The sequence below is a fragment of the Heterocephalus glaber genome, unplaced genomic scaffold (assembly GCF_053883595.1).
Source record: "Heterocephalus glaber isolate CG9 unplaced genomic scaffold, H.glaber_assembly_v1.0 deba00001004, whole genome shotgun sequence".
Lineage (NCBI taxonomy): Eukaryota > Metazoa > Chordata > Mammalia > Rodentia > Bathyergidae > Heterocephalus > Heterocephalus glaber.
In genome coordinates this window covers 6244831-6366726 of record NW_028258179.1, presented here as the reverse complement: position 1 = coordinate 6366726, position 121896 = coordinate 6244831, and the positions used below count along the sequence as shown (strand labels likewise).

Here is a 121896-nt window from a genome sequence, read left to right as displayed (position 1 = left end):
GGAATTCCCTACTAAGTCCCAGGGGGATGGAGCACAGGATGGGGAGGTGTGGTCAGGACAGAGAGAAAGAGAGAGGGGAGAAGGGAATGGCAGAGAGGCTGGAGAGAAAGGACTGTCCTTGCCAAGGATTGCATATGTGTGGTGTGGAGAACACTGAGAAGATAAAGAACCACAAAGAGAGCAGGAGCCTTGCTTCCCCGAACAAAAGTAGGACCCAAAGTATTTCCCTATCATCTGCAGCCAAGACAGAATCCAGATCAGGAGTTTGCAGAATGAAATATGAGCCCTTGGAAAACCTTTCTGAGCGTTATGGGCCAGCAGAATGGGCTTCAGAGCCATGTCTGTCCACAGCTCCTGTGGTAGAACTTCCACTTAAAATCTGCCTGTCCTGCAAAGCTGGAGTTCTTCAGCCTCTGTGTGGTCACTTCAAACACTAGGAAATTTGTTCCCTTCAGTAGCAGCCCATTCATGGAATTTGGGTACTTAGGAAATAAACTTCCTGTCCATCAGACGAAGCAAAAACCTTTCACACTAAAGTCCTGTATCATTTCTAGTTCTGGAGACCCCTTTGGAGACCCCATTGATAAACACAGCATAGACACAGGAAGACAATTACCTCTTCTTTCACAGACTCTCTGCACTGTTGCATCCCACTCCCCACTGGGCCTTCTTGTCTCTTGCAGGGCTTGCTCAAGTTGCATGGTTATAGTTCAGAGGAATTCTACATACACCCATTGCATGCCTATTGTGCGCAGCTAGGCATGGCTCTCCATGTTTGTGGGGCATACAGTGTGGCTTGGTCACATCTGTGTCCTCTGTGGGTCTTTAGATTCATCACATGAAATATCATGGATTTAGAGCTAGAAGTGAATGTGTCAGTTAGCAATTGCTGTGTAACAAACCACCCCTGGACTTCAAGACTGAAAACAAGCAGTGATTACTGTTCACTAGTGCATGGATTAGCTGTGTGTGGTTCTGCTGACTTGGATCATAACCAGCCAACCACCACAGGAGTTACTCATGTGCCTATGGTCAACCAGCTGAGGGCTAGCTGCTGGCAAACTGTTAGCTGAAGTGACAAGGTGACCGAGGCTCCAGGCAGCAGGATTCCAGGACGGGGTATTGATACCTGAGGGCTTCCTAGGGCCTCAACTCAGAACCAGGATCCATTGCTTGCTTCTGCTATTATTGGCCAAGGCAAGTCATGGGCCAACCAGGACTCAAAGGGTGAGGAAATTGATGCCTCCTCTTGAAGGGAAGAGCAGCAAAATCCCATGAGGAAGAACATGGTCATCTGATGGGTGGAGAAAGGGGCTATTTTTATACATTGTAGGCAGAGTGAGAATATAGTATAAGCCATGGCAAAAAGTTCAATGTCCTTGACCATATCACTTAGAGAAACCACTGGGACAATAAGATTAACGAGAAAGTGGGCTCTTACTGGTTTCCCAAAGTGAAAATGCTTTTACTTTTCTCTGATTATGACAGCAATGTTGGACTCACATGCAACCCATTCACAAAGCTGACCTCTTTTAGGTGGCATCATTCTATTGAGCTTCCATGTCTGCTTTTCTGGGAAAAAAGTAAACACTGTATTTGTAGGATCCTGTGAGTTTAAATGCAAGAGCTAAATAAACCTTTTCCGTCTTCGAGTTACTTGCCTCAGGCATTCCAGTGTAGTGATGTGAAGCTGGCTAGCTATGATTATATATAAAGATGTGGGGAACCTTTAGAACTGGTTAATGGGAAAAGGTGGGATGGGTTTGGAGGAGCTGGGAGGGGAAACTGAAAGTACTGTCTACAGAGCACTATAGATGACTCTAATGGGGGCTCAGATGGCCAGAACACTCGTAGAAATGAGGACAGGAAGGCTACATGGATGTTTCAGGTGGAAATGAGGATCTCACTGGTGACCTGGAGAAAAGACTGCTTTTGCTACACCATGGCCAAGAATTTGGCTCCATTGTGCCCATTCCCGGAGACTCTGGGCATGGCTGACCTTACTGGAGAAAAATCTCAAAATAGCAAATCCTTCAGACTATGGAATGGATGTCACTGTCTGCTTTTAGCCACATTTACAGTGGGAATCAGGAACAAAAGGGAGCAGAACACAAAGATACAACATTCGAAACGTGGTCAAGAAGAAAGTAAAAAAATGCAAGGGTGTGGCCAAGGAGGGTGTGGTTGCTATGGAGATGAATGTCAATAGAAAGAAGACAAATGCTTTAAATTGGAAATCAGGACCCCCCGTGCCCCAGACACACAAGTCAAGATATGATCCCTTGTTTGCTCTTACATAGGCTCCTACCATGAGGAGCCACCTGTTGCCACTTTACCAGAACTGAGCAAGTGCAGGCACCATGCCTTTGAGCCTCTAAGCCTGTGAGCTAAATAAACTTTTTCTCTTTACAAGTTACTTGCCTAAAGCATTTTGCTGTAGTAATGCAATTTGTGTATGTGTGTGTTTGTGTGTATGTGTGTGTTACTGAGGATTGAACCCAAGGTCTTCACACTGAGCTACCTCTCCAGCCCTTTTTTATCTCTTATTTTGGGACAGTCTCATTAAAACACTAAGTTTCCAGGCTGGACTCAAACTTGCAATCCTCAAGCCTCAGCCTTTCTGAGAGCTGAAATTACAGATGCGCAACGCCCCCCACACACACATACATGAAGTCTACAGTATTTTATAAGTATATGTACTTTCAAAAATAGTAGCTGTGTTCACAAGATTTCCCTAAGCATAGCAAATACCTGTTAGAAATCAAAGGTTTCAGCCATGATCACTTGGCCCTCTTATTTTTGGCTGGTGTCAAGGCAGCACACTGCAGGAGTAGGGGGCAGTAGAGGCTGCTAACCACTTGTTGTCTGGGAAGCAGAGAGAGACAGGAAGGAGCCAGAGTCCCAGTGTCCCCTCAGGGCCAAGCCTGGTGGCATAACTTCTTCCCAGTAGGCCCCATCACCTAAGGGCTCCACTGCCTCCCACTGGTCCCCTGGGCTGGGGACCAAGCCTTCAGCACATGGGCTTTTGAGTGACACCCAAGATCGAAATCATACTAGCGACAGTGGTTGTTTCGGGGCGATGTAACTACTGGTGAGTTTTCGTGTGTGTGTGTGTGTGTGTGTGTGTGTGTGTGTGCATGTGTGCGCAAGTGTGCATGCGCATGCGTTCAATGTATGTGCACATATGTGCGAACCTCTAGACTTCTCGCATTTCCTGTAATCATCACATATTACTTTCATAATTAGAATATGCAGTGTAATAATATGTAAATAAATGCAATACCCATGATGAGGAAAACACCTCCAAAATATAATTTATTTGCATGTATTAATAAAATTGTACTTATGGGAAACATTAAAAAAAATACTCCCCCAGCCTGATACTTCGGTTCTTATCAAATTCCAATCCAGTTGACACAATCAGTTATTACCATCACCCATCAATTTTCCCCCCAAAGTTGGAAATGATGTTGTTTTCAAGGATTCCAAGCCATTTGTTGATACCCTAAAGGTACAAAAGGTTTCCTTCTCTAAACACACAGAGTGACACCTATGAAGCATGACAGTAAGAGGGACCAACCATCACTGCTGAGGCACTAACAACAGGAGGCTACAGAAATCGTGACCTTAAACCACCCTGGGCCCACCTCTGAATCCTGTACTCCCAAACAGGTAACTTTTCTGAGTAAGAAAAATATTGCCCTCTGTAAGTCATTTGACAAACAACAAGGACAGCACAGACTCAAGATCCTGGGGAGGTAGAATACATATTCAAATACCTTTGACTATAGAGGTAACCAGTGATTCAATTATTTTTATTAAAAAATATTTCAAGGTTGTCTAAGATTTCCTAAGGGATTTCTTTAATGAGAGTAAAGAGAATTTCACATTGACTCTGTTTTCAAGTGTGCATTTGATTAGAGAATGGATTAGATTTTCTCCTTTCTCCCAACCCACTTCTCAATGTGTCTTGGATTTTGGGGTTTTCTTCACTCGCCCCTTTTTCCCAAAGCATTTCCGGAAGCCATAGGCACAACACTTGAGGGTGATGAAGGACACAGACAGCGTAATGGCCAGGAGGAAGCCGATCACGTCCAAGGAGTGGTACTGGTACCAGGTGAGGTCATGAGCTGCAGGGCGCAGGTGTGGCGCCCCCTTGTGCCTCATCACGAATTCCACCCAGAACACAGCCAGGTCCAGTGGCTCTATGGGTCGGTCCTTGTGCAGGGTGGAGAGGCGCAGGATGTTCTCCTTGTAGCTAAGCACCAAGACAGTTATGTGAATGCCTGGGACCCCACACAATGCACAATCCACCCCTTATGCCTCCTTCCAGCTAGGGTGGTGATCAACTTTTCTAACTTGGTAGGGTAATGTGTTTCTATAATACTAAGAAAACACACACACTGAAATGTTCTTTATGAAGGAGGAGCAGCGGAGGGAGAGGAGAAGGAAGGGAGGAAGGGGATGGGGAAAATACAGGTAGTATTCTTCTTTAGTTTTTCTCTTACCTTTTGTCATAGATGACCTTTTTTAGAGCATTTGCTAAATCATCAGAAGTCATTTCAAGGACATTCAAGGTCACACCAGCTCCCCGTGTCTCCATGCGCTTTGCATTGTCCATCTGATCCCCAAACAAGGGCATCATGACCATGGGGACACCATTGCATATTCCTTCATAGATACCGTGGGAGCCAGAATGTGTGATAAACGCCCGGGTCTTTGGGTGACCTGAGAAGCACAACAGGGAGAGATGCGGCAGTCAAGTGGCCCAATCTTCTAGCCAAACACGGGAATGCTCAGCATTATCTCCACAAGGCCCTTGGGCAGAAGCGTGCAGAGAGAGCCATAGCCCTCAGATAAAAGGTAAGGTGAGTCCTGCTGGCCATGGCATTGTCAAGCTAAAGTATCCTTTAGATTAGCTCTGCCTAAGCCATTTCTTTATTTAACCTGGTTTGACCTACACATCAAATTCTCCCAACATACCAAGCAGATCATTCTGGGGTAACCACTTCACAAGGATCGTATTCTTTGCAAGATTTGATGGTGGAGTTCCAGTGTAGCGCCACAGGACCTTGCAGGGACAAAAAGAACACAATTTAACAAAAAACGTGGTATGATGTTTTAAAATCTAAGCCTCTGGAATGAGTCCTCCCAATGAACAGAGTGGACGTAACTCTGCCAGAGCAGGTGGTTTAGCATTAAGAAGGACTTTGGGGCTGGCGGTATCCTGCATCTTGTCCCAGAGGCTTAGCGATCAGGGTGTGCTTGCTATGTCAATACAAAAAGCCATCAAGCTGTGCATTTAGAATTTTTTCACTTTTCTACACTGCCAGGGAAAGTTTAATTAATAAATCAACTCAATGCAGAGATATATAAGCAGAAACATGCACAGCACATTCAGTGTCCTATCGAACAGCTTTTTTGGAGACATTAAATACAGGAAGAAACAATATTGTATTTATTTATTTTTAACTATATTCTCCCTAACATTTTAGGATCTCTCAGAGAAAATGAGACTTCAGAGTGAAGTCGACCTTGGCTGATGAGTAGCTGAGAGTTAAAGTAAAAAAAATAATAAAGGGAAGAACTTTGGATTAGTAGTTGGGAAGTGGCACGGGACATCAAATGCAAAGTTCCAACTAAGGCAATTAATTTGGATGCAGAAAGTCTGGGGTTGTAATTCCTAAGAAGACAGATATGAACGAGTCATACAGAGTTCTCTCACCGTTTGAGGAACTTTGCCCAAACCCTCAGCAATGGCCATAGCTTTCTTTTCCGGAATGTCTGAAATCATGGATCCCAAAGAGAAAACCACAATTCCATGTTCTCCAGAAGCATTAACATAACCTTCAAATTCCTAGAGCCAAAAAAGAAATTTTCAGTTAATCATTTCTCATATTCTTTGGTGACTAGATACTCTAAGCTCTGAATTTGATATCTTCCTCCGAAGAACATGATTCAGTATGTATGAAATAAAGGAAACAATTTTTTTTTGGTACTGGGATCAAACTCGGGTCCTTGCGTTTGCGAGGCAGGTGGTGGAGCCACTGAGCTAAATCCCTGGGCCAAGGAAACAATTATTAATGTGTGAGTTTCTATGGTAGGATGTAATGCACCACTAGCCATCAATTCTTTCTATAAAGTTTAAGTCAGCCTGTTAGCAGTAAGCTTGAGAGCAATATACTAAATTTACATGCATTAAATGCAATACACACATCCCCCCCTTCGCCCTTTGCAAAGGAGGAAGACTTCTTGTTCACCTGTGGAGTTTTCTTGAAATAGAAAATCCAGGTAACATGTTAATTTTCCAAAATAAAAGCAGAGACACACATGTACATGTATACACATCCATATATGCCCATGCACATGGGTGCACATGCATGTGCAGTCACACTCCCTGGAAGTTCCACTCTGTGCATCAGTTCTGTCCTACCAGTCTACAGACTGGTTGTGATGGTTGATGGATTGCATCAGTTTGATTAAGGGAATCTCAACTAAACTGGCTCAGCAATTCCACACCCAAGACTGTGGAGAACACACCCTAGGGTGTCTTGTCACCTGGGTGGTACAATGGGAAATAAAGAGGGGTGGATCTGTTTCTGTTTCTTCCAAGGAGCTCCAATCTTCCCCTTCACCTTGGACATCATCTCCTGCTTCCAGGGCAGACCGCTCAGCTTCCTCTGTAGACCCTTTGGCCTCCATCGAAGGCCCATCGGCCTCCTGATACACAGGACTCACTCAGGACACTGCAGTGAGCTCCAGACCTCTGACTGAATACTTCAGTCTCCAGAGTTCAGACAGACCCCCTGCACTATTCCACATCTGACTCTGTGGGCAGCCATTGTGAGCCAATCTTGTAAATTCTTATATATTGGTAGGTCTTGTGTTATATGTTTCCCTAGTAAACCCTGACTGAATGATATGCTGGTAATGACCTAATTAACCCTCAAAAAGCTCACACATGATTTTGTATGCTTCAAAAGAATGTGCAGGCAGAGCAGAGTTTTGCCCACAGCTGAGGGTCCCTGGCACATGATACCTTCAGTGTTAAAATCCTGGGCAAACTAGGACCTTGAGCACCTTACCTGTGAGACAGGACAAATCCAACAAGGCTCAGCATACACAATTACTTGAACAATGACTTCTGCTGAGCTCTAACCTCAAGGTGCTGGAATTGCCAAGATCAACCCTGAACCCTTCCCCAAAGCATACTCACTCTCCTTCCAACCAGGCCACAGGCTCTAGGCCCATAGCAGCTGTGTCTTGGCCTAGTCCAGTGGTGGTGAACCTATAGAACTTGTGCCCCAGTGGGCTGTTTGTATCATTGAAAGATTAAAAGGGGAATGGATTAAGAAGATGTGAGGGTTTTTTTTTAATAAAAGGAGTACTACTCAGCCATATAGAATGAGAAAATAGAGTCATTTAGAGCTAAATGGATGCATATTGAGGACATACTCTTAAGTTAAATAAATAAGACACACATGTGTAAATACCAAATAGTTTCTCTGCTGTGAGAACCTAAAAGTGTAAATAAGGATCAAAATGTATAATAGATAATGTGAAACAGGAAGAAAAGGTCTAAAGGGGAAGGGGAAGTGGAAGGGCTAGGAGAAAGGAAAAAAGGGACAGGAAAAAATAGGAGAAAAGGAAGAAATGGAAACAAAGTCTTTGTAAATAGGGAGCAGTGGAGGGGTTGAAGGGAGAGCAGGGGAAGGGGAACAAAATAAGAACCAAGATACATCATGTAAAAGTACAGGTTCCCAATGATGAATGTCATCATATTGCATACATAAAATGTACCAATAAAATGAATGAATTAAAGAAAGAAAAAGCTGTAAAAGGTGAGCCACCACTGGCTAGTCCATGCTCATCTGCAAGGTCAGAGAGGCCAGGCTTGTCCCTTCCACCACCGCCACACTACACTTGAAGTCTGTGGCAAGGACATCCTGCTGGTGGCTGTTCTGAAGTCCTCCCTCCCTCCCCAGGGCCACACCACTCCCCTCCCTCTGCCCCCTTCCCTGCCAGCTGGAGCCAAGCTTACTGCCAAGTGAGGGCAGAGGCTGCCCTGCACTGCCCCACACCTTCCCTCCTCCAGGCCGCATCCCTCAAGAAGGGAGAGTCAGCTTACACTCCTTCGCACCTCCCATGCCCACTCAGCTACTAGGATGTGATTAACGCATATCAAACCACAGGTCCATCAGCACCCAAAGTCAAACAGCAGGACTGAACTAAAGTTTAAATAGCAGGTAAGTTTATCTACGTGAAGGCAGAGCAAGCTGCAGAGATTGTGTTATCTCTGCCACCTGTTTTTTTTTTAATTAAATTCTTTTATTGGTACATTGTAGGAATACAACACAATTACATTTCTCATTGGGAATTGTACCTTTACATGATGCATCTTGGTTCTTATTTTTTCCCCATTCCTAGCCCTCCCTTCACGCCCTCCACCCTTCCCTGTTTACAAAGACTTTATTTCCATTTTTTCCATTTCTCATCATTTTTCCTTTCCCTTCTTTCCTTTCCCCTGCCCCTCCCATTACCCCTACCCCTTTGGACCTTTTCTTCCTATTTTGCATTATCGATTATTCATTCTAATCATTGGTACATTTTAGGTATACAATATAATGACATTCATCAGTGGAAATTTGCACCTTTACATAGTCTCTCTTGGTTCTTATTTTTCACCCTTGCCCAGCCCTCCCTTCAACCCCTCCAGTCCTCCCTATTTACAAAGATTTTGTTCCTATTTTTCCATTTTCTCATATTAGTCACATTCCCTTCTATCCCTTCCTCTAGCCCTCCCACTTCCTTCCCCTTTGCCCCTTTCCTTCCTATTTTACATGACCTATTATACATTTAGTCCTTATTTACACTTTCAGTTTCTCACACTAGAGAAACTATTTGGTATTTACACATGTGTGTCCTATTTATTTCGCTTAAGAGTATCGCCTCAATGTGCATCCACTTAGCTATAAATGTCTCTAATTTCTCATTTTTGATGGCTGAGTAGTACTCCACTTTATAAAAAAACCACATTTTCTTGATCCAGTCTCCAGTTGATGGGCATTTGGGCTGTTTCCAAGTTTTAGCTATTACAAACTGTGCTGCTATGAACATGGGTGCACATATATCACTGTGGTATGATTCTTTTAATTCTTTGGGGAAGATCTCCAACAGTGGAATAGCGGGGTCAAATGGGGCTTCCAGTCCTAGTTCTTTGAGGTATCTCCATACTGATTTCCACAGTGCTTGCACCAGTCTACACTCCCACCAGCAGTGGAGCAGGGTTCCTCTTTCCTCACAGCCCCACCAGCATTTCTTATTGGTTGATTTCATGATAGCAGCCATTCTTTCTGGAGTGAGGTGGAATCTCAGTGTTGTTTTCATTTGCATCTCTTGAATGACCAGTGATGTTGAACATTTTTTCATGTATTTATTTGCTATTTCTACTTCTTTGTCTGAGAAATGTCTGTTCATTTCAGATGCCCATTTTCAGATTGGATCTTTAAATTTGGGAGGTCTGATTTTTTAAATTCTTTATAGATTCAAGATAGTAGACCTTTGTCTGAGGAAGAGCAGGTGAAGATTTTTTCCCACATTGTGGGTTGTCTCTTCACACTGCTGGTGGTTTCTCTTGCTGTGCAGAAGCCTTTTAATAAAAAGAGATCCCACTTGTTGATTGTTTGTGCTAATTCATGGGCAACTGAGGTTTTGTTCATAAATTCTTTTCCTACTCCGATGTCTTCAAGAGTTCTACCTAACCTCTGTTCCAACTGGTTCAGAGTTTCTATTTTAATATTTAGATCTTTAATCCATTTTGATTTTAGCTTAGTGCATGGTGAGAGATACAGGTCTAGTTTTAATCTTTGGCAAGTTGAAGCCCAATTTTTCCAGCACCATTCATTAAAGAGGCTATCTTTCCTCCAGTGAGGATGTTTGGCTCCTTTATCGAAGATGAGATGGCTGAGTGTGTCTGGCATTGTTTCTGCATCTTCTAATCTGTTCCACTGGTCCTCAGGTCTGTTTTATTTGCCAGTACCATGCTGTTTTTATCACAGTAGCTTTGTAGTATAGTTGCAGATTGGGGATTGTGATACCCCCTGCCATGTCTCTGTTACCTAGAATTGCTTTTGTTATTCTGGGTCTCTTCTTGTTCCAAATGAATTTTTGGATTGTTTTCTCAAGGTCTATGAAGTATGCTGCTGGGATCTCCATTGGAATTGCATTAAATCTATATAGCAGTTTTGGAAGTATGGCCATTTTCACTATATTAATCCTTCCTACCCAGGAGCAGGGGATGTCTGTCCATTTTCTGATATCATCTTCAATCTCTCTTTTCAGAGTGCCATAGTTTCCAGAGAAGAGTTCTTTGATTTCTTTCATTAGGTTGATTCCTAGGTATTTCAGTTTTTTGGTTGCTATTGTGAAAGGAATTGTTTGCCCTATTTCTGTCTCAGTGAGTCTGTTGTTCATGTAGAGGAAAGCTATTGATTTTTGTGTGTTGACCTTGTAACCAGCTACTTGACTGAATTTGGTTATGAAGTCTAGAAGACTTTTGATGGAGTTCTTGGGGTCTTCTCTATAGAGTATCATGTCATCTGCAAATAATGACAATTTGACTTCTTCATTTCCTATCTTTATTCCTTTTATTTGTTTCTTTTGTCTAATTGCCATGTCTGCCACCTGTTATGGGCCCCAATAGAGGTGTGCTCCATCCCTTACTTGATAAACTTCCCAACTCTTTGGGTGACTTCACGGGCCATGGGAGAGCCAGAGTGAGTCACCATGTTAACTGTGTATAACCTTTGGTTTCCCCACCGCCTGTTCCTTTCCCAAAAGAAAAAAACAAATGAGATGCCTCTTCATCCTTTAAGACCTGAGAAAAGACTTCCCCACTCTGCTGAGGCCTCCCTGTCTAACACAGACCTTTAGATCAGAGCCTAAGTTAGACTGAGAGTTTCATTTTCGCAGTTGTAGGCTTTTTGTTGATTTTTCCTTCTCAAGCACCTTTTGTTTCTAGAACCCAGTCCATGTTAGAAACTGCCGCTGTGCTATTTTGTGTCCTGAGTCAACCACACATCCCTCCAGCTTCCCTGTCCACAAAGGTGCCCTTGTCTTTCTTCTCTCACTCTCTGCTGCCCTGTCTTCCATGGAGCAATTGTTCTCTGACAAAACATAAGTCGCTACCTGCAATCTCTGAATCGCTGCTGTACACAAACACAGTCTCTTACCATGACAAAGAAGCGACAAATGACACAGGAATCGCATGGGGTTCAATCCTTTCTCACAGTGCTATTCTTGTCACTTCTAGATCCACCAAACACATGTCAAAGCCAGGTCATGCTTTCTCTGGGGACTCCCTGAATGGAATGAAGATTTTTATCTTTATTCTCATGTGTGTGTCTGTGTCTGTGTCTGTGTCTGTGTCTGTGTCTGTGTGTGTGTGTGTGTGTGTGTCTGTGTCTGTGTCTGTGTGTGTCTGTGTGTGTGTGTGTGTGCGCTCACACGTGTGGTGTCAGGGATCAAACCCAGGGGTGCTCTGCCACTAGGCTGCATCCTTCACCCTTTTTATTTTGTTTTGAGACTGAAAGGTCTTGCTAAGTTGCCCAGGCTGGCCTTGAACTGGTCGTCATCCTGCCTCAGACTCCCAAGTGCTTGAGACAGAGGTACCTGGCAAATGTTTTTTGTAGCACTGTGGACTAAATCAGGGGTTCATGAATGTACCCTCCCACTAAGATACATTCTCAACCCTTTCTGTTTTTAAAAATTTTGATGCAGAGTCTATTCCTTTTTTCCTTATCTTTATTCTTGAAGTTCAGGACTTTTACCAAGAGGGTTGGATATGGGACAATTGGCACTAGAGGACTGGAAGTACAGAGAAGCACTTTTTAACTAACAAAGGGGCAAAGAGAAAATAAACAGTAACTTCCCAAACTGCAAAAGGCACACAAAGGGAAAATGGCAAAGTAAACAAAACATAACATAAATTGGAAGCATTACCATCAAATCTACCCATTGGTAAATTCCATCTTGCAAAATGAACCAATTATAGCAATATATCTGACCAGATTAAACATATCAACTCCATGTTGTTAAAAAAAAATGCAAAGCTCAAAGACAAAGTGTACTAAGGAGGTACCAGGGAAATGTAAACAAAATAATATGAGGTAGAGAGATCAATGCTTGAAAAGTGGAATTTCTGATTGAAACACTGAACAAGGCAAAGAAGGCTACTATCAGGTACAATTTACACAGATATGTTCACATCTCAGCCTGCTGACACCAGCAAGCCAGCACCAATATGTACTCTGTGCAAGTCACGGACAAATTTGTGGGGAGGGGGGATATGATTACATCATTGAACACCGCAAAATCAGTTGATAAAAGTGAGCGGCCTCTCTCACAAAGATCCTAAAGTAAAGAAGTAAATAATTTCAATAGAGACTATTTGTCCCAAACAGTGGCAAACATAATGCAAAATGATAAAATAAACATCAATTTCCATTCAAATCAGCACCCAGACAAGAATCTTTGCTAGTGCTGGAGTCGTTCAACTGTTCTCAGAAAGTCTAGTGAATTCAATACCCTTGATATTTGGCATGGAACTTAGAACAAAAGAATCTAAAGTTCCTTTATGAGAAAATGACTACATGTTAGGTTTTTTTTAATGTATGAAAAGCAGCCAGGCGTGGTGGCACACACCTGCAATCCCAGCACTTTCAAGATCTGAGGCAGCAGGCTTGCGAGTTTGAGCTCACCCTGGGAAACTTAGCAAGGTAGAGAGACACTGTCTCAAAAACACACTTTAATGAAAAGCAATTTTGGGGAAGATAGCTACGTAGTGAGCATTTGGCTAGCACTGGAAAAAGTAGCACAATCATAGTGGTAAAACAGACCTAATAAGAATACGTTACAAACAGAACAAATATGAAGAAACATGCAAAACATTTGATCTTTGCTGAGAATGTTTTTGTCACAACAACAGAAAGTCCTGGAATACAAATTCCAATGTTCTTCATAGAAAACTAGATTAGACAGCCAGCAGAATAAACTGTAGGACCTAAATACCATGAAATACGGTTGGTCAGTTAAAAACCAGAAATACTATTCAGAACCAGAGCAATAGCCACCGCATATTAACAAGTGAGTAAAGGGCTTACATTGCTGCCCTATTTTGTAAAACAAGCAATAAAAATTATATACACACCTGTATGCAATTATAGGAATATGAAGAACTATTTTCAGCCCAGAATTTTCTCCACCAATGCAGGATTACTGAATGAAAACAAATAAAATAAAAACCTCAAACCTAGGAGACTTGGAAATAGAAATTAACAAAAGAAGTCTTTAAAACTATCTCAGTATGTTCACTTTGCACATACCTTCAGAAAGCTCCTTCATCTAAAGAACTCCCAAGAGTACAGGCATGCAAAAAATCCACTCTGATACACACCTGGGAGAGCAGGTTTTTGGCAAGGCAGTTGATCCCACCAATAAAAGCCATATTGGGCATGGTGGGCCTGGGATACTCATTCACAAAGTCAGTTCTGAGCAGCCAGATAGATGCAGAAGCCAGAAGATCCTGGATAGTCACGTCTCTCTGAAGGACTTCTGAAGCAAGGAGCGAATAGGGGGAATAAACCATATTGCACATGACTTTCTCTGTCAAGGCAATGAGCACATTCTTCACCCGCTGTGGGAAGCTCATGCGATCTGGGTTCAAGGACATAGACCTAGGCACATAAGACAGTGGGTTGGGACATTGGGTGGCTTCAAAGTGCAGGCCACATGGCAATGCATTCAGGAAGAAAACAGCAGGCAGAGCCAGGTACTGAGCCACAATGGCACCACAAGGGAAGAAAGGGTCGGTCAACACAACATCGAAGCTGCTTTCCACCAGGGAGGCCATCAGCTCCTTGTTGTGCATGAGGTGGGAACAGCCAGAGAAGATCATAGCAGAGTCCCTTTTGACTTTCTTGTATATTTTAATCATACGCTGCAGGAAAGGATAGTTCCCAAAAGTATCATGGCCAAGTTCAACAAAACTGGCCTCCACATCCTCACTCTGGAATGGCACAGGGTACGTCTTCAATGTGTAAGATGAACCTTCTTTTATGTACAACAGGGCCTCAGGGGCCATGACCACAATTTCATGTCCATTCTGCTGCAGCTGCGGGATGACTCCGAGCATGCTCAGCCAGTGACTGCCGTCTGCTGGGACCACCAACAGCTTCCCAGCATGGGACACTGAGGGCCCGAGCACACACAGCAGGAGGCCCAGGACAAGCAGAAGTGGGCGCAGGGATGCCATGGCCATGGTGCCCTTGGCTTTGCTCCCCTTCTCCTACTCTCATATAGCCAGAAGTTAGTACACACTAAGTTAATGTTTGATCGTGTCATATGATTGAAGCCACCCGTCCGCAAGGACAGCAGGAAATTTTGGAAATGATTGACTGGTTTTCTTGATAGGCCACAACAGATGAGTTGGGTGGAATTCCATCCTCAAACCACATTCTTGAGTAAGAACAGAAAGCAAAATATCTCTAGCCCTTTGGATCCATTAGATATTTTCAGAGATCAAGAAAATATTATGAGAGAGGAAAAATGACCACAAGGTGACAAAGTAGACTTCTTTTCCAGAAATAAGACAATATTTCTTAGCCTTTTGGAAACAAAAGAGTCTGCCAGTGCAGCTCCCCTTTGGACTGTGGAGGTCAAAGCATTCTCCTGCATCACTCACTCAGGGCACTGCCTTACCACTGGCACTGAGTTTTAGTTCATTTATCTCACAAATATGTATTGAGCCCACCAAAGGATGCAGATCAACAAATACAAGAATGAGAATTTGTATTTACTGAGATTGTACGATGTGCAAAGCACTGTCAAGCTAAGCATTCTACAACACACTTCATGTAATCCCTTAGAACTGTCCTGTGAGACAGATACCACAGTATTTTCCTCATTTTACAAAGATACTGAGACCAAGAGGGGCAAACAGATATTCCAGAGTCCTGTATTTCCTCAGTGGCAGAGCTAAGACCTGGGCCCTAGTTATCTGTGCCCAGAGCTCTTAGTTCTTAACAACTCTTGCAGTCTCTATATTGGAATTCCAATTCAAATTGGAATTTGTATTCCAGTATGGAGAGTGGTACCCAAGTCCTTCATTGAAACTTACAATGAATTATAAGTCAGAAAGAAAGCTGTGATCCCCAAGTCATTGTCCAATTAACATAAATGCAGAAAAGGCAGACAAAAAGGCCACAGTGAAGGAGAAGGTACACACACAGCAACAGCTGCTGTCCTAGGAGATCAGGCAGGGTCAGCCCCTGCTGAAGAAGAGGCCAACCAGGGTGAAGACAGAGCTGAGCATGACATGCCTTTCTTTGGTGACCCACTGCTGTTCTATTCCATCCCAGAATGAAAGCATGGACCCCAACATCACTGGCCATTCATCCCTGTAGTTAGGCTGCAAGGGTCATGGAGAAAGGGCTAACTTTGAAGCTTTGGTGTCCCATGGAGGCACTTCTTATTCTGGTACTCAGTTTCCCTTTTCCCGAAGCCAGCATCCTTCATCAACAGCCCTCTAGATTTGGATGTGCTTCCTTAGGGGTGCACACACATGCCCCGAAGCTTCTGCCCAGCCTCAACACTCTTACTCAGGCCTAGCAGAAAGATGTAGCAGTGCTTTTGTTCTTTATTGAGCCCTCCTCTGCAATTGTGAAATCTTCAATTCGAGTTAAACTTTAAAAGCAATAATTTTTGATAGGTTTTCCAAAGTCCCAAAGTTATGAGAGTTCATCTGCAGATCACATGATAGATATCACAAACTCTGTTGCCACTATAATGATCTTGTGACTTTTCTTTCATCACACCAAGCCTCAGAGCTATTTATCTATTGGATCTATCTATTTATTGTGTGGTGTTGGGGATCAACACAGGGCCTCACACACGCTAGGCAGGTGCTCTGCCACTGAGCTAAACCCCAGCCCCTGGAAGTGTTTTGAGGCTGCTGTATACCTACTTGGTTTGGGGCCACCACTCTGCCCCTACTCAGGAAAATACTGTTTTCTAATCTGAATCTCCAGCAATCCACATCCTTCCTCAAACTACTATGCAAACCACTGCTACATAACCCAACAAAGCTTCCACCTTGTGGTCTTGGGAGACCTGACACTTAAATTCCATTGCTAATTCTCTCTTTCACCAAATCTTTAAGGACCTGTGAGCCCTACTCCATTAGAGACACAGTGTTACGAGCAGGCTCAGAAAATCAGGTAAGAAATGGCCTCTGCTATAAGGTCCAGCAGGCAGAAATAAACCAGGCAGTTATAGGGCAGGGTGGGATGTGCTCTGGCAGAGGAGGAAGAAGAGAACAGGGGAGCAACCCAGCCTTGCTTGGGAGGCTACTGAGGAGTGGGTGTCTGTGAAAGAAAGGTTCCTGGAACCCACAGGGAGGTTCTTTGCTAAGTGACAACTAGAAGTTAATAGTCCCACCACTTGGGACACGCTCAACTCCTCTGATCAGCTCAGAAAAGGGCTCCCTACCAAAGCAGCAACATCCACACTCCATTTTCCTAGACCTTGAGTGGAACATTCCAGAGGGAAACAAGGCTGTCTTCCTCAAATTTCTGCAGCATTTTCTTCTGTTCTGCCTTCCACCATTGAGTGCTTTGCTACCCGGCTACACAGAAATGCAGGTCTTCCTCACAGGTGGGCTTCCACTCTGGAACTACCGTCTCACTTGCACAGACAGCGAGCACTTCTATACGGACCAACTTCCTTTCTTCTGCTCCAGGTGGCACAGCCAAGCAAGTGCAGAATCTGGATGATTCTACCGCTGCCTCTTGGGCCAGTCTGCCATGATTCTGTTCCAAGGCCCCAGGCCTGTTCCCTCAGCCCCTCCAGCTGGCCTTCTAATTCAACCTGTCAGCTGCCCCTGCCCTGCCCCACCCCACCGGCACTTCTGGCACCTTGGTCAATAGCTTCCCAGGGCCCATAAGAAAACTTGCTCTTCAGCCTTGCCCTCAGGACTTCCTGGAATGGACCCCAGTCCCCTGTCCCAGCTTATTCCTCCTCTCTAGCCCTTCTGCCTGATCTCATCCTCTTCCCTTTTCCCTCCATTCACTTGCCTTCCCCCGAAATTTCCCTTTATACTTTCCTGAACTGCTTCTGTTCCCGATAAGCTTCCTACTACTATTTACTGCATCCTTGCCAAGTGCCAAGTCCAGGGGTTCGATCAAGCTCAACCTCTCTGTGTGATATGAAACTGGCAGTCTGTTCCAGTGAGTTTAATGCACTCAGTTAGACCTACTGTCTTCATGATGAAATATTAGAAAGTTCACTAATTAATTATTCCTCTTTTAGAACAAAGGGGCTCTTATTAGGGTGTTGCCTCACAGTCGATCAAAGCAAGGAATACAGGTCCAAGAGAGAATAAGGACAAAGTGGAGGGAACTCAGATATCAAGAAATACCCAAAAGAAAATCACAGTCATGACATAGCAGTTTTAGTGGAAATAGACACAACATCCCCAGTTTACTCAGAGTGCTTTGAATATGGCTTACAAGTTTTAATGATGTTGATTTTCTAGGCCAGAGATTTTCACATGAGCTAGGGAACACTGGGGATCCCAAAGAATTCTTTCAGGGTAATTTTACAAAGTCAAAAGGATTTCCCTAACAATGATCCTGCCTGACTGTTCCCTTCTCATTCTGTCAAAGGGACAGGGGAGGCCAGGTTGTGATACCACAATAGATTCAACACAGAAGCCCGCACGGGACTCCAACTCTCTTCTGATAAGCCATAAAATAAAGAAATGTGAAAGATATTGACACCCTGAATATTTGTTTTTTAAAATTCTGCTTAATTTTCTCCTATGATACAGATGATACAATAACCCATATAAACAAAAGCAAATGGGTTCTGAGGCCAAAACTTTTGAGAAGTGAAGTCCTCTGACACATGACTGGCCTGGAGCCCAGGGTCAGTCAACACCCATTCCTAACACCCTAGCCTTCCCCCAGGCTGAGGGGAAGCTGACTTTAAGAAAAACATTTCCTAAGGTAGCAAGAGTCATGGTCTCCCCGTTGCTGCCTCCAACTTTCTCCCTTCCTACCCTATTCAGAGACACAGGCAGGGCAGGAGTGTGGGATGGGCAGAGCCAATAGGATGGGCGGAGCAGAGTGGGTGTGGCCACGTCACGCCACAGAGCTTCTGCAAGCCTGTAGAGCAGTGGATTCTGGGATGGGGACCTCCACTTCAACCAATGACAAGCTGCCACGTCACAAGGGCGACCCCATCGGGCACCTACAACTGACCTTGCACTCGTCCTGCCCCCTTGGGCTGGAGGCCAAAGCCCTCGCCTCGCCGGCCGCCCAACATGGTGGACTACTATGAGGTGCCGGGTGTGCCTCGGCAGGCCTCGTCGGAGGCCATCAAGAAGGCATACCGCAAGCTGGCGCTCAAGTGGCACCCAGACAAAACTCCTGAGAACAAGGAGGAAGCAGAAAGGAGATTTAAGCAAGTGTCCCAGGGCTATGAGGTGCTGTCCAACGCCCAGAAACGCGGCATCTATGACCACTATGGTGAGGCAGGAGTGGATGGCGGTGCCAGCGCTGGCGAGGCCTCCTCTGTTGACACTTTCGAGTTTGTCCTCACCTTCCACCACGCGGTGGAGGTCTTCAAGGAGTTCTTCGGGGACTAGGACCCTTTCTCATTTGACTTCTTTGGAGACCCACTTGAGGATATTTTTGGAGGCCAGAGGAGTTCCCAAGGAAGCAAAAGGTCTGAATCCCTTTTCTCTACCTTCAGTGAATTTCCAGCTTTCAAGAGTAGTTTTTCTTCTTTTGATTCCGAATTTGCTTCCTTTGGTTCCCTGGGAAATGGAAGCCTTTCTTCTTTTTCTATGTCTTGTGGTAGCGGTGGAACAGGCAGCTTCAAGTCCATGTCAACTTCCACCGAAATAGTTAATGGCAAAAAAGCCACTACCAAGAGAATCATTGAGAAGGGCCAAGGAAGGGTAGACGTGGAAGAAGATGGAAAGTTGAAGTCCCTTCTGATAAATGGCAAAGAGCAGTTGCTGCACCTCGACACCAAATATGTAAATGATGGTGGGGTATTGAGTTAACCATTGTTTAAATAAAATGTTATAACTAGGCTCTTTAAAAGCAGATGAGCCTAGCAAAGTGGATAGAATTCACTTCCTAGGTTACAACAAATTTCCACAATTAGTGCATATTTATTCTCTCCAAATTCTGGAGGCCAGTAGTCTGAAATCCATCTCACTGGCCTGAAAGCAGGGTTATCTGCAGGATGCTCACTCTGAAGGCTGAAGGCAAGATATTTATGTCAATGCCTCAAGGTTACATGGACTGTTTGCAGCCCCAACTTGGTTCTACAACTATGGTGGATGCTGGAAATGAAAAAAAAACAAGCCTCTCCTTAAAGTTGTATGTATCTCCCCCATTAGCGTATGGGGGATATACATCAAAGTAGCTTGACAAAAGCCATCTGTCATCTGAAATATTGATTGGATGACACACTATGCAGACATCTGAGGAAATCATGTTGCCTCAATTTAGGGCCCACATGATGGCCTTTTTGGAGGTTATTTCTTTGGGATAACCCATCACAAAGTGTTCCATTCCTTACTGCCTTTTCTGAAGATTGCATGACAAGAAAAGGCAACTGAAATTGGTTAACAAATACAAGTTCTTAATTTTTTTGCAGAGGTAAAAGGCCTGAACACATTGTCAACAAGGTAGGACTATGTGAGAATGCTTTTGAATACCTTTCAGGACCCTTAAAATCCAGTCTGTATGGAGTGACATGCAAACAGCCTGAAAGGAACATGACATTCACTGTTGTAACATAGGAATACATGGTCTCTTAAAACCACATCACAGCAACAGTCACCGAGGTACCTGGGCATATGCTTCCTATATATTAACTGAACAAGAAAAGTTAGAATGAGACAGACTACCAGGGCTCCTGAAAAATGAGTTCACTCCAGCCACAGAACTCTCACCAGTGAAGACACTCACTGGGTAATTTGCTGGGATTGAGTCTGTTTCAGAAGAAATTGAGGATGTCAGCAGTTTTGAGGTGATAGGATTAGGTGCAGTGTCATAGCAGTTATATGTGCTGGAAATCTCTCAGGATCGGACAAAATGGGTGTGTTTTTAGCAACATGATTGGCTAAATATGCTCAGCAAAGAGTTCAGTGATAGGCAAAGAGCTTGGCATACCAAGATCCATCAGAGGTCTTTAATACCTCTGGACAATTTAATAGTTGAGAATCAATACAACGATCAGTTTTTAAGTATGCAGGATCACTGCTGCTGTGAATGAGGTTTTCCTTTCACACATATATAAAGCATTTAATATGAAGGATTCTTAAAGTAGAAACTTTGTAAAATAGCTTTAAAAAGCACCAAACAACAAAACGCTCAAGCTCTATAGGCCTCTATGTGGATGCTCAGTTTCTATGGAAGGTTTGAGTAGACTTTAATGGGAGAGAAACAAGGACATTTCCACTGATGAAAAGATGGGCATCTTGAGGAAATCACGGACACATTCTCCAGAGGCACCAGGCAGGAGAAGCCATATCCATGTGGGACCCCAAACACAACACCTGTTGCCATCTCACAAGGTCATTAAAAACTCAAACCCGGACACCGCCCCTTGCTGGAGGCCCACACAGAGCTGTTTTGGGTTCCACTTAAGCCACACACCGACAAACATTTGAAAGACACCGTATTCATTTCAAACAGCCATTATAAGATCAGTCTATCTCCCTTGTGATGCCATTCTTCTATTCTCAAGTCCTGGGAAATCATTCACCTGGCTCTGCTTACCTTTCCATGAAATTCTAATTCCGCTTTTCTTATGGCCTTCTCATCCCAGATTGCAATCCTTTCTTTTCCCAATCTCCTTAAACTCTTTCACAGAGAGACTGCACACTCAGGAAACAAGTCAAGAGCCTCAGGACTGGATTCACTGGCCTATGCTCTATCTGTATCTCTCAAAAGTAAGCTGTGGAAAGGTATACTTTTCTAAGGGGAAATTCTTCTATTTTATTGGGCCTGTTTTCTCCTATATAGTGGATGAGAATATAAATGTAAAGCCAGGGGGAAAGTTTCATTTTGAGGACCTGTATTTTACAAATTTCAGAGGAAGCCTTTACTGTGCCACCTCATGAAAGTAGAATCATTTCTGGACAATGAGGGAAAGCAGTAACAAGGAAAACAGATAAATTCTTCGAAATGGGCATTGAAAGCAAAGGAGGACAATGCAGAGTGCAGAGGACAAAATCAGTGACAACAAGCACGCTTCCAGAATTGCTGCTCTGCAATAGAGGGGAGAGAGAGATGAGAAAGTGGAGTAGGACGGCAGCCTTGGAGCCTGGAAAGCAGGATTCCTACGTGACAAGGGTTCTTAGAGTAGAAGCCAGAACAAAAATGTCAGTGGTTTCATAGAGGGAAACCTGCAGGCCTTGAATAAGATCTGGGTTGAATTCAGGCTTATAGCCTGGGGCAGGTGAAATGGCCCCACATAGGTGTCCACATCCCGGTCCCTGGAACAGGTGAGTGAGCTACATTACAGGGCACAGAGACTCCCCCGATGAAGATGAGGTGGCGCATGATGGCCCTGGGGTCTTCCAACACAAAGTCTCCTCTGAAGAGCTTCATGGCAGCATGACTGAAAACATCAACCACAGACACTGCTCTCTGGAACAGCTCAGAGGGAATCTTTGGGTAGGGAGTAAAAGTCATGTGGCAAAGGTCATTCAAGGAAAGGAACAGAGCATGTTCTTCACTCTCTGCAGCAAGCTCATGTGGTCAGAGTATGTTGTGAGCAACTGAGGAATATAGGAAGGAGGATTCAGACAGTGTGTCCTCAAAGTCCAGGCTACATGGGAAGCCCACAGGAAAAAGACACCAGGAATACATAGATACATAGCCAGTGTTGCCCCAAAAGGAAAAAGAGGGTCCAATGAAACCACATTGAAGGAACTGGAATTCAGTTGGCTGATCAGCGAATGGTCATGCAGCATCTCCACACAAGACCTGTCATAGATCACTGAAACATTTCTCAACATTGCCATACTTTTAAAAAATGTCTTCAGATAATGCTGTGTTTCAAACATCAATTTAATATGGCTCAACATGAGGTCATTATATTCATCCTCAGTGTAGCAAAAGATATAGGTTTTCAGGGTGAAGAAGTCCTCTCCTTTCAAGTGCACTGTGACTTCAGGGGACAGGACCACAGCCTGGTGTCCTGCATCATGGAGCTTTCTCACAACATCCTTCATGCTGAGCCAGTGGCTGCCCTCCATGGGGACCACCGGCACCTTACCACACTCAGCCCGTGATGTCACACATGCCAAGAGCAGCAGCCTCACTAGGCCTTGCAGAGGCGCCTGCGGTGGTGTGGCCATGTCCCCAGAAGCTGACAGCACTGGCCTGGCATGGAGACTGTGCCTCCTTCTTTGGCTTCTCCATGTTCACTCTTTTATCATGAGCAAAATGGCATATCATTGGCAGGCAAGATGCCCTCCCTAAGTTACTCGTTGCAGATTTAACCCACCCCTGGCTTTTATTACTGCCCTACTCCTGTGAGTCCAAACAGGGAGAGTCTGATCTTATCACTTCCCTCCTGGCACAACTCCTCTGACCTGTTGTTCTCTCTGGGGGACACCTGAGTTCACCTCTTCTTTTGCATGCAATTCTCAACGGAAGGCACAAGTTTCATTTCATCACCTCCTCTGTTACCCACATGCTGGAAGTCTGTCACTGATCTCCGAGGAATGATCCATGCTTTGGTTCCCAGTAGACTCTCTCTCCTGCAGGTGGTCCTATAAGCTAAACTTAAGCTCTTTCCTCCCTTTCCTTTGCAACCTGGAATACATCAGCAAGCCCAAAGAGTTGCCAGGCCAACTTGCACCATCAAGGAGGTGGTTTCTGGTACTCTGATGTAGTTCACTTTGCACAGCAGTAAATCCCTGTGATGTTACTCTATGTACCTGTAGTGAGCACTCTGTGGGAAGCAGCTGTGAGGCTGGGAAGAGCTGCATGGACCCTGAACAGGAGCCTTGATGATCTCCTTCTCCTGAAGGGTCTGCAAAGAACTCCTCATCTAACCCATGGGAGGAGAGTTCCTTGGACTACATATGAAACTAGTGAAGAGTGCTTGCCTAGCTTGGATGAAGTCCTAGTTTATAATCCCCACCATGGGGCATAATTTTAAAAAGGACTTCCTAAGTATTATAATATACAGAGATTCCAAAGCAGTGGTTGTAAATAGCAGTGATTACTAATGTTTGCAGGGCACAAACTCAGAACTTCTCAGACCTTTGATATCAGTGACTGTGGGAAGGCACTGGCTTAGTCATGAATGAAAATGGGGAACAATTCCAGAACCTTTGGAGAGGAGAACAGACATTGAGAAAAGTTGTCCCAGCACCAGTCATCTGGTGCTACAGCATAGGACGAGGGTAGAGGTGAAGAGATATGTGAGGGGGAAATCCAGATGACACAACCAGAAGAGACCTCAACATTTTGTGGAAGTGCAGACTAAAGTGCAGATAGTGGACTGGAATTTGCCCTGGATGCTGCCACTGTGGAGATACTTTCCACTTTACAACAGGGAATTGTGTTGCAGTATCTAGGAGACACCTTGGGAGGGATGAATTCCTATTGCTTTAGGAGGCAACGGTCTCCCTTTCCTATCTCTGTGAACCAGCAGCAAGAGTCATGCTCTGATCTGGCAGGTGTTGGCTTTGGGAGCCATTTGCTAAGGAGGAAAGTTTCTGGAACATTACTGCTGAGAGTCGCGGTGGCCAGAAGTCGGCCTGTGATGACAAGGGAAAGAAGATCCTTTCCATTTAGGAATGTCATCCTGGGAAACCAGCCACAGGCACTCTTGGAGGAGAGAAGTTGCATGTCATGCATAGGAGATAAGTTTGAGAACACCAGAGCTGGAGGTGTGAGAGTGGGTGGAGGCTCTGGTGTAGCCCTGTGGCTTCAGTGTGGATGGTGTGACCCATAGTGGTCCCTGTGCCCCCAGAAGTCGTCACCATCACCAAAGGCAGCCACAGGCATCAGTTCTCCCCTCTGAGTGCCCCTAAATATAATTTTCTTTTATCTCTCTGTGTATTTTCTTCCCTTTTTAAATTTAATCTTTAATATTTTCTTCTGTTCTCTCTTCTTTCCCAACTGTACATGGAAAGTTTGCCCAACGGCAAAGCCAAAAAAAACTAACCAAAAACCAGCCACACTGCTATAGGCCTGTGTGTGGATATTCATCTTCAACAGAAGGACCCAGTGGACTTTCTGACTTGGAAAAATGAGGGCTTTTCCTCTGGTGCAGAGCTGAGCACCCAAGTCCACTGCATTGGCTCCCACAGGGACTCCATGGCTCATTCCCACAGAGACACCAGCAGGACACCAACATCCATGGGAGACCCAGACTCTGTGGGGCCATCTCAGTCGGATCCCAAATTCAAATCTGCACACCCAGCTGCATTGGCTGCTGCTTACCTCACACCCTGGGAAATGTTGGGAAGACACCATGCTGGTGTCAATAATCATTACACAATCTTCTTCCCTCATCGTGCCCTTCTTCTCTCTCTGAACCATAAGAGAGACACTTTCCCCATCTTGGAGAATCAACCTGCTTAGCTTTCTATGACTTTCTCACTGCAGTTTCTCATGGTCTTTTCTCAGATGGCTTTCATGTCCTCTTTTCCCGATCTCCTTTGCACCCATCAAAGAGAGAGTCGGTCACCAGGAGTCTTGAGGAACCACACTGCATGAAGTCCCTCATGATCTCATGACTGAGCACAAGCTCAAACTGAGCTCTGGGAAGGGGATGCTGTCTAAATGGGAATTCCTTGTCTTTGGTTTTATTTATTTTTTCCTCATATAGGGTGAGAATTTAGGTAGATCAGGTGGAATGTTCCATTTGAAACATCTAGACCAGTGATAGTGAACCTTCTAGAGCTTTCACTCATACAAAGATCTCTCTGTGGCACACGTGCCATAGGTTCACCACTGCTGATCTGTGCTTTACAAAGTCCAGGGGAATCCTCTACCTTGGAACTTTCTGCAGAGAAGCTATTTGTGAGAAAGATGGAGTAGACCATAGGGACATAAAGCAAAAGAGATGGCTTTTTTTAAAAAATGAAGAACGGAAGCAAAAAAAAAGACTAGGATAATGCTAAAAGTAAAATCCTTGATATTAATATGCTCCTCCAGACAAGCTCTTCCCAGGATGCAAGGGAAATGGAGATGAGAAAGCTGAAGAGTGAGATGACAACTATTGCTGCTGTCCAGAAGCTCCTAGACAACAGGAATTCATTGATGACAGATGCTCGTAAAGAAGAAATCAGAAGAAAACTTTCTGTGGCTCCACTGAGGAAAGCCTGCAGGTCTTGCTTAAGTTCTGGGTTTAACTCACTTTTTGCTTAATCCGGGGGAAGGCAGAGTAATGGCTGGACTGACACAATGTCCACATCCTCCTCACTGAAACCTGTTAATATGTTGCACTACATGGACAAAGGACTTTGCAGACATATGCTTGGCCTTGAGATGGAAAGATTGTCCTGGTTCATCGGAGTGAGCCCAGTGTCACCACAAGACTGTCATGAGTGAAGAGGGCAATATGAATGGTAGAGGTTTCAGCACACCACACTGCATGTACATAGACATGAAAGAGAGTCATCAGATTCCAAAATGAATGGGAATGGGAAACTAAAGGAAAAAGGAAAAAGGAATGTAAAAAGAAACAAGATTTGATTAGTATGGAGGGATAAAACTCACATAGGCAGATAGGTAGGTAGGTAGATGAATAGATAGATGGATGGATGGATGGATGGATGGATAGATAGATAGATAGATAGATTCAGATAGATAGATATCTTGTTAATTGGCAGAGTTCTGGTATGAAAAAGAAAACTGCCAGCTTGCAGATAATTAGAAATTCCTTGAACTTTAAAAGCAAGTTCTCAGAAAATTACTTGAAGTTAAAAGTAAGGAAAAAGGTGATTTGAAAACTAAATAAGGAAAGCAAGCATGGGATTAGATGAGATGAATTGAAAGGAATGTTAATTAAAATAAAAGCAAACTATAGGAACAGAACAGCCACATGCATTGACCTGGCTGTTACGATTTGCAAAACAGAAGCTATTATGAATGCTAATATAATTTGAACAAATACCAGTTAAGTAAGGGCACATATTTCAATTAGATAAGACATCATTATGACAATTGTTCATATTCATAAGGATCTTTTTTTCAAAACAACTGGAAATGTACCAGTTCGGGGTATCCATAAAACATTTACAAACACTGATCACACAGCAGCCACTATTACATATGACTAAGGAGCACCTAAATGTGGCTAGTCCACACTGGCACATGCTGTACAAAGTGATCATGTCAGCAACTGCAATTCCTTTATCTTTCCACTGAAAATCTGCAGGCAATGCTCCTCCCTGGAGAATCAAGGTTCTCTATTTCTGCTGAAGCTGATGGAAATGAAGGAAGACCGTGGCCTACACAGTGCCAGTCCTGGTGGAGTCACATCGTGGCTCCTCAGTCCTATTACAGCCCCACGGCCTGGCCTCTCCACATTCTAAGAGGCCACTGCAGACCTCATATTTACTTATGTGAGATTGACTACTGTACACACATTAATAGTTTACCTCATCAAAGACTGCTAGGAGAAGGAGAAGTAGAAATCTTTGGAAAGTAAGCACTTGACAATAGTTTAAAAATATTTTCTGCTGGAAGACTGATTGGACAAAGGCACCAATACAGACCTGTGAGAGCGGCTTCCTGCTGACACAGTTGATGCCCCCGATGAAGACCATGTTGGGCATGATGGGCCTGGGGTAGTCCAACACAAAGTCCCCTCTGAACAGCCACAAGGAAGCATGGCTGAGAACATCCACCAGAGACACTTCTCTCTGGAACAGCTCAGAGGCGATCCTTGGGTAAGGCCCAAAAACGGTGCTGCAAAACAAGTTCAAGGCCAGAGGATAGAGCATGTTCTTGACTCTCTGCAGGAAACTCATATGGTCAGAGTATGTTGTGAGCAACTGAGGAATATAGGAAGAAGGGTTGGGGCACTGTGAGCCAGCAAAGTCAAGGCTACATGGCAAGCCCCGCAGGAAAAAGACAGCAGGAATATGCAGATACTTAGCCAGTATTGCCCCACAAGGAAAAACAGGGTCCGTTAAAACCACATCAAAGGAGCTGGAATTTAGTTGTCTGATCAGCGAATGGTCATGCAACATCTCCACACAAGACCTCTCATAGGTCTCTGAAACATTTGTGAAGATTTCCATCATTTTTAAAAATGTCTTCAGAAAATTCTGTGTTTCAAATGTCAATTTAATGAGGCTCAACATAAGGTGATTGTATTCTTCCTCGCTGTAGGGGAAAGTGTAGGTTTTCAGGGTGAAGAAGTCCTCTCCTTTCACGTGCACTGTGACTTCTGGGGCCAGGACCTCAGCCTGGTGTCCTGCAGCATGGAGCTTCCTCACAACGTCCTTCATGCTGAGCCAGTGGCTGCCCTCCATGGGGACCACCAGCACCTTCCCACACTCAGCCCACGACATCACACACACCAAGAGAAGCAGCCTCACCAGCCCTCCCAGAGGCGCCTGCAGTGCTGTGGCCATGTCCCCAGAAGCCGACAGCACTGGCCTGCCACACAGACTGTGCCTCCTGCTTTGGCTTCTCCATGTTCACTCTTTTATCGTGAGCAAAAGGGCATATCATTGGCAGGCAGGAACCCCACCCTAAGTTAATCATTGCGGATTTAACTCACCCCTGGCTTTTACTACTGCCCTACTCCTGTGAGTCAAAACAGCAAGAGTCTGATCTTATCACTTCCCTCCTGGCACAACTCCTCTGACCTGTTGTTCTCTGTGGGAGACACCTGAGTTTGCCACTTCTTTTGCATGCAATTCTCAACGGAAGGCACAAGTTTCATTTCATCACCTCCTCCATTACCCACATGCTGGAAGCCTGTCATTGAGCTCTATGAAATGATCCATGCTTTGGTTCCCAATGGAATTTTGGTCCCATCCCTCTCCTGAAGGTGCTCGTATCAGCTAGCCATGACCTCTTTCCTCCCTTTCATTTGCAACCTGGAATACATCAGAAAGCCCAAAGAGTTGCAAAGCTAACTTGCTACAAACAAGGTGGTGGTTGCTGGTACTCTGATGTAGTTCATTTTGCACAGCAGCAAATCCCTGTGATGTCACTCTATGTACCTGTAGTGAGCACTCTATGGGGAGCAGCTGTGAGGTTGGGGAGAGCTGCACGGACCCTGAACATGAGCCTTGATGATCTCGTGCTCCTCAAGGGTCTGCAAAGACATCCTCATCTAACCCATGGCATGAGAGTTCCTTGGACTACATATGAAACTTAGTGGAGAGTGCTTGCCTAGGTTGGAGGAAGTCCTAGATTATATCGCCTACCCTGGGGCATAATCTTAAAAAGCTCTTCCTAAGAATCATAATATATGGAGATTCCAAAATGGTCATTGTAAATAGCCATGATTACTAACTTTCACAGGGCACTCACTCAGAACTCCTGGAGAACTACTCAGAACCCTTTGAAGTCAGTGACTGTGGGAAGGCACTGTCTTACTCCTGAATGAAAATGGGGAGAAAAAAACCCAGATGCTTTGGAGAGCAGAACAGAGATTCAGAAAAGTTGTCCCAGCACCAGTCATCTGGTGCTACAGCATAGGATGAAGGTAGAGGTGAAGAGATATGTGAGGGGGAAATCCAGATGACACAACCAGAGGAGAACTCAACATTTTGTGGAAGTGCAGACTAAAGCGCAGATAGTGGAATGGAATTTGCACTGGATGCTGCCACTATGGAGGTACTTTCCACTTTACAACAGGGAATTGTATTGCAGTATCCAGGAGCCACCTCGGGAGGGCTGAATTCCTATTGCTTTAGGAGGCAAAGGTCTCTCTTTCCTATCTCTGTGAACCAGCAGCAAGAGTCATGCTCTGATCTGGCAGGTGTTGGCTTTGGGAGCCATTTGCTAAGGAGGAAAGTTTCTGGAACATTACTGCTGAGAGTCGCGGTGGCCAGAAGTCGGCCTGTGATGACAAGGGAAAGAAGGTCACTTTTCATTTAGGAATGTCATCCTGGGAAACCAGCCACAGGCACTCTTGGAGGAGAGAAGTTGCATGTCATGCATAGGAGATAAGTTTGAGAACACCAGAGCTGGAGGTGTGAGAATGGGTGGAGGCTCTGGTGTAGCCCTGTGGCTTCAGTGTGGACGGTGTGACCCATAGTGATCCCCACCTCCCAGTGAGGCAACACTATCACAAAAGGCAGTGCCTGGCATCAGTTCTGTGCTATAAGTGCCTTTCCATATAATTTTCTTCATTTTGTTTTATCTCTCCCTTTCTTTTCTTCTCCTTTTTGTATTTAGTCTTTAGTTAGTCTGAGTAATCTTGCATCCTGTGCCCTGTGAGGTGGTCACAAAGAGGCACAATTGTTCCCCTGGTCTATTCCAGATTCTAACCTCTGCCTGTCTGTTCTCAGCAGACATTGTGGATTTTAGGTATGCCACTATGAGCACCTCAGTCATTACTTCACCAGAGACTGGTACAGATGAAGAGGTACACATCTTTGGAAACATGAGTAGGAAAGTAAGCAATTGAATGTATCTTTTAAATACTTTCTGCTGGAAGATTGATTGGACAAAGGCACCCATACAGACCTGAGAGAGCAGCTTCCTGCTGACAAAGTTGGTGCCCCTGATGAAGACCACATTGGGCATGATGGGCCTGGGGTAGTCCAACACAAAGTCCCCTCTGAACAGCCACATTGGCAGCATGGCTGAAAACATCCACCAGAGGCACTTCTCTCTGCAAAAACTCAGAGGAGATCCTTGCAGGGAACAAAAAACATGTTGCAAAAGTTCAAGGCCAGAGGATAGAGCATGTTCTTGACTCTGTAGGAAAGTCATGTGGTCAGAGTATGATGTGAGCAACTGGGGAATATAGGAAGGAGGGTTGGGGCACTGTGTGCCATCAAAGTTGAAGCTACAAGGTATAGACCCCAGGAAGAAGACAGCAGGAATACACAGATACTTAGGCAGTACTGCCCCACAGGGATTAAGAGGGTCTGTTCAAACCACATCAAAGGAGCTGGAATTCAGTTGGCTGACCAGGGGATTGTTATGCAGCATCAGCACACAAGACCTCTCATAGATAGCTGAAACTTTCTTCCCAGTTGTCATAGATTTAAAAGACATCTTTAGATAATTCTCAGTTTCAAAGATCAATTTAGTGTTGTCCAAAAAGAGCTGATTATATTCTTCCTCAGTATAGGGACAGGTACAGGTTTTCAGGGTGAAGAAGTCCTCTCCTTTCACGTGCACTGTGACTTCTGGGGCCAGGACCTCAGCCTGGTGTCCTGCAGCATGGAGCTTCCTCACAATGTCCTCCATGCTGAGCCAGTGGCTGCCCTCCGTGGGGACCACCAGCACCTTCCCACACTCAGCCCTCAGTGTGACACATGCCAAGAGCAGCAGCCTCACCAGCCCTCCCAGAGGCACCTGCAGTGCTGTGGCCATGTCCCCAGAAGCCAACAGCACTGGACTGCCACACAGACTGTGCCTCCTGCTTTGGATTCTGCATGTTCACTCTTTTATCGTGAGCAAAATGACATATTGTTGGCAGGCAGGAAGCCCTCCTTAAATTAATCACTGCCGATTAAATCCATCCCTGGCTCTTATTACTGCCCTGCTCTTTTGACATCAGCCAGGAATAGACTGATCCTAGAAAACCTCCTCTGACCTGCTGATCCATCTGGGGGAACTGTTGAGTTCAACTTCTCATTTTCCATCCAATTCCCAAACAAAGATCTAGACACTCATATTATTTCATCCCCTCCTTTTCTGTTGCCACAAGCTTGCTAGTAGGTTGTTGTTTAACTCTGAAGAGTGACATACGGTTCTTTCCCTAGGGTAACCTCATGGGTGGATATGACCCTATGGTAACTTTAAACTCTTTCCTCCCATTCATGAGTAATATGGAATACATCAGAAAACACAGCTTGCCTCAGACAAAAAGAGGTGGTCATGGTGCCACCAAATTCAAGATTTGGGAATTTGGTGTTACTGAAGGGTCTGCTGAGAATTCTGTATCCACTATGTAGCATGAGGGTTGCAGCTGTGTAAATCACATCTGGGCAAAACCAGGCTGAGCAATGACATGCAGGTCACCACTTTCCCATGGGCATCCCTCCTCACGTTGAGGCCCAAGCTGCCAGAATATAGCCTCAGATATATGGCCCTGTGTGCCTTTCTTTTCTCCTGAAAGCTGAAGGCTCCAATCATCCTTGGGCTGTTTGAGGACTAGGGTGGACATTCATTTGGGGCTTTCTAATATGCTGAGGTTTGTGGTCAGGCTACTCTACCAAATCACTGACAGACACATGTCTTGATAAAGACAGAATCTTCAGAACAATATGTGTCATATAGCTTATGGGAACTGATAATCCTGATATGTCAAATTCATTGGATTTAGAAACACCTAGTAGATCAGCAGAGCGTACTCTTAAGTGTGTCTTGTTAGGTCATGAAGGTGTGGCCTTGGGTATATATACAGTCCTTTGCCATTGTTTTCTGACACTGTTTCCTGCTCTACACTACTCCCTACCTGCCATGAACTAAGCAGCTTTGCTCTGCCACACCTTTCTGCCGTGATTCTCCTGCCTTGGAACCAATGAACTGGAGCCTGAATACTACCAAACTGAGTGAATCTAACCCTCTCCTGTAAACTGTGGGTGTTGGGTATTGTAAGACAGTATTGCTATCAGAGAAGTGGGATTATTGCTGTGATTATACAGACCTTGTGGTTTAGAAGCCTTGGAACAGGTTTGCTGCAGGAATTTGGCAAAGTTTGGAGATGCCAGCTTCCCAAGCCTTAGAATGCAATAAGCAGTGTGTGATGCATGGTTGTGGTCAGAGCTCAGAAGACCAGAATGCTAAGAGGGATGTGAACAGTAAAGGTGAGGCTCAGGTTTCAGTAGGGAACAAGGAGTTCACTGGAAACTGGACTAGAGGCCATCGTGTTATGTTGTGGCAAGGAACTTGTCTAAATTTGCCCATGTTCTGAAACTTTGCAGAAACTGAGATTAGGAGCCATAGAACAATTAATCTGCCAGAGGAAATTTCAAGACAGCCCAACATTCAGGCTGTGGCATGGTGCTTCTGGCTTCATTTAGACAGATTTATAATGAGAATGGGGGACAAAAGGCAGAGCAGACAAATTTGAAAAACTTGAATTCTGCATAGAAGGGACCACGTGTAAAGGTGAGGCCAGAGGAGCTGAGCTGCTACAGAAATTAACACTATTAATAAGAAACCAAGAACTTTGTGCACAGACCAGAAGAGAGATGCCTTGAGGACATTTCAGAAATCAGCAAGACCTCACTTATCACAAGCTCAGGGATGCAAAAGTGTAAATCTTTCATTGAGATGCGAGCCCCTGAGAGCCTTGCTTATGAAAGGAATTGGTTCCTCAGCATTCACTAGCTCAGCAGTCCAGGCACTTGGAAGCTGCTGCAGGTCTATGTACTCTCCCAGATTCTGGCTACAGCTTGCTTTGGCAGCTGACCTTGACACTGTCCACCTGGTGCTGGTTTCACCAACATGCAGAGTGCAAGAATTGTGAGGTCAGAGAGGCTTCCACATAGATTTCAAAGGAAAGCCTGAATGGTCAGGCAAGAAGCCCCTGAGAGGGCAGTGTGTGAAGCAGAAAATGTAGCCAAAGGTGCAGGGGAGACAGGAGGAAGTGGGAGACCCCAGGAACATGGGGTGTCCACTGAGGAAAGCTGCAGGCTGTGAGTCAGCCAAGAGAGGGTTTATGGGCTGCAACCAGCAAGGCCATGAGGGCAGAGCTACCCATGTCCTCTGGAACACACACTCCACCACCAGGTGCCCTGGATGCCAGATTGGGAGGTACAGGACTACCTGCCTGCCTGGTTTCAGTTCTGCTTTGATCTGACTCTTTTATGTCACTTGGGATTATGTAACTTATTTGTTCTTTTAAACAGAAGTTTCCAGCTAAGAGACTGCCTCGAGAGTCAGAAGAGACATGGACTTGAACCTTTGAAAACTGCTGAAACTTTTGAGACATCAGAGGAGTGATTATAGCATTTCCAGTTGTACATAGGTGACTGTATTGTGTTGGGCACCATTATGAACTTGCTATTGTCTTTATTTTGAGATTGAGTATCATTTAAGGAGATGTATTTGGGTGTGAAGTTGACAGGGGAGGGATTGGGAACATTAATCTGGATATGAGAATTCCATTCGATTAAGAAATCCCTAGCAGATGCATAGAGCAAGTTCCCCAGGCAGGCCATGGGGGCATGACCTTGGGCACCCTATGCTGTTCCCCACTCTGCCTCCTGATCTCCTTAATTAAGCAACTTTGGTCCACCAGGCCATCCCACCATGATATTCCTGCCTTGGAGCCAGCTGACTATAGACGAAATTCTCCCAAACCTTGAGCTGAATTAAACATCTCCTTTTTTAGGTTATGAGTGTTAGGGGTTGTGTCCCAGCAAAGGAAACGCAGAAAAACACAGATCCCTATCACTAAATTTCAAACCAGGGAAAGGCAATGTGACGGTCTGGTAAAGACTGGACCCAGTGAACAAGCACTGCTCAGAGGCTCAGGAGGCTGGCCCTGCTCCCGGAAGTTACCCCCATAGGGGCTTCTTAGTTACTTTTCTCACTGCTGAGACAAAATCCCCCACACCCAAAGTTAAGGGAGGAAAGGTTTATTTAGCTCACAGTTTGCAAAGGTTTCAGCTCATAATCAGTTGGCTCCAAGGCAGGGCAGCACATGCCAGATAAGGATTGCAAAGGAGAAACAGTTCATAGTGAGCAGAAGGCAGCAGAGCAACAAGCAGACAAGGGGTCTAAGCAGTTTCTTTCTGCCCCTTCTATACTCTGTCTAGGCTACTGGTATTAGGGCAGTGCCAAACCAATCAGTGGACAGGTTTAGTAATCACACACCCTTGATCCCTCGTCACACACTCTAGATCCAGCCACCTCTGGAAAAGCCTCACCTCTGACCACGTGAGGCTTTGGGGGAGGACATCTAGACACAGCCATATTAGGTACTCAGCAGATTTTGGGCACCACCTTATCCGCTTCACCCAAGGACTCCATGAGAAGCACCCTGGGCCATGCAGCATGCTTTCATACAGGGTCTGTGTCCACCACCAGTGGCCAGGGTGAGGCTTCTCTTCAGGAAGAAGCTAACCCATTAGAGATCCACACTTGGAACAAACTCCATTCCTGCATAGCTGGGGGCTGCAAAATGCTTCCTGTGTACCACACCCTGCCTCTGTACAGCCTGGTGTTTAACCTGTCCTGTGGGCCAGGAGTCCACACACCTCATTCTCTGACTTCTCCCCAAGCTGCGCCTCCGCTCTGTTTCCCAGACCTTCTTTCCCTCCCAGCCCTTGTTTCCCCAAGCCTCAGTTCCCATCCTTCTACCCTCAGGTCAGACCCTATCATTTCAATTCTGCACAGCCCCATGCAAAGTGACCCAAGTCAGCAGGCAGAGGTAACTCCTCTCCCAGAAAAGGTTCATGGAAGTACACTAGTGGTCTGAGCAGGTGGCGGAGAAGTCCGACTTTAAGCTTGGTTCCAGCTGCAACTGCTGCCCCTTGTCAACCTGGGACACTGCCTTGACAGGTTCCAGTCAACCAGCAGGGCGCTGCTCACTGCTCTGGGGTTGTGATTACACAGGCTCAGGAAAGGGAAACTCAGCTGCCAGGCAAACATTCCAGCTGGCCCTCTCCTCCCAAGCCCAATTCTCACCAAGCATCCTTGGGGTGAATATGGGGGATGGCGGCCACAGGCCTGTGAAAGTGTTCTTATCCCAGGAAAAGGGGCTTTCCCACTCTAAATTGATTCCGTGACCTTTTATTTAGGCATTAAACTTTTCAAAGAAAGCATAGGAGCAAATCTCTACCCCTGCTCAGATTTCTTTTTTCTTTTTTGCCATTAAGTTTATTGGTACATTTTAGGTATAAAATACAGTTACGTTCATCATTGGGATCTTCTACCATTACATGAGTATCTTGGTTCTTTTTTTTTTTTTCCGTTCCCCTGCCCTCCCCTCACCCCCTCCACCATTTCCTATTTGCAAAGACTTTGTTTCCATTTATTTCCTCTTCTCATATTTTTTCTTTTCCCATATTTCCTTTCCCCCACCCCTCCCACTTCCCCTGCTCCTATAGACCTTTTCTTCCTATTACACAATATCAATTATACATTTTTTCAATTACAATATTAAGATCTAGGAGGCATTACCAAAGATTTAACAGAATTTAAAAGGATATAGAAAGCATATTACAAAAATCTTTTTTGAAATAAATTTGACAACTTCTAAGAAGTACCTTGGAAGACAAAATAATGAAACTAACTCTGGAGGAAATATCAAATTTGAATAGCCCCTATTAAAGAAAGTATATTCCTAACTTGAAAACCTACCTATATGACAACATCAAGCTCATGAACATTTGAACTGATAAATTATATCAAACAATTAAAGCAGAAAAAAGAAGGAACACTTCTCCCCTCATTTTAGGAAATCAACATTGTGCTAATCCTAAAACTGGATAAAGATATTAGAAGAAAAAAGTATGAACATAGATAGAAATTTGTTTAACAAAACAAAATATTGGAAGTCAGATCTGGCAGGATGTAGAAAGTGGTTTTGTTATAGGGATGGCAGTGTTGGTTCAGCATTGGAAGATCCACCCCCAAAAGTCATCATTTTAACAGAGGAAAGGAAAAAGCCATATAATCCTGTCACTAGTTGGAGAAAAAGTATTGGACTAAATTCTACAGCTGTTTGTGGTAAAAGCTATCAGGAGACTAGAAGTAGAACAGAACCTTCTCAACAGCTTAAAGACATGTACTCCATACTTTCAGTGAGAACGCCTTATATGAAGGGAGAAGATACAATGCTTTCTCCTTCAGGTAGGGAACAAGGGCAGATATGCTTACTCTTTTTCTGTCCATTAAACTTTGAAACCTAGTCCCCACCAAGATAGTCTGGCAATAAAATGACACAACTAGGATAGGATTGGCACGGCAGAAACAAAATCTTTGTATGTAGATGAAATGATCATCTACAGAGGAAATACTAAGAAATCTCTAGGAGCCCCTAGAACTTGTACTTGAATTTAGCAGGATTAGAAAACACAAGGTATATATAAAAATTCATGTCTGTGTATACTTGCTATAAATGAAGAACTGGATATTGAAATTTAAAAGTTATGTAGGAGTACAAAGGACCTAGAAAAGTTAAAAACAAAAACAAAAACAGTGTTGGAAAGCTACAGTAATTACTCTAAAGCTACAGTAATCAAGGCAGTGTTGGTGTAAGGAAAGACATATAGATCATTGGAATAAAACAGAGAATCTAGATATAGAACCAAACATATATGGCCCACTGAGTTTTAAAAGATTATTTAACATTAACATTTTATAGAATATAAACTCGACTCAAGAGCCGAGGAAGAGATAATGTTTTCAGCAAATGGCACTAGAACACCTGGTATCCATATATAAAAAAGTAAGCTCAACTCTTTATTTCCATACATGAAAATAACTTGAAGGGATCTATGAACCTAAATAAGAAAGCCTAAATGTATAAAATTTGAAGAAGAAATTATAAGAGAAAATGTTTATGAATTTAGGGTAGGCAAAAACTACCTAGGATACAAAAAACATGATGTATAAAAGAAAAAAATTGATAAATGAGATGCCATCAAAATTTAGAACTTTAAATGACATCATTAAAATGAAAAGTAGTCTTTCAACAGACTATATTTGCAATGCATATAACCTATGACCAGAATATATAAAGAATTCTTACAGCCCATTAATAGACAACCCAATTAAAAAGTAACATAAGAAGATGATAAAAAGCCAGTATAGCACAAGAAAAGGTGTGCAACTCTAGAATCAGAAAAATAGTAATCAGTACAATAACAAGATTGAATTATACCCTCATTAGGGAGATGAAGTTAAAAGTATTAAAAGCCTTGTCATGACTTTTTCTTTTTGTTGGATTCTCCCCCTTTGCATTTAATTTGTCATGCCCAATGGATTCATTCTGCTGGGTTTCCTGGGGTTGTAATCCTCATCGTCTTTTCCTAGGGTATTTTTAAAAATTTTTTGGAGTGCCAGTTTGGTATTCACAAAGTTCCTAAGGTGCTCTTTGTCATGAAAGCATCTTATTTCTCCATCCATTTTGAAAGATAGTTTTGCAGGGTACATCAATCTGGGTTGGAGGCTGTTTTCCTTTAGGGCTTGAAATATATCACTCCAAGCTCTTCTTGCCTTGAGAGTTTGCATTGAGAAGTCTGCTGTGATTCTGATATACTTTCCTTTGTGAGTGATTTGTTTCTTTTCTCTCACTGCTTGTAGAATTTTGTTCTTCTTTTAGATTTCTGCAATCCTAACTATTATATGCCTATGTGTAGATTTTTTTTTTGATCAAGGCTATTTGGAGTCCTATATGCCTCACTTATCTGTATGTCAAGTTCTTTTCCCCTCCTTGGGAAGTTTTCTCCCATCACTTCTGTGAAGAGTTTATGTCATCTGCACTCTCTCCTCTTTCTTCATTGACTCCAAGCAGTCTTATGTTATTCTTCTTTGCATCATCTAGCAGCTGCTGGATTGATTTCTCATGTTCCCTTACAATTTTAAATCAATTTTTCTTTTCCTCCTCACTAATTGCAATCTTACCTTCTATATGTGAAACTCTATCCTCACATTGGTTCATTCTGCTCTGCAGACTTTCGATGGAGTTTTTAATCTCCTGGAAATATGCTTTATGGATTCCATTTGTTTCCTATGTTGGGATTCCATCATGTTCCTCAGATCCTCTATTTTTTTATCTGTGTCCTCTCTGGATTTATTAATCATGTCTTGCACCATGAGCACAATCTGCTGTTATCTGAGTAATTATTTCTGATTTCATTTTTCCCAGATCCTCTTTTGTTGCCAGTTCAGAGAGTCCAGGTGGTTGAGTATCAGATTGTTCCATCTTGTTTCCCTTTGGGGTTGCTGTAGGTGATCCGGAAGTCTGTTTTTGAGGCTTGTTTATGTGTCTTCTCATTTCCATGGTGGGGGGTGCTTCTGGTGCCCAGCCAGCTCACCTTCTCTGCCCTAGGAGTGTGGGATGGTGGTGGGGTAGCTTCCTTCCAGGTGCTGGGGTCCGCTCACCTTCCCTGCCCTAGGAGCATGGGATGGCAGCTGTCAGATTTCTTGAAATGCAAAAACCGAAACCATTTCTAAAACCTGCTGAATTGGACTTCATGAAAATGTAAAGCTTTTCCTTTTGGAAGACAGTGCTTTTTAAAAATAAAAACGACATTAAGCCACACAACTGAAGAATACATTGGCAAACTATATTTGAAAAAGGACCTATATTAAGCATATACAGGTGGGGATTGAGCTCAGTGGCACTGTGCCTGCCTGCTTTGGAAAACAGTTTGGCTTTCTCCTGTAGGGTCACACACATACCCACCATAACGATCTAGCAATCTGACTTCCAAGTAGGATTTAACCAAGCAAAAGGAAATGTATATCCTCAGAAACACTTTACTCAGATATTCATCGGGTTCATTCATAACAGTCATAAACTGGAGACAACCTTCATGCCCATTAACAAGCAGGTGGATAAGCAAACAGTGATACAGCCACCCAATATGATAGTGCCCAGAAATGAAAAGGTGCTTGTGCACTGAAGTTCTGCAAGGAAGCTACGTTGGTATGAAAGAGCATCTAGGCTGTTTGCCCTTCAGTGACTGGAGCAGATGACTGAGGGAGCTGGAGCATTGCAGATTAAGAAGCCAAAGTTATCCCAGGCTACTGTGAGTGCCTTTTCCTATCCACCCCTGTATCTGACCTAGATACAGCTCTTGGAAGGAATACTAAGGCTAGCAGACCTCTGGCCTTATCACCATAAAGCTAAGCATGTGATGACATCTGAATCCTGTAAAAAATTTCTCCATTCAACATCTGAATCTTGCAGAAGAGATTTCCCCAGCCCTTGGGGCTCACCCCCATGATGACCCAATCACCTGCTTTAGTGTGTGCAAAATCTAATATAACCTCTTCCACAGATAACCCTGTCATCCCAGGTAACTGCGTTTCTGTGTCTGAGTATGCCACTCATGCTTAGCTCAGAATGAACTATCTTTTCCTTTTCTAATTATTCTACATCAACTCATGAAATAGCAAACATCCAGTGACACAGGTGACTCCAAAGATGACACACCGAGCAACAGAAACATGAAATCCGATTCTATCCAGATAGAACGCTGGACAAAGCATGTCTTCTCCAGTTGCAGAAACCAGAGCAGCAGTTGCCTAAGGCAGAAGGGGGGACAGCAGATGCAATGACAGAGACAGGACAGAGAGAAGACAATGGGTAATGAGGTGGCCCATTTCCTGAGTGTGGTGGTGATGACACAGGGACGTGAAATTCTAAGTCAGACATGCATGATCAAGATGGTACATTTATTGCGTATAAAAAATATTTCCAGAATGTTGGTTTAATAACACAAATTCTGAACAGATAGTAAAGTTCCTAAAGAATAAATCTGTCCTGAGCTGATAAAGTACAAAAATCTACCATATAATAAGCTACATATTTCAAGAAACATTCATGGAAAAAAGAACTATATATAGTAACATTTCTTTCACATCCTATAGTACTGTTGAAGTTCAACTTTAAATTAAATAGTACTTACATATATCAAAACAGAAAAAATATCTAAAAGTAAATGAGAAGCAAAAATTGCAAATTCAAAATGTTTGTAAGACACAAAACAAACACTTTTTTTAAAAGACTGACAAATCAGCCTTTCTCCAGGGCATCCTTATTGAATTTCTACCCGTGTTTTGTTAAAACAAACTCACATTAGGACATACATGCTGCTATGTGATAAGAGGTTTATATAACAAAACTAGTAATGCAAAATCAGACATATAAATAGGAAACACCTTTAATTGGGCAAATTCACAGTGAGAAGAAATCATTTCCTGGCTCACCCCACTGACCACCCCAGATTGTTAAGTATAGTTCAACTGAGAATCCACTGCCAGCTTAGGACCGAAATGCAGTGTCACCCCAGTAAAGCAGCATGTTCTCAGCATCTTCTTAGCATCAGTGATTAGTTCAGAGATGGGCCTGTGATTTAGCTGGAATCAGTGATGTGGAAGGACTTTGAATAAGGATCTTGGGAAGAGACTCAGGCTATAGTTCCTGCTCTCCAACTGGAATGGTGCACAGGCAAACCCAAACAGGAGCATGCATGTACTTAGCCAGCATTGCCCTGCAGAGATAAACTGGATCTCTTAAAACCCTGCCTATCTATAAATAATCAAGTTGCTTTGCTTTGCTTTGCCTTGCATGAGTGCTCTGCCACACCATACTCATACTCGGGCAGCTGAGTTTGCACAGTCTCCTGCTAGTTCTAGGAATAGCAGCAAAACTTAACCAGGTGTTCCAATTCCTGCTATGGAATTGGTTACCAGTGCATGGTATTTGCCTCCCAGGGACTGATATCAGTACATGGTATTCTGCTTCACAGTCATTACGAGCTCTGAGATTCCACAACTCTATGACTTGTCAGAGATGGGGGGAGGGGGATAGAGGGTGGACCTGATTCTAAGACAGAGACAGGGCAGAAAAATGAATTCTCATCACATCTTTGAGTTCACCTCTCATCTCCACTTCCATGTAAGACTCCTTGAGAAACCACGAGAATCTTGCCACACTGCTCTAGAGACCTCAGCACCTGAGTCCCTGGACACCCTCTTGTACCCAGCCCAGGATGAGGCTTCAATGGTCCTGTGTTCTGACTAAGTCTGCTGCAGCTGAGAAACCATGTGGAGCTTGAAGGGCAAATGCACTTGGCCACTGCTCCTATGCAATGGCTCAGAGAGGAAGGACTGCCCTCCACAGTTGCTGGATTAAACAGTCTCATCGGACACTGTGTCCATAGCACATAGCATAGAGGCACATCCTTGAGGCTGAGCACTGCAGCAGCCTGGGTTCCCTTGTTTTCCCAGGTCTCCCTTTCCCCTGGTTGGGGGCAGCTTGGAGGAGCACCCACACCTTTAGAAGGGCCTTGCACTTTGTTTATACTCTGCTGCTACTGCCCTAAAATTCTTAATAGCTTTTGAACAAGAATCCCTTCATTTTTATTTTGCCCTGGGGAACACAAATTATATAGATGGTCTGTTATAGACCCTCCTGCTCAGGGCATTCAAAGTACCAATGTAATGATGAATTTCTTTAAAAGAGTTGTGAATATTGTCTCGCAATGTGATTTGAGTGAAGACCTTCAGTTTTCTGCATCAACTCACCTTTCTCTTTCTTAAAATCTCCCAGGCCCACAAACCATTGCTTTCTCTTATCACAAGCAACATCACGGACTTCTCTTCACAGCTGAAGGAAAAAATCCCCACTCCAGACTCTTAAAAGCACTTATTAACCATTAAATTTGCCTAATGTCCATCAGCTAAAAATATATAGAGTACTGAGGGATAAGCTCAGAGCCAGGTTATTTTCTAAGAGTATCATTCTCAAGACACAACCAAAACAAAGCCAAAACTCTTATGAGGAGAATCCAACATACACCCAAACCCGGAGAATCCACTGTTAGCATACTCAAAAGAAAAACCAAAGGAAGTGCTTCAGCTAGAAAGCAAGCAATCCATGCAGTAACTTTCAACCCACCCACAAAAACAAGAAGCAGAGATCACCATGGCCCACTAGGTGGCAGCAGGGAGGCAGAGAGGCAGGGAGGCTCTCTTGAAGTGCATGCAGAAATCAGGCACAGCACCTGGAAGCACTGGCTGGACCCAAACTCAGCATCCCGGGATTCTAGAGGGGAAGCCAGACAGCGCCACCCCTCCCACCCCTGGCCTGGTGCACACACCATCATGGGAGAGACACACACTGAGGGAGGGCACCAGGACTCATCGTCCCAACCCTTCTGAGCTCTACACAGTGAGGGAGATAGTTCACAAGTGGCCTTGGGGAGGTGGAAAACAGGCCTGTGGTTCTTAGGACCCAGATCTGACCACAGAAAAGGCTGTGGCCCTGGGCCTGTCCAAGAGAGCAGCATCTGCAAATGGCCCCAGGAGAGAAGGGCCCAGACTGACCTGGGAGTGAGGATTCACCCCTTGCTCTCCCAACATTCTAACACCACCAGGGCCATGCCCTGGTACATCTCTACCCACCACACCAGGAGGACCTGGGGCTCCACACCCAGCCATCTGGTCTTTGACAAAGGACTCAAAAACACAGGCTGGAGGCCCTGAGTCATGCAGAAGACACCAAATCAACCCGCTGCAGACAGGCAGCCACCTGGTTAAACACTACGAAGACGCAGAGGACACCAGACCACCAGACCAAGGTACTGAGTCCCACTGTTCCCGGCCCAGAGGTAGGGGCTTCTGAGCCATCGTCCCACTGCTCCTGGTCCAGAGGAAGGGACTTCCTGGTCACCATCCCTCCCGCTGCTCCCAGCCCAGAGGAAAGGGCTTTTGGGCCACCTTCTGTCCCACTGCTCCTGGCCCAGAGGAAGGGTCTTCAAGGCCACCATCCCTCCCACCACTCCCGGCCCAGAGGGAGGGGCTTCTGAGCCACCATCCCACTGCTCCTGGGCCAGTGGAAGGGGCTTCTGGGCCACCATCCCTCCCACTGCTCCCAGCCCACAGGAAAGGGCTTTTGAGTCACCATCCCTACCGCTACTCCCGGCCACTGTCCCACCTCACCCACCTCAGAGGAGGTAATCCGTGCAGGTGCTAACAGCCCTCCACCCCAATCGAAATGAGAAAACACATAAATAAGTCTCAAAACCACACTTCCAGATCACCTACAGAAACCACAAAGGGAAATGAGATGGACCATTCTGATACTCAACCACCTGGACCCACTGAAATGGCAACAAAAGGGGATCTGGAAAAAATGAAATCAGAAATTATTTCTCAGATAACAGGAGAAATTGTGCCCCTAGTGCAAGGCATGATTAATAAATCTAGAGAGGAGCTGAGGAACATGATGGAATCCCAACATAAGAAACAAATGGAATCCATAAGATAGATGCAAATAGATTTCCAGAACATGAAAAACTCCATTGAAAGTCTACCCAGCAGAATGAGCCAATGTGAGGACAGAATTTCAGATATAGAAGATAAGATTGGAATTAGTGACCAGAAAAGAAAAATTGCTTCAAAATTATAAGGGAACATGACAAATCAATCCACCAGCTGCTAGATGATGCAAAGAAGAATAACATAAGACTGACTGGGCTCAATGAAGAAACAGGACAGAGTGCAGATGACATAAAAAATCTCTTCATAGAAATAATGGCAGAAAACTTCCCAAGCAGGGGAAAAGAGCTTGACATACAAATAAGTGAGGCATATAGCACTCCAAATAACCTTGATCAAAAAAACAATCTACACATAGGCATGTAATTGTTAAGATTCCAGAAACACACCAGAAGAAAAAAGTTCTCCAAGCAGTCAGAGAAAAGAAACAAATCACATACAAAGGAAAGCCCATCAGAATCACAGCAGACTTCTCAACACAAACCATCAAGGCAAGAAGAGCTTAGAGTGACATATTCCAAGCCCTAAAAGAAAACAGCCTGCCTCCAACCCAGATTGATGTACCCTGCAAAACTATCTTTCAAAATGGATGGAGAAATAAGATGCTTTCATGACAAAGAACACCTTAGGAACTTCGTGAATACCAAACCAGCACTCCAAAGAATTTTACACAATATCCAAGGAACAGACATTGAGGATCACAACCCCAGGAAGCAAAGCAGAATGAACCCATCTGGCATGACAAGAAATTAAATGGAAAGGGGGAGAACCCAACAAAAAGAAAAAGTCATGGCAATGACAAGTCAATACATTTCAGTTATAGCCACCAATGTTAATGGTCTCAATTCACCAATCAAAAGAAATAGACTGGCAGAATGGGTCAAGAAGCAAAATCCAACAATATGCTGCATACAAGAAACACACTTCATTCAAAAGGAAACTCATACACTGAAAGTTAAAGGGTGGAAAACAATACTCCATGTGACAGGAACCCGAAAAAAAGCAGGAGTAGCTATCCTCTTGGTAGATCAAGTAGATTTCAAACTAACACTGACTAAGAGAGATGAAGAAGGACACTACATCCTTGTAAAGGGAAGAATCCAAGAGGAAGAGATGACAACCATAAATATCTATGCACCAAACACTAGTGCACCCAACTATATAAAACAAATACGAACGGACATGAAAAGTCATATATGCACTAATACAATTGTAGTGGGGGACCTCAACACCCCACTGTCACAAATAGATAGATCAACTACACTAAAAATAAGTAATGAAATACTAGAACTCAATCGAACTCTTGAACAAATGAACTTAACAGATGTTTACAGAGTGTTCCACCCCACAAAATCAGAATACACATTCTTCTCAGCTGCACATGGGTCATTCTCCAAAATAGACCACATACTCACACATAGAACATTTTTAAGTAAGCGCAAAGGAATTGAAGTTGTCCTCTGTATATTATCAGACCATAGTGCAATGAAATTGGAGATCCACAGCAAAAGAAACAAAAAATTTCATAAAGACGTGGAAATTGAAGAACACACTTCTGAATAACCAATGAGTCACAGAGGAAATTAAAGAAGAAATCAGACAGTTCCTTCAATTAAAAGACAATGACAATACAACATATCGGAATCTATGGGACACAATGAAAGCAGTCTTACGAGGGAAATTCATAGCAGTGAATACGCATATTAGGAAAACAGAAGGAACCTAATTAAACAACCTGATGCTGAACCTCAAGCTTCTAGAAAAAGAAGAGCAGGACAACCGCAAAGCTCATACAAGGGAGGAAATTATAAAGATCAGGGGAGAAATCAATGCAATGGAGACTAAGAGAATGATACAAAAAAAATCAGTGAAGCCAAGAGTTGGTTCTTCGAAAGAATCAACAAAATTGACAAACCTTTAGCCAACCTTGTCAGAAAAAGGAAAGAAAAGGCCCAAATCCATGCAATTAGGAAGGAAAAGGGTGAAATGACAACAGACCCAGCAGAAATCCAGAGGATCATCAATACCTACTTCCAGAACCTATATGCCAATAAGATGGACAACACAGAAGAAATGGACAGATTCCTAGATACATATGAATTACCAAAGTTGAACGAAGAAGACCTAAAAATTCTGAACAACCCAATATCAACCAATGAAATTGAAAATGTAATTAAAAACTTATCAACTAAGAAAAGCCCAGGCCCTGATGGCTTCACTGCTGCATTCTACAAGACATTTAGAGAGGAACTGCTGCCACTACTGTTTAAACTCTTCAATGAAATGGAAAGGGAAGCAATACTCCTAAATTCATTCCTGGAAGCAAGCATCACCTTGATCCCCAAAGCAGAGAAAGACCCAACTGAAAAAGAGAACTATAGGCCAATCTCACTAATGAACACAGATGCAAAAATCCTTAATAAGATACTGGCAAACAGAATGCAGAAGATCATCAAGAAGATCGTACACCCTGATCAAGTGGGATTCATCCCAGGGATGCAGGGATGGTTCAATATATGAAAATCAATCAATGTAATACACTATATCAATAGAGCCAAGGACAAAAACCATATGATTCTCTCCATGGACGCAGAAAAAGCATTTGATAAAATCCAACATGCATTTATGATAAAAACCCTACAAAAAATTGGAATAGATGGTCTCTACCTCAAACTGATAGAAGCCATCTATGAAAAACCAACAGCCAATATCATACTAAATGGTCAAAACCTGAAATCCTTCACACTAAAATCAGGAACAAGACAAGGATGTCCACTATCACCACTCTTGTTCAATATAGTTCTGGAAACATTAGCCATGGCAATTAGACAAGAGAAAGAAATAAAAGGAATAAAGATAGGTAATGAAGAAGTCAAATTGTCATTATTTGCAGATGACATGATACTCTATAGAGAAGACCCCAAGAACTCCACCAAAAGTCTTCTAGACTTCATAACCAAATTCAGTCAAGTAGCTGGTTACAAGGTCAACACACAAAAATCAATAGCTTTCCTCTACACGAATGACAGACTCACTGAGAAAGAAATAGGGCAAATAATTCCTTTCACAATAGCATCCAAAAAACTGAGATACCTAGGAATCATCCTAATGAAAGAAATGAAAGACCTCTTCTCTGAAAACTATGGCACTCTGAAAAGAGAGATTGAAGACGATATCAGAAAATGGACAGACATCCCCTGCTCCTGGGTAGGAAGGATTAATATAGTGAAAATGGCCATACTTCCAAAACTGCTATATAGATTTAATGCAATTCCAATGGAGATCCCAGCAGCATACTTCATAGACCTTGAGAAAACAATCCAAAAATTCATTTGGAACAAGAAGAGACCCAGAATAGCAAAAGCAATTCTAGGTAACAGAGACATGGCAGGGGTATCACAATCCCTAACCTGCAACTCTACTACAAAGCTACTGTGATAAAAACAGCATGGTACTGGCAAATAAAACAGACCTGAGGACCAGTGGAACAGATTAGAAGATGCAGAAACAACGCCAGACACACTCAGCCATCTCATCTTTGACAAAGGAGCCAAACACCCTCACTGGAGGAAAGATAGCCTCTTTAATAAATGGTGCTGGAAAAATTGGGCTTCAACTTGCCAAAGATTAAAACTAGACCTATATCTCTCACCATGCACTAAACTAAAATCAAAATGGATTAAAGATCTAAAAATTAAAATAGAAACTATGAACCAGGTGGAATAGAGATTAGTTAGAACCCTTGAAGACATCAGTGTAGGAAAAGATTTTATGAACAAAACCTCAGTTGCCCATGAACTAGCACAAACAATCAACAAGTGGGATCTCTTCTTATTAAAAGGCTTCTGCACAGCAAGAGAAACCACCAGCAGTGTGAAGAGACAACCCACAATGTGGGAAACAATCTTCACCTGCTCTTCCTCAGACAAAGGTCTACTATCTTGAATCTATAAAGAATTTAAAAAGATCAGACCTCCCAAATTTAAAGACCCAATCCAAAAATGGGCATCTGAAATGAACAGACATTTCTCAGACAAAGAAGTAGAAATAGCAAATAAATACATGAAAAAATGTTCAACATCACTGGTCATTCAAGAGATGCAAATGAAAACAACGCTGAGATTCCACCTCACTCCAGAAAGAATGGCTGCTATCATGAAATCAACCAAAAACAAATGCTGGCGGGGCTGTGAGGAAAGAGGAACCCTGCTCCACTGCTGGTGGGAGTGTAGACTGGTGCAACCACTGTGGAAATCAGTATGGAGTTACCTCAAAGAACTAGGACCAGAAGTCCCGTTTGACCCTGCTATTCCACTGCTGGGGATCTTCCCCAAAGAATTAAAAGAATCATACCACAGTGATATATGTGCACCCATGTTCATAGCAGCGCAGTTTGTAATAGCTAATACTTGGAAACAGCCCAAATTCCCATCAACTGCAGACTGGATCAAGAAAATGTGGTTTTTTTATATAATGGAGTACTGCTCAGCCATAAAAAATGAGAAATTAGAGACATTTATGGCTAAGTGGATGCACATTAAGGCGACACTCTTAAGTGAAATAAATAGGACACACATGTGTAAATACCGAATAGTTTCTCTGGTGTGAGAAACTGCAAGTGTAAATAAGGACTAAATGTATACTAGGTAATGTGAAATAGGAAGAAAAGGGGCAAAGGGGAAGGAAGTGGGAGGGCTAGGGGAAAGGATAGAAGGGAATGTGATTAATATGAGAAAATGGAAAAATAGGAACAAAATCTTTGTAAATAGGGAGGACTGGAGGGGTTGAAGGGAGGGCTGGGCAAGGGTGAAAATTAAGAACCAAGGGAGACTATGTAAAGGTGCAAATTTCCACTGATGAATGTCATTATATTGTATACCTAAAATGTACCAATGATTAGAATGAATAATCGATAATTCAAAACAGGAAGAAAAGGTCCAAAGGGGTAGGGGTAGTGGGAGGGGCAGGGGAGAGGAAAAAAGGGAAAGGAAAAATGCTGAGAAATGGAAAAAATGGAAATAAAGTCTTTGTAAACAGGGAAGGGTGGAGGGGATGAAGGGAGGGCTAGGAATGGGGAAAAAAATAAGAACCAAGATGCATTATGTAAAGGTACAATTCCCAATGAGAAATGTAATTGTGTTGTATACCTACACTATACCAATAAAAGAATTTAATATGAAAAAAAAAACAGGCTGGAAAAAAACCCAGCCTCTTCATCAATGGTGCTGGAGAACTGGTCATCCACATGCAGAAGACTGAATCTAGACCCATATCTCTCACCATGTCCTAAACTAAGATTAAAATAGTTCCACGACCTAGAAATGAAAATCAGACCCACTTAATCTGCTGGAAAATAAAATCGGTAAAACTCCTGAAGACATAGGCATAGGCAAAGATGCCCTGAACAGAACCCCAAGGGTATAAGAAAAAAACATTAGAAATCAACAAATGAGATCGTATCAAATTAAATAGCTACACAGAAAAGGTAACAACCAACAGAGTGAAGACAACCTACAGAATGAGAAAACATTTTTTCCCAGCTCCTCCTTGTACAGAGAGTTAATATCTAGAATATGTAAAGAACTCAAGAAAATTAGACTCCTTCAAATAAAAGACCTAATAAAAATGTCATTAAAATGAACAGACACTTCTCACAAGGAGTATAAATGGCCAATAAATACATAAAAAATAGTCAACATCTTTGGCCACTGGAGAAATGCAAATTAAAACAACTCTGAAATTCCATCCTTCTGCAGAAAGAATGGCCATCATCAAGAAATCAAATAATAACAAATGCTGGCTAGGCTATGAGAAAAAAGGAATCCTTCTGGATTATCAGTGGGAATGTAAACTAGTCCAACTACTATGAAGATTCCTCCAAAGACTACAATTAAAATTTCCATTTGACCCAGCTAGTCCTCTTCAAGTTATCTTCCTGAAAGAATTAATGACATCATTTGCAGAGATACATTCATATAGCAGCACAATTCACAATAGCTAAATCTTGGAACTGGCCTATAAGTCCATCAACAGATGAATACATAAAAAATGTCATATATATATATATATATATATATATGTATATACACACACACACACACACAATGAAATACTACTCAGACATAACAGACATAAAGAAGGGTAAATCTGAGTTTCTGGTACAAAAATGGCTGCACTATGAGATCATAATGATAAGTGAAATGAACCAGACACACAAATATCATATGCTTTATCTTACATGAGAACTCCAAGTGTAAATAATATAAAGTGCAAGGAAATAGGAAGATAGGTCCTTTATTGATCGAGAATAGAATGGAGAGTCTAAAAATAAACCCTTACATTTATAGTCCAATGATGTTTTGCATTCCTTTTAAGAAAATTCAAAGGGGAAAGAATCATCTTTTCAATAAATGGTGTTGAGACCACTGACTATCAATATGGGAAGAAAAAATAACAGGATTGAGAAAAAAGTTAGACCCTTAACTTGTACCCTACACAAAATTTACTCAAAATGGTTTACAGACCTAAGTATAAGGGCCAAACCTACAATTCTGAGGAGAAAACATAGGTAAAATCTCTTGATCTTTAGTTGGCAATGATTTTTTTTAAATATGACACCAAAGGCGTAGGTGCTATAAGCAAATGATCAGTTATACTTGATCTAAATTTAAAACTTTGTGCTTAAAGATACCATCAATAAAGTGAAAAGAAAACCCACCAAATAGGAGAAAATAATATTATATTATATCATATCCATCAATCTATCTACCTACCTACCTATCAGATGAGGAACTTGTGTCTAGATTATATAAAGAACATTGACAACAAATAAAAAAGAACTAAGATATGCTGAGGACTAGAGTAGATCTTTCTCCAAAGAATCAGCTAAACAAGTGCCCAATAAGTATATGAAAAGGTGCGGAACATCAATAATCTTCCAGGGAAGGAACATAAAACCATGAGAAAGCACTTAAAACCTAGGAGGATGAGAGAGAAGGGAGGATGGAAGTTATATACATAGGCGGAAATGTCACAGTGAAACCCATTGGTACAATCTAATGTGTTAATAATTATAACAAAAAATGGAAAATAACAAATATTGGCAAAGATGTGAGGAAATGGGAATCCTCATACATTGCTGGTGGAAGAATAAAATGGTGTAACCACTGTGAAAAACACTTTGTTGGTTTCTCACTAATTTGGACATAGAACTACTATACAATCTCATAGTTCCCTTCCTGAACATCCAGTCAAACAATTCAGAACATATTCAAACAAAAACTTGCGCAAAAATGATCCAGGCAACACTACTCACAATAGCAAAAAAGAAAAAAATCAATACCCATCAACTAATGAGTAGATCCATAAACCACAGTGCATCCTTAGGCTGGAATATTATTTGACAATAAAGAGTCATGCCACAAATCAGCTGAACCATGAATATCTTATGCTAAAGGAAAAGAAATAGCCAGGATAGGCAAATCCATGGACACAGGAAGTGAATTAGTGGTTACCCTGGCCAGGGAAGAGCAGGTTATCAGGAGTGGAGGGATCATTGGTATGAGGTATATTTTGCAAGTGACTGAAAATGTTATAAAGTTGACAGTGCTGAAAGCACAAATCTGTAAATACAGAATCATAAACTGTAAACATTAAGTGAATGAATTGTCTGCATGTGAATTATATCTCAATAAAGTTGGCTTTTAAAATCCACTTAAAAGGAGAAAGTTCAAAAATACATAATTTTTTCTAAAATCCCTAAATCTCATTCTAACATTTTCTAAATATTTACTTAGGCAGGTTTCTGGTGTTTTAGATGTTCATATCCAATCCTTCTTAAAACCCCAAGTCATTCTATCACCTAGCACTCCTTAGATAATAACTTAATAACAGAAACATTGCTGCCAATACTTTCTTAGTCTAATAATCTTCAAATAAATCAGTCATAAAAAGGTGATTGTGAAATAAAAGTCAAACATTAAAGTCACTACTTACATTGACCTAGGTCATGGATTTGAAAAAGTGCCTGTTTAGAATGACTTGGCATTTTAACGGCTTAACTTTCCTAAGTGAGAGGATGCTTGTAAGCTACAAATCAAGGCTTTCATTTTTAATCTGTCTTCTCTTTTAAATCACTTACTGAAGTGAAGTCACATTCTATAAAATTAAACTTGGGTGTATGTGGTGTCAAATATTAAACTTTGGGCCTGGATGGACAAGCAGAAAGGTACTGAGCTTCATGCTGGCCCCAAATCAGCTGTTGTAAGTAAAGAGTTTTGTGGCCTCTAGGACTTTCCACAGAGTTGTACAACGACCACTTTTATCGTGTTCCAAAACATTGCACTCACTTTGAAAACATGGGGGGGGGGGGTTCATAGTGTTGGAATGTTTTGATTATTTGACAAAAATACTCCAACAATGAAAAGCATGAGTCTGGTCACTTTGCTGAATCCCCAGTGACCAAGAGGAAGTGCACATGGCTGAGCCAGAATGTACTCCATAGTGACATGCTGGGGCTGCTGTTGTGACAAGGACAAGCCAGGGCACGGGTTCCTGGTGCTCAGAGAATAGATTCACACAGAGTAGATCTGGTTTTTCAATATGATGCAAAGAACTCTTTTTTTATTCCCACAAAATGCAGATGGTTAGTACCAGCATACCAAAAGTTACTCTTTTTTCTTATTCCAAGAAACATTTGGTATAAGGAGAAGAAATGTTTTCAAAAGGTAAAAATAAATGTTAAATAAGCAGATGACTTTTACAAAATATCAGCTTCTTACTTAACTTTTCCTGGCCTTCTCAGCTGTTTCAGGCCCCCACCTTCCTGGAATTGGTTCGATTATGCTCCTCCAAGCCCCCCAGTGTCACAGTAGCTACTGCCAGACACATTAACAGGTAACTCAGCCACTCATGAAAGAAGCATGGTGAGGGCCCCAGGGACCTGTTTGAGGCTTTCTCTCCATGGAAAATTGATGGAAAAGAGAAATTCTGGTATGAAACAGAGGAATTGCCTAAAGCCCTTCAAAGGTTTAAATATTTGAATTGAGGGAAGACAACCCTCAAGCATTTTTTATCACACACCGCTGATAAAAGTTGGAGGAGATACATATGTTTACACTGATTTAAACCTTAAGAAATTATGCCTGCTTCAAACACTGCATTCAAATGTGCAATATTTATGTTTTTATGTATCCATTAAAAATAAATTTAGAAATAACTCCTAGGTCATTATGTTCAAATGACTCTGGGCCCTATCTCACGAAGGCACATAGAAACACTTGCCTTAATGGTGCACACTTGTAATCCCAGCACTCTGGAATTGGGGCAGCAGGATTGCAGGTCTGAGCCCAGCTTAGGAAACTTAGCCATGCTCTGTCTCCTACAAAGGGAAGTGGGGTGGGGATATAGCTCAGTGTGAAGGCCCTGGGCTCAATCCCTAGTACCACAGCACAGAAAGACAGTGAGAAAGAGACAGAGGAGGAGGGGAGGAAGGGAAGAGAGGAGGAAGGGAGGAAGGAAGGAAGGAAGGAAGGAAGGAAGGAAGGAAGGAAGGAAGGCTGGCTTGCCTTAGGTCAACACATCTCCCCTGTAAAGCCAGATAGTAAATAACTAACTTTTGTGGGTTCCCTTTGTCCCTGTTACCCATTCCTTGTGTTGTTAACATCTCTATAAAACTATAAAGACTATGCTTAGCTCTGGGCCTAGTAAAAACAGGTGCCTGGGCAGATATGGCCCACTGGCTGTACCTGGCCTCTGGCTTAGGGCCCAGAAGAAAGTGTGGGGCAGAGGTGGGAGAAAGGGCGTTGGGCTTGGTCGAGCCTCCACCTCTGCTTGCACTGCAACATGACCAGGACCCATTTGATGAGTCAGTGGGTGTCTACAGAGTACCCAGCCAAGCATGGAGCCAAGCACAAGCCCTGTCTTTGTTCAAATGTCTTGTTGTCACCTCAGCCCCAGGACAACAGGCCCTGCTTCTCCCATTGTGGCACCCATCTCACCACTCCTCCTCAGACAACCTCTCCGGTAAGAGCCAGGTGCAGGAGCTGCATGAGCCAAGGAGACAGAGCCTAGAAGAGCATCTGCCCAGGAAGACATGGGGCGATCCAAGAGAAGTGACCCCGCCAACCTGAGACAAGGCTCCTGTCTTCTTGCAGCTGGTCCCTCCAATGAAGACCATGTTGGGCAGGACTGGCCTGGGGTACTCGAACACAAAGTCATATCTCAACAGCCACACAGGGTCCTTCTGAAATAAGGAGGGTAAGCGCACATCTCTCTTGAGGAGATCCGAGGCAAGGTCTTCATACCTTGAATAGAGACAGTGAAACAACAGGTTCTCCAAGAAACTAACCAGGAAGTTGACCACCCGTTGGGGAAAAGTCATGTGGTCGGAGAACTCTGTGTAGCATCTGGGGATGTAGGACACAGGGCTTGGGCTGTTGCTGAACACGTGCTCCAGGGAGCAGGGGAAGCCTCTAAAGAGATACACGGAGGGCAGCTGCAGGTATTCGGCCAGGATCACACCGCAGGGGAGCCCCGGGTCTGTGAACAGAGCATCGAACGTGCTGTCCTTGAGGAAGTTCAGGGTGTTTGAGTCCTTCAGGAGGCTCTGGCAGTTGAAGAACCACATGTCAATCACAACCATGTTTTTCCTGTACTCCATCAGAGCAGCGGTCACATATGCTCTCTCTGCAAACTGAAGGTTCCCAAATGAGCGGAAACGATCTTCCAGCTCCTCTTGGCTGTAGCTCACTGGGTAGATTTTTCTTGTGTAGTGCTTAGATTCTTTCAAAAGCAAATTGATTTCTGGCACCAGCACCACGATGTCATGCCCTCTGCCACTGAGATGCTCAAGTATATCCTTCATACTAAGCCAGTGGCTTCCATCCAAGGGGACAACCAGCAGCTTGTCACCTACAACCATGCCCCAAAGGACCAAGAAGAAAAGACCTGCAGAAACTCTCTGAAACGCAGGCAGAGGGCCAGTCATCCTGGAAGGAGTTAAAGCAACAGTAATGAATTCTTTGCATTCTCAAACACAGGGTCCTGGGGTTGTTTTCCTAAACCAACCAATGATTTTCAGACTTTGCCTACCTCTCCCTTGCTCTAGATCTTGCCCTTTGATATGAAGAAATGTACATTAATACTCAGCAAGATTTAAGCACACAGCTAATATGAATCAACCAGGCCTGTATCAGCTATCACTTGAGATCCTAAGATTCTTTTTCTCCTCATCTCTGCCAATCTGTTTCTCCTTCTCAAAGAGCCACTGCCATGCTTTGGGGAGCAACTTGAAGAGAGCCCTGGGGGGTCCAAGCATCCTTCTCTCCTGACCTGGATTCCTCATCATGTCCAAGAAAGAAAGCTGCCAATGCTTTACCTCTTTCTTGCTAACTTTACTCAGAATAGAAAGGAAGCATTGATTTCACAGGTGACAAATCCAAAGTCCAAAACAACCAATAGCATCACCGTGTCAAAATTCTGGTCCCCACATACCGGGTAGATGAAAAGTTTCACTGCAAGCAGCCCAAGAGCCCTGGTTGGGTTCACAATGACTTCTCCTCCCCCACTGACCTAGGTTAAGCCTCTGTTGTCTGGAGTCTTCTGTCACCTGCAGCTCCATCTAGCCCTTCTGGTAGATGTTCTTCTCTCACACCTTTCACTTCCACAGTGGCAGAGGAGAGCAGGACTCTGGAGGCAGCCACCCCTTCCCCCTGAGTGGCCTCCCTCCTCTGCATTCCAACTGCCACATCTGCTACATGAAGGTTACATCACTCCCTCCACCAGGGGCTCATGCAAGAATTATCTGAGCTAAGGGTCTGACCTGAAGTACAGCACAGGGCACAGTTCCCTCTGGCTCTGACCAAGCAAAGAAATGGAAGGGGATAGAAGAGGAGATAGAAAATTTAAAGTAGCAAAAATAAACAGTAGTAAGGCAGCAAAGTGGCATGGTCCTTGGACCTTTGGATTTGGAAAGCTAGATGTCACAGCAATTAAAAAGTGTCTGTGGCAACACAGAACAGACTGTGGGGCCCAGAAAATGCAAAAGTATTGTTTCACGGACCTAGAGGCCTGAGCCGAAGGCCCGGATGTTGATCCTTCTAAGCAAGGGAAAATCTGCTTCAGATCTTTGCCTTAGCTTCCGGTAGATGCTGCCAATTTCCGGTATACTTGGACATGTAGAAGCACCACCCCAGTCTCTGCCTCTATCATCACATGGTTCTCATTGTGTGTGTCTCTCTGGGTCCAAATTTCCCCATTTTTATAAAGACACCAGTCCTACTGGGTTAGGACCCACCCTACGCACCTCGCTTTAACTAGTTACATTTGTGAAGACTCCATGTCCAAGTAAGGTCACATTTTGGTGGGTGCAAGAGACACAGCTCAGCCCTTAGCATCCACTCATCATCTCCCAAAAACCCCAGCATGCTGCCGTGACCTCCTTTCATGCCTGAGGAACTGAGGCTGCTGCTCACGGGAAACATATTTCTTGTAACTTGCAGCTTCCAAAGAAAAAATAAAATGGGCTATTTCTAGGTCAGCTGGCCTCAAACTTTATGGTTCCGGGATTTCTTTACACTTGTCAAAAGGTAAAAAATTACAACAAATTTACTTTGAAGCTCTCCATTGGCTTTTATTTGTGACTCTAGAATTGGGTAGCATCTTGGTCCATAAAACAGAAAGAATGCAAGCTAGGCATGGTGGTGCATACCTGTAATCCCAGCGCTCTGAGGGGCTGAGGCAAGGGAATCCCAACTTTGATCCCTCACTGGGAAATTTAGAGATTTAGCAAGAGCCTGTCTCAAAATAAAAGTACAAAAAGGGCCGGGAATATAGCACAGTTAGAAGGCCCTGGTTTCAGTCCCTCGTGCCAGACACAAACAGACACACACACAAAACAAGAATGACTGCTCCATCAAGCTGACCTCAGGAAGCTGGTTTCATACTTAAAGAGGGTCAAGGAGGGCAGAAACAGAATGAAAGTAAATTGGTTGTTCCAAATTCACTTTTTCTCAAGAAAAGGGTACATTTTAGATATACATAATGATAGCATTCCTCATAGAGAATTTGTACCTGTATGTGATGTATTTTGCTTTTTCTTTTTTTTCATTCCATGCCTCCCTTCCCTTCAACTCCTCTTTCCCTCCTTATTTCCTAGGTATTTCATTTTGGGGGATGCTATCGTAAAAGCATTGTTTCCCTAATTTCTCGCTCAGTGAGTGTGTTATTTGTGTACAGGAAGGCCATTTATTTTTGAGTGTTGACTTTGTATCCAGCTACGCTACTGAATTTGGTTACTAAATGTAGAAGTCTTTTGGTGGAGTTTGGGGGTCTTCTGTGTAGAATATCATGTCACCCACAAATATGATAACTTACCTTCTTCCTTTCCTAGCCTTTTTCCTTTTCTTTCTTTCTCTTGTCTCCTTGCTCTGGGTAATGGCTCCAGAACTGTATTGGATGAGAGTGGTGAGAGTGAATGGACATCCTTGCCTTCTTCCTGATTTTAGAGCAAAAGCTTTCAGTTTTCTCCATTTACTATGACGTTGGCTGTTGGTTTGTGGTAGATGGCTTTTATCAGATTGAGATCAAGACCTTCTATTCCAGTTTTCTGTCGGGTTTTTATCATAAATCAGTGCTGGACTTCATCAAATGGTTTTTCTGCCTCTATTGAGATGACCATGTGGTTTTGGTCCTTGGTTCCATTAATGTAGTGTATTACATTATTGCTTTGCACGTGCTGAGCCATCCCTGCATCCCTGGGAGAAATCACACTTGGTCATGATTTATAATCTTCTTGATGATTTGCTGCATTCTGTTTGCCAGTGTCCTATTGAGGATTTTTGTATCTATGCTGATGAGGGAGATTGGCCTGTAGTTCTCTTTTTTGGTTGGATCCTTCTCTGGTTTTGCTATGGGTTAATGATTGCTTACAGGAATGCCTTTGGGAGCATTGCTTCCCTTTCAGTTAAGTTGCAGAATTTGAGAAGTAGTGGCATTAGTTCTTCTCAAAATTTCTTGTAGAATTCAGCAGTGAACCCATCAGGGCCTGGACTTCTTTGTTGGTAGGTTTTTAATTACATCTTCAATTTCATTGACTGGTATTGGTTTATTTAGAATTTATTTAGAATCTTCTTTTTTTTATGGTACCAGGGATCAAACTCAGGACCTTTCAGTTTCAAGGCAGGCCCGCTGCCACTGAGCTAAATCCCTGGCCCCTGTTTAGAATCTTCTTGATTCAGCTTTGGTAATTCATATGTCTCTGGGAATCTGACCATTTCTTCTGTGTTTTCCATCTTATTAGAATACAGGTTTTCGAAGTACGTATTGATGATTTTCCAGATTTCTGCAGGATCTGTTGTGATTTCACTCATCTCATTCTTAACTATATAGATTTGAGTCTTTTCATTCCTTTTTTGATAAGGTTGGATAAGTTTGTCCATTTTATTTATTCTTTCAAAGAACCAACTCTTTGATTCATTTATTCTTTGCATTGTTTTCTTAGTCTCTATTGCATTAATTCCTGCTCTGATCTTTATAATTTCCTCCTTCATATGAGCTTTGGGCTTGACTTGCTCTTCTTTTTCTAGCAGCTTGAAGTTGAACACTAGGTTGTTTATTTGTGCTCACTCTGTTTTTCTGTTATGAGAATTCACCACTATAAATTTCTCTTGTAGGACTGCTTTCACTGTGTCCCATAAATTCTGGTATGTTGTATTGGCATTATCATTATTTGTAGAAACTGTCTAATTATTTTTTAATTTTATCTGTAGCCCATTTGTAGTTCAGGATGATGTAATTCAATTTCTGTGTGTTTATGAAGTTTTTGTGGTTTCTTTGGCCACTGATTTCCAAGTTCATTGCACTATGGTCTGTTAATATGCACAGGATAATTTCAATTCCTCAGCATTTACTGAAGCATGTTCTATGAGCTAGTATATGATCTATTTTGGAGAAGGTTCTGTGTGCAGCTGAGAAGAATGTATAGTCTGATGTTCTGGGGTGGAACACCATGTAGACATCTACTAACTCTATTTATTCAAAAGTTTGGTTCAGTTCTGATATTTCTTTGTTAATTTTTTTGTCTGATATTTCTTTGTTGATTTATTTGTGACAATGGAGTATTGAGGTTACCCGTTGCAATTGTATTAGTGCTTATTTGGTTTTCCATGCCAATTAATATTTGTTTTATATAGTTGGGTGCACTGATAGTTGGGATACTAATTTGCCACCTCTAATCGTATGAACCATATTTGTGGTTATATAGCAAAATCTAAAACAAACCAGAAAATTGTACACAGTTAATATTCTCTCAATGTGGAGATTTTACCCTCAGAGGAGAAAACTTTAAAGGGATTAAGGGGAAATATAGAAAAACAGAAGAAGAGAAAGAGATTAGAGACAAGGCTTGAGGACAAAAGATTATGTGAACTTTGGGAAACTGATGCAGAACACAGAAGGGAAAGAGAGAAGGAAGAAAAAAACAAGAACAGGAAAGAACAACAACAAGAAAACTAGAAAGAAAAGTGCCCATCAAGTGGAAACTGGATAAAGAAGATGTGGTTTTTTTTATAAAATGGAGTACTACTCAGCCATAAAGAATAAAAAACTACAGTCATTTATAGCTAAATGGATGCATATAGAGGTCATACTCTTAAGTGAAATAAACAGGGCACACATGTGTAAATACCAAATAGTTTCACTAGTGTGAGAAACTGATAGTGTAAACAAGGGTTAAAATGATTGAAATGAATATTGGATAATTTGAAATAGGAAAAAAGGTCTAAAGATGAAGAGGTGAAGGGAGGGGAAGGGGAAAGGAAAGGTGGGAAAGGAAAAACTATGAGAAAAGAAAAAAAATGGAAATGAAATCTATGTAAATAGGGAAGGGTGGAGGGGGTAAAAGGTGCACAGGTAACGGGGAAAAACTAAGAAACAAGATGCATCATGTACAGGTACAAACACCCAATGATAAATGTAAATTAATTGTATACCTAAAATGTACCAATAAAAGAACTTAGAAAACAAAAAGAAAACTAGAAAGAATGTTCACACTCATATAAAAACAACAATCAAGAACAAAACAAAACAAAATAAAACAAAAAGTGGGGAAAAAAAGAAGAAAGGAAGAATGATGTCCACTTCAGGATGTGTCTCTGTGTAACTGGTAGACAGAGTGGGCAGACAGAGCCCACATCCGTGTTGATTCATCTCAGCAAGCCACCCACAGACTTGTGGTGGGGTAGTGGATAATCCCAGCAACCCTACACCTTCAGTTTTGCTGAAGTTCAGGCTGCTTTTTGCTGTGAAGCTGGAACCCAATTTGTTCAGTGTCACTTGCCACCTCTTCTGAATTGAAGCCTCTCTCTTCCTTCTCCTTGTGGGCTTCAATTCTCACTTTAGACCCTTGCTGAGTCCCAGGGACCCACTTCCCTCCTTCTTCTCTTCCTCATATTGCTATATGCCAGCATCTGAACACCAAATCTTGGAGACACTGTCTCTTTGCTGTTCACCACTCTTCATCTTCCCAGAAGTCTCCAATTTCACTTTACTTGTGAAGAATAGATCAGAAGAAACTCCCCTACCATGCCAGCTAAAACTAGCTCAAGCTGGGAGTTGGGTGTTCTCTCTCCCTCTCCTGCCTTCCAGGGAGGTGGTGTGGAACTTCAGCCTGGATGGCTCTGTCTACTCCTCCTGTAAGACTTGGGCCCCCAAATGTCCTCCTACACACTTTATTTAACACACTCCTCCAACAGTACAGGAACCCCCAAAGGCTTTGGTTTATGTGGGTTATGTCTACTACCCAAGTCAACTATTTCAGAAATCAAGGCTGACACGTTTATTAAAAAGCTTCCTCACTGATATGTTTAGCAAGAATTCACCCATTATAAGTCAACACAAATCACTTCCATGTGTGAAAAATAATTATCTTTTCCCCAAATAGAATTTAGACCAAAGACTAACATCATGTTACATATTTACAAGTCCTTGTGATGTCTGGCCTCAGATGACAGTGAACTCTATTTCTCTCTTTAAAAATTTTTTTATTAGTCCATATTTGAGTACATAATATATTATATTATAATACATAGTATATGGATTTGGCATGTGTACATAACGCATCTTAGTTCTTTTTTTCATTCCCGTTCCCTTCTCTCTCCCTTTCCTCCATTCCTCGATCCTTTTCCCCTTTGAGAAAGATCTATCTCCCTACTTATTATTATCTATCATTTGTTTTGATCTTTATTTAATCTGTTACAATATATATCATACAACTTGCACTTCTGGGAAACTATAGTACCTTCAGGAGCAGGTGAGCAGGGAAGGAGCAAATAATGTCTTAGCACTACTCTATTATAATACTGGTAATAGTTCAGCCTCATACACATGCTGAAAGAGACCCAAAGGTCCCCAGGATTCCTGGAACCCATTTTGAGACTCTCAACTCTAGATTAGGAAAACATTAGCAGACATTTCCCAGAAGGCTCCAAAGAGTGCATATTTTAGTTTTTGCAGGCTACTGGATCATTTTGGTAGTGACTCAGCTCTGCCACCATCATGGGCCAGTAACTATAACAAACAACACCCAACCACCATTGTGGCTGTGTCTAAAGAAAGCAGCCAGCTGGCTGTGGGCTATGGTTTGCCAACTCTGCTCTGGGTGATGACAATAATCAAGAAGTCCACTGCGCCCCAGAGGAGCACATGGCCTGATCAGCCCCTTCACTCCAGGTGTGAGTTGTGCCAAACAGCTCAGCCCATCACTCTGGAACCCTTTCCTTCCTCTTTCTTCACTATCTATTATTTTCTTTTTACTTGTTGTGGGTCTCCCCCAATTAATGGGGGTTCCTTAAGAGCAGGCGTTTGCTTTCCCCTCTGCTATATCCCCAGTAACCAGGCATTCAGTAGATGTTGGATGTATAAATTCACTTTTGGTTTGCCTATTTTATTTTCATACTTTATTTTCATTTTTCACTCAAGTAATGGGGATGAAATAAGAACATGTAAAAAACTTTTGCACCTGGAGAGGTTGGTCATTGACCCTATAATGTGGGAAAACATGAACTCTTTTTCCTCATACACTCTCACTTAACCTAAAACACTTGTACGACCAGAGGCATAGGGGTTTTCTTCCACAATGAGCAATTCTCCAGTGCCAGTTGGATGTGTGTAGCTCAGTTCAGTTCTGACACCAAACCAGCTAGCACAGACCTCACAGGCTAAGGACTGACTCCCAACAGACTGCCCCTACCACAAACAGCTTCTGCACAACCTGGCTAAAAACCAGAGGTTTTCCACACCCTCTCGTGTTCAGTCATTTGCTAAAAGGGCTCAGAGAACCAAAAACAACAGAGCTTTCTTCCTGTCTTTGTTACTAGCTCACTACAAAGGACATTATAAAGGATATAGATGAACAGCCAAATGAGGAAAGACAAACGGCAAGGTATGTGTGAAGGGGCCCGGACTCACACACACTCATGGAGCATCCTCTCTTCACACCTTTAGCAACCTGAAGCTCTCCACAGCCTGTCACTTTGGGGTTTTATGGGATAGGTATTGATTAAATCATCAGCCATCGGCAATCCATTCAGCTGTAAGCCCTTTTCTCCTCCCCTCCTTCTAATCCCAAGGTTGGCTCCCTGGGCAGCCAGCCTCCATCCTTACAGGATTCCAAAAGTTTCCAGACATGGTTAAAACAGCTTCTTGTAGATAGCAGCTCAGTCTTCCTTTATCCCCACATTGTTCAGGAAATTTCAAGAGTTTGCAGAACTCCAGCCAGGAAAAAAGGGAATACAACCCCAAGTATATATTCCTTATTGTACATCAGAACACATAATCTATTACTTGCCTTTAGGAAGTCAGGGCTTGAGCAAGGAGAATCTATGCAGCATGTGAAGTCAGAAAGCCCAAGTCTGCTTCCAGTCCAGCTGCCCACAGCCAGGCCAGAATTGATTTCCTAAGCTTTCAGTTTCTCAACCTACACAAGGAGGGAGGCTCATGTTTGTTCTGCATTCAACACGATGATGTGGGAGGGCCCGGAGGGCAGGGGATGTGGAAACTTGATTGCCTCGATGGGTGGTGCTTCCTAGAATTACTAGAACCAACTTGGCAGAACCAGTCACACACAAGACATGCCCTGACCCATGCCCTGGTCCTGGCTGCAGGCTGGGGCATGGGAAAGGAAGAGAATCCTGAAAAACAGGCTGGAAGAGTCCATCCAAACTGCAGGGCTGCCAGCAGCAGACACAGGCTCAGAGGGAGGGGAGCGGGCAAACATGCAGGAGCCACGGGGAAAGCAGTCAGAGCCATCAGGCTGCTCAGACTACCAACTGATGCAGAGCTCAGTAGATGGAACAAGTACAAACATAAAGCCTGTCCTCAGAGGGGGGCATGGCTTCATACATGAATTTAAAACAAAAACTGAACTCACTGCCAATTATTTACTCATACGAGTAAGAATAAATGAGTAGCATAAGCAGATGCCTATCATATATCTTACAGATAAAAGTAGCTTATGACCTTTACATTGAGGAGGGATTATGCTCTGTACTTTATGGTGAGTTTAGAAGCAGAATTATTAAGCAATGTGCTTAAATTTAAAGATTCTCAAAGAAAAAGGAAATAAATATATGAGTAAATCTTACATTTAAGGAATTTGTTCCAAAGCAAATGTGGATTTCATTCTCATGCTACCAAAGGCTCTTAGCTCAAAAAGGAATTGCACCTCTGGTTTCAAGGAATGTCTGGAAGGTTCTTAACCTGATTGCCTCACTGCTAGTTCATAAGTGACTCTGTCATGGACAGTACTAATGCTTGTTCTGTTCTATTTTCAGCAGGATTCATGCTCCACTTTTAAGTTTCTAAGGCCTTTCTCATGCCTTATCTCACTTATAGAAGCCATTGCAAGGATTTGATGAAATGTGACTGTTATCTGTTTTAAATCACTTTCCCCTTCATACATCCAACACAGCGGGTAGTCACCTGCCCAGGGCCGGCCAGAGAATTCCTCTATGCTCCTACATTCTAAAGAAAGGTTGGTGCCTCTGCTCTGAGCTCAGCCCATTGCTCCAAAGCCCTCCTTCAGAAGTCTATGTATCTGTCCTTCCCACTCTACAGAGCACTCTTTGATATCAGGGGAAATGATTGCTTCATGTGTTGACCCTCCTTCTACAATACCCATGCTATGCTTTCCACAGAAAAAGTATACAAGGAATGTTCATTACTCTGGGCTCCTCGACATTAGCCAGGTTTCCCAATATTTGCATAGGTGAATCTGGTGATGTTTGTCAGATCACACCCCAAGGAGAATCTAATGAGGGATTCTGCACCACCCTAGAGCCATATTCCTTGTTAAACACACATGATAAATCCTTCCTGGATGCTGTTACTGGACACATCCTCAGTCATCACTCTCTTTGGTGACTGGGATATTTTCAGATGATTGTGTTTGAAGAATAAAACTGTCTTTAGTGATGTCTATGAAATGGAATCACAGGAAGTCTCCAGCTTCATTCTTCCCACAGAAAGTTCAACCAGCAACTACTCACACACTAGAGCCTTTATGAAAATCCTAACCTTTGTAAACAAGGCACCCACATGGTCCAAAGAGCTGAATAAAATCCAAATCAAAAGGGCAAGAAAACTGTTCTCACCCCAACCATGCCACCCCAAGCCCTTCATCCTGATGGACTGTGATGATTTACTTGGGTGCACAATTCCTACTGTAGGACAAGTAAGGTAGATCTTATAATAAAGAGTCTCTTGCATTCTGAGATAATTCCCTGGAAGCCCACCAATAACGCTGCACAGGCAGAAAGACTCCTAGCTCTGCATGTTTCAGAGATGTTTAGGGGCTATACCTGCTTGACTCAGAAGATCAAACAGCCATTCAACTCAGGCACAAGTCCACCCTATGTCTCAAACCTGATGAAAAGGCATTCCTCAATTATCCCTTTATATGGAGCTAGTCTTTTGTCCCATCTGACTTGAACAATGATTCTTTGTAACCATGAAACCAAACCTCCAGTCTTGCCCAAGTGTGAATTCCAAATAGTGGTCTTACAAACCAGGAAATATATCTTCTGACTGGCCGGCACAGATGCCATTACTGTTCCCAGTCAGCAGTATTTGATAGCGGGGCACAGCCAATGATGAAATCTAACAGCAGAGCTCAGACAGCAACCCTACCCAAGACCAGTGCCAAGACAGTGGACCATTCAGCTGGGAGCTCTCTTCATAAGCCCTTTCTCCTCAGAATGCTCCCAGCTGGACCGTCCCGAACAACAGGCTAGAATAAATAATGATGGTAAATAAATACAGATATTTCTACTTACATAAATGTAAATATATATTTATGAATCTGTTTATATATAAATAAATATATTCCTGCCAAAGAACACTTGTAAAGGCTGAAGAGAGGACTATGTCCCCAACAATGCAGTCAACACAAGACCACACATATTACAATAAATAAATAAATAAAGCCTTTTAAATGGACATCAAAACCTCTACAAGATGATTAACATAATTCTGAATAATATAAAGAAGTTCTGGGAACTACAATAGTATATGGACAGGAAATTTAATCACATTTAGAAAACAATACCTGAAAAAAGTAAACTGGACAAAGAATAGGAGAACATTTGAATGAAAACTGCACTGCAAACTGCAGAACCATTCTGAAAAGTGCATTTGGCTTCTGACCTCAAGTTTTCCTTAGGACAAAGTTGACAGCTCTCCAGTCCCTTTCTTTCAGCAGAACTTCATGGCAATTTCTATGCCAAAGTGCCTTTCACAGTATGGGACCAATAGAAAGAACCAGCTAGAAATCCTAGAGATGAAGGATGCCATGACTGAACTGACAAATCAAAAGATTCAATCAAGCAGAAGTAATCAGTGAGATGGAGCAGAATATTTGAAATTGTCCAAACTCAAGCAAAAGAATGACAAAAATCTACAGAAACTATGTGATGTCTTCAAGAGACTAAATCTGCACAGTATGGGAATTGAAGAATGAGAGAGAGAGAGACAGAGACAGAGGAGACCGAGCTTCCATGTATTTTTAATGAAATAATGGCTGAATGATTCCTTAAACCAGTGATAGATGTCAGTGTCCTGGTATAAGCAGCTCAGACATCTCCAATAAAATTCATCTCCAAGAGGACTACACCAAGACAAATAATAAACTATTAAAAGTCAAAGAAAAACTCTTAGCAAGAGATAAGAAAAAAATCACAAACAAACCACTGCTAATAGCATTATCAACAGATTTCTCAGGATAAATCCCTACAAGCCAGGAGAAACTAGGATAATATATTCTGGGTACTGGGGGGAAAACTCCTGACCAAGAATACTTTGCCGAGGAAACTATCTTTCAAAATGAGAGGGAAATAAAAGTGCATCTAGGCAAACAAAAGTTTAGAACACTCATACCCACTAGAACTGATATACAGGATTGCTAAACAGAATTCTTTCAACTGAAATAAAATTCCACTAATTAAAAACATGAAACAAATGAAGAACAAAATTCAGTGGCATTAGTAAAATGATGCTGTATTCATCATAGCCTAGGACTGTAAGGCTGGAACATAAAGGCAAATTGAGTCCTATAATCAGGGTTAAAATACAAAACTACGAATAATGACTCATAAAATAAGTTGCCAGGGATGCCCTTCATGCAATGATGCAAATCCTGGTGTTTATCATGGAAAAATGTGGTTTTTGCGGGGAGGTTTCTAAATTGTAGGGTTGCACCCTACAGAAGTCAGGTTGCTTTCACCCTAAAGTGGAATGGTATAAGGTGTTTTATTTAAGCTTCACAGTAACCACAAAGCAAAAAACTTTTGTAGAAGCACAAAGCCTAAAAGAAATAAAAAAGTTTTAAGCCATATCCCAAAAATCCCCACCAAACTACAAAGGAAGATGGCAAGAGAAAGAAAGAAGCAAAACATCTACAAAAATACTCAGAAAACACCTAACAAAATCATAATAGTAAGTCATTACTTATCTAGAATTGCCTCGAATGTAAATGGATTAAATTCTCTGATGAAAAGTGGATGAATACATTTTATTAAAAACCCAGCTATATATTGCCTACAAGGTATTTCCCTCACTTTGAAGAATATACATAGAAAACTAAGGAGTAAAAATTGTATTTTTTGCAAATGGAGGTCAAAAGAGAACAGAGGAAGCTACATTTTTATCAGAAAAAGATTGACATTATGGCAAATACTTTACACACAGACGAAGAAGGACCTTATGAGAAAAATGTCAATTCATCATGAAGATATAACAATTGTAAATATATATATAAATATATATATCTCCAACATAGGGACACCTAAATATAGAAAACAAATATTAAAGAATCTGAAAGGTGAGATAGATGGCAATGAGTAACCATGGGAAATTCATTGCTCACTTTCAACAATGGACAAAACACAAAGATAAAAGGAATAGGGAAACACTGTTCTTCAACAACATTTAAGAACAAATGGACATTACAAATATAGACAGAACATTCCATCCAATGGCAACAGGATACACATTTTTCTCAGGTACACAGGTTCCATTCTTCAGGGCAGAACTTCTTTTTAGGGTACAAAACAAGCCTCAGCAAAGCTAAGAACATTGAATTTATATCAACTATCTTTTCCAGCAACAATAATATAAAACTAGAAATCAGTAATAGGAGAACTTTTGGATAATTCACATGGAAATTAAACAATATATCGCTGAACAAATAATGAAAAAAATAACAAATTAAAACAATAAAATTTAAATCTTTAGGCAAATGAAAAAACAAACACAATATGTCAAAATTTACTACAAACAGCAAGACTATTTCTAAGAGGAAATTTTATAGCAATATGCACCTACACTTAAAAAAAAAGTCTGGTCATGTAGTTCAGTGGAAGAACACTTGCTCATCATCCACAAGTGCATGAGGTCCTGTGTTTGAATCCCCAGTACCATAAAGAGAGAAGGGCAAAGGAAGGAGGGAAGAAGAGAGGGAGGAAAGAAGGAAGGACAGATAATGTCAAATAAGCAACTTAATATTACACCCTAAGAACTGGAGAACAGAGAATAAACTAAGCCCAAAGTTAGCAGAAGTGGCAAGAGGGAAATAACAAGGACCAGAGCAGAAGAAAGTGATATCACAGAAACACAAAGCAAGATTCCTATGAACAATTTTATGCCAAAAATTGGTAGCCTAGAAAAAATGGATAAATTCCAAGATACATATATATACAATGCATCAAGAAGGAATCATGAAGGAAGAAAATCTGAACATACCAATAATGAATAATGTATCAAGGAAAAGCCTAGGATCTGATGGCTTTATGGCTAAAATCTGCATCAATCATTTAAAAAATTAATAATAATCCTTCTCAAACTCTTCCAAAATATAGAAGAGGAAGAAAATATTTTATGAGGCTGCAATTACCCCAATCCCTAAGAAAGACAAGAAACTTACAAGAAAAAAATCAGATCAAATTTCTTGATGAATATTCATGGAAAATCCTTACCAAAAAAATAGCAAACAAACAAATAAAAACATTGGGAAACAAAAATCAACAGCACATTAAACAGATCATCTACCATGATCAAATGGGATTAATCCATTTGATTACAAAGATGACTAAACATACACAAGTAAATAAATGTGATATAACACATTAACATGATGAAAAACAAAACCATAGGATCATTTCATTAGTTGCAAGTTTTTTGATGAAATTGAACATCTTTTCATAATAAAATACAAAATTAGCTATCAAATGAATGGACCTAAACATAATAAAGACCATATATGAGAGCGCTCAACTAATATTATATTCATCAGTGAAAATCTGAAACCAGTATTAATTACCACACCTGACAGGACAAAGATTGGGGAGGAACTGGGACCCACTGCTGCTTTCCCCCAAATTCCCAGGACCTAATGAGCCACGACCAACACGCCAGCCTTCTTGAAGACTCCTTGAAAGCAGAAGCAACCTTAAATTTGGGTTCCTTTACTTCACATTTTTCTAGGATTCATCTATTCCACAGCATACATCAGTGTTTTGCTCCTTTCTAGAAATGCTTGACTATTATTCACTTGTACGCATCCACTACATTTTAAAAATGTAATCATCCATTGATCGATGGATTGTTAGGTTTTTATCTTCTGAATACTGGGAAAAGTATTTCTTTTGGGAGCACTATCATTTTTTTAAAAAACTAAATTTAATTTGAAATGGTAAGATAAACTGAACCTGCCGGCCCATGGTGATGGTTTGGGATTACTGCAGTAGAGTTCTCCAATGGAAAAAGTAATTGAATTCAACTGTCACAGCATTTTAAAAAAGGAAATAACTTGTTCTTTTCTTTTTTAATTATTTTTATGGTTTTCTTGGTACCGGGGATCGAACTCGGGTCCTTGCGCTTGCGCAGCAGGCAGGGAAACCACTGAGCTAAATCCCCAGCCCAGGAAGTAACTTGTTCTAAGAGAAGAAATGACAAAGTATGAAAAAAGTTTTGTATCTTAATTCATACACACCAAGTACAAAAAAAATTTTTTAATTGTGATTGGTTCAAATTTCCAATGGTGAAAGTCATTATGTTGTGTACCTAAAACGTACCAATAAAATTGATCAACATAAAATAAATAAAAAATTTAAGAACTGTGATCAAGTCGACGTGACATAAAATTCATCATCTCCATCATTTTAAAGGGTACATCAGTGGCCTCTAGTACGGTCACGATGTGTACAAACAACCACCACCACTATCTAAACCTAGAATATTCTTTAGCCCCAAAAGAAGTCCCTTTCATTAATGAGTCACTCATCTTTCCCTCCCACCTCTGCTTCCGGCAAGCACTCCACTGCTCTGTCTGTTTGGATTTGTCCATTCTGAATATTTCATATACACAGAATCATACCATATGTGGCTCTTTGTGTTTGAGTTCCTTTACTTCACATATTTTCAGAACTCGTCTATCCTGTAGCACATGCAAGAGTTTTAAGCCTGTCTCCGGTTAAATATTTTTCCATTGTATGGATCTACTACATTACTAAAATCTTATCATTCATTGATGGATTGTGGGGGTTGTTTTCATCTTTGACTATGAACATTCACATACAAGTCCTTAATTCAGTACTTGGTTTCAATTCTTTGCCTATACAGGGAGAAGTAGAATTGCTGAGCTATAAGATAATTTGCACTTATTAAGCAACCCTAACACTGCTTTCCACAGATGTTACATCATTTTACATTGTCATCAACAATCTATCAGGGTTCTAATTTATCTTCATTTATACTGACACTTTTACCTTTTTTCGTGTAGTCCTTCTAGTGGTGTGAATGTTATTTTGTGGTTTCCACTTTCATTTTCATAATAACTAGGGCATCTCGTTGTGTGGTCTTGCCAAGAGAACAAAGTCAGGACTAACTTTGACAGGCCTAAAACTGGAGTCTCCCAATTTTTAGAAAAAATGCTATTTTACTTTCCCAGTAGTTGGTTGAAAAATCACTCACTGACCAAGCTCATGCCAAGTGTATGAGAGCTTATGACTCTATTAGCAAGGCCACTGGACCTTATAGTAAACTAGAAAAAATGATGAAATGCATTTGTCCTGATAAAATATATGTGAAGATATATATATGAGGTGTTTGACCTGGATTTTGCAAGTATGGATTTCCCAACAATCTTACTCTTCTATTTGGCAAGACTTTTTCAATGCAAATGATTGAATCCCAACTTGAAACACCCTACACCAGTAATAATCATCCAGAAACATTTTAGAACTTATATCTCTAGCTCCATCTCTAACTCTCTCTCTCCTATACAGAGAGAAAAAGAAAAATAGTATGATGTTTTTTCCAGATGGCCATAACTGTGAGCACCTCTTATAATTCTAAAGGCCAAAAGAAACTTGTATTACTCACCTGATGTTTCAATAAATTTAGTATTAAAATAGTTACAGAAGTTTTTCTTTTCTGGTGTATACAGTTTTTGGCTACATATATATATATTATATTTAATGTACAATTATATAAAGTATATGTGGCAAATGAGTGATATAAATATCAGGGAAGTGTTTTGCAGATGATATTACATGTCTAGTACATTTTACAAACTAATAAAGGAAAATAGTAATATGGCTAGATACAAGATAAATGTGCAAAAATCAAATATTTCCAGCACAAATAATCAAAGCTCAGTGTTAATGTTCTTACAATTCAAGAACTTTGTACATTTAGTTATACAAAGACAAATAATCCTATAAGATGGTTAAAGAATGTGAATATGTAAGTCACAAAAGAGAAAATATAAATAGCCAGTATATCTATGGAAGAGGAACTGAAAACTGAAATATTCACATAGATTTCTTTTTGCCCTGAAAACTAAGAAAAATTTAAAAGTTTGACAACATGTGGAGTTAAAGAAGATATGGAACTACTAGAACTCTCAGATGCTGTGGGCCAAACTATGAGGTTGTTGAAAGTTTCTAAAGAAACCAATCAAATTTATTAAAATGTATTATATACATATCATTAGACCTAGCAACCCCTCTCTTAAAACTCTATAATATTGAGATAAGAAAAGAATATGGACATCATTGAGTTTAAAGAAAGTACTTAAGAATATATAGCTCAGTATTCAACTAAATAGCTGTCAACATTCGTTGGTTGAAAACACAATGGTGCATCCAACATAGACATTAATGCAATTATTAAAAGAACATGTCAAATCTGTAAGTACTTGCTTCAAAGATAACTATGATTTACTGACAAGTAAAAGAACAAGGTAAAGAACATTATGTCCAGCCTGATATAAAATATTATTTCAATAAAATAGCTGTGAGAATTTATACTACATATATGCATACTTATAAAATAATTTCAAAAAAAACAAGAAAGTTACATGGAAAACTGTAAGGAGCATTTTCTTAGAGGGGATAGCATAGGAATAGCAAAAATGAAAGTTTCAATTCCTGATGTATTTCACTATTTTCCAAAAATGGAATTTAAAAATGTAGCATGGAAAATATACAAAAGCCTATGAATTCTACAGACATTTTGATACCAATGAGGGTGGATTTATAAAATTTGCTAATGCACAATTAAATGAATGCCACACAAGAATTTGTTAAGCCTCAATGAAATCTGAAATGTGATGAACAGAAACAACTAATGAGAGTTAGACAGAAAAATTTTTATATTTTGGCCAGATTTTCTTAATATGCCATGGTGAGAGAACATACCTGTGACAGGGGTTTTCCCTGATGGCAGTTGATTCCACCAACGAAGACCATGTTGGGCATCACAGGTCTGGGATAGTCGAAGACAAAGTCTGTGCGTAACAACCAAACTGACGTGTGGCTGAAGAGGTCATATGTGGTGATGGGTGTTGGTAGAATTTCAGAGGCAATTTCTAAGGCTTGTTTGAAGAAATAGGGGCAAAATAAATGCTCTGACAAGTGGAAAATTTGATTGTATACTCTCTCCTTGAAAGTCATGGCATCTGAGAAGCCCGAGAGAAGACTGGGAACATAAGAAAGAGGAGCAGGACCCTGAGCCCCTTCTTGAAGAAATTGGCAAAATACTCCCCTGGTGAAGACCACAGATGGAAGTGAAAAATACTTGGCAACAATTAAACCGCAGATATTGAAAGGATCCAGAAACACTGCATCAAAAGAAAACTCCTTTAAATATTCTACTAACTTCTTGTCATTAAACAAATTCCTACAGTGTAGAAAACACAGTTCAAAAAAACTATTGGTTGAACCCAGTAATAAAGACAATATACTTTGGCCCTGACTTTTCCATTGGTTATCAACAAAAGTCTTGAACTCCCAGTGCCAATCCTCCAGAGTGAAAGAGGTTGAATAAGTCTTTACTGTGAAATTCAGTGAGTGTCCCAGTTGCCAACTCACCTCTGGCATGACCACAACCACCTCGTGCCCTCTCTGGACAAGTTTCTCCACCACTGAGCGCATGGTGAGCCAGTGGCTCCCATCCATGGGCACCACCAGCAGCCTGCCTGCCTGAGAAAAGCCAGCTGCCAGCACCAGACACACAAAAAATAGTAAGGGAGCAAGTGTAGGAGCCATGGGGTAACTGCCACCAGGAGCTATCCAGGTGCTTAGACTCTATGCTCATTTGATGCCATCACTCAAGGAATAGACACAGAAAATCTGTGCCACCAGAGGGTGTGTGCTTATATTCATTTAAATACATCACACCATCAATGACCTATTCATGACAAAACATGTGTCATCTCTTGAGACACCTAGTGGGTAGGATTTCCAAACAGGAGTATCTCATGGTTTGGGTTTGGGGGAGATTCGAGCCTTGTACTGCAATGAGAGTTTAGGAACAGAGTTTGCAAGCTGTGTATTTGGATGCTGAGCACTCAGAGAGATAGTAGTAAGGCTGATCTGAATAGATCTTGTATTTCTGAAATTTGTCCCAAAGCAAAATATGGATTTTTATCTTTACACTACCAAAGGCTCTTTCCTGAGAATGGAATTGGCATCTCAGGTTGGAACACTGCAAAGTCCTTACCCTTGACCTCCTTCCTGGCAGTGGAATTGTGGTTCGTAAGTGACTCCACCATGGATATGTAGTACTGCTTCTTGTTTAGTTTCCAGCAGGATATCTGTTCCATTTCCAAATATTCTAAAACCTCTCTAATACTGAAAACAAGACTGACAGCCCACCCATAGGACTATTCCAGGGATTAGAAGGAATGTGATTGTCATCTATTTTAAATTGCTTTCTCCTTGATACAGCCAATACAAATGATAGTCACCTGCCTAGGACTGGCCAGAGCAATGTGCTAGATGTCTCTCTCTTTCCTCTATGCACCCACATTCTAAACCCAGAGTGAGCTCACCCTATCATCCTGCAGCCATCCTTCAGGAGCCTGTGTGCCTCCCACACAGCATTCCTTGAGATTAGGGGAAATGACTTCATGTTTCACCCTCGTTCCACAACATCCGTACTATGCCCTGCACAGAGAAAGTACACAAGGAATGCTTGTACATAGGACTGAATGACTTTAGGCAGGTGTCTACTGCCTTCAAGGCTGAGCCCAAAGATGTGCAACTAGGTCAGGTCATGCACCCTCAAAATTCAGTGAAGGGTCAACGCAGAGGCATCACCCTTGTACCAGATGGTTCCTTTTAGGTCAATAAATATTATTAGACATTTGCTTAGTCACCAATTTCCTTGGTACTTGAGGCACTTTCAGACTATTATGTTGGAAGATTTAAAATGATTACAGTGATGTCAATAAGGATGGGGTACAGCAAGTCTCAGGCTTCATTCTTCCCACAGAAAGTTCCATTTGTTTCTGCCATCAGACTAGAATCTCTTTGGAAAACCCCAACAATTGGAAAAACATTGAGAGCCATGCTTGGTCCACAGAACTGCATAAAATCCAAAAGTAAAAAGTATGTTCTCACCACCTCCCACCCAGTGCCAACCCCCTACATCCCCAAATCAACACAACACCAGTTTCTTCAAGTCCACGATTCTACAGATAAAAAAGAGAACCATATGCACTCATCCTGCTATCCCAGCAAGGCAAAAAATTTCCAAAGAAGCCTACTTCAGTCTCTTCTCAAGATAACATAGCAGAAATGACATGAGTAGTGTCTACCTGGGGGCAGGTGGAAACCAAAAAGAGGACAGAGATCAGAGTCATTCACTTGTGAATCTTGGTAGCAGCTTAGTGTTGCTACTAACTGTGGCACCTGGTCAGAAATATCTGCCAACCTCAGAGGAAAGCCATAAGGTTGACCTAGTTGCCTGCACAATCAAGAAGGGAAGTTCAACCTAGCTTGTGACCTGGACTGTTCATCTCCCAGCCCAACCTCAGTGCCCATCCCGATGTGCCCACCCAGGCAAGGAAATGACTCTTCCACCAAACTTAGAAAAATGTAAGGGCTAGGGCTACTTCATCCAGAAAGTCAGTTTTCTTTCACCCCAAAAAGCTACCCAAAGACCTGAACAAGCAGGAAGACTCCCACTTCTCTATACCTCATATAAGCAAAGAATTTCAATTTGTTTTCTTCTGTAAAATCAAGCAGCTGCACTCTGAAGGAAAAAAAAATGCCCACTGATCCCATCCCGGCAGAAAGATTCCAACTCCTGTGGATCTCAGAGGGCAGAAGGTATAGGTCCAGCTTGATCTGGGGAGTCAGACAGCAGTTATATTTATCCAAAAATTTTCCAGAGACTCCACCCAGGCAGAGAAATGTCCTCCTCCACACTTTTCATAGATGGGAAAGGGAAATCCTGCTTGATCAGCAAGTCAAGTAATGGCTCAACTCAGTTTAAAAGCTTGCGCAATGACCCTACCCACACAGTTAAATTCCCATCTCTGCAAGATGAAAGACAGAGAGCTAGACCTGCTCCAGTTGGGTGGGACCTCACAAAGCCACTCAATTCAGCTAAAAGATGAAAACCCAGCTCTACTCTAAGGGAAACAATCATCCATATCACACAGCTAAGAAACATAGCCTCTGGTTGTCACTCTTAGAAAGACTACCTAATGGCTACAGTCCAGCCTTCAGCAGATCTAAAATATGGGAACTGGCTGACCGAAGAAAACAATTCATGACTGGTCTGACTAGGAGCCATTATAGAACCCAGCCCTCAGCTCTGCCAGAGTTCTCCCTGGACAGTGGACACAGCCAGCAAGCCCACCTCATCACAGTGCAAATGCAGATGCCCAGCCCACTAGAGAACTCAATCAACATGGGCTCTGGCTGCCTGGGGTTGTCCCTAGTTGGGCCTTCCAGAATTACAGGCCACACTAGGTAGCAAAAGTTTGTCCCTGTCAAAGATCACCTGGAATAGCCAGCAGAGGGAGTTGTCTCCTCAAATGTGAAGGTGACAATGCAAAAACATGGGAATTAGGATGAATCAGGGAATCACAGCACTTCCAGTATGAATGGATAAAGCTCCAACAATGTATTCCAAAGAAATGGATTCTAGGAGATGGCTGACCATTTAGAAAAATGCTCATTAAAACTATAAAAGTAAATGGATTTAAAACTAAAGAAATTTAGAAATTAATACACAAAAGCAGCAAAAATTTGGACAAAAATAGAAACAATAAAGAAGCATCAAAAAATAGAGATGAAATGATTGAACTGAGAGATCAATAGAAAGTATCAACAGCAGAACCAACCATGAAGAATGAATGAGTGAGCTGGAAGACACAATATTTCAAATTGTATATCAGTAGAGAAAAAAGAAGACAAAAAAGACTATAGGTAATGTGAAACACCATCAAAAGAACAAACTTTTGCATTATAGGATTTGCACAAAAAGAAGGAAGAAGAGGAGGTGGGAGGGGAGTGGGGAGGAGATATATGTGTATATTCTACTGGAAATTGCATCTCCAGGCAAGAATGGGATATTATAATCAAAGTGCTGAAAGAAAACAAAGCGCCAACTAAGAATACTTTGTCCAACAAAATTGGCAACATACATGAGAAGCCATGAAAACTTTCTGAGACAAATAAAAGCTAAGGGGGATCATCAGCACTAGACCTGCCTAACAAGAATTGTGAAAAGCAGTTCCTTAAACTGAAACAAAAATAACATGAAGCATATGAAACATGAAATATTAACAACCTCAAACAAAAGCACAAATCTCAATAATTTGAGTAAACCAGACCCATTTCAGAATACTCTTACAACTAATAATGACAGTGTGTTGGACAATTTTATCTCTAGGACAAGAGTGAAAAAACAGGTGAGGACCCCCCCAGGGCAGGCCCACTGGCCACCAGTTTGGCCTCGAGGTCAGAGGCTGGTGGCTGCACCCTGCCCTGCCCACTTGCATCCAGGAGACTGGGAGGACTTCCCCTCAGGCAGGCCCACCAGCCGCCAGTTTGACCTTCCAGTCAGACACGGGTGGCTGTGCCCTGCTCTATCTGGTTTTCCCCACCCACTTGCATCCAAGACATCCTGAGGACACCCCAACCCCCCACCCCAGGCAGGCCCACCAGCCACCAGCTTGGCCATGCAGGCACCTGTAACAACAGCCAACCCCCCATTTCTGGCCTCTTGGCTGTGCAGCTACCTGGTTCCACACTACAGAGGCACAGGGGGACATAAAGACCGTTGTCCTGATTTGCAGAAGTAAACAACAGAGAGAGGGCCTCTCTCAGGCTCCCTGATGAAAACTGAAGCCCACTGGGAAAGTGAAGAGAATCTCTGCAATATAGGCACACCAGACCACTGTACTTGTTAAGTTGGAAGGATCATCACCTCCCATTTGAACCTGGACTATTTTCAGGGGAAAGACGGCTGGAACCTGTAATAGAACCTTACAGAGTTCAACCCTGCAGGAGGACAGGGAGCTCAATTTGAGTCTTGCAGCCAGAAACCTGCCTCAATCTCACGGGTCTGTGACTGGCTTACTGAGACTCATTGACTTATAACTGACAGTACCAAAAAAAAAAAAAAGTGAGAAGACATTTAAGCAAGGCACAAACTCACACTTCCACCCCACAAAAGGCAAATTCTGGGGAAAATGAGGTGGAAAACTCTGATAATCAACCACCTGGACACCCTGAACTGATAGCACAAGAAGTAACAAAACAGATGAATGCGGCTCTAGAAAAATTCAAAGCAGAAATAATCTCCCAGATAACTACAGAAATGGTGAGCAGAGTGAAAGACATGATGAGAGGCTCTAGAACAGAAACAGATTAAAAAAAAATAGATGAGCTCAGAGACACGTTGGAAACCATGAATTCTCAGCATAAGAAAGAAATGTAAGCCATGATCGCCCACCATAAGAAAGAAATGGAATCCATGAAACAGATTCAAACAGATATTCACGAGATTAAAAACTCCATTGAAAGCATGCATAGTAGATAAAGGGAATCTGAAGATAGAATATCAGCTATAGAAGACAGGATTGCAGTGAAAGACAGTGAAAACAGAGATTTCTTAAAAATAGTAAGGGACCAGGAGAAGTCAATCCAGCAGCTGCTAGATGATGCAAGGAAGAATAACATAAGACTGATAGGAGTCCACGAAAAAACAGGAGAAAATACAATTGACATAAAAATCTGTTCACAGAAGTAACAGTACAAAACTTCCCAGACAGAGGTGGAGAACTGGACATACAGATAAGTGAGGCATATAGAACTCCAACTAGCCATGATCAAAAAAAAATCTACACCTAGACACATAATAATCAAGATCCCAGAAATCCAACAGAAGAACAAAATCCTCCAGGCAGTTAAAGAAAAGAAACAAATTGCCTATAAAGGAAAGCCCATCAGAATCATAGCAAATTTTTCAACACAAACCCTCAAATCAAGGAGAGCTGGAGTCAAGTATTTCAAGCCCTAAAAGAAAATGACTTCCAACCTAGACTGTTATATCCTGCAAAATTACCTTTCAAAATCAATGGGGAAATTAGATACTTTCATGACAAAGAACACCTGAGAAATTTCATGAACACCAAACCAGCACTCCAACCAATCCTAAGCAATATCCTAGAAAAAGGCAATGAAGATCACAACTCCATGAGGCCCAACAGAGAGAAGCCACCAGGCAAGGTAAGAAACTAAATGGAAACAGAAAAAAATAAATAAATAAAAGAGCCAACAATAGTAAAACATCATGACAAGGATGAGTCAATATCTATCAATTATAACTATCAATGTTAATGGTCTCAATTCACCAATCAAAAGAAATGGACTGACAAAATGGATTAAGAAGCAAAAACCAACAGTATGCTGCATACAAGAAACACACCTAACTCAAAAAGAAACTCATAGACTGAAAGTAAAAGGATGGAAAACAGTTCTCCATGCAACAGGAACCCAGAAAAAAGCAGGGGTAGCAATCTTATTTGCAGACAAAGTAGATTTCAAACCAAAACTAATTAACAGAGACAAAGATGGCCACTACATCCTTGTGAAGGGAACAGTCCAAGAGGAAGAGATGAAAATCATAAATATATATGCACCAAATACGAATGCCCCCAACTATAAAAGACAAATATTAATGGACATGAAAAAGCAAATAAGCTCTACTACAATTGTAGTGGGGGATCTCAATACCCCATTATCACAATTAGACAGATCATCTAGACAAAAAATTAACAACAAAATTCTAGAACTGAACCAAGCTACTGAACAAATGGACTTAATAGATGTTTAAAACTGTTCCACCACACAAAATCAGGATACACATTCTTTTTGGCTACACATGGGTCATTCTCCAAATAGACCACATGCTAGCTCATAGGACATGTCTAAGTAAATGTAAAAGAATTGAAATTACCTCCTGTATATTATCAGACCATACTGCAATAAAATTGGAGATCAATCACATAAGAAATTGCAAAATGCCCACAGACACATGGAAATTAAATTACACCCTCCTGAACAACCAATGGGTCACAGGAAATTAAAGAAGAAATTAGACAGTTTCTACAAGTAAATGATAATGCCAGTAACATACAAGAATCTACGGGACACAATGAAAGCAGTTCTATGCAGGAAATTCATACCAGTCAATGCCCATATTAGGAAAACAGAGAGAATTCAAATAAATAACCTAATGCACAACCTCAAGCTCCTAGAAAAAGAAGAGGATAACAAACACAAGGCTCATACAAGAGAGGAAATTATAAAGATCAGAGCAGAAATCAATGCAATCAAGACTAAGAGAACAACACAAAAAATCAATAAATCACAGAGTTGGTTTTTCAAGAGAAAAAATAAAATTAATAAAACTTTAACCAACCTTATAAAAAAAAGGCTTAAATCCATGCAATTAAGAACAAAAAAGGTGAAGTCACAACAGACCCAGCAGAAATCCAGAGGCTCATCAATACCTACTTTGAGAACCTGTACACTAACAGAATGGAAAACACAGAAGAAATGGACAGATTCCTAGATAGATACCAATTGCCAAAGTTAAATGAACAAGATATAGAAATTTTAAACACCCCAATTGCAATGAGTGAAATTGAAAATGTAATAAAAAATTTACCAACAAAGAAAAGCCCTGGTCCTAATGGTTTCACTGCTGAATTCTACAAGTCATTTAATGAAGAACCCTTGCCATTACTCTTTCAACTCATCAAGGAAATTGAAAGGGAAGCAAGGCTTCCAAATTCATTCCTAGAAGCAAGTGTTACTTTGATTCCAAAACCAGGGAAAGACCCAACCCAAAAAGAGAACTACAGGCCAATTCCCCGAATGAACATAGATGCAAAAATCCTCAACAAGGTACTGGCAAACAGAATACAGAGGGTCACAAGAAGATCATACACCATGACCAAGTCAGATTTATCCCAGGGATGCAATGATGGTTCAACAATCATAAATCAATAAATGCAACACACTATATTAACAGAGTCAAGGACAAAAACCATATGATCATCTCAATAGATGCAGAAAAGGCATAGACAAAATCCAACACCCATTCATGATAAAAACCCTACAGAAATTGGGAATAGAAGGTCGTTATCTCAGCTTGATTAAGGCTATCTATGAAAAACCAACAGCCAACATCATATTAAATGGTCAAAAACTGAAAACTTTCATGCTAAAGTCAGGAACAAGACAAGGATGTCCACTTTCACCACTTCTGTTTAATATTGTTCTCAAAACATCAGCCACAGCAATTAGAAATGAGAAAGAGATAAAAGGAATAAAAATAGGAAAGGAAGAAGTTAAAATGTCATTATTTGCTGATGATATCATACTTTACATAGAAGACCCAAAAAACTTGGCCAAAAGACTTCTAGGCTTAATTAACAGATTCAGTAGAGTAGCTGAATATAAGGTCAACACTCAGAAAACAATAGCCTTTTTATATACAAATAACAGACTCACTGAGAGAGAAACTGGGGAAACAATTCCTTTGACAATAGCATCCCAAAAAATGACATGTCTAGGAGTCAATCTAACAAAGGAAGCAAAAGACCTCTACGTTGAAAATTGTAGCACTCTGAAAAAGGAGATTGAGCAGGGTATAAGAAAATGGAAAGACATCCCTTGTTCCTAGATAGGAAGAACCAATACAGTGAAAATGGCCATACTTCCAAAACTATTATATAGGTTTAATGCAATGCCGATTGAAATTCCAACAATATACTTCACAGAACTAGAGAAAACAATCCAAAAATTCATTTGGAACCAGAAGAGACCAAGAATAGCAAAGAAATTTTAGGCAACAGAGATATGGCTGGGAATATTACAATCCCCAACTTGACACTATACTACAAAGCTACCGTGATAAAAACGGCATGGTACTGGCAAAGAAACAGACCCAAGGATCAGTGGAATCGATTGGAAGTTGCAGAAATAACTAAAGATATGCTCAGCCACCTCATCTTTGACAAAGGAGCCAATCATCCTCATTGGAGGAAAGACAGCCTATTTAATAAACGGTGTTGGAAAAACTGGATTTCAACCTGCCAAAGATTAAAACTAGACCCACACCTATCACCATGCACTAAATTAGGATTGAAGTGGATTAAAGATTTAAATATCAAGACAGAAACATTAAATTTGCTGGAAGATAAGTTAGGTAGAACTCTTGAAGACATTAGTATAGGAAAAGACTTTATGAACAAAACCTCACTGGCATGGGAACTTGCACAAAGAATCAACAACTGGGATCTCCCCTTACTAAAAAGTTTCTGCACTGAAAGAGAAACCACCATCAGAGCTAAGAGACAACCTGCAATGTGAGAAAAAATTTTCAGCAACTGTATCTTAGACAAAGGACTACTATCTAGAATATCTAAAGAACTGAAAAAAATCAGACCCTCCCCAAATTCAAAGACCCAATTCAAATATGGGCATCTGAAATGAACAGACATTTCTCAAAGTAAAAGCAGCAAATAAATATATGAAAAAATGGTCAACATCACTGGTTAGTTGAGAGATGCAGATGAAAACAACACTGAGATTCCACCTCACCCCAGAAAGAATGGCTGCTGTCATGAAATCAGCCAATAACAAATGCTGGTGGGGGTGTGGGGAGAAAGGAACCCTTCTCCATTGTTGGTGGGAGTGCAGACTGGTGTAACCACTGTGGAAATCAGTATGGAGATACCTCAAAGAACTAGGGCTAGAGGTCCCATTTGATCCAGCTATTCCCCTGCTGGGTATCTTCCCAAAGGAATTAAAAGAATCATACCACAGTGATATATGTGCACCCATGTTTATAGTGGCACAGTTTGTAATAGCAAAAGCTTGGAAACAGCCCAAGTGCCCATCAACTGGAAACTGGATAAAGATGTGGTTCTTTTATAAAATGTAGTACTACTCAGCCATAAAGAATGAGAAACTAGAGTCATTTATAGCTAAATGGATGCATATTGAGGCCATCCTCTTAAGTGAAATAAATAGGACACATGTGTGTAAATTCCAAATAGTTTCTCTAGTGTGAGAAACTGAAAGTGTAATTAATGATACACACGGATGAAATTGCCTAATAACATATTTCTTGGATTATGTTTCCATTGCATGTCATATGACTGTATCGAAATTTAAATTAGGGAGAAGCTTGGCTTATGTGAAGTATGCTAGCTGACTGGAATTTTTTTCCAGAACACTATTTGTTCAGTGTTGGTTTTGGGGATCTTTCTGAAACAAATCACATCCTCTGGTGTCTTGTTGGTACTTGAGATTTTTTTTAAGTTATATGGAAAAATGTTTAAGTGCTTTTCAGTTTTTTATGGTTGAGTTCTACTGTATTTGAATATTATTGTAGTTTTTTTCCCCTTGCATTGTTCTTCTTTGAATGATTTCAATTTCTGTACATGTGTGTGTTTGATAATAGTTATTTTTAAATTTAAAAAAAAGAGTTAAAAAACAGAACCATGAATAAAACTATAGCTAGAATAAATTGGTAAGCTGTGTTCATCACAAAATATTGTAAATGGCTGGCACCTGCCGCGCAAGTGCAAGGTCTGGAGTTCTATCCCCAGTCCACCCCGCTAGAAAAGATTGTAAATGCTGATGTCTAAAATATAAATGTATAGAAAGATACAAATGTACAGTTGTATCCAATCTAAGTTGAGCAGTAGTACTGTAGTTTTGTGGGAGTAGATTGCTCAGTTGTGGAGCATGTGTTTAACATTTGTAAGGTCCTGGGTTCAATCCACAGCACATAATAATAATAATAAAGTAATAATAATAATAAAGTTAAGTTGTTATCAGCTTGAAACAGAAAAATCAAATAGTAAAAAATGTTCTGTGCTGGCCTCCATAACCACAAAGCAAACTCTCTACCTGAAGTATGAATTAAAGACAGAAGGGACTCAAAGCGCATCATCAGAGAAAACAATCACATCACAAAGGAAGACAGCAGAATAGAAAGAAAGGAGAAAAGTGTCTACAAAACAACCTGAAAACAACTAAAAAATGGCAGTAGTACTCCTTCCCTATCAAGATTACTTTGAATTGAAGTGGGTTAAACTCTCTATTAAAAAAGGCCAAAAGTGACTAAATTAATTAAAAATAAATGAGAACAACAAAATGAAAACTGACTTCTTATATGCTAACTACATAAGACTCCCCACACATGTGAGGACACATACAGAACAGGAAGGAATGGATAAAGAGACCCACAAAAATGGAAACGAAAAGAGAACAGGAGTAGTTAAAATTATCTCAAACAAAAATGACTTCACTCTGAAGTCTTAAAGTCAAAAACACATACTATTTGTATCTCGATTCAAACAAATGACCTGTTAAGAGACATCTTTTACCCTATAATTAAACTAAGGTAAAATATATATGATAAAACATTCACCATCTTCACCATTTTAAAGTAAACAACTCTGTGGCATTTAATACTGTCACAATCTTGTGCAGCCACCAGCACTGTAGTTCCAGAGCATTTGCACTGCCCCCAAAGGAAATTCCTTTCCCACTGAGCACTCGCTTCCATTTCCTTCTCCCCTCAGCCTCTAGAAAACATTTAGCTTCTCTGTCTCCATGGATTTGCCTATTCTGTATATTTCATATGATCACAATTATATTATATGTACCCTTTCATGTTTGATGTTCAGGTAATGTTTTCAAGGCTTATCCATTTTGCAGCACATTAATCCATTCTGTTGTTTGGATATACACATTTTCTTTAACTATACATCCAGTGATGGTCATTTGGCTTCCTTCTACCAATAGGCTATTGTGAATAGTTCTTGTATGAACATCCACGTACAACTATTTGTTTCAGTACCTGTTTTTTATTCTTTGGGTACATATTCAGGAGTGAAATAGCTGCATCCATGGTAATTCTGTTTAAGCTACTGAAGAACCACCAAACTACTTTCCAAAGGGCTCTATCATATTACATCCCACCAGTCATTTATGAGACTTCCAGTATTTATGCATCCTAACTTAACATTTGTATATCATAGTATGGTCATCCATAAGTGAAATAATATGTCTATTTTCTTTGTGTATTTTGTTAACAAATAATGGTGTTTACATCTTATCATATGGTTTTCTATTTTTATATCTTATTTGGAGAAATGTCTATTCAAAGCCATTGTCATTTTTTAATTGAGTTGAATACTTTATTTTGGATAAGAAAATCTAATCATATATAAGGTTAGCAAATATTTTCTCCCATGATATGATTTATCTTTCAACTGTATAGATAGTATTTTTAGATGCAAAATAGGTTTTCATTTGGATGAACTCTGATTTATTTTTCTCTATTTCTTGTTCTTTTGGTGTCATCTCTAAGAAACTATTGGCAAACCCAAGGTCGTAGAGATTTAACCTAATATTTTCTTCTAAGAATTTTCATAGGTTTTGTTTCAAACTTATGCATTTAATTCATATGATGTTAGTTTTTGATATAGTATGATGTAAGAGTCCAAGAAAATCTATGGATATGGATATTTGGTCCACTTCTGCTGAAGGAACTAGTCTTCCATTTCAGGAGTTTGGAACCCCACTAGAAATGCATGTATGTATGGCCAAGGATGTAATATTTATTTCTGTATTCTCGACTTTATTCAATTTATCTATATATAAAAGGCATTTTTTAAAAAATTGGAGACCCTTTATAAACTGAAAAATAGAAAATTTTTAAGGACTCTTAGACATGATAATGATATTGTGGTCATGTAATCAAATTTCCTTAAATTTTATATTAAATAAGTATTTAGGGATGGAAATGCATGTCAAAAGTTTATTTTCAAATACAACAACTAAAAAATTTTTAATAGAAAGAAATTAGACAGATAAATACATATGTTCACCAAAAATATAGTAAGTTATTTGAACCTAAAAATGGATACATAGATGCTTATTTACATTTTACTCTTGACATTGTGTAAGTTTGAAAACTTTGATGAAGGGTTAAAATAAATAATTTTGGTAGCTGAACTTGGGCTTATCCAAAATTGGATTTGGATTTTGTAAGGACACCAGAACATATGAGTGAAATGAAAAAGAACTACATGTAATTTATTGCTGTGTAACCGTATCACATCTGCATATCTCCATGGCTACAAGGGCCCTGAATTGCATACACTGAATCTGAACTACTTAGTAGTTAGTTCTACTGAAACTTATCAAAAATTTTAAAAGACCAGGAGTGATTTCAGTATTTTTTCAGAACAAATCAATTTTAATGCTCTCCTGAACAATGTTCTGCCATCCTTGTTAAAATACTTAATCACGTCATTAGATGTAATTAGCCTGTGTAAATTCAGGAAGATTTGGTTACAGGAGACACTTGAAAATATCTAAGACCCTGTACACAAGCACACATGTTCAGAGACACAAACAAGCACATAAACTATACATTCACCCAGAATATTACTCATGTATTTGTCAAGATTTTTTCAAATATAAATGGTTGAATCCAAATTTCAATTACCTAGAACAGTCATTGATGTAGGAAAAGATTTCGTGAACAAAACCTCAGTAGCATGGGAACTAGCACAAAGAATCAACAACTCAGATCTCATCTTATTAAAAAGTTTCTGCACTGCAAGAGAAACCACCAACAGAGTGAAGAGACAATCCACAATCTGGAAAAAAAAATTTACCAGCTGTTCCTCAGACAAAGGTCTCAGATCTAGAATATATAAAGATCTGAAAAAAAATCAGATTTCCCAAATTTGAAGACCCAATCTAAAACTGGGCATCTGAAATTTACAGGCATTTCTCAGACAAAGAAGTAGAAGCAGCAAATAAACATATGAAAAAATGTTCAACATCATTGGTCATTTGAGAGATGCAAATGAAAACAATGCTGAGATTCCACCTAACTCCAGAAAGAATGGCTGCTATGAAGAAATCCACCAATAACAAATGTTGGTGGGGCTGTGGGGGAAAAGGAATGCTTTTCCACTGCTGGTGGGAGTGTAGACTGGTGCAACCACTGTGGAAATCAGTATGGAGATACCTCAAAGAACTTGGATTGGAAGTCCCATTTGACCCATCTATTCCCCTGCTGAGTATCTTCCCAAAAGAATTAAAAGAACCATACCACAGCAATATATGTGCACCCATGTTTATAGCAGCACAGTTTATAATAGCTCAATTGCCCATCAACTGGAGACTGGACTAAGAAGATGTGGTTTTTTATAAAATGGAGTACTATTCAGCCATAAAGAAGGAGAAATTAGAGACATTTATAGCTAAATGGATGCACATTGAGGCCATACTCTTAAGCAAAATTAATAGGACATACATGTGTAAATACAGAATAGTTTCTCTCATGTGAGAAACTAAAAGCATAAATAGGGATCAACATGGATAATGGATAATTTGAAATAGGAAGAAAAGGTCCAAAGGGGAAGGGGATGAGGGAGGGGTAGGGGAAGGGGAAGGGAAAGGAATAAATATGAAAAAAGGAAAAAACAGAAACAAAGTCTTTGTAAATAGGAAGGGGTGGAGAGGTTGAAGGGAGGGAAGGGGAATGGGGAAAAAAATAAGAACCAAGATATATCATGTAAAGGTACAAATTCCTAATGATAAGTGTCATCTTGGATACCTAAAATGCACCAATAAGCTTAATAAAAAATAATGATAATAAGTAATATTTCAATGACCTAGACCTACAGTATTGTAACACAATGTTTTGGAAGCACATCTTCCAGCAAAGTGAAGCAAATAGTTCCATAGTTTGGAAGAACAAACTCTAAAAGTCAACATGCTAAAAGCTTCAACCCATGGTAGTGCCACTGGGAGGCCATGTAACCTTTAGGAGGTGGAGCCTGGAGGGAGGTCCTTGGGCAAGTGTCCTCAAAGGGAATTGTAGGTTTCATCCCTCATGAGTCTCACATTCGGCTTCCAGGTTCAAGTGGGGAGAATTTGCCTCAACTCTCTCTCACTGTAATGAGCCAATCTCACGAGAGACTCAAAATGCCAGAAGCACTCCATTTTGGACCAGGTAAATTGCCTCAGGAGTTTCCGAATAGTGATGCAAAGCTGACTAATTCCGATCCCATAGATATCAGGGATGAAATTATTTACTGATGCTATGGTTTGCCTAATAAATCTGAGAAGCTAACAAGAGAACAAGGTAACCAAGGTAACCAACTTTAAATTTTATAAAGGAGAACATATTAAGAGAATCACCACCCTAAATTTAGAAGAATGGATGGTAAACACAGGCATTTCAATTCCAGGTATTAAAACTCACTACTTAATCTAACTGAGGCCCTGCAGAATACACAGCAAAGGAGGACAGGGGGCAAAGTGAGTGGTGAAAAGCAGATTCAAAGGCTATACGAAGTGAAGATGAGATAAAGATGCGCTTCTCTTCCATGAGGGAGAACAGAGTTATTAGTGAATGGTGCTGGCACAATCGAGTGTACTTTCAGAAAATAAATAAAATTCAATCCTTCTCTTTAGGGCTTAAAGGTCTAATTGCAAAATATAAATGGAATTAATATTAATATTGGAATTAATATTAACATTAATGGAATTAATATAAATGGAATTAATATTAATATTGGAAGAATTTTTGAAAATTAAAACATCATATAGGGGACATTTCTGTATCTCAGGTGTGGGAAAAGCGAAAGAAATTGAAATCCAAAAAACACTAACTAAAACCTGGCCAATTTAACTCGACAAAAGTGAAACTTACATGTAACCAAAAGAATGAAGAAGTCAGTAAAAAATTGTTTATGGTGCACTGAAAAAAAGCTAAGTGTTGAAATTCCTAATGTTCAAGAGCTTTAAAGCTATTATTTATTTTTTTAAAAGTGCTCTGTCACATTTAACAAGCAAGAATATGTAATTCACTAAAGAAGAAATGCAAATGGCCAATATAGCAATGACAGTGGGACCTTAAAACTAGAGCAGCCATATGCAAAATTTTTGTCCAGAAGATTAAGAAAACTTTAAATATTTGACAACGTCTGGAGCCAGAGGAGCTATGGAAAACTACAGTTCTCGAATAAAATTGGTGCTAGAGTGCAGTAATACAAGATACAGAATCAGTTTCTCAAGTGTATTAAAGCATGATATGTGCACATTATTGAACCCAGCGACTCTGTTCCTGGCACTTCAGCCTACTGAACAAGATCATGGAAATATCCAAATGCAATGAAAATAGCTAAGGATATTTACTGTAAGTTCTGCTCATAAAAGCAAAAAGTAGAAAAAGCTTAAATACTTCTCACTACTGGTTGATTTAAAAAATGAGATGTAACCAGAGAAAATTAAACAAAATTATTAAAAGAACATGTAAAATGTTTTAATGGCCTGTGAATATACCTATTAATATGGGAAAGTGAGAAATTCAAGGCAAAGAGCAGTATGTCTAGCCTATTATTACATTTTAGTTTACTCACATAGGTGTGCAAATTTGCATGAGGTATATACATATCTGTGTTCTAATCTCAAACCTTGGAAGGGATAAACTAACATATTCTAGAGCATTTTCCATAGATGGAAATATACAACTGGCATAAAATATAGTTTTGGCCAGTGTTTTAAGAAAAAGAGTATTAAAAATATAACCTGGAAATCATATATACTTAAACCAATTTTATATACATTCACATAAACAAAGGCTTCATTATGAAGTTTTTTAAGCCACAATTAAATAAAATAGAACAAAAACTTCATTGAGTCAGAAAGACAAATGTGACAAAAAAAAAAAAAAGACAAATCCTGGTTGAGTAAGGAATCTTTTTAATTAACATGCAAAGTCAAGTCATCCTTCACATGCCAAAAAAGAGAGAACATACCTTAGACGGGGGCTTTCCCTGATGGCAGTTGATTCCACCAACAAAGACCATGTTGGGCATCACAGGTCTGGGATAGTCCAGAACAAAGTCTGGGCGTAACAACCAAATTGATGTTGGCTGTAGAGATCATAGGTGGTGATGGGTGTTTGGAGAATTTCAGCAGCAATTTCTAGAGCAACTTTTAGGAAATAATCGCAAATTAAATGTTCCCCCAATGGAAAAAAAGATTCTGTATTCTCTCTTTTTGAAAGTCATGGCCTCTGGGAGCCCCAACATTGGTCTGGGAACGTCAGAAAGGGGAGCTGGGCACTGCACACCGTCTTCAAGATAATGGCAAAATACTCCTCTGGCAAAGGCCACAGATGGGAGCAAAAAATATTTGGCAACAATTAAGCCACACACATCAAAAGAATCCATAAACACTTCATCAAAAGAAGTCTTTTTTAAATATTTGACTATTTTCTTTGCATTAAACAAACTCCTACAACGTGAAAAAGTGATGTCAAAAAATGTTCAGCTGAACCTTTTGTTATAGAATACATACTTTGCTCTGAAGTTTGCAGTTGAGTTTCAGCAAAAACCAGAAATGCATGATTCAAATCCTCCAGAGTGTAAGAAGTTGAGTAAGTCTTTATTGTGAAATTCAGTGATTCTCCCAGTTGCCAGCTAACCTCTGGCATGACCACAACTACCTCATTCCCTCTCTGGACGAGTTTCTCCACCACCAAGTGCATGGTGAACCAGGGGCTCCCATCCATGGGCATCACCAGCAGCCTGCCTGGGCAAAGCTGGCTGCCAGCAGCAGACACAGGCACAGAGGGAGGGGAGCGGGCAAATGTGCCGGAGCCATGGGGACTGCAGCCCAGAGCCACCTGGCTGCTCAGACTCTCAGGTCCTGTAATGCAGCCCAGAGAAGAATGGGCAGGGATTCATACACTAATAAAGTAACACTCACTGAAAATGATTTACTCAAAACCATAATGATTAATGAGGTTTATTTGCTGATATTCCTACTGGTACATTTCTGGAAGAGTACATTTTATCATTGTTGTTCAAGGAAGCAACATGACCTTGCCTGTATGGTGAAACTACAGAGCTATTAAGCAATGCATTTGGATTGTGTAATATCAGAGAGATAGGAAAGGCAAAGTGTATTTGGTTCAAGTTTCTACTACCAGAGATTATGAAACAGTAAAATTTAGACGTTGCGTACACACTAGCAAGCACTCTTTTCTCAGAATGAAAGTGGCAACCCAGCTCCCAAGGAAACACCACAAGGCCCTTCAGCCCTGACTCCTTATGGGCATCCACTGTGGTCCCTGAGCTGCCCTCCCACGGAGAGGAGAGGCATTGCCTTTAGGATCACTCTGTTGGCCATCTCAGGTTCCCTCTTTCATTTCCAAACCCTTGGGGGCCTCTGAAGTGCTGAAACATGATCAGGGGCACAGAAGCCTCAGCCACCACCACCACCCCACCACCACTCCCCATAGTCACAGACCTTAATGAAATCCGAGTTCAAAGGCTGGAAAGCCAACTTCCTTTCCCTAGTTTTGCACCAGTGCAGACAGGGGCTTTCCTTGGACCCACGGTCTACAGAGAGATCTGAGGCCTTCATACTGCTGTCCTAGCATTTCTGAGCTGCTTCCAGGATGCCCCTCCTCTATCACCTCACAGGGAACAGTGCTGAGAACTGCACAAGTAGAAGAAGACAGAAGACAAAGAGTCAGACAAGAACAAAGAAGTAGTGGTATAGGGACCAGCGTGCAGACCTTGGCAATAGCTCACTGATGCTGTCACATGTGGGGTCCGTCCAGAGATGTCTGCCAAACTCATATAGCAGCTGCATATCTGAGTTGGTTGTGAGAGGAAGCACAGGGCTGAGCTCTGTCTAGCTTGTTCCTCCACTGTTATTTGCCCCATCCAGGGTCACTGTCCACACGGTGATCCTGCCCAGAGGGGAGCACTCCCACTTCTCAGATTTCAGAGAATCCAAGGAATCAGAAAAGCTTCACACAGGTGGTCAAGAACCAGACTCACTCAGTAAAAATCCAGGGCCCATAATCACACTTAGACAACAGTCTCCAACCTTGGTGCATATCAGAAAGCATGGGGGCTACCACTAGTTCATCGGGGTTGTCAAAAGTCCAGTTGATTCTCCCCAAGGCATTCATGACCCCATCTTGAAAGGGAGGGATTCCAGAACTGTGCACTCCTAAGCAGTATGACCTCAGGTCACACTTCCCCAAGAAAAGACCCTGCTGAAATTCAGAGCACAGGCTCCACCTTTGCCAAGGAGAGATTCTGAAGAGCAGTTTTGCCTGGCCAGGTTTCACAACTTCATTCAGCCTCACAAGAAGCCACTGTCATACTCATCCAGGAGCCCCTCCTGATTCATGGGTACACAGTTGTTTCCCCATAGAGGGGGACCCAGGAAGTTACCACACCTGACATTAGAGTATAGTGGCCCAGTCACCAGAAGAGTTTCACAAGCAGCCCTGCCTGCCTGGGTGGTGACCAGCTTGCCCTTCCTGAATCACAGTGCACGGGTCCAGCTGGACCTCACTCCAGCCATCTTCAGTTATAACTGCCATGACTCCTCTAAGTAACCTGGCCCAAGTTCTCTGCATAGATTCCTAGCAAACTACACTAAAACAAATCCATTAGGATAAAATCCAGTGCTATGTTCCAGACCCTGTGCCACTTGAGCCAGGATAGTACCTGAAAACTTTAATCTTAACTCCATATAAACCTGTACTTTCAGGCAAGGATGAAGTCCACATTCAGCTAACCAAACATAAACCTGCTCCCTCTGACCAAAGTTGTAGTGATCCAGTCTACTTGATGCTGCCCCGGACCTCGATTTGGCCTGTAAGTCCACATTAAGATTGCATTCTGTGTGATCATGATCTGTCTGCCTTTTCTGGTCTCTTGGTAACTTCTGCCATGGCTATCAATTCTTTCACATCAGATGTTCTCAGAATGGACGAGATAGAATAAATAGTAAATGGACGCCTGTGCCTCCCAGAGAACCAGGAAAGCCTAGAACAGGAAGGTTTCTCCTGAAATGCATACTGCTAAAGTAATGACCCAAGGATTCAGAAGAGCAAGGGAATCATGAGGGGAAAAGAGGAGATGGGGAAGAGACAAGATGAGAATGGAAGAAGAAATTGGGGGAAAGAATTCTGGAAGCAAAAACAAATAAACACGTAAATGAATGTCACTATGACTTTCAATAGATTTTTTCAGCAGAAAATTTGCATGCAGAAAGAGAATGGGAAAATACACTCACACCGCTGAAAGAAAAGCTATCCCCCAACAATATTTTATTCAGCACAGCAGAATAACGGAAGGAGAAATAACAACTTTCCCAGACAGATAAAAGTTTATGGACCTCATCACCACTGTACTTGTCTGCCAGGAATTGCAAAAGAAAGATCTTTGCACTGAAACCATGAACCACTAATTAATAACATAAAAGATATGACCCCCCCAAAAAAAATCACAGTGGTATAATTAAAATAGAGCCATATTCAGGGTGCACTAAGATTGCAATGATATTATGTGAGGAAAAAAATTCTTAATACAAGAAAATTATAAATAACCTGTGTAGTAAAACTTAACTATCAATACATGCAAATGATAAAATGATGTATCTTATTACATCTAAACATAAAGAAGGGTGGAGAAGGGAACAGGGAAAAAAGAATTAATTTATATTATGTACAGGTACAAATTCCCTATGATGAATGTGATCAATATACATGACAAAAATGTAGTAATAAAAGATAAAGTTAAAAAATGAGATTATGGGTAGGAGTAAAACTTGTTCAACACAATCAACTTTAACTTAAAATTATCTTCAAACAGACTTCGGTAAGTGGAAGGCTTTCTATGTATGTTTCCTGGTAACCACAAGGAACCATTAGTCTCTCAGGACAATAACGGAAAGCATCCAAGCATACTGCTCATAAAACCACCAAACCACATAGGAAGACAGATACAAAGGGAGAAAAAAACAAAGGATATATAAAACAACTAGAACAAAACAAAGAAAAATGGAAGTCAAATGTCCTTATCTATTGATAAATAATTTGTACTTATACTTACTTTGAATTACTTTAAATTATCTTCCTAAATTGGATTTTTTTTAAAGACCCAATTATATGCTTTGATGAAAAAATTACCTCATTTTAAAGACACACAGAGACTGAAAGTAAGAGGATGGAAAAACACAATGTTAAATGAATGAACACCGGAGTAGTTGTATGTGTATCAGATGAAGTTGATCTTAAGTCATTCACTGCACAAAGAGACAAAGAAGGGCACTATAAAATGATAACAGGGCTGATTTATTTCTTAAGCCTGTTTACAAGTTAAAGTAGAGATGTACCTAATACACAGCACCTAAATATCAAAAGCTAATAGTAAAGGATTAGAAGCAGAGATAGATAGCAACACAATAATCATCAGGGATTTCTGTGCCTCATTTTCAAAAATAGTTCATTGTCCCAAAAGATAACATGGAAACCTTGGACTTGAGCTACACATTAAATTGAATGGACATAACAGGCCTATGAGACATTCCATTCAACAGCAGTAGGACAGACATTTCTCTCAATGTCTCATGGAATACTGTCCAGGATAGATCACTGACTGAGGCACCAAGAAAAGCTCAGAAAATTAAAGTGCTACTATGTTTTCTGGCCAAAGTCCTATAAAGCTAGAAAAAGTGCAAGATGAATTTCAAGTAATTCACACAGTCATAAATACATGATTCCTGACTGGCCTATGAGTCCAGGAAAAAATGAAAAAGACATTTAAAACAGATCTTTAAACAAATTAAATTAGAAACGCAGTGCACCAAAACAGATATGATATGACAGTTCTAAGAAGTCAGTTTCCAGTTCTAAACACCAACAAAAAAGAAAAATTATCTTAATAAAAAATTAAAATATACCCCACACTACTAAAAGAATAAGAAAGCTGGACTTGGGGTGCACAACTTTAATCCCAGCACCCTGGGAGACTGAGGCAGAAGGGTCACAAGTTGGAGCCCAGCTGGGTAACTTACTGAGACCTTGTCCTAAAATAAAGGAATGGTATTGTGGCTCAGTACAAAGTCCCAGGTCCAATCCCCATCACTGTAAAAAAAAAAAAAAAAAAAAAAAAAAAGGAAGAAGAAGAAGTGAATAAATTCATCTTGGAATTAACAGAATTTTAAGGTAAAGAGTAAAAGGAAATGAAAAAAGACTAGAGAAACAATTTTCAAGCATCAAATGTAGGAACTGGTTTCTTCAAAGATAGACAAAATTGACAAGCTTGTAGCTAGACTAAGAAAATGAGAACGAAGACTGAAATAAACAACGTGAGAAGAGAAACAGAAGACATTACTCGTGATACCTCCAAAATGCAAAGGACTATGAGAGTATAATATATAGAAACAATTATATGAAAATTAATTGGATAACATAAAAGAAACAGATAAATTTCTAGAAACAGTCAACCTATCAAGACTGAATCATGAAGAATAGCTCAAATAATAAGGAGATTGAATCAGCCATAAAAATTGCCCAATAAACCAGCCCAGGACATGATGGCTTCATGGCTCATTTCTACCAACCAGTTAAAAGAAGAGCTAGAAGGGAGGGAGGAACAAAAAACAAAGAACCAATCCTTTTTGGAACTTTTCCAGAAAGCAAAGACAGAAAACATTCCCAAACACTTTTGATGAAGCTAGCATTACAATGACATCAAACAGAAAGAGGCATTAGAAGAAAAGAAAGTTATACAACCATATCCCTGATGAACACAAACAATGTGTTCAATGAAATACTAGCAAAGAAAACTTCAACAGGACATTCAAAGGGTCATCCACATAATCCAATGGGATTTTTCTCCGAGATACAAGGATGGTTAAATATACCCAAGTCAATATACATGATACATCACATTCACAAAATGAAGAACATTATGCAGATGATTATCTCATTAGAAATAGAAAAACTACTTAATATATTTTTAGAGTAGAAAAACTGCTTAATTTAATTCAGCATTTTTCCATGATTAAAAACATTTCTCATCAAAATAATTAGGGAAAAAAATGTACTTGAGCCAAATAAAGGTCACATGAGAATCCCATAGCTAACATTATATTTCACAGTGAAAAATCCAAATCCTTTCTCTAAAATCACAAACACAAGGATCATCAGTCTCACCTCATCGGATCAACAATTTACTGCTAGTACTTTCCAAAATAACTAGGCAAGACAAAGAAATAAAAGGCACCCAAATAGGAAAAAATAAATGGAATTGTTTTACCAAAGAAATAAAAGGCACCCAAATAGGAAAAAATAAATGGAATTGTTTTACCTAAGAATGAACGTATGGGTGTTCACTACACAAGTGTCTCCTTTGTGTATGTTTGAAAGCATGATAAACAGCTGTAAGAAGCACCTAGTCACAGTGGCTCACTCCTGTAATCGCAGCACTCTGGAAGGACAATGCTGAATCTTAGCAAGTTCAAGCCCAGCCTGAAAACTTAGCGACTTAGCAAGACACTGTCTCAAAATAATAATAGTAAAACAAAAGCAGGTGAGGGATGTTGCTCAGCATGATGGCCCTGGATTCAATCTCAAGTACTGCCAACAAAATATACATAAAAAGTTGAAAGAAGTGATCCTGGTGGGAGGCCTGCAGCTCACACACCAATAGCTGAATTTCAATCTGGATTTTTGGAATGGAGCTGGAACGGGAGAGAAACAGAAGAAGTACAAATTCTTTGCTGCTGTCTGACTGCACCCTGCCTCAGTGATCCAAAGATAAGACTGCCCTGAGTGACAGACTGGAACCCATTCCTTCTGGGGGGACCCAGTCACCAACCCTACTGGAACTCACCAATCACTACAAAATGTGGGGAGGGATTGCAACTGTTTTCATGTTGTCCTGGATCATCATGTGCCATCCTGACTAACACAGCTGACCCCATTCCTGAAGGTTATTCCTCTGGATAGATGTGAAGATGTTTTCTTATAGCAGACCATCACTAAAATTCCCTATGAAAGGGGAGCCAAGGATGGAAGGAGGGAGGAGGGGTGGGGAGGGGAAAGGAACACAAAGGAATTAAGATGTGCTATGTACATGTCCCAGGTCCCCACTGTGAACATGATCACTATGTACTGCACACATGTACTAATGAAAAAGGTAAGGCAAATAAAATAAAATCCCCTGGACAGAACCTGGGACGCCACATACAATCACATGCCCTGGACACACACACGCATGGCCACACATATTCCATCATCATAATTTCCTACTCAGCAGACAATGACTCCTATTTCACAGCAATTCAAAACCTGTAGGTCTCTCCAAGACATTGTCTGCTCCTTAGAAACAAGGACTGAGAAACCCACAAGCTCCAGAGCCCTTTCCAGGAAAACTGACTTTACTGTATCCAAGTAATTAATCAGAGGGCCCTTTTTGAGCTCTGAATTCATCTTAGAGAATTTAGCTGTATTTTTATTTATAAATAGATACACATGTATATACTCTTCTCATAGGTATGTCTTTTTGAAATATTAATACATATGGAAATGAGCATATATAAAGTCTAAATGGTTCAATATGTTTCATATTTTATGAATATCTCTATATGATGCATGATACAAACTTATATGTAGTATCTGTATCTTCAAACCCTCTGGGTGTGGCAATGAGTCACTTTGAACTCACTCTTGGTTCAAGAAGCTGTAGGGCCCCACCCTTGGATGCACAGCAGGGTAAGATGGGGCCTGCATGGTGATCATTTTGGTATTGAAGGAGGGTAAAGGGGAGCAAAGCCCCTTCAGTACATGAGCATCAGGGTCCTGAATCTTGCAGCTCCTTGCTTGGTCTTCCAAGAGCAGAAAGCACACAGCCAGCCCTAGCTTTGACAGCCCTTAAACTGTAGCCTCCCAGGTTTTGCAAAACACCATTATTTCACTGTTTCAACACCTGCCTGAAAAGATCTCTTACCAAACCTATGCCATTATGTGAGAGAATATGACTCAGTTATGCAGTCTTCTTGAATGTAGAAAAGCCCAAATAGCAGTTAAAAATTCATAGTCCAGCACCATTAAATAATAATCTGAGATAAGGTTGGAGAAGATTCACCAGAGTTTACCTACTATGCCTTTGCCAACAGTATTGCTCTTGCATTTTTCAGAACTTTCTCAATTGTCAGTGAATGAATCCACATCAAATAGCCTAGTCCAACAGCATTACTGCAGAATACTGTGGAGGTATCCACTCCAAAAAGCAAAGCAGTAAATGTACCAGGGGATGGAATTCTTGCAGATAATGTTACATACCTAAGAAATCATAAAAACTAAAAAGAAAGATTAGGAATATCAGCAGATTGAAAATAAATATGAAAACATAAATATGAAAATTATATATAACCAGCTTAAAAGAAATGGAAATAGTCCACGAAAAAATAATAGCATGCCTAGAAATATTTTAAGATGAAAGACAAAAGGTTCAGATAACACCTGGAATATAGAAATATATGAAGGTAAAAAAGATGTTTAAGATGGCAGTGATCTGCTTAGCCCACCAGAGAGAGAGGTCCCAGGTCACTGGTACCCCTGTTCCATACCACCTGCACCAGGCACACTAGCAAGGACCAGCCAGAAGGTGAGGACCCCTTGCCACAGGCCACGCCCATGGCTGCGATCTGCTTAGCTGCATGGGCACCTGCAGGACACCCCCCCCCAATCTGGCCTCCTGGCTATACTGCTACCTGGTTCCACACTACAAAGACACAGGGGAAACCAGACCACCATACTTGGTAAGTTGGAGGGATCATCACCTCCCATCAGAGCCTGGACTATCTTCAGGGGAAGGGCAGCTGGAACCTGCACTACAACCTTGCAGAGTTCAACCTACCAGAGGACATGGATCTCAACTTGGGACTTGCAGCCAGAAATCTGCCTGAATCCCACAAGTCTGCGACTGGCTTGCTGAGACTCATTGACTTATATCTACACACTGTTGCCCTCATTGTCTATTGTAACAGCAGAGACATACTCTGAAGGAGGCCCTTCATTTTCATTTTAACTTTTTATTTGTTATTTTCAAAATTATTATTATGGGGGGGTGCCCTTTTTAAAATGTTTTTCCTACTCTTTTCAAATTTTTATTTTTCTTTTCTCTTTTTTTCTTTCTTTTCTATTTCCTTTCTCTCTCACACACATTTGCTCTCTTGCTGTCCCACATTGTTCTTCATATTCCTTTGTGTTCCTGTTCTGGCCCTAATTCAGATTTCTTCATTATTTTTCTTTTATTCTCTTTTTCGTTCTCTTGCTGGTGTCCTCTGGCCTTCTGCTAAGCTTCCCCTATCCTTCTATGTATCTATCCCACCCTCCCCAGCTCCTTCAAACTCCCCATCCTGAAGGGTAAAGTTGCTATATTGAAGAGTTTATTCACTATAAATATATGTTGGGTTGGTCCTCAATTTTGATTTAATTCACACAGTTAAAGGTGATAGATTAATAACTACCACAAATTGTCATTTTTCTAAGATGTACTTGATGCTATGGTATTGCTGATTGTATCACTTGGGCTAAAGTATTGTGATTGATCTAATCAGTTGCCCTTCCTGGTATAATAAAAATGAGACACCTCAGAGTCATTAGAGACTCAAAACCTAAAGACCAGCTATATCTGGAAGACACTTATGAGAACCAATCATTCCATAAGGGTTCTAATTACAAGCAACAGAGATACTTACAATAAGCAATTTCAAAGTATCAACTGAGGAATTAAATGAAGGACAGTAACAAAAACAAAAATGAGAAGACATTTAAGCAAGGCACAAACTCAGACTTCCACACCACAAAAGGCCAATTCTGGGGAAAACGAGGTGGAAAAGTCTGAAAATCAACCACCTGGACACCCTGAACTGATAGCACAGGAAGTAACAAAACAGATGAATGAGGCTCTAGAAAAATTCAAAGCAGAAATAATCTCCCAGATATCTACAGAGATGGTGAGCAGAGTGAAAGACATGATGAGAGACTCTAGAACGGAAACAGAAAAAAAAATAGATGAGCTCAGAGACATGTTGGAAACCATGAATGCCCAGCATAAGAAAGAAATGGAAACCATGATCACCCAACATAAGAAAGAAATGGAATCCATGAAACAAATTCATGCAGATATTCAGGAGATTAAAAACTCCAAAGAAAGTATGCACAGCAGATTAAGGGAATGTGGAGATAGAATATCAGATATAAAAGACAGGATTGTGGTTAATGACCATGAAAACAGAGATTTCTTAAAAATAGTAAGGGACCAAAAGAAATCTACTGCTAGATGATGCAAGGAAGAATAACATAAGACTGATAGGAGTCCACGAAAAAACAGGAGAAAGTATAATTGACATAAAAAAAAACCTGATCACAGATGTGATAGTGGAAAACTTTGCAGAGAGAGGTAGAGAATTGGACATACAGGTAAGTGAGGCATATAGAACTCCAATAAGCCAAGATCAAAAAAAAAAATCTACACCTAGACATGTAATAGTCAAGATCCCAGAAACCCAAAAGAAGAACAAAATCCTCCAGGCAGTTAAAGAAAAGAAACAAATCACCTATAAAGGAAAGCCCATCAGAATCATGGCAGATTTTTCAACACAATCCTTCAAATCAAGGAGAGCTGGAGTCAAGTATTTCAAGCCCTAAAAGAAAATGACTTCCAACCTAGACTGTTATATCCTGCAAAATTATCTTTCAAAATCAATGGGGAAGTTAGATACTTTCACGACGAAGAACACCTGAGAAATTTCATGAACACCAAACCAGCACTCCAACCAATCCTAAGCAATATCCTAGAAAAAGACAATGAAGATCAAAACTCCATGAGGCACAACAGAGGGAAGCCACCAGGCAAGGTAAGAAACTAAACGGAAATGGAAAAAAAAAAAAAACAAGAAATAAAAGAGCCAACAATAGTAAAACATCATTACAAGTATGAGTCAATATATATCAATTATAAACATCAATGTTAATGGCCTCAATTCACCAATCAAAAGAAATAGACTGGCAGAATGGATGAAGAAGCAAAATCCAACAATATGCTGTATACAAGAAACACACCTAACTCAAAAAGAAATTCATAGACTGAGAGTAAAAGGATGGAAAACAGTTCCCCATGCAATAGGAACCCAGAAAAAAGCAGGGGTAGAAATCTTATTTTCAGACAAAGTAGATTTCAAACCAAAATTAATTGAGAGATAAAAATGGTCACTTCATCCTTGCGAAGGGAACAACCCAAGAGGAAGAGATGACAATCATAAATATATATGCACCAAATATGAATGCCCCCATCTATATAAAACAAATATTAATAGACATGAAAAACCAAATAAGCACTAATACAGTTGTAGTGGGAGACATCAATACCCCACAGTCACAAATAGACAGGTCATCTAGACAAAAAATTAACAACAAAATTCTAGAACTGAACCAAGCTATTGAACAAATGGACTTAATAGATGTTTGCAACCCCACAAAATCAGAATACACATTCTTTTGGGGTGCACATGGGTCATTCTCCAAAGTAGACCACATGCTAGCTCATAGGACATGTCTAAGTAAATGTAAAAGAATTTAATTTACCCCTTGTATATTATCAGACCATAGTGCAATAAAATTGGAGATCAATCACATAAGAAACCACAAAACCCCCACAAACACATAGAAACTGAATATCACCCTCCTGAACAACCAATGGGTCACAGAGGAAATTAAAGAAGAAATTAGACAGTTTCGACAAGTAAATGATAATGTCAGTACAACATACAGGAATCTATGAGACACAATGAAAGCAGTTCTATGCAGGAAATTCATACCAGTCAAGGCCCATATTAGGAAAGCAGAGAGAACTCAAATAAATAACCTAACGCACAACCTCAAGCTCCTAGATAAAGAAGAGCATAACAAACTCAAAGCTCATACAAGAGAGGAAATTGTAAAGATCAGAGCAGAAATCAATGCAATCAAGACTAAGAGAATGATACAAAAAATCAATGAATCACAGTTGGTTTTTCAAAAGAATAAATAAAATTGATAAACCTTTAACCAACCTTATCAAAAAAAGGAAAGAAAAGCCTCAAATCTATGCAATTAAGAAAGAAAAAGGGGCAGTCACAACAGACCCAGCAGAAATCCAGAGGATCATCAATACCATCTTTAAGAAATTGTATTCTAATAAAATGGAAAACACAGAAGAAATGGACAGATTCCTAGATACATATGATTTGCCAAAGTTAATTGAAGAAGATATAGAAATTTTAAACACCACAATTACAATGAGTCAAATTGAAAATGTAATTAAAAAATTTACCAACAAAGAAAAGCCCAGGTCCTGATGGCTTCACTGCTGAAATCTACAAGACATTTAAAGAACTACTGCCATTACTTCTTAAACTCATCAAGGAAATTGAAAGGGAAGCAAGGCTTCCAAATTCATTCCTGGAAGCAAGTGTTACTTTGATTCCAAAACCAGGGAAAGACACAACCCAAAAAGAGAACTACAGGCCAATCACCTTAATGAACATAGATGCAAAATTCCTCAACAAGATGCTGGCAAACAGAATACAGAGGGTCATCAAGAAGATCATACACCCTGACCAAGTCAGATTTATCCCAGTGATGCAAGGATGGTTTAACATTCGTAAATCAATAAATGTAACACACTGTATTAACAGTCAAGGACAAAAACCATATGATCATCTCAATAGATGAAGAAAAGGCATTCGACAAAATCCAACACCCATTCATGATAAAAAAAAAAAAACCCTACAGAAATTGGGAATAGAAGGTCTTTATCTCAACATGATTAAGGCTATCTATAAAAAACCAACAGCCAACATCATACTACATGGTCAAAAACTGAAAACTTTCATGCTAAAGTCAGGAACAAGACAAGGATGCCCACTATCACTACTCCTGTTCGATATACTTCTGGAAACATTAGTGACAGCAATTAGAAAAGAGAAAAAAATAAAAGGAATAAAGATAGGAAAAGAAGAAGCTAAATTGTCATTATTGGCTGATGATATGATAATTTGCATAGAAGACCCAAAAAAGTTGGCCAAAAGACTTCTAGACTTACTTGACAGATGCAGTAGAGTAGGTGGATATAAGGCCAACACTCAAAAAACAATAGCTTTCTTATACAAAAATAACAGAATCACTGAGAGAGAAATTAAGGAAACAATTGCTTTTACAATAGCATCCAAAAAAATGAAATACCTAGGAATCACTCTAAGAAAGGAAGCAAAAGACCTCTACAGTGAAAACTATAGCACTCTGAAAAAGGAGATCGAGGATATAGGAAAATGGAAAGACATCCCTTGTTCCTGGATAGGAAGAATCAATATAGTGAAAATGGCCATACTTCCAAAACTACTATGTAGATTTAATGCAATGCTGATTGAAATTCTACCAGTATACTTCACAGAACTAGAGAAAACAATCCAAAAATTCATTTGGAACAAGAAGAGACCTAGAATAGCAAAAGCAATTCTAGGCATAAGAGGTATGGCTGGGGGTATCACAATCCCCAACTTGAAACCTTAGTACAAAGCTACTGTGATAAAAGCAGCATGGTACTGGCAAAGAAACAGACCCAAGGATCAGTGGAATAGATTAGAAGATGCAGAAACAACTCCAGACATACTCAGCCACCTCATCTTTGACAAAGGAGCCAACCATCCTCACTGGAGGAAAGATACCCTATTTAATAAATGGTGTTGGAAAATTTGGATTTCAACCTGCCAAAGATTAAAACTAGACCTGTACCTATCACCATGCACGAAACTAAGATCGAAGTGGATTAAAGATCTAAATACTAAGACAGAAACACTAAACTTGCTGGAAGATAAGTTATGTAGAAGTCTTGAAGACATTGGCATAGGAAAAGACTTTATGAACAAAACCTCAGTGGCATGGGAACTAGCACAAAGAATCAACAACTGGGACCTCATCTTATTAAAAAGTTTCTGCACTGCAAGAGAAACCACCAACAGAGCTAAGAGACAGCCTACAATGTGGGAAAAAATTTTTAGCAGCTGTACCTTGGACAAAGGACTACTATCTAGAATATATAAAGAACTGAAAAAAATCAGACCCCCCAAATTCAAAGACTCAATTCAAAAATAGCCATCTGAAATGAACAGACATTTTTCAGACAAAGAAGTAAAAGCAGCAAATAAATGTATGAAAAAATGGTCAACACCACTGGTCATTTGAGAGATGCAAATGAACACTGAGATTCCACCACATCCCAGAAAGAATGGCTGCTATCAAGAAATCAACCAATAACAAATGCTGGTGGGGGTGTGGGGAGAAAGGAAACCTTCTCCATTGTTGGTGGGACTGCAGACTGGTCCAAACACTGTGGAAATCAGTATGGAGATACCTCAAAGAACTAGGGCTAGAGGTCCCATTTGATCCAGCTATTCCCCTGCTGGGTATCTTCCCAAAGGAATTAAAAGAATCATACCACAGTGATATATGTGCACCCATGTTTATAGTGGCACAGTTTGTAATAGCAAAAGCTTGGAAACAGCCCAAGTGCCCATCAACTGGAAACTGGATAAAGATGTGGTTCTTTTATAAAATGTAGTACTACTCAGCCATAAAGAATGAGAAACTAGAGTCATTTATAGCTAAATGGATGCATATTGAGGCCATCCTCTTAAGTGAAATAAATAGGACACACGTGTAAATGCTGAATACTTTCTCTAGCATGAGAAACTGAAAGTGTAAATAAGGATTAAAATGATGAAAATGAATAATTGATAATTTGAAATAAGAAAAGGTCCAAAGGGGTAGGAGTGTTGGGAGGGGAAGGGGAAAGGAAAGAAGGGAAAGGGAAAATTATGAATAAAGAAAAAGATGGAAATGAAGTCTATGTAAATAGGGAAGGGTGAAGGGGTGAAGGGCGCACAAGTAATGGGGAAAAAAATAAAAACCAAGATACATCATGTACAGGTACAAGCACCCAGTGATAAATGTAAACGTATTGTTTACCTAAAATGTACCAATAAAAGAATTTCAAAAAAAATAAATTTAAGAATGGTTAGTACAGTCTTGTTCATAAAAATAAAAGTAAAAAAGCCTAGATATCAAGCATTCTTGAGTTACTCAAAAGTAAGTTCTATCAGTAGAAAGACTTCAGTGCAATTATGAAAAACACATTTCAAGTCTATAACTATTGGCCTGATTTGACATCTACAGTTTATTGGCAAATAAAAAATGTAAGAACAATGTGTATCTCATATACAATATGTATATACACACACACACACACACACACACACACACACACACGTTTGTTATATAAGAGAAGCTATGTGATATTTGAGCCTATGTGTCCAGTTTATTTCATTAACATTATGTTCTAAATACTTCCTCAATTTTCATATTCTATTATATTAAAAATGGTACAATATATGCTAATTTGGTTTATACTATTAGATCATCTTAGTTCATTCAAAAGAAAGCTTTGTGCTATTACATTTTTGTTTTTTCTAAGAATATTTTTGGTCATGTCTTGTACTCAGAATAACTACTTTGAAGATAATACAAAGTATATTAACTATTGTTATCCTCTCATTATTGGGTTATGAAATTTTGTTTTATTTTTCATAAAATAAAGAACAAAAAGTAGATTTTCTTATTACATTTTGCTTAATGAAGTAAATATGAAATTTTGCATTAGACACATATGTATGTGTATATACATAAACTTATATGTATCCATGTAAAATAATTTCAACAAGTCAGAAAAAAAGGCTCGAAAATTGCTGAATTTTGCTTTCCAAAAAAAGGTAGCATAGGATTAGTAGAAAGGAACGTTTAACATCTTATTGTTTTTAGGGTTTTTCTAAAAACATTCTTATAAGTGTAGGCAGGGAATGATATGCAATGATATCATCATCATCATACATATACTTATCAACAAGGGCAGCTTTTTATAGTTTCTTAGCACACAGTCAGTGAATTGGCACAAGACAAATCATCGAACCAGAAAGAAATTCCAAAGGAAATGACTATAAATGACAAATCACAGTTCAGGAAAGATTCTTTTTTTTTTTTTTTTTGGTACCGGGGATCGAACTCGGGTCCTAATGCTTGCACAGTAGGCGGCAAAACCGCTGATCTAAATTCCCGGCGGGGAAAGATTCTTTTTAATTAACATGCAAAGTCAAGTTATCCTTCACATGCCAAAAAAGAGAGAACATACCTTAGGCAGGGGCTTTCCCTGATGGCAGTTGATTCCACCAACAAAGACCATGTTGGGCATCACAGGTCTGGGATAGTCGAAGACAAAGTCTGTGCGTAACAACCAAATTGACGTGTGGCTGAAGAGGTCATACGTGGTGACGGGTGTTGGGAGAATTTCAGAGGCAATGTCTAGCACGGTTTTAAAAAAATAAGGGCAAAATAAACGCTCCCTCAAGTAGGAGATATGGTTCCAAATTCTCTGTCCAAAACTCATGGCATCTGAGAAACTCGAGAGAATTCTGGGAATATAAGACAGAGGAGCTGGGCACTGTGCAGCTTCTTCAAGATAATGGCAAAACATTCCTCTGCCAAAGACCACAGATGGGAGTGAAAAATATTTGGCAACAATAAAACCACATGCATCAAAAGGGTCCATAAGCACTGCATCAAAAGAACTCTCCTTTAGGTATTGCACTAATTTCTTGTCTTTAAACAAACTCCTACAATGCGAAAAACATAACTGAAAAAATTCAAAAGATGAACCCAGTAGTGCAAAAGCTATCTTTTGTTCTGTAGCTTTCCAGTGGTGCTCAGCAAACTTCTTGAATTCCCGGTCCCAGTCTTCCAGAGTGTAAGAAGTTGAGTAAGTCTTTACTGTGAAATTCAGTGATTTTCCCAGTTGCCAACTCACCTCCGGCATAACCACAGTCACCTCATTCCCTCTCTGGACGAGCTTCTCCACCACTGAGCTCATGGTGAACCAATGACTCCCATCCATGGGCACCACCAGCAGCCTGCCTGCCTGGGCAAAGCCAGCTGCCAGCAGCAGACACAGACACAGGGGGAGGGGAGCAGACAAATTTGCAGGAGCCATGAGGACTGTAGCCCAGAGCCACCAGGCTGCCCAGGCTCCCAACTGATATAGAGTGTAGTGGGTGGAGGAAGTACAAATATATAACCTGTCCTCAGAGGAGGGTGTGGCTTCATAGGTTCATAAAAGAAACTATACCCAGCCCTGATGTTTGCACCTAAGACTTACTAATGAGTTACACTTGAAAAGACACCTCCTTGTGTGCTGGCTAGATAAGAATGACTTGTGATCTTTGTCCTTCTGAAGGTCACTTATTGAATTTGAAGCAATGACTTTTAGCTTTGAGATGTCACAAAGATTAAATGGAAAAAAATATGAGCAAAGGTTTTAGTTGTGAAATTCTTCCAGACCCACAATTTGAAATTTTGAAAGAAATAAATTAAGGGGACAAATGAATATATGCAGCAAAATACTAAAATTTATTTGAACTTAAAATGGATACACAGATATTCATTATACTATAGTCTCTCATTTGTATGAGTCTGAGAATTCTGAAAAAAGACAAAATGAAATAATCCTGCATAGTGACTAATAGCTGAATGTAAATTTTGAATTTAGAATGAACCCAGAAAAATGAGAGCAATGGTAGAAGTACAGATTCTTTATTGTAGTGCAGCTGTATAACAACTGCATATCTCTCTGGCCTGAATGACCCTAAATTGTACACTCTGTGCCTGACTTTCCTACAGCTAGACCTAGTAGCCAACTCTACTGAAACCCATCAAAAATTGAAAGAGACCGGGAGTGATTTCTTTATTTCCCCCATTAGATTAATTTTAATGGTCTCCTGAATGATGATCTACCATCCTTGATGAAGAAATTAATTCCATCAGTATATGTAATTAGTGTAGATAAACTCAGGAAGATTTGGTTACAGGAGGCCTCAGGAGTATACCTTATGTAGGGCCTAAGACTCTGCATACAAACACACATGCACGTAGATACAAACACACAAGCACGATCATACACACCCTACCATCAAGTTTTCCTTCATCAGAGAGGTATGATTCAGACTATGATTTTGGTTCCCCTAAAATTCCAAACTGGATGGTTTTACAAGAGACTTGCTGCCCATCAGAAACACAGAGAAAGGACAGAAAGACACTGTACACAAACACATATGCACAAAGATACAAACAAACGAGCCCACTAACACACAGGGGTGTTCATCGATGCCTCCCTCTCAGCAGAGAGACATACTTTAGACTGTGAACTTTCTTCCTAAGTGTTACAAAAAGTGAATGTGGTTTTCAAGACAGCCTGTACATCTGACACAAGGATGGAGAGATATATTTGGTCCATAGCCCATTGGATGAAAATTTTCTTTTGTACTTTTTCTGTATCCAGGCTCTTGATCAATGAATTGTCTTTAACATGTGAATACCTCTTGGAGAATTTTATATCACTTGTATTCATATTCATAAATACATACACAAATTTATAAAAATTTTCGTAAGTATCCTTCAACAACTATATGAAATCATATTTTCATTTTATAAATACATGCATAATTATATTTATTACATCTTTTAGTGTTAAATATATATTAGAATATACAAATAACTAAGTGTATGGAAAATACCTTATGGTCCAATGCGTTTCACACTTTAAGAGAGATCATTCTGTGATATAAAATCACACACATCTTTTATATCTCTAAACCCCTCTGGGTGACCCAGCAAGCTACAGTGAACTTGATCTTGGTTCAGGAATTTGCAGGGTATAGCCTTGGGTAAACAGCACAATGATAGATCATAAAACACAGAAAAATTTTACTACTGAGCTCAGCCTCTTTGGGTCCTGGTCTTGCCAAGAGCAGAAAGCCAATCAATACAGACACACCTAAACCTGTAGTCCCCCAACTTCATAGAAATTAAATCCTTTCACTTTGCCACTACTTAGCTGAAAGGACCCCCACCCCCAATATCCTGCTAATATGTCACAGAACATGACTTAGGTACAAGATCAACTCGATGTGTATAAAGATATAACAAACTAATACAAATGCATGCTTCACCTCAATAAAAGATATCAGGTGCTTTATCGAAATGAAACAACATTCACCTAGAATATTACTCACATATTTGTTAACATTTGTTCAATTATAAATGGTTGAATCCAAGTTCCACTGACCTAGCCCTCCAGTATTATTACACAATGTTTTAGAAGTGCATGCTCCCAAAAACCAAAGCAAATACTTCTGTGGTTTGGAAAAACAAACCCTAAAGTTCAAAGTGCTGAAAGCTTAGCCCCATAGTGGTACTACTGGGAGGTCATGTGAGCTTCGGGAAGTGAGCCAAGAGGGAGGTCCTTGGGCAAGTGTCCTTGAAAGGGATTATGGATTTCATCCATCATGAGTCTCACATTTGGTTTCCTGGTTCATGTTCAAAGAACTTACCTCCACCCTCTCTCACCATCATGTGCCATTCTCACCAGAGACTCAAAATGCTGGAACCATCCAATCTTAGACTACAAGTTCCAGACTCATGACCCAAAATCAACCTTTTCCCTTTGTAGGTAAATTCCGTCAAGAATGTCCTAATAGTGACACAAAGCAGACTAATATTGGTACTACAAATATCAAGGAGGAAATTATTTGATGGTAGTTTATGTAATAAATCTCACAACCATATAAAAGAGAATAAGAATATGGCTAGATGACCAATTTTAAATTTTATAAAGGAAAATATGGGAATCACCAACAAAATTTAGAAGAATTGATAGTGAGCATAGGTGTTTCACTACCAGGCATTAAAATTCACTACTTAATCAAAAGGAGGTCCTGCAGAATAAACAGCCAAAGAGGACAGTGGGCAAAGTGAGTGGTGAAAAGGAGATTCAAAAGATATAGAAAATATAAGGAGATAAGGATGTATTTCTGGGAATCGGCCTGCTGTAGACAGGCAGGTCTGTGAATGCACTACCAAGGTCGAAAGTCACGTGGAATATGCCAAATCAGCCTGCACACCTGGCAGCAATCCACTGGACACCCCCCAACCCTGCTCCTCTGTACAGCCACCTGGTTCCACACTACAAAGAGGCAGAGGACACCAGACCACCAGACCACGGTACTGAGTCCTGCTGCTCCTGGTCCAGAGGTACAGGCTTCTGAGCCACTGTCCCACTGCTCCTGGTCCACAGAAAAGGGCTTCCCGGCCACCATCCCTCCCACCTCTCCCAGCCCAGAGGTAGGGGCTTCTAAGCCACCATTCCACTGCTCCTGGTCCAGAGGAAGGGGCTTCCCGGCCACCATCCCTCCCACTGCTCCCAGCCCACAGGAAAGGGCTTTTGGGCTACCATCCCTACCACTGCTCCTGGACCCTGTCCCACCTCTCCCAGCTCAGAGGAGGTAATCCTTGCAGATGCCAAACTCCCCCCACCCAGTTGAAATGAGAAAACACGTAAATAAGTCTCAAAACCAGACTTCCAGATCACCGACAGCAACCCCAAAGGGAAATGAGATGGAACACTCTGATACCCAACCACCTGGGCCCACTGAAATGGCAACAAAAGGGGATCTGGAAAAAATGAAATCAGAAATAATTTCTCAGATAACAGGAAAACTTGTGCTCCTAGTGCAAGACATGATTAATAAATCTAGAGAAGAGCTGAGGAATATGATGGAATCCCAACATAAGAAACAAATGGAATCCATAAAACAGATGCAAATAGATTTCCAGGGCATGAAAAACTCCATTGAAAGTCTGCACAGCAGAATTAGCCAATGTGAGCACAGAATTTCAGATATAGAAGATTCCAATTAATGACCAGGAAAAGAAAAATTGCTTCAAAATTATAAGGGAACATGACAAATCAATCCACCAGCTGCTAGATGATGCAAACAAGAATAAAATAAGACTGATTGGGCTCAATGAAGAAACAGGAGAGAGTGCGGATGACATAAAAAATCTCTTCACAGAAATAATGGCAGAAAACTTCCCAAGCAGGAGAAAAGAGCCTGACGTACAGATAAATGAGGCATATAGGACTCCAAATAGCCTTGATCAAAAAAATCTGCACAAAGGCATATAATTGTTAACATTCCAGAAACTCAACAGAAAAACAAAGTTCTACAAGCACTTAGAGAAAAGAAACAAATCACATACAAAGGAAAGCCCATCAGAATCACAGCAGACTTCTCAACACAAACCCTCAAGGCAAGAAGAGCTTGCAGTGACATATTCCAAGCCCTAAAAGAAAACAGCCTCCAACCCAGATTGATGTACCCTGAAAAACTATCTTTCAAAATTGGTGGAGAAATAAGATACTTTCATGACAAAGAGCACCTTAGGAACTTTGTGAATACCAAACTAGCACTCCAAAGAATTTTACACAATATCCTAGGAACAGACATTGAGGATCACAACCCCAGGAAGCAAAGCAGAATGAACCCATTTGGCATGACAAGAAATTAAATGTAAAGAGGGAGACCCCAACAAAAAGAAAAAGTCATGGCAGTGACAAGTCAAAACATTTCAGTTATAACCATTAACGTTAATGGTCTCAATTCACCAATCAAAAGAAATAGACTGGCAGAATGGGTCAAGAAACAAAATCCAACAATATGCTGCATACAAGAAACACACTTAATTCAAAAGGAAACTCATACACTGAAAGTTAAAGGGTGGAAAACAATACTGCATGCAATGGGAACACCCAAAAAAGCAGGAGTAGCTATCCTCCTTGCAGATCAAGTAGATTTCAAATGAGTGCTGATTAAGACAGACAAAGAAGGACACTACACCCTTGTAAAGGGAACAATCCAAGAAGAAGAGATGACAATCATAAATATCTATACACCAAACACTAGTTCACCCAGCTATATAAAACAAATACTAACGGACATGAAAAGTCATATATCCACTAATACAATTGTGGTGGGGGGCCTCAACACCTCACTGTCACAAATAGATAGGTCAACTAGACAAAAAATGAGTAATGAAATACTAGAACTCAATCGAACTCTTGAACAAATGAACTTAACAGATGTTTACAGAGTCTTCCACCCCACAAAATCAGAATACACATTCTTCTCAGCTGCACATGGATCATTCTCAAAAATAGACCACATACTCACACATAGAACATGTTTAAGTAACTGCAAAGGAATTCAAGTTATCCCCTGTATACTATCAGACCATAGGGTGATGAAATTGGAGATCCATAGCAAAAGAAACTCAAAAAATTTCATAAACATGTGGAAATTGAACAACACACTTCTGAATAACCAATGGGTCACAGAGGAAATTAAAGAAGAAATCAGACAGTTCCTTCAATTAAAAGACAATGACAATACAACATATCGGAATCTATGGGACACAATGAAAGCAGTCTTACGAGGGAAATTCATAGCAGTGAATACGCATATTAGGAAAACAGAAGGAACCTAATTAAACAACCTGATGCTGAACCTCAAGCTTCTAGAAAAAGAAGAGCAGGACCACCCCAAAGCTCATACAAGGGAGGAAATTATAAAGATCAGGGGAGAAATCAATGCAATGGAGACTAAGAGAATGATACAAAAAATCAATGAAGTCAAGAGTTAGTTCTTCGAAATAATCAATAAAATTGACAAACCCTTAGCCAACCTTGTCAGAAGAAGGAAAGAAAAGGCCCAAATCCATGCAATTAGGAATGAAAAGGGTGAAATGACAACAGACCCAGCAGAAATCCAGAGGATCATCAATACCTATTTCCAGAACCTATATGCCAATAAGATGGACAACACAGAAGAAATGGACAGATTCCTAGATACATATGAATTACCAAAGTTGAATGAAGAAGACCTAAAAATTCTGAACAACCCAATATCAACCAATGAAATTGAAAATGTAATTAAAAACTTATCAACTAAGAAAAGCCCGGGCCCTGATGGCTTCACTGATGAATTCTACAAGACATTTAGAGAGGAACTGCTGCCACTACTGTTGAAACTCTTCAATGAAATGGAAAGGGAAGCAATACTCCCATATTCATTCCTGGAAGCAAGCATCACCTTGATCCCCAAAGAAGAGAAAGACCCAACTGAAAAAGAGAACTATAGGCCAATCTCACTAATGAACATAGATGCAAAAATCCTTAATAAGATACTGGCAAACAGAATGCAGAAGATCATCAAGAAAATCATACACCCTGATCAAGTGGGATTCATCCCAGGGATGCAGGGATGGTTGAATATATGCAAAGCAATCAATGTAATACACTATATCAATAGAGCCAAGGACAAAAACCATATGATTCTCTCCATAGACACAGAAAAAGCATTTGACAAAATCCAACATGCATTTATGATAAAAACCCTACAAAAAATTGGAATAGATGGTCTCTACCTCAAACTGATAGAAGCCATCTATGAAAAACCAACAGCCAATATCATACTAAATGGGCAAAAATTGAAATCCTTCACACTAAAATCAGGAAGAGATAAGGATGTCCACTATCACCACTCTTGTTCAGTATAATTCTGGAAACATTAGCCACAGCAATTAGACAAGAGAAAGAAATAAAAGGAACAAAGATAGGTAATGAAGAAGTCAAATTGTCATTATTTGCAGATGACATGATGCTCTATAGGGAAGACCCCAAGAACTCCACCAAAAGTCTGCTAGACTTCATAACCAAATTCAGTCAAGTAGCTGGTTACAAGGTCAACACACAAAAATCAATAGCTTTCCTCTACACAAATGACAGACTCACTGAGAGAGAAATAGGGCAAATAATTCCTTTCACAATAGCATCCAAAAAACTGAAATACCTAGGAATCAACCTAATGAAAGAAATGAAAGAACTCTTCTCTGAAAACTATGGCACTCTGAAAAGAGAGATTGAAGATGATATCAGAAAATGGACAGACATCCCCTGCTCCTGGGTAGGAAGGATTAGTATAGTGAAAATGGCCATACTTCCAAAACTGCTATATAGATTTAATGCAATTCCAATTGAGATCCCAGCAGTATACTTCATGGACCTTGAGAAAACAATCCAAACATTCATTTGGAACAAGAAGAGACCCAGAATAGCAAAAGCAATTCTAGGTAACAGAGACATGGCAGGGGGTATCACAATCCCCAACCTGCAACTCTACTACAAAGCTACTGTGATAAAAACAGCATGGTACTGGCAAAGAAACAGACTTGAGGACCAGTGGAACACATTAGAAGATGCAGAAACAATGCCAGACACACTCAGCCATCTCATCTTTGACAAAGGAGCCAAACACCCTCACTGGAGGAAAGCTAGACTCTTTAATAAATGGTGCTGGAAAAATTGGGCTTCAACTTGCCAAAGATTAAAACTAGACCTATATCTCTCACCATGCACTAAACTAAAATCAAAATGGATTAAAGATCTAAATATTAAAATAGAAACTCTGAACCAGTTGGAACAGAGCTTAGGTAGAACCCTTGAAGACATCAGTGTAGGAAAAGATTTTATGAACAAAACCTCAGTTGCCCATGAACTAGCACAAACGGTCAACAAGTGGGACCTCTTTTTATTAAAAGCCTTCTGCACAGCAAGAGAAACCACCAGCAGTGTGAAGAGACAACCCTCAATGTGGGAAAAAATCTTCACCTGCTCTTCCTCAGACAAAGGTCTACTATCTCGAATCTATAAAGAACTTAAAAAGATCAGACCTCCCAAATTTAAAGACCCAATCCAAAAATGGGCATCTGAAATGAACAGACATTTCTCAGACAAAGAAGTAGAAATAGCAAATAAATACATGAAAAAATGTTCAACATCACTGGTCATTCAAGAGATGCAAATGAAAACAATGCTGAGATTCCACCTCACTCCAGAAAGAATGGCTGCTATCATGAAATCAATCAATAAGAAATGCTGGCGGGGCTGTGGGGAAAGAGGAACCCTCCTCCACTGCTGGTGGGGGTGTAGACTGGTGCAACCACTGTGGAAATCAGTATGGAGATACCTCAAAGAACTAGGACTGAAAGTCCCATTTGACCCTGCTATTCCACTGCTGGGGATCTTCCCCAAAGAATTAAAAGAATCATACCACAGTGATATATGTGCACCCATGTTCATAGCAGCACAGTTTGTAATAGCTAAAACTCGGAAACAGCCCAAATCCCCATCAACTGGAGACTGGATCAAGAAAATGTGGTTTTTTTATAAAATGGAGTACTACTTAGCCATAAAAAATGAGAAATTAGAGACATTTATAGCTAAGTGGATGCACATTGAGGCAATATTCTTAAGTGAAATAAATAGGACACACATGTGTAAATACCAAATAGTTTCTCTGGTGTGAGAAACTGCAAGTGTAAATAAGGACTAAATGTATAATAGGTCATGTGAAATAGGAAGAAAAGAGGCAAAGGGGAAGGAAATGGGAGGGCTGGGGAAAGGATAGAGGAGAATGGGCTTAGTATGAGAAAATGGAAAAATAGGAACAAAATCTTTGTAAATAGGGAGGACTGGAGGGGTTGAAGGGAGGGTTGGGCAAGGGTGAAAAATAAGAACCAAGAGAGACTATGTAAAGGTGCAAATTTCCGATGATGAATGTCATTATATTGTATGCCTAAAATGTACCATTGATTAGAATTAATAATCGATAATGCAAAATAGGAAGAAAAGGTCCAAAGGGGTAGGGGTAGTGGGAGGGGCAGGGGAAAGGAAAGAAGGGAAAGGAAAAATGATGAGAACTGGAAAAAATGGAAATAAAGTCTTTGTAAATATGGAAGGGTGGAGGGAGTGAAGGGAGGGTTGGAATGGGGAAAAAATAAGAACCAAGATGCATTATGTAAAGATACAATTCCCAATGAGAAATGTAGTTGTGTTGTATTCCTACAATGTACCAATAAAAGAATTTAATAAAGTGCAAAAAAAAATATGTATTTCTGTTTCATGGGTGAAAACAGAATTATTCTTAAATGGCATTTGTTCAATCAGTTATACTTTCAGAATAAGTAAAATCTGATCCTTGCACAGTATAGATTAAAGGACTAACTGCAAAAAATAAAGAGTATTGATACTGGAAGAATTGTTAAAAACAATATACAATAGGGCTGGGGATTTAGCTCAGTGGTTCTGGTGCCTGCCTCCAAGCACAAGATCCTGAGTTTGATCCCCAGGACCATAAAATATATATATTATATATATACATATGTATACATATATATATTATAAGTATATAGAATATATTTCTGTAGCTCAGGTCTGGGAAAGAATACAGAAAAGAAAACACAAAAAACAATAAATTAAGGTTAGCCAATTTGAATACAGAAAAGTGAAACACTGTCAGACAAATCAAACAAGTCAATGAAAATTTGTTTGTTATGCGTAGGTAAAGGTAAAATGCTGAAATTCCTCATATTCAAGAGGCTCATACCTATTATTTATGAAAACAGCCCTGTCAAAATTAAGAAACATGAATATGTAATTCACAAAAGAAGAAGTGCAAATGGCCAATGCAGCAATGACAGTGGGATGTAAACACTATAGCAACCATATACAGTATTTTTGTCCAGAAAATTAAGAAAACTTTAAATATTGGACAATGTCTGGAGCCAGAGAAGGTAGGGAAAATCTATAATTCTCAAATAAAATTGAAGTTAGGGTGAGGTCGGACAAGATTTCAAATCAGTTTCTCAAAAGTATTAAAGCATGATCTGTGAACACCATTAAACCCAGCACCTCTGTTCCTGGCACTTCAGCCTACTGAGATAAGAACAAGATCATGGAACTACTGGAATGCAAAGAAAACAGTTAAGGATGGTTACTCTAAGTTCTGCTTATAAAAACCAAAAGTAGGAAAAGCTTAAATATCTGTCACTATTGGCTGATTTTAAAAAGTAAGGTGTAGCCAAAGTAAAACTTACAAAGGTAATTAAAAGAACATGTGAAGTGTGAATGTGGCTGCTTATGTGGGCAAGTGAAAAATTCAAGGTAAAGCTCAGTATGTCCAGTCCAGTGGTGGCAAAAAATGGCATCATGCAGCAGCAGACTGTTTTTATTACTGAACTCTCTAAGAAGCTCGCCATCACTGGTCCACCCTATTATTACATTTTAGTTTACTCACATAGATGTGAAAATTTGCATGAGATATACACATATCTGTGTTCTAGTCTCAAAACTTGGAAGGGATAAACAAACATTTTCTAGAGCATTTTCCCATACATGGAAACAAACAACTGACATAAAATATAGTTTTTGTTTTTGTCAGTGTTGTGAAAAAACAGTATGAAAACTATGATCTGGAACTCATATATACTTAAATCAACTTTATATACATTCAAATAAACAAAGGCTGCTTTAAGAAATTTGTGAACCTGAAATTAAATAAAATAGAACAAAAGAATTTATTGAATCAGAAAGACAGATGTGACAAATGTAAGTGATATATCATGGTTCTGTAAAGAATTTTTTTAACTAAGGTGCAAAGTCAGGATATCCTGAATGTGTCAAAGGAGAGAGAACATACCTTAGGCAAGGACCTTCCCTCATGGCAGTTGATTCCACCAAAGGAGACCATGTTGGGCATGACAGGTCTGGGATAGTCGAAAACAAAGTCTGTGTTTAACAACCAAACTGATGGTTGGCTGAAGAGGTCATGTATGGTAACAGGTGTTTGGAGAATTTCAGCAGCAATTTCTAAGGTGTTTTTAAAGAAATAATTGCAAACTAACTGTTCCTCCACATGGAGAAAAAAAGATTCTGTACTTTCTGTTTGAAAGTCATGCCATCTGAGCCCCCCAAGAAAAGTCTGGGAACATAAGAAAGACCAGAGGGACACTGGGTACTTTCTTCAATAAGATTGCAAAATATTACCCTGGCAAAGGCCACAGATGGGAGTGAAAGATATCTGGCAACAATTAAGCTGCACACATCAAAAGGATCCATAAAGACTGCATCAAAAGGAGTCTTTTTTAAATATTTGACTATTTTCTTTGCATTAAACAAACTCCTACAAGGTGAAAAAGTGATGTCAAAAAAAGTTTGGGTGAAGCTGTTGCAAAAGAATACAAACTTTTCTCTGAAGTTTTCCACTGGATGTTAGCAAAAAACTGAAATGATTCATCCAATTCCTCCTGAGTGAAAGAAGTTAGATAACTTTACCATGAAATTCATTGAGTGTCCCAGTTGCCAAGTGGCTTCTGGCATGACTGTGACCACCTCATTCCTTCTCTGGACGAGTTTTTCCACCACCAAGCACATAGTGAACCAAAGGCTGCCATCCATGGGCACCACCAGCAGCCTGCCTGCCTGGGCAAAGCCAGCTGCCAGCAGCAGACATAGGCACAGAGGGAGGGGAGCGGGCAAATGTGCAGATGCCATGGGGACTGCAGTCCAGAGCCATCCAGCTGCTCAGACTCAGCCCACGTAATACAGTGGGCAGAAGAAGTACAGCAAAACCTGCCACCAAGTGGACAGAGATTCATCCACTGATAAATGAAGTAACACTCACTGAGAATGATTTACTCGGGACAATAATGACTAAAGAGGTTCGTTTCCTAACGTTCTTCTTGGCACACATTCCAGACAAAGACAATGCATGATCTTTGTTTGAGGAAGGATCAAAAGCTGTCCTGCAGTAATGTGACATTAGAAACAGAGCTATTAAGCAATGGACTCTTACTCTGAGATTTCAGAAAGATTGAAGAAAAAAAAGCTCATTTGAGTTTCTATTACCACAGAGTGTGAAACAGTAAAATTTAGACGTTGTGTTCACACTAGCAAGCACTCTTTTCTCAGAATGAAAGTGGCAACCCAGCTCCCAAGGAAACACCACAAGGCCCTTCAGCCCTGACTCCTCATGGGCATCCACTGTGTTCCCTGAGCTGCCCTCCCACTGAGAGGAGAGGCATTGCCTTTAGGATGACTCCATTGGCCACCTCAGCTTCCCTCTTTCATTTCTTTCATTGCCAAACCCTCCGGGGCCTCTGAAATTCTGAAACGTGATCAGGGGCACAGAAGCCTCAGCAACCCCGTGGTCACAGACCTTAATGAAGTCCGAGTTCAAAGGCTGGAAAGCCAACTTCCTTTCCCTAGTTTTGCACCAGTGCAGACAGGGGTTTTCCTTGGACCCACGGTCTACAGAGAGATCTGAGGCCTTCATACTGCTGTCCTAGCATTTCTGAGCTGCTTCCAGGATGCCCCTCCTCTATCACCTCACAGGGAACAGTGCTGAGAACTGCACAAGTAGAAGAAGACAGAAGACAAAGAGTCAGACAAGAACAAAAGAGTAGTGGTATAGGGACCAGCGTGCAGACCTTGGCAATAGCTCACTGATGCTGTCACATGTGGGGTCCGTCCAGAGATATCTGCCAAACTCATACAGCAGCTGCATATCTGAGTTGGTTGTGAGAGGAAGCACAGGGCTGAACAGTGTCTAGTTTGTTCCTCCACTGTTATTTGCCCCATCCAGTGATTTTGCCCAGAGGGGAGCACTCCCATTTCTCGGATTTCAGAGAATCCAAGGAATTAGATTCACACACCTTTGCCAACTGCAGACCCTAAAGAGCACAGCTGCCTGGCCAGGTTACACAGCTTGGAATCAGCCTCACCAGAAGCCATTGCCATACTCAGCCAGGAGCCCCCACCTGGTGGATGATTGCAGAGATGTTTCCCCAGATAGTGGAGCCCTGGCAGCTACCACACCTGACATTAGTGTGCAGACAGTGACCCAGCCACCAGGAGAGCTCACAAGTGGCCCTGCCTGCCTGGGGCAATGACCAACTTGCCCTTCCTGAATCACAGTGCAGGGATCCAGCTGGAGCTCACTGTAGCCATTTTGAGTGGTAACTGCCACAATGCCTCTGAGTAACTCTGGCCCATGTTCTCTATATAGATTGCCAGAAACTACAGTAAAATAAATCCAACACTATGTCAGATCCTCTGCCACTTGGGCCAGGAACATGACTGACAGCTTTGATCTTAACTGGGGCAAAGAGGATCTAAGGATTACAAAGAATAAGGAAATCATGACAACTTCAAAAGAAATTAGTAAAGTCCAGAAGTTGATAGCACAGAAATGAACATCTATTAAATTATGAAAAAGGAATTCAGATTCATGTTTAGAAAGAATATCAGTGAATTAGAGACACAGAAGTACTCATTTCAATTGAAGTTTAGAAAGCATATGAAAAAAGTTGAAAGGTGCTTAAAGAAATAGAGAGCCAAAAAGAGAAGCAGAGAGAATTCAGGGTAGTAATAGGATTCCAAGCACACAGCTCCATAAAAACATCAAACCACAATGGAAGACAGAGATAAAGAAAAAGAAAAGAGAGTATCTGTTAAACAAACAGAACAAAACTAACAAAAAAGGAAGTCATGTATCCTTATCAATTGATGTTACTTGAGTTAAACGCACTAAATTCCCCAATAAAAGTACATAGAGTGACTGGATTTTTTAGAAGATGGTTTTTTCTTTTGCCAAAAAACTTAATTAACTTTTAAGGACACACAGAAAGTTAAAGTGGGAGGATGGAAAAACACAATGCTAACTGAACAAATGCTGTATGTCTCTCAGATGAAACTGATCTTAGGTCAATAACTGTACAAAGAGACAAAGAAGAACACTATATAATGACAAAGGAATTGATTCATTATGAGTATCTACAAATAAAAATATATGTGCACCCAACAGACCACTTGAATATAAAAAGTCAATGTTAAAGGGTTAGAAAGGAGATATAAATTGCAAGATAGTAACAGTAGGGGACTTCATTGCCCATTTTCAAAAACAGATTCATTAACCCTACAGTGGACATGAATAGCACTTCAGTGTAGGGTGGCCCACGACCTCTGAACTCTGCTTCCAGAAACCCACTGCCCACTCGGCCTCTCTGCTGGGACATCGCACCAAACAAGATTCAGCATCTGGGCCCTCCAGCTTCCTCCCAGCATTGCCCATGTCAGGAAGGGAGCCCACCAGACACCCAGCCACTTGGTTCCTCTGCCCCCCTCTGCACACAGTTCGCTGGCCAGGCCCATTTCCTGACTGTTCACTGCACCAGCCCCTGCCCCAGCCCTGGCAATGCCCATCATGGCTCCAGTGCAGGCATTTCACCGAGGCCTGCAGACACTAGGGTGTGCCGACTCCTGCCCTCCAGGGGCCACTTGGCTGTTCTCTTTATTGCCAGCATCTCATATTAGAGACATGAGATTCCTTATTGACTTGTTTATGGCCCTTCTGAGGACAGGGACCATCTGTGGTCAGTGTCGATCACAAGGTCCACCCAGAACAATGGAAAGAAAGGGAGGGAGGAAGAATAGAAACAAAAAGAGAACTGGAGGTGAGAAGGCAGAAAACAATGCCAGCAGAGGAGAGAGAAGGGAAGAGGAGGGCAAGAGTGAGAGAGAAAAATGGGCAAAAGTGAGGAGCAAAACAGGGAATCTTGCCACTGGAGAGACACAGAGACATATGGAGATGAAAGGAGACCGAAAGACAGAAATGGAAAGGGCAGGGTGAGACAGAGGCAGAGACAGAGATGAGCAGAGAGACTGAGATGGAGACAGGAGCGCACCAGGCTGATCTGAATGGGCAGAGCTGGGTGGGGACCTCAGGGCCCTACCGTTGCCATTGGCCAGCTTGACCAAAGTGACGATGACAAATTTGTCAGAGAGACTGAGGGGCTTGAGGTGGTGCTGCAGCTCATACATGACCAAGCTGAAGTGGTTTGGGGACAGAGCCACCAGGGTGTCACTGGCCACCTCTGCTGTCACGTAGCCCTCCATCTGCAGGGGACATGTGTGGTGCTGCCATCAGCTTGGCCTTCATACGCTACCCTCACCCCATGCCAGCTCCACCCTCCTGACTCCCTTGGGCTGAGCCCACCCAGGCCCGAGAGCTGACAGTGCAAGGGTGTTGGGCTTCCCAGGCCCACCAGTGGCCCAGCTCCTGCACTGGCAGAGGAGGTGAACGAGGGGGCCGGGCCCCGCTTCCACCAGAAGCTCCCTCATCTTGGAGGCGACGGTGACCAGCCTCTGCACACACTGCTCCTCCAGCTCCCCCTGCTGCTGGATGATGTCCTGCAGAATGTTGCAAATGTTGACCTTGCGCGGGATGGAGATCTGGGAAGCAAGTACAGTAGGTGAGAAGACTGTGGGCTGGGCCACTGGGTCTGTGATAGACCCTGTCCTGCCCCAGCACCACAGTCTACTTCCTGACTCGCCCCTTCCTATCTAGCAAAGGCGACCACCATGCTCCAGCCCCCCTCTCAGATGCGGACTTCTCTCTCTCCATTTCTCCCTCTCCCTCCCGGCCCTCCCACTGGCCCTATGGATGAGACTTGAAAATCAACCCTCCCTTTCCTGTTTCAGTTGATGTTAAGCGAGGTAGGTGTCAAGCGCCCCACGCACGAGGTCCTGACACCAACCATCCTGAAGGTCTGAGAAAGCAGGCTCACCCTGCCCTGTGCCCTGGCAAGGGAGGGTTTCAGATCAGGCATCCGGTCTCCTCCTCTCTTGCTTCCGCTTGGACCATACTTATCACTGTTTAGAGTGACCTGGCTTACTGTGAGGCTGGACAGACACGTTGTGCACTGAGACTGTCCCTGGGTAGTGCTGTTCCCTGATGACTCTGACCTGGTCGGCTGAGACAAGCCACTCTTAGGGAAGAGCGGTTGGGTCTATAGACAAGGACTGCTGTTGCCTGCCAAGCCCTCGGGAAAATGGTAGGAGGTCCAAATCCTTGGCACATTTGGGGACCCCAGAAAGGGAAGAATTCACTCAGATTTATAAGTTCTGCTGGCAAAATGCACTACGGAAATCTGAGTTTTGCTTACGTCATCTTGGGATAGTAAATAATAAAGGCTACTATGATTTGGCAAGAGTTTCCTTTCACTAACTCCTGGACAAAGTTACTGCTGTAGCCTACTGCACACTGCATGGCTCTAGCCCAGTGTTTCTCAGCTCTTATTAGGGTTTTATTACTGCCTTCCAAGGAGACCATTTAGACATTTCCCCCAATTTCTCCCCAATGAAATTTTAATAGCACAATTATACTATACATGTGCTTGTATACATACCATATATTAAAAAGTAGAATTTTCTTCATTTCTCTGGGAGGCAATAACACCTCATGGGGAATGCATGCTCTGGCCTTCCAGAGTACACTGAAGGAGGCTTAAATGCTTAATTAACATTTCTGACTGCACCTTATATAAATGGCTCTGCAAATTACAAGGCCAGCCTTTTTGTGATCAAGGATAATCTTCAATAATCAGATTCACAATAGCCAAGAAATGGGGTCAACCTAAATGCCCATCAATGGATGACTGTATAAAGGAAATGTGGTCCATGTACGCAATAGGATATTACTCGGGCATAGAGGGATGAAGTCCTATTTGTGAC

At 40.9% G+C, this 121896-nt stretch overlaps 2 protein-coding genes and 4 pseudogenes across 6 annotated transcripts; 1 reads left to right on the top strand and 5 right to left on the bottom strand.

Moving 5' to 3' along the window:
- Positions 1 to 3286: 3286 nt before the first annotated feature.
- LOC101726630 (UDP-glucuronosyltransferase 1A6-like) lies at positions 3287 to 62214 on the bottom strand. 4 transcript variants are annotated; one of them, XM_087209469.1, is made up of 7 exons: positions 22015 to 22456; positions 20842 to 20845; positions 13454 to 13886; positions 5726 to 5857; positions 4984 to 5071; positions 4509 to 4728; positions 3287 to 4258 (listed from the first exon to the last, which is right to left on the bottom strand). In XM_087209469.1, the coding sequence occupies exons 1-7, from the start codon at positions 22439 to 22441 to the stop codon at positions 3961 to 3963; spliced, it is 1602 nt and encodes a 533-aa protein (XP_087065595.1). In that variant the 5' UTR covers positions 22442 to 22456; the 3' UTR covers positions 3287 to 3960. The 4 variants fall into 4 exon arrangements, with proteins under 4 accessions (XP_087065595.1, XP_087065594.1, XP_087065592.1 ...); XM_087209468.1 differs by lacking the exons at positions 13454 to 13886; positions 20842 to 20845; positions 22015 to 22456 and adding exons at positions 53344 to 54205; positions 62062 to 62214; XM_087209466.1 differs by lacking the exons at positions 13454 to 13886; positions 20842 to 20845; positions 22015 to 22456 and adding an exon at positions 26825 to 27695.
- On the top strand, positions 18313 to 19140 carry LOC147828579 (dnaJ homolog subfamily B member 3-like). The gene has a single exon (XM_087209470.1). The coding sequence runs from the start codon at positions 18380 to 18382 to the stop codon at positions 18701 to 18703; it is 324 nt and encodes a 107-aa protein (XP_087065596.1). The 5' UTR covers positions 18313 to 18379; the 3' UTR covers positions 18704 to 19140.
- LOC147828578 (UDP-glucuronosyltransferase 1-2 pseudogene) lies at positions 27910 to 35187 on the bottom strand (annotated as a pseudogene).
- Positions 62215 to 71440: 9226 nt separating the features above from the next.
- LOC147828577 (UDP-glucuronosyltransferase 1A10 pseudogene) lies at positions 71441 to 74243 on the bottom strand (annotated as a pseudogene).
- A 14170-nt stretch (positions 74244 to 88413) lies between these two features.
- LOC147828576 (UDP-glucuronosyltransferase 1A9 pseudogene) lies at positions 88414 to 104722 on the bottom strand (annotated as a pseudogene). The gene has a single exon (XR_015450542.1). The product of XR_015450542.1 is annotated as a UDP-glucuronosyltransferase 1A9 pseudogene (transcript).
- A 477-nt stretch (positions 104723 to 105199) lies between these two features.
- On the bottom strand, positions 105200 to 116925 carry LOC101696494 (UDP-glucuronosyltransferase 1A9-like; annotated as a pseudogene).
- Between the last annotated feature and the right edge of the window lie 4971 nt (positions 116926 to 121896).

What these genes read in the sequence shown, in the direction of transcription:
- LOC147828579 (XM_087209470.1), top strand. Translation starts at nt 18,380, where the DNA reads ATGGTGGACTACTATGAGGTGCCGGGTGTGCCTCGGCAGGCCTCGTCG.
- LOC101726630 (XM_087209466.1), bottom strand. Translation starts at nt 27,688, where the DNA reads ATGGCCACAGCACTGCAGGCGCCTCTGGGAGGGCTGGTGAGGCTGCTT. An exon ending in TGGGCAAAGTTCCTCAAACG is followed by an intron (nt 5,072 to 5,725) that starts GTGAGAGAACTC and finishes TGTCCCTGCAAG; the next exon opens with GTCCTGTGGCGCTACACTGG. An exon ending in ACCCCAGAATGATCTGCTTG is followed by an intron (nt 4,729 to 4,983) that starts GTATGTTGGGAG and finishes TGTGCTTCTCAG; the next exon opens with GTCACCCAAAGACCCGGGCG.